At 48.0% G+C, this 144,179-nt stretch overlaps 1 protein-coding gene and 1 pseudogene across 1 annotated transcript; both read right to left on the bottom strand.

Moving 5' to 3' along the window:
- Nucleotides 1–73,962: 73,962 nt before the first annotated feature.
- Nucleotides 73,963–132,891, bottom strand: LOC144107983 (uncharacterized). The gene is made up of 8 exons (XM_077641240.1): nucleotides 132,784–132,891; nucleotides 128,945–129,232; nucleotides 128,011–128,250; nucleotides 124,300–124,506; nucleotides 87,009–87,124; nucleotides 83,525–83,594; nucleotides 79,024–79,138; nucleotides 73,963–78,953 (listed from the first exon to the last, which is right to left on the bottom strand). The coding sequence occupies exons 2-8, from the start codon at nucleotides 129,213–129,215 to the stop codon at nucleotides 77,579–77,581; spliced, it is 2,394 nt and encodes a 797-aa protein (XP_077497366.1). The 5' UTR covers nucleotides 129,216–129,232; nucleotides 132,784–132,891; the 3' UTR covers nucleotides 73,963–77,578.
- Nucleotides 119,128–120,754, bottom strand: LOC144108002 (uncharacterized; annotated as a pseudogene).
- Nucleotides 132,892–144,179: the final 11,288 nt, after the last annotated feature.

The raw sequence follows: 144,179 nt of genomic DNA, 5'->3' as shown, positions 1-144,179 counted from the left end.
GTTTAGACGACGTAGCGATATTCTCCGCATCCTGGTCTGAGCATATGGCACACTTGCGGGCAGTGCTAACCCGCCTGCGCGAAGCGGGCTTGACAGTCAAGGCTCCCAAGTGCCAATTAGCACAGGCCGAGATTGTCTACCTCGGTCACGTGATTGGACAGGGTCGTCGCCGCCCCTCTGAAATAAAGGTGGCCGCTGTGCGAGACTTCCCGCAACCGCGCACGAAGACCGATATTCGGTCGTTCTTAGGTGTCGCCGGCTACTATCAGAGGTACATCCCCAGGTACTCCGATATCGCGGCTCCCCTGACGGATGCTCTAAGAAAAACAGAGCCCCAAACAGCCGTCTGGGGCGAGGCAAAGGAAGGAGCTTTTAGCGCCCTAAAGAGCGCCCTAACAAGCCAGCCTGTGCTACGATCGCCAGACTACACAAAAGGGTTCGTTGTTCAGTGCGATGCTAGTGAGCGAGGCATGGGCGTTGTACTGTGCCAACGGGAAAATGGAGAAGTGGAACACCCCGTCCTGTATGCTAGTCGTAAGCTGACCTGTCGTGAGCAGGCGTACAGCGCCACCGAGAAAGAGTGTGCGTGTCTCGTGTGGGCCGTTCAGAAATTGTCATGCTACCTAGCCGGCTCGAGGTTTATCATTGAGACGGATCACTGCCCTCTCCAATGGCTGCAGACCATCTCTCCCAAAAATGGCCGCCTCCTGCGCTGGAGCCTCGCTTTGCAACAATATTCCTTTGAGGTGCGTTACAAAAAGGGGAGTCTCAACGGTAACGCCGATGGTTTAAGTCGAGGCCCCTAACGTGGGAATCCGCCTCAAAGTTGTTTGTTACTGATGTTTTCTTCCTGAGGCAAGATTTTTAACATATTGCTTTTGTTTAGTGTTTCAAAGTGATTATGTGCTCTCTAGTGCAATTTTCCAATTTGTGGACGCGTTCTGAGTGCTGCTTGACTACTGTAAGGAACTAGGCAGTAGTATAAAAGGGGAAAGAGCCTGGCAGAGCTTAGTGAGGGTTGTCTCGTGCTTGCTGACTGAGCAGTTGCGTTTCGGCGTAGTTCTAACGCTTGCTGGGAACGAGAACAAAAATGGCAACTCTCCCGAAGTCACTTTGCAGTGTCCTGTGTGAACCTGAACCTGAGAACGAGGCCTTCTCTGTGCGCTGCGCTCATGCAACGCCGAGGGACGACCGATTTCGATTACGAGCATCATCGAGCGACATCCCTCTGGACAGCGGATGCAGTCCCCTGACCATCGGGATCTCCTTCTCCCGGCGGGGCGGTCTGTTACGTTTCGCCTACGACGCGCGGTATAGCCGGCGCGGATGCAACGGACGCCGGGGCTTTGTTCAAAGTGGCGGTCATTTTGGGCCCGTTCATCGCTGCCGCAACGCCTCCCGCCAAGCGCGTCCAGGCAGGTTTCAATGCCACGTGTCTTCGTGTGTGCGTGTGTGTGTGTGCATGTTGGTGCCCACGCTTGTCAAAGCGCGGCAGCCGGGGAGAGGAGCTCCCCAACTGGGAGGCGAGGAGGTCTGACCGGCGCCGGCCCGGCGAACGCGTCACGTCACGTTTCAACATGTCCGTGTGTCGCCGTCTCGTGCGCCTCATCCCGAGCCGTTCCTTCTCGCCCTCGACTCCGAGGGTATAAAGGCAGCTGCCCCGGACGCCAAGAAGAGACTTCGATTTCTTCCGTCGAGTAACGTGGTCGCCCTGACCGGCTGCTCTTTTGCGATGCTAGAATAAACAAGTTGTTTTGTTGGCAGTCGACTCATCCTTTGCCAGGACCTTCGGATGTTTCCAGCTGTGCCCCAGGCCGCCAGGCCAACGCTACCCTTGGGGCTTGCAACCCATTTGCCACAACGGTCGCTCGCTGCGGTCTCCGCTTCGCATGCTTCGAGATTCGTGGGAAGGCAGGGGCGACGACCCAGTCGTGGTAGAGTACGTGCTTAGGCTCCTCGAACGCTTAAGAAGGGCACAGGAGTGGTCAGGTGAAGCAATGGAAAAGGCCCAGCAGAGGGCCAAGGTTTATTATGATCGGACAGCCAGGGCCCGTCGTTTTGAGGTGGGCGATGAGGTAATGATATTGCGCACATCGCTAAAAAACAAACTCGACGTGCAGTGGGAGGGCTCAGCACGGATTGTTCAAAAACTGTCGGACGTTAACTACGTGGTGAGTCTGCCAGGAAAACGGAAAGCACAGCAAGTTTACCACTGTAATCTGCTCAAACCCTATAGACAACGGGAAGCAGTGGTGTGTATGATGGTAAACGTTCCCGAAGAGCTTCCGGTCGAGCTTCCGGGACTAGGCTCAGTGACGAACAGGGAAGACACCGATCAGGTCATTAGTGACTTACTCAGTAAAGCACCGATGTCGCCTGAGCAGAAAACCGAACTACACCAACTCTTACAAGAGTTTCACGGTCAGTTCTCTGAGAGGCCTGGTAGGACTTCTGTCCTTACTCATGATATAGAACTTACCTCCCCAGAGCCAGTACGATCCAAGGCGTACCGGGTGTCACCCCGCCAGCGCGATATTATGGAGGCTGAGGTAAAGAAAATGCTACAGCTCGGTGTTATTGAGGCGGGTGAGAGTGATTATACCTCCCCTTTGATTTTAGTTGAGGTACCGGGCAAGGAACCTCGTCCTTGCGTCGACTACCGCAGGCTTAATTCCATCACTAAGGATCAAATTTATCCGATCCCTAACATCGAGCAGTGCCTTGAGAAAGTTAGTAGTGCTCAGTTTATTTCCACCCTAGATCTTGTCAGGGGTTATTGGCAGGTTCCACTTACAGAAGAGGCTAGTAGGTATGCGGCGTTCATTTCACCAATGGGAACATTCCGTCCTAAAGTTTTGAGTTTTGGTTTGAAGAATGCGCCATACTGCTTTTCAAGCCTCATGGACAAAGTGTTGCGGGGACAGGAAGAATTCGCTTTACCGTATTTAGACGACGTAGCGATATTCTCCGCATCCTGGTCTGAGCATATGGCACACTTGCGGGCAGTGCTAACCCGCCTGCGCGAAGCGGGCTTGACAGTCAAGGCTCCCAAGTGCCAATTAGCACAGGCCGAGGTTGTCTACCTCGGTCACGTGATTGGACAGGGTCGTCGCCGCCCCTCTGAAATAAAGGTGGCCGCTGTGCGAGACTTCCCGCAACCGCGCATGAAGACCGATATTCGGTCGTTCTTAGGTGTCGCCGGCTACTATCAGAGGTACATCCCCAGGTACTCCGATATCGCGGCTCCCCTGACGGATGCTCTAAGAAAAACAGAGCCCCAAACAGCCGTCTGGGGCGAGGCAAAGGAAGGAGCTTTTAGCGCCCTAAAGAGCGCCCTAACAAGCCAGCCTGTGCTACGATCGCCAGACTACACAAAAGGGTTCGTTGTTCATTGCGATGCTAGTGAGCGAGGCATGGGCGTTGTACTGTGCCAACGGGAAAATGGAGAAGTGGAACACCCCGTCCTGTATGCTAGTCGTAAGCTGACCTGTCGTGAGCAGGCGTACAGCGCCACCGAGAAAGAGTGTGCGTGTCTCGTGTGGGCCGTTCAGAAATTATCATGCTACCTAGCCGGCTCGAGGTTTATCATTGAGGCGGATCACTGCCCTCTCCAATGGCTGCAGAACATCTCTCCCAAAAATGGCCGCCTCCTGCGCTGGAGCCTCCCTTTGCAACAATATTCCTTTGAGGTGCGTTACAAAAAGGGGAGTCTCAACGGTAACGCCGATGGCTTAAGTCGAGGCCCCTAACGTAGGAATCCGCCTCAAAGTTGTTTGTCACTGATGTTTTCTTCCTGGGGCAGGATTTTTAACATATTGCTTTTGTTTAGTGTTTCAAAGTGATGACGTGCTTTCTAGTGCAATTTTCCCATTTGTGGACGCGTTCTGAGTGCTGCTTGACTACTGTAAGGAACTAGGCAGTAGTATAAAAGGGGAAAGAGCCTGTCAGAGCTTAGTGAGGGTTGTCTCGTGCTTGCTGACTGAGCGGTTGCGTTTCGGCGTAGTTCTAACGCTTGCTGGGAACGAGAACAAAAGTGGCAACTCTCCCGAAGTCACTTTGCAGTGTCCTGTGTGAACCTGAACCTGAGAACGAGGCCTTCTCTGTGCGCTGCGCTCAAGCAACGCCGAGGGACGACCGATTTCGATTACGAGCATCATCGAGCGACATCCCTCCGGACAGCGGATGCAGTCCCCTGACCATCGGGATCTCCTTCTCCCGGCGGGGCGGTCTGTTACGTTTCGCCTACGACGCGCGGTATAGCCGGCGCGGATGCAACGGACGCCGGGGCTTCGTTCAAAGTGGCGGTCATTTTGGGCCCGTTCAGTGCTGCCGCAACGCCTCCCGCCAAGCGCGTCCAGGCAGGTTTCAATGCCACGTGTCTTCGTGTGTGCGTGTGTGTGTGTGTGCATGTTGGTGCCCACGCTTGTCAAAGCGCGGCAGCCGGGGAGAGGAGCTCCCCAACTGGGAGGCGAGGAGGTCTGACCGGCGCCGGCCCGGCGAACGCGTCACATCACGTTTCAACATGTCCGTGTGTCGCCGTCTCGTGCGCCTCATCCCGAGCCGTTCCTTCTCGCCCTCGACTCCGAGGGTATAAAGGCAGCTGCCCCGGACGCCAAGAAGAGACGTCGATTTCTTCTGTCGAGTAACGTGGTCGCCCTGACCGGCTGCTCTTTTGCGATGCTAGAATAAACAAGTTGTTTTGTTGGCAGTCGACTCATCCTTTGCCAGGACCTTCGGATGTTTCCAGCTGTGCCCCAGGCCGCCAGGCCAACGCTACCCTTGGGGCTTGCGACCCATTTGCAACACTGGCAAAGACATGACAGACCTTGCCTCGTATCGCCCAGTGTCATTGACCTCCTGTGTAGCTATGTTGATGGAGAAGCTGGTAAATGAACGCTTATGATGGTAGCTTGAGGACAGCAAGGCACTGCCATCCTGTATGACAGGATTCCGCCGAGGTCTTAGTGCCCAAGATAGCGTCTTAGACTTGATCAGTCACATTGAACACCAGAGAGCTTTCGGCCTTTCCACCTTAGCCATTTTTCTTGATGTTGCGAAAGCTTACGACAGCGTGCTTCAGAGTTCAATTCTAAACAGTTTGCAAGGCATGGGCATACAGGGCCATATGTTAAGATTCATTTCCAAGTTTATAAGTGATCGCGCGGTTCGTGTACGGTTAGGGAGTACGTTAAGCACCGAAAGGGTTCTGTCACGAGGTGTGCCTCAAGGAAGTGTTCTTTCCCCCACGCTCTTTAACGCCGTAATGGCTGGCCTACCCGATTCGTTGAAAAATGTTGCAGGCAAGTGCGTATGTCACTTTATGATGACGACATCTGTATTTGGACTACTGGCTACCAACACAAGCGATTAGCCCTGATAGCTCGACAGGCTTATACTTTCGGCACAAGCTTACCTTCAAGGTGTGGGGTTGTCTCTGTCAGTGGACAAATCCGGCTTTATTCTGTTTCCAGGTGTAGGAAGACGTCAAGCGCGGTTGAAGATAGACCTCGGTCACTCTTGCATCCGTCAATTCAACCGGGCGCGTTTCCTGGGCGTCATTATTGACTCCCGTCTACAGTGGCGAAAAGCTGTAGACGCGATTGTTTCATCTATATCTTCTCGTCTCAATGTGATCCGTGGAATTGCACGTGAGCAATGGGGAAACCATCCTTCTACAATGGTCAAACTTCATGAAGCGCTGGTGGTCAGCCGGATAATGTATCAATTACCTTTAATTTCCCCCTCGGCAACACAACTTAAGCGTGTCGAAGTTGTCCACAGAAAGGGCCTAAGAAGAGCCATTGGCGGCTGCGAATAAGGCAGTACTTCATGAGTCCCTATCGAAACCTCTTAGCCTTATCGCTTCTCAGAGACTATTAATGCATCTTGACCGCTTAGGAGAGACGGTAGCTAGGCGATCCCTTCTCCAGCGGCTCTGCAAGAGATATGAGTCGAAGGCTTACTTGGCACTCAATACTCTTAGTTCTTTAGGCATTAATGTCCGAAGGCAAAGGAAACGGTTGAAACCCCCCTGGTATTTTCCGACCCTCGACTGTAAGGTCACAATTCCCCATGTGAGCGCTAAGCGCAGCTCTCCTTTGGCAGCAACGCGTTCGCTTGTACTGGAATACTTGGAAACAGAGTATGCCTGCCATCTTCAAATTTTCACGGATGGTTCTGTGGGCAAGGTCAAACAAGCTAGCGCAGCGGCTTTTTACATTCCTTCTTTATACTGTAAGTGGTCCGTACGCTGTACTGCTGTTGTATCCTCCACAACGGCTGAAAGTGTTGCTATTGAGGCGGCTTTACGGAAGTTAGAGTCTTGTCCGGCTCAACCTGTTGTCATCCTAACTGATTGAAAATCTGCCCTTCAGAGGTTAGAGCGCGGATTCCCTACTTACCCCTTGTCTCTAAGCTCTCTGCGCTTGGTGCAGAATCTGCACAGCAGAGGCTTTACTCTACATTTCCAGTGGGTGCCCTCTCACATAGGAGTCAACGGTAATGAGGTGGCAGACAGTCTCGCCCATAAAGCTCTCTCAAGGATTCCATCAAAAAAAGTACCTAAAGATGGGAAAAGTCTCTGCAGGAAAACGGTGCTCGATCACTTCAGTACCCTGTGGAGTGCGTCCCACAAGCCATGTGTGACCAAGGGACTGAGAAGATCTCAGGCGACCCTTCTACACCGAATTCGCACGGCCTCTGCTCGCACTCCTGCATGGATGCTTAAGACCGGCATAGCATCGTCTCCGCTCTGCTCTTTATGTGGTGTGTGCGGGGATATCGAACATTATATTATGTACTGCCCAAAGTACAACGCGGAAAGGCATGTGATGTTCGCTTCCTTGAAGAAGACAGGAAACCGTTACAGCACAGTGCAGGACATTGTCTACCCGAGTGGAAACCAGACATGCAGAAGGGAGGCTGCACGCCTTCTTTTAGCATTTCTGCACAACACGGATCTTGTTTTTAAATGGTGACAGCAGGTACGGACTATGGCCTACTGTGATTGAATGTGTGCGTAGATGGTGTCTTCCGGAGTGGACTACTTTATACTGTGAGTGAATGTGTGTATGGAGTGTGGAACTACAATGGCCTATGTTCTAGTGTGACTGAATATGTGCATAGATGGTGACTTCTGCAGTGGACTGTGATGTGAACTGTGTGGATTGATTGTGTGCATAGCTGGTGACTGCTGGAGAGAATGTGTGCTATTATAAGAGACTGTGCGCTTAGCGTTGTAGATGCAGGATTGTTAATATCGAAGGGACGCTGCGGTGGAGCAATTGCCGGCAGACAAAGCAAGGCTAACCCCACCTGTAGCATTCAACACCTTAACCTCAACAACAACCTTGGTGCTGATGCATTGAGACGGGCTAAAATTTGTGCCAAGATCAGCAACGGGATGAGCAATGAAAGACTCGCTTAGGCAGGGACGCAAAAGGAACATAGTGGACAGGTACTTATGACGGCGAATTGTTTAACCAAACGGTGGAAATACGAACAAAGACAATCAAAACTCCGGGTACTCTTGGCTGACTGGAGAGCAGCGAAGTCCTTGCTGGCTGGGATTTTTCCGGGGTCCGGTTGTAGTTCTGACGAGGCATCACAAAGGTGAGCAATGATGGTGAACGGGCTCGAGTCAAATTGTCACTTCATGATTTATCTCGGGATGTGCATGACAGAAAGCGGAAAAAATTAGAGTCGTTATAGGTGTAGAAAATGGAAACGAAGAGGCCACGGCTCGTCGATCGAAGCACCCAATTGAAGCCCCGAAGGCGAGACCCATCATCCGCTTGAAAGTGGCGAGGACATTATACAAATCCCCACAGGTACGACTCTAAAATGATAGGACAATAAGGTGTGACGAAAGAGGTTTTTTTATGGTCTATGATATCTACAGTGACCTACCAATCACAGGAACGGAGATCGGGAGTTGAAATCACACCTGTCGTCGCGAATATATTACAATGTTTCTTTTTGCATAAGATAGCAGAAACAGCGCTTGATATTTTTTTAACACTTATTAGATAAAAAAAACATGAACGCCGGTCAGCTGACGGGATTCTGTTAAACGCTCGGCTTCAAAGCAATATATATTAAAGAAATAGGTAATATGCTATGGGAAATCCCTCACGGTACTCCACCTTTGGGGATCCCCCAAAATATTTGACCACCATTGTTCCCACTTCGAGTTATTCGTCTGTTCGATCGCGCCCTACCATTGCTAGCCGTCCTGGTTAGCTAAGTTGGTACAGCGACAGCTCCGGTGAAGCGGTGGTCCCGCGTTCGAAGCCCGGGTCAGGACGAATTTTTCTTTAACTACGAAGTTTCCGTGGAAGCTCTCCTTCCAGCCTCATGGCTGCACTTGGCTGGATACCAATGAGTAATGAGGCACCGCGAATGTTTCGCGCATGGATTAATGATTGGGTTGACAAGGCGAATTGGCAAAAAATGCGAATGTTACATTAGCACATGAAGGCGTGAGCATCGGTGTTCTGCTTACAAATCGCGCAAAAATCAGACAAGTGCGCTTTTATTTCTATTTGCAACATTTTAAACACGAAGGCACGAGTGACTGGCATTGCCTCGCAACCGTGACAACCCCCATCCCTCTCTCTGCAAGTGCAGCGCCTCAGCGCTGCACTCAGTGCGGTCAGCACCCCTCTCGTGATGCCACTGCCTTCAAGAACTGCAGCTGATTTCTTGTATTGTTAACACTGAGTGCCGCTGGCGACGTACCACTCAGTCGTAGCCCGCATTTTCGGCCAATAGAAGCGTGTCTGGATATACGGTGGAGCGTGCGTGCCGACCCAATATGTCCAGATGTAGGGCCGTCATGCATGGCCTGTGAGACAGGGGTGTACAGGTTCTTCGGAACTACCAGAAGGAAGCGCTGGCCTGGAGAAGTTTTCCTTCCATAGGAGACCATCTCGCATGCAGAAGTGGTTTGCACCGGAGGGGTCTTCAGCCTCCGCAACGAGGGACCACAGGGTTGAATATTTCTGCTGTTCCGCTTTGAATGTGGTTAAATCGTGAAAGAATGGTGACTGTGACGCGAAGCAGTGGTCGAAGTTACCGATGCTGGACTCCGTCACAGGAAGGGCAACCGCGAAAGACAGTACGCGTCAGCGTGTCGGTGACCGCTCTTGTAGGTGACAGTGTAGTCAAATTTTTCTAGCCGGAGAGCCCACCGTGCAAGGCGCCCACACGGGCCCCGAAGGTTAACGAGCCAGCAGAGGGCATGATGGTCGGTGGCGATAGTGAACGGACGGCCGAATAGATATGAACGGAAACGCTGCTTGGCGAACACAACGGAGAGGCATTCCTGCTCGGTGACCATATAATTGCGCTCCGGCTTACTGAACGAGCGACTCGCATACGCAACAACGTGCTCATTAGTTGTCGCAGCGCTGTACCAGCACAGCGCCGAGGCAAACAACGCTGGCGTCGGTATGAATCTGTGGGGGCGGATAGATCGAAGCGGCGAAGTACAGGGTGGGACGTGAGAAGGAATTTGAGTAGGTGGAAGGTGGAGTCGCACTCAGGGGTCCACTCGAAAGCCACATCTTTCTTTCTGTCAGGAGGTATGCGATATCCGCAAAGTGATGAATAAAGCGGCGAAAGTACAAGCATTAGCCCAAGTAATTTAGCAGCTCTTTGACAGACTGTGATGGCTTGAAGGACTCGACAGTTGCAGTCTTGGCCGGATCAGGCCTGATCCTGTCTTTGTCAACGAGGGGTCCAAGCACTAACACTCGACGCGCACCAAAGTGGCACTTTTTAGAGTTAAGCACAAGGCCAGCTTTGCGCGTACAGTCCGGGACGAGAGCTACTCGGTCGTTGTGCTCACTGAACGTCTTCCCGGTAATGACAACATCGTCTAGGTAGTACATGCATATTTCCCATTTTAAACCACGGGGTATACTGTCCATAAATGTCTCGAAGATGGCGGGCGCATTATAAAGGCCGAATGACATTACATTAAATTCATAAATACTGTCAGGTGTGATAAACGCAGTTTTCTCTTTGTCCGCGGGAAGCATAGGGATTTACCAGTATCCCGACCGGATGTCGATAGAAGAGTAGGAGGCTGAAAAAAAGGCAGTCGATGGCATCGTCAATCCGAGGGAGGGGCTATACGTATTCTCTTGTGACAGCATGTAGACGACGGTAATCCACGCAGAAACGCTATGATTCATCCTTCTTCCGAACAAGAATTACTAGAGCAACCCAGGGACTCGACGACTCTTGTATAACACCTTTGGTTAACATCTCCTTCACTTGCTCATTGATCACCTTGCCTTCAGACCGGAAGGCGGTACGCATATAGCCGAAGGAGGCACAACAGTATCTCGGGAAACATAGAACACACTCTCTCCGCGGCACGATCGTTCCACAAGACCAGTGGTGAAACATTTGCCGACGCTGAGCTCACCGGTGTGACAGTCGACTTTAGCGCCACACATCTGCAAAAAGTCGAGCCCAAGAATGACGTTGTGCGTTGATCGGCCGAGCACCGCCAATTCCGTGCTGAACACTTGACCACTCAAGGAAACCTTAACATTACACACTTCAACTGCAGGCAACGGTTTACCACTCACACCACAAAACTGTACGTTTTTGCCCCACCGAAACAAAACTTTACGTCCGAGGAGACACTTAAGCGCAGCACTCATAACTTAAAAAGTAGTACCAGTATCCACTACAGCCATCACAGGTACACCGTCCACTAGCACATGCACTTTGTTCCGTAGCATAACTACAGGCAGGGGTATCACTTCCGGCGGCAGACTTCCAGCGACGCATTTGGCGGCATATCATGGCTATGTACTGACCGCACTCTGTCACGCAGGTATATTGCATCGTTTGCCTTAGGTGTCCCCTCAAGATCAAGATTGTCCTGATTGTGATCGCAGCGAGCATCCCTTCGCCCACCCAGGCGCACCAGGAACTGTCAGCGAAATCAAAGGGGCCATTCTCATCAACGCGGCTTGGTTGGCTTCCGCTAGGGGTGCTGCATCGTTCATCTCGGTCTTCAAAAAGGCACGGAATCCGGACAGTCATTGCAGCTTGTGGCATATCATGGCCATGTACTGACCGCACTCTGTCACGCAGGTATATTGCATCGTTTGCCTTAGGTGTCCCCTCAAGATCAAGATTGTCCGGATTGTGATCGCAGCCAGCATCCCTTCGCCCACCCAGGCGCACCAGGAACTGTCAGCGAAATCAAAGGGGCCGTTCTCATCAACTCGGCTTGGTTGGCTTCCGCTAGGGGTGCTGCATCGTTGATTTCTGTCTTCAAAAAGGCACGGAATCCGGACAGTCGTTGCAGCTGGTGGCATATCATGGCCATGTACTGACCACAATCTGTCACTAAAGTGCGCGTTGAGAGCCGTTGTGTTGATTTTTTTGTATCAGCTTTCAGCCGCCAACTGCAAATTTTGTAGTGCCTTATGTCAGAAAGAGAGTGGGCTCATTGATTAAGGCCGTTTGTTGCTGATTGTAGATGTCTGATATGTTGTAGTTCTAGTCACTATCATTTGGGTCAGGACTGTTCTAGGGTAACAGATACTACGTGATAAAAGCAAAACGTCATAAATGGCGGTGCAAGCAGTGCCGTGCTGGTACTTCTCAGGCTGATTCCGCCAGCACATCGTAGCAATTGGCTGCTATCAACGAAATGCTTGAGGTATTGCTGTAGATCGAAGAACGTGTAGACATTATTTCCACATCAGAGCTAAAATTGGATGACCTTCTTTAATTGAAACCTGAAGTCGAATATCTGAAATACGTGGTGAATGAAATTCATTGATCTATTGATAGTCTTTCTAAAAACCTTCATTCGCTTCTGGCTCGTTCTCTGGCTCGAGATGAGACCATTGGTGCGCAGACCACTGATGTGCAGTCCCTAGAAACTTGTGTCACTTCCCAGGCCTCAGCTATCCTGAAACTATAATCCGATTTAAATTAATCGGAATAATACAGCAAGTTTTCCAACCTACAGATACATCGCCTTCCCACAAACCCGGATGAGAACCTGTTGGAAGTCCTGAAGGATTTGAATGTTGAGCTTGCAATTGATTCCTTCTCAGAGAATTAGGTGGTGGCTGTGCATAGGCTCGCCTCTCGTAGGAATGGTCCTGCTCCCATTCTAGTAAGGTTTTCAGCCGTCAGCATTCGAGGTAAGTGGCTGCTTGCTCGGTCAAAACTCCGATCCTTGGATCAAAGCAATAAACACTCCAAGTTGTTCTTCGCCGAGAACATTTAAAAAAGCAACAGAGAGCTTTTTTGGGCTGCACGCACTGAAACCAAGGGAAAGGCCTACGATTTTGTGTGGGTTAAGAACGGTCACATTTATTGCGTAAGAAGAAAGGGGACCCATCCATTCGTGTTAGGCATTTGTCGGACTTATCGGAGTTGACTTAGGCTATTTTAATCGCCTCCTTTCTTCTCATGTCTTCTGTATTGCTTTCATTTCGCGATTTTTCTGCTTTTCGTGACACATTCCTTACTACTACTGAAGGTTGTTCTACTTTTCTTCATGTGGACATTAGAAGGCTTCGGAAGCACTGGGACGAATTTCGCTTTGTAGTAAGTGCACTAAGTGATTCCATTGATGCTTTCTTTTGACCGAGATTAACATTTAACATAACGATTCCCAACAATTTTCGATTTTGGGATACTCTAGCTTTTTATTCACTCGTGACTCTGGGCTGGGGGGCGGTATAGCGATTTCTGTCAAGGACAGCTGGGTTTCGACGACTACTTCTATCTCACTACTGTGGAGTCATTAGCTGTATGCACTCACAACGAACATTTTCACATAACTATGGTTGCTATTTATCGTCCGCCGAATCAAAATTGTGCCTATTTCATCGAAGAGCTGAGCAAGCCTAGCTTTCCACAACGTCGTATTTGCATGATTGGTGACACCAATATTGACCTTCTAAAAACTAAAAAAACAATTGGTGGTCAATTACTTAAGCACTCTTGCCGATGCCGGTATTAATGCCACAATCAAACTTCCTACACGCGTTGAAACGTTTGGTAGTAAATTAGTATCGTCATGCCTTGGGGACCACTTGAACGTTCACCTCTGAACACAATGAATCCAGTTTATTTATCGTCGAACAAAAAATATCGGGCCATTTATTCGTTGGCTGTCATGTTTTTCCACAAGCTGAGATTAGGGCTATGAAGCAAGATAAATTGGACACAATCGAAGTTGTTGACAGGCTTCGACTTGACTCCGCAATGGAAAAATACGACTGGGATCTGTTCCTCACACTTCTGAAAGCTCTCTTTACGATTCATTTGTTGAAACCTTCACGCAGTTGTTGGAGTCCTGTAAAAAAGTTGTAATGATAACGCAACGAAAGACTGGTTGTCCGTGGATTAACAACGACGTTTTATCGGCTATTGCAAAAAGGAAAATGGCTTGGGCCCGTTGTAGGCGTTCGCCTATGGACACTCAATTGAGGTCACTGTACAGCTCTGCCCTCAACAGGGATAATGCACTACTCCGATCAAAAAGACGTCAATATCTCCAAGCAAGGTTTGTGGCGTCGAAAGGGAAGCGAGCTAAGTCCTGGCGTGTTGTAAATCGCTTACGTGGCTGTGCACCTAGAAATAGGGCATTATCTCTGGCACTTGCTGATGAGCTCAATGCTTCTTTTTGCGGCTGCTGGTCTGGCTGCACACTCTACCGTCTCGCAGTTCGCAGTCTACCATCTCGCTGCATGCAATCTGTGCTTGAATCAGCATTTCTTACACCTTGCACCCAAGACGATATATGTTGCATTCTTTCTAGTTTTAGCTGGCGAAAGTCTCCAGGGTGGGACGGTATCTCAGTCGATACAGTTTTAAGAAATTTTTAACGAATAAAGCATGTTCTGCTCGCAATTATCAATGGTATAATTTCCACACGAACAATAACTCAGGGCATGAAGAAGGCTATGGTTATCCCTACTTATAAGAATGGAGTAAAAAATAAAGTTGAAAATTATCGTGGTATTTCGATCCTACCATGCATTGCGCTTATTTTAGAAAAACACATTTTGACGGTGACGATCAGTTTTTTTTTTTTTGAAGCTCATGACGTGTTCTCTGGTAATCAGTTCTGGTTTATTAAGGGTCGTACGCTACGCTGAACACGCTTGATGAAATATGTGCTCTTCTGGCTGACGAGTGAAGACGAAGACGTTGTTCGATCTGCTGTCACCTCAGGTAGATTTATTTACCTAATTTTGCCTAATTTACTTAATTTTATTTGAATATTCGAGGACGGCAGCATCTTCAAAGCGGTACTGTCTCTATGGGAAGAGTACGGCTGCACCGGCGCCGACAAGCCTAATTGGATTGGAAAACATTTAATTCGTCAGAAAAGGCAGAATGCAGACGATCCGTGCTAGGGGGCGATCAGTCCACGGCTGACAGCAACCTGGGTAGCCCATTCAATGACCCGGGTTTGAACTCCCAAGTCTGAGCTGACCAACACGGCCTCCCACTGCTCGAGAGTAGGAACCTGTATTAGAGATTTCGGGGGCGGCTCCTCTTTACAATTCCACAATAGGTGATCATAAGTGGCTAAATCACCACATAATGTACATGCAGAGTCGTATTCACCGGGGTAGAATTCTGACAACAGGTAAGGCGTCATGAAGGATCGCGTCTGGAGTCGCCTCCAAGTGGTCTCCTGCTCCTTATTAAAGGCTTTGTCTGCGGGAGGGAATATCCTCCTTTCAAGTTTAAAATGATTAGTAATATCGTGAAAAGATGATAGGGCGTCCTTCGAAAAACTCTCAGCAACGACAGCGTCCCCTGCTCGGCTGACGAATCCTCGAGCTGCCTGAGAATGTAGATGCCGCAGCATATCCCCAGAAACAAGCGTTCGCACTAACGGCGGTGGATACGCAACGTAGACTGATAGTCTCCGGCACTACCATAACGAAATCCTCGGAAACGGCAGAAGAGGCGACAATCTCCCTTGCTATCATTAACACAGAAGCTACTACCATACTCAGCGACTCTAAATTTGCCGGCAAGCCTAAAGGGACCACGCCAATCAAAGGAGGCTGGCACGGAAGGCGGCCATGGCTTCCCAGGCTGTGGAGCGACCAGAACATGGACACGACCACCCGTCCAGCGAGACCTCATCGGTTAGTGGGGCTGAGTCAACGATCGTAGACGGTGACGAGTCAGTGGCCGATATGGCTGACGTGGACAACGAGGGCTTCAAGTTGGTGAGTCATCGCAAGCAACGAATGGTAGGGATCCCGGTAGTGGTTGAGCCCAAAGAAAAAGGGGCTGATTTAACAGAGAAGAATCCCATCTTACTCTTCGCGGCCATTCAATCACTGCTGGGATCAGCTCCAATTCGAAGTCGTTTCACCATGCACGGGGCTCTTCAGCTGGATGTCTCGACGGAAGAGCAGGTTGACAAGCTCCTGCAGGCCACTCGGATTTTTGGCATCAAAGTTAACGTGCGGTTGCCCCATTCCTACATGAAGAACACCTGTGGCATTAAGGGTGTACCAAAGTGGTATTCAGAACGCGACCTACTTGATTATCTGAAACCACAATGTGTACTGCACGTGAAACGACTTGTGCGTCGTGTGGAGTCTCCAGGAAAGGAATGGGGTGCGAAACCTACCAACTCTATCGTGTTGACATTCGCTCCCAACTCAGAGCGCTCCGAAAAAATTGATCTGGGATTCACAAAACACGCAGTTGCAGATTTCACTGAAGCTCCTCCACGGTGTTTTAGATGCCAACAGTTCGGGCACGTGGCCAAAGTTTGAAGAAAGGATCGACGCTGTAAGCGGTGTGGAGGCGACCACGACTTTAAAACCTACAATGCCGATTTGGCTTGCACCAATTGGGGTGGTGATCATCCAGCGAGTTTCGGAGGCTGCCCCTTCCGCGTGAGCGCTCTGCACCGTCGGATATCCTTTATTGCTGGTCCCAAAACCCAACCGACTGAGACGCATGTCCCAGGATTAGACGAGTTCCTAGAGTTAGAGTGTGATGTTGTTGCGTTACCCAACAATGTCCCTATGAGACCTGAGTCCAGCAAGACGCCAAGGTCCAGTGCGCGCGAGTCGGCTGTTCGACCTCCAGCAAAAAGTGTCCATGTTCCTGAGCGGCCGGATCACAGAGAGACTGCACGGCAAGGGGACCCTCATATGCACAAGTGACAAAAAACCCAGCTACTGCGGCCAAGAGTGTGCCCCCGTGGGCATCTTTTGTCGATGTTGTGAGTGCGTTGCGCAAAATAAGGAGCTCAAAAACTAAGGTATGCCTGACCTTCATGTTTTGTTTGGGGCCCTGCGTACACATGTTCCAGCGATGGCGCCTAGTAACCTGAAGAACTTCTTACAGCTGGTGCTTTCTTTTGAGTCCCTAATTACCACATTCGCAGCGAACTTCCTTGCGATCTAATATGGATAGGGTTAAATCTCGTGGATCTCATATGCACCGAAAAGTGCTGTTTTTATTGCAGTGTAACTGCGCTGGGATTTTAAGGCGGTTAGCTGAACTAAAACTATGCATGAAAAAGACTTGTGTTCCAGTATTGGCCCTGTCAGAAGCTGGCCTGCCAAGCGGGAGATGTTTGACTGGAAATGTACCCCAAAAAACTGCAGCATAAATTCATTTCCTGCAAGTGCTGCGCTTTACATAACAAGGGAAATTCCACATGTTTCTCTAATCATTGCCGATCTTTGCACGGATGACATTGAGGTAGCGGCTGTGAGAATACAGCTCGGCTCTCGAACCATTTCTATTGCATCCGTGTACGGGTCTCCGAGGAAAAAGGTAGCATTGGATTTGTTTCTACAGCAGCTCTGCGACCGCTGCCCAGCTCCTCGAATTATCTGCGGTGATTTCAACGCCCATCATGCCGTTTGGGGTGACAGGAACGCGGATTCCCGTGGACGCAAACTCGTAGAGGTTATTGACAGTTTGGACCTGTGTGTTGCCAATGACGGAAGCCCCACTTTCTTCCGGCCTCCAGCCTCAGCGACAGCTATAGACCTGACACTGCATTAACCTGACGTCCGCGTGAGTTGGTCAACAGCGCTTGACCGCATGAGAAGTGAACACTATCCGATTTTTGTGTTTGCTGCCGACTTTCGTATGCATGGTCCTAAAATTAGCAATATGGTCAACTGGGACAAGTACAGAGAGCACCTAGAACGTGTTTCTGGTGGTGTTGTTGACAAAATGATTTCTGGTAAGCTAGCAGCAACTACGGCGGTCAAGTTGCCTGATCATTTTGCGGCCCCGGATTTAAAACTCAGGAACCTTTGCGCAGCGAGAAGAAGGCCGAGCGCCGACTCATGCGGAAGGAGGAAGACAGGCAACTGAAGACGACCTTCAATAGGCTGAATTCTGCTATTAGACGGCACACGAACAAGCTGTACAGGTCGCAATGGGCCTCATTCTGCGCTAGTTTGTCCGTGTTCTCACCGATGACGAGAATATGGCAAGTTATTGGCAGCCTTGCTGGAGGATCTCGCCCTTCGAAGTCTTTTTAAGCTCTTGCAATTTGCAAGGAAAAACGTATTGCGTGCTTGGCAGAGGAATTTGCAGACGCACTCGTACGCGCTAATTCTGGAATATATATATATATATATATATATATATATATATATATATATATATATATATATATATATATATATATATATATATATATATATATATATATATATATATATATATATATATATATATATATATATATATACACCACCAGCTGCTTCCTCCAGGTCTATCATGGACGTCCCGTTCAAGCTTCGTGAGCTTCAGACTGCGCTCAGTGGCCTGCGACGCAGGTGTGCACCAGGTCCCGACGGCATCACCAATCAAATGCTGAATAATCTGCCCTTACAACTCAGAAAGAAGCTTCTCAACTTCATCAATCGAGTTTGGGAGACTGGCGACGTTCCTCCGTCATGGAAGGTGGCACATGTAGTTCCAGTACTGAAGCCTAGCAAAGACATGGCAGACCGTGCCTCGTATCGCCCTGTGTCATTGACCCCCTGTGTAGCTAAGTTGATGGAGAAGCTGGTAAATGAACGCTTATCGTGGTAGCTTGAAGACAGCAAGGCACTGCCAACATGTATGACAGGATTCAGCCGAGGTCTTAGTGCCCAAGATAGCGTCTTAGACTTGGTGAGTCACATTGAACACCAGAGAGGTTTCGGTCTTTCCACCTTAGCCATTTTTCTTGACGTTGCGAAAGCTTACGACAACGTGCTTCAGAGCTCAATTCTAAACAGTTTCAAGGCATGGGCATACAGCGCCATATGTTAAGATTCATTTACAAGCTTATAAGTGATCGCGCGGTTCGTGTACGGTTAGGGAGCACGTTAAGCACTAAAGGGTTCTATCACGAGGTGTGCCTCAAGGAAGTGTTCTTTCCCTCACGCTCTTTAACGTCGTAATGGCTGGCCTTCTCGATTCGTTGAAAAAAAGTTTCAGGCAAGTGCGTATGCCACTTTATGCTGACAACATCTGTATTTGGACTACTGGCTACCAACACAAGCGATTAGCCCTGATAGCTCGACAGGCTTATACTTTCGGCACAAGCTTACCTTCAAGGTGTGGGGTTGTCTCTGTCAGTGGACAAATCCAGCTTTATTCTGTTTCCAGGTGTAGGAAGACGTCAAGCGCGGTTGAAGATAGACCTCGGTCACTCTTGCATCCGTCAATTCAACCACGCGCGTTTCCTGGGCGTCATTATTGCCTCCCGTCTAAAGTGGCGAAAAGCTGTAGATGCGATTGTTTCATCTATATCTTCTCGTCTCAATGTGATCCGTAGAATTGCACGTGAGCAATGGGGAAACCATCCTTCTTCAATGGTCAAACTTCATGAAGCGCAGGTGGTCAGCCGGATAATGTATCAATTACCTTTAATTTCCCCCTCGGCATCACAACTTGAGCGTCTCGAAGTTGTCCACAGAAAGGGCATAAGAAGAGCCATTGGAGTTCCCCAGGCGGCGGCGAATAAGGCGGTACTTCAACATTCCCTATTGAAACCTCTTAGCCTTATCGCTTCTCAGAGACTACTAATGCAGCTTGACCGCCTAGGAGAGACAGTAGCTCGGTGATCCCTTCTCCAGCGGCTCGGCAAGAGATGAGTGGAAGGCTTACTTGGCACTCAATACTCTTAGTTCTTTAGGCATTAATGTCCGAAGGCAAAGGAAACGGTTGAAACCCCCTGGTCTTTTCCGACCCTCGACTGTAAGGTCACAATTCCCCATGTGAGCGCAAAGCGCAGCTCTCTTTTGGCAGCCACGCGTTCGCTTGTACTTGAACACTTGGAAACAGGGTATGCCTGCCATCTTCAAATTTTCACGGATGGTTCTGTGGACAAGGTCAAACCAGCTAGCGCAACGGCTTTTTACATTCTTTCTTTGGACTGTAAGTGGTCCGTACGCTGTACTGCTGTTGTATCCTCCACAACGGCTGAAAGTGTTGCTATTGAGGCGGCTTTACGGAAGTTAGGGTCTTGTCCGGCTCAACCTGTTGTCATCCGAACTGATTGAAAATCTGCCCTTCAGAGGTTAGAGCGCGGATTCCCTACTGACCCCTTGTCTCTAAGCTCTCTGCGCTTGGTGCAGAATCTGCACAGCAGAGGCTTTACTCTACATTTCCGGTGGGTGCCCACTCACATAGGAGTCAACGGTAATGAGGTGGCAGACAGTCTCGCCCATAAAGCTCTCTCAAGGATTCCATCAAAAAAAGTACCTCAAGATGGGAAAAGTCTCTGCAGGAAAACGGTGCTCGATCACTTCAATACCCTGTGGAGTGCGTCCCACAAGCCATGTGTGACCAAGGGACTGAGAAGATCTCAGGCGACCCTTCTACACCGAATTCGCACGGCCTCTGCTCGCACTCCTGCATGGATGCATAAGACCGGCATAGCATCGTCTCCGCTCTGCTCTTTATGTGGTGTGTGCGGGGATATCGAACATTATATTATGTACTGCCCAAAGTACAACGCGGAAAGGCATGTGATGTTCGCTTCCTTGAAGAAGACAGGAACCCGTCACAGCACAGTGCAGGACTTTGTCTACCCGAGTGGAAACCAGACATGCAGAAGGGAGGCTGCACGCCTTCTTTTAGCATTTCTGCAGAACACGGATCTTGTTTTTAAATGGTGACAGCAGGAACAGACCATGGCCTACTGTGATTGAATGTGTGCGTAGATGGTGTCTTCCGGAGTGGACTACTTTATACTGTGAGTGAATGTGTGTATGGAGTGTGGAACTACAATGGCCTATGTTCTAGTGTGACTGAATATGTGCATAGATTGTGACTTCTGCAGTGGACTGTGATGTGGACTGTGTGGGTTGATTGTGTGCATAGATGGTGACTACGGGAGAGAATGTGTGCTATTATAAGAGACTGTGCGCATAGCGGGGTAGATGCGACAGGCTTTAGGATATTGTTAATATAGAAGGGACGCAATGGTGGAACAATTGCCGGCAGATAAAACAAGGCTAACCCCACCTGTAGCATTCAATACCTCAACTCAACTCAACTCCCCCCATATGTGCTCTTCTAAACAGCTGCATTGAAGAAAATGAATTTGATTGGGCTTTAATTTTGGATATGTCCAAGGCGTTAGACCCGGTTAATCATGTCGTTTTTTCAGATAAACTCCACAATTATGGGTTTAGGGGTCCTTTTCTGTCTCTTCTTGTTAACTATCTATCCAATCGTTCACAGCTCGTTCTTTCAGGTAAATGTAGTAGTGGCCTGCTGCAGATTAAATCCGGTGTCCCTCAAGGATCTATACTTGCACCTATTTTGTTAAATGTATATGTCAATGACATGAGCTCTGCCTACAATCTGTGCCATGTTTTTCAATAGCTGATGATACGTACGCTCTTAGTTGCTAGACATAAGGACTATAAGACAGCATAAGCTCTTATCCGACACGACAGCGAGTTAGTTATGGAATGGTTCAGCAATAACTTAATGTTAATTAATATTTTTTTCACAATTATTTGAAAGAAATTCCTAATGATGTGCCAGTTTGATTGCACAGACCAAATTGTGCTCTTTGCAAATGCCCATCAACCATGTCTGTGTCAACGCTCAAATGCTTAGGTGTATTCTTCGATTCCGACATGTCTTGGAATGCCCATTTGTCATTTCTTTGTTCTCACTACGGAAAGTTGCATGTTTGCTGCACTCTATTGAGACCATTTGCCCTATGTATGCAAGCAAGGAAATAGTATACGCCTTAGCCTACAGTGTGTAGCGCTATGGTATTTGCTGCTTTTATTTCTGCTCTGCCTTTTGGCGAAGGAAGGCCCACAGCATATTGAAATCTACCCTTAAATCAGTATTATATGGTAGGGCACGAAATGAAGTTAGTAGCGTTTTTGAACTTTTACATATGCCTGACTTTTCTCATCGTTTTTCTGAAACAATACATTGTTTTTCAACACATACGGACAAGAGATTTTTGTACACCATATGTTCCTGTTAAAGATCTGCGAACTCGCGATCGTTTTCTCGTGCCTAGAGTGCGAACCCGTTATGGCGAGCGTCTTCGAAAACATTATGTTCTTTCTGTTCTTTACCGATTACTCAAAGAAATATTTTCTGGTAATTCCAAAAATATAGCGAAAGCTTGTCTTGTTAAATTACGTTGTTCCAGTATTCTGTTTGATGCTATGTTCTTACATGTTTTTTGTTTCTTCTCCGTTTGTGTGCATTTTGCGTCCGCTCTTTTCGAATCCACTTTTCTTCTTTCACCCTTTCTTTGGCAACTTGTCTGCTCGGTGCATGACTTATATGCTGTCTACTACCGGACACTGCTACACAAGTCTTCTGAGGCTTTGGCAGGCCCGCATTTGTACTGGAAAGAGGAAATATAAATTTTATTATTATTATTATTATTATTATTATTATTATTATTACTACAACTACTACTAGTAGTGCTAACGACGACCTTTAATTATATTACGTATCGTGTGCAACAACCAGCGAGGCTGATGCAACGATCTTAGAGGGGGCGTGTAAGGTCGTCATGCGCTTCAGCTTGTTCGCGTCTCTTTTGCTTGTGTTTTTTTTTTTCATTTGCACCTCCCCTCCCCCCTCGAGGCCGCGTCGCCAAGACGCCAGGCGTCTTCGGGGAAAACCCTTGTTTGTCTTCGGTTTGCGGTTCGCAGTCGCGTTCTGTACAGTTGCACCCCCGAGCCGCGCGGCCTCCGCGGGGGAACTTCGGTTTGTCTTTTGTTTGTCGGTCCGAGCGGAGGCCGGGCCCCTTAGTCGACACGGTCCGCGCGTTCATCACCCGGCTTTCGATGTGTTTGTAACGCGGGTCAACTCCGACTTTGCGCAGAGAGAGCATGAGTGTGCCGGGTCTTGTTCTCGCACTGACATGGGAGGCACCATGTGTCTTCATAGAAGGCGCTTCGCGCATCATTTAGCGCACGGGTCTCCGAACGTCTTCGGCGAACCACACCCCGCGTGTTAGTTAGGTGGCTGGGTTCGCACTTTTCTTTGCTGAACCTCGGAGCCACTGGTCGTAAATTTACGCTTCTCGGCGGGAATGGGTTTCCTGACATGGCGGACCGACGCCCAGACGCGTCGGCGTCCCAGCCCCGTCTGCGATACATCCATTCTCAGGAATCTGGGGGAAAGTGACGTTGGGAATGTGGGAGTTCCGAAAGAATGATTGCTTTTGGGAAAAAACCCTGTGATGGCCGCGAGCTCTGAGCGGGACGGCAGTGGACGCCGGAGCTCGGTAGGAGACGGACATCCTCCCGCATGCTCGCTTAGGACGACGGACTGTCCTAAGTCCAAAAGCGGCCCAGCTCAGTTATTCTGCATCTATGCTGCTGTCATCATTTTAACTGCACTGTACTTTTTATTGTTGTCATCAAGTATATAATTAAACCAGATTTCTCAGTTAATCCGACCAATTCGAGAGTTTTATTTGGCGAAGCAGGAAAACGGGACCTACGAAGAAGAGAGAGAAGAAAGCGAAGGAGAGTAAGAAAGAAGAAAGAAAAATCTTTACTGCGTTCCTTCTTCATCTTCGCCCCTAGACGTGATTCACTCTCTCCTCCTCTACTCCCCCACCCGCCGGCAGCTGCTCCGCACCACGTGACCAACCACGCACCACGTGGCGGCGCCGCCACGCTGAAGGCTCGCAATGCTAGCGTAATGTAGCTATCGCTGCAAAAAAAAAAATTGCTGCGGTTCAACTACTGCTGAACCTAGTTAGAGAGCGAAAGGTGTGGTGTATCGGGTAAGTAGACGCGGCTTGGCCTCTAACGTTGAGTGCGTTCTGCACACTGGGTAGGCAACGCGCACATTCACCCAGGCGGTGGTCAAATTAATGGTTGATGGCGAGAGGTTGGTCACCTAATAAACGCTGCGGCCGATAGGTGCAGTGGAGCGTGTTTGCCTCAGCGTTGTCAGAGCTAATTCGTGCAGCCCCCATCTCTCTCTCCCCACAGCCACGTATCTCAAAGCGCGATTGAGGCGTCCACTGCCCCAGGGAGCCAGTTATGCGCCTTACTTTCTTAAAAATCATCGGATTCTAGAGCGTTGTCAACGCTAACGCCAACGAACACAAAGAACAGCGAGGGTCTATAGCTTCAGTGCCGCGGTTCTGCTAAAACGTTGTGAATGCCAACGATGAGAGCGCACATCTGTCACTACTGCCACGCGGCTTAAAGCGCGACTGAGGTGTCCACCATCCCAAGGGGCCAGTTATGCGTTTTTCCTGTGCTTTCGAAGAAAATTGAAGGCGCATTAAATCTCTCACATATATCGATGGACACACGAACCGGTTTTAAGGAAACGAAATGGCGTAGTAACTCTCTCACGTATATCGGTAGACACCCCAACAGCGCCGTAAGGGGTTTGACCTCTGACTCACTTGAAGGTCGAAACCGCAAGCACCGCAAAATCGCTTAGAAATAGCGTAGTGAAGCTTTCGCTTCAAACTTAGTCCTCCTTCTTCATGCAGGCATCTGAGCGGCCATTTGTGCCAAATTTCAGGCAAATACTTATGTTATAGGCAGTGTAATATACCTGTCCACTCGTTTGAATGCGTGTTCGTTTGGCCGTCCTGCACTTGTTAACATGAAACGTCCTAGCATTTTACACACGAAGGAAATGTGAATTCCAAGTCAGCCGATCCTGCCCATATAAGCGCTAATAGCAGCGCCGTCAGAAGTCATTTCAGTTTAGAAGATGGGCTCTTTACATTTAAATGAATACAAAACAGCCGACATATGCACCATTTAACACACAATATACGTAGCACTATGGCATCAGCATATAATGAAAGGCCCTTTATTCTCTACCTCGGAGAAATCTGAAAATAAAGCAAGAAAAAATAATGCCGTCTGAAAGTTGATTCTAAGGGCTACAAAAGCATTTATGCGGACGCAAAAGAAAACGCATGTAAAAAGAAACTAGGGTGACCGGAAGAAAAGACAAGATGGGCGTAAGCTGGAGATGCGCGGTTTCATGTCACGGATTTTTCTTCACGTTGAAACCTCCCTCTCGCTTAGAGACTCAAACGAGCCTCGGGGCAAGCTCCAGCAACAGGTTATCAAAACAGAAATCAAAATAATAATTTTAGTTCTACCAGGCGAAAAAAAATGTGCCTAAACAACGTATCTTGACGAGGTTTCCTACGGAAATCCAAGGATGAAATGAAGGCTGTAACAGCTGCAACCATGAATGCAACACAGTCTTCTGATGGCATGCGCCTTCCCACAACAGCGAACGCCCAAACATGTCCGTTACACCCTCGTAACGATCCTGTGAGTTTTAGGTTCTTGTGACCAGAGGTGGGCATTTGACATCAAAAATCTCGACCTCACCTCAGCCTAAATATATTTTACGACCTCACTCAACCTCAACGTCATCCGTTAAGGTCTCCTGAGACGCCCTCACCTCACTTATCCTGAGGCCACTGGCGACCTCACTCAGCCTAATCTCCTACTTAGATTTAGAGGTTGAGGTCGACTGCTCGATTTCAGAAAACAAAAAAAATATATCAAAAAGTCATTAAACCCGCCGCGGTGGCTCAGTGGTTAGGGCGCTCGACTACTGATCCGGAGTTCCCGGGTTCGAACCCGACCGCGGCGGCTGCGTTTTTATGGAGGAAAAACGCTAAGGCGCCCGTGTGCTGTGCGATGTCAGTGCACGTTAAAGATCCCCAGGTGGTCGAAATTATTCCGGAGCCCTCCACTACGGCACCTCTTCTTCGTTTCTTCTTTCACTCCCTCCTTTATCCCTTCCCTTACGGCGCGGTTCAGGTGTCCAACGATATATGAGACAGATACTGCGCCATTTCCTTTCCCCAAAAACCAATTATTATTATTATTATTATTAAAGTGATTAAGAAGTTTTTCACTTAAAGGCAGTTCTGAGAATCCTGTGAGACAGGAAAGCCAAAATGATGGTGGTATCGTTGTGATGACTAGTTCTAACAATAGCGGGACTAAGCGGTCTGTAATTATTTAATAAGGTGTGTACAGACACTACTGATGTACACATATTTTAATAGTAGCAGCTTTTAATCTGGGATGAACCCTCGGAGAGTTTGTCCTGTGGACAGGGGTGTCACGCGGTTACCACCAGTACGTCGGAGGGTACTTTTTTCATTAAGTTTGCTTCACTAACTATTTGTAAGCGTATCAGTGTCAATATCTGGCGACCTGCTTCAAATGTACTTGTTCGTATTGGAAGCCTCTCGCTCATTCACGCTCGAACCGGCAATTGACAAACGCAGATCTTCTACATCATCTACCAGAAATTGGGAAGGGGGTGGGGGGGGGTATTTACGATACTCTTCTTAGATTTGAGAACAGTTTGCGAATGCGAAGAAACTGGTCGGCGATCTACTTTCCAATGTGACGAATACGCAGACGGATCAGTATATTTCGATTTTCTAGCTCTATCCGGCGTAGCGAGAGGACTCAGTGTAGATGAAAATTTTGCTACCCAGGAAAACGCTCTTTTCAGTCCTCTGTAAGCTGACTTTGAAAACACTTAGCAAGCTGCGACTGTAGTGCACCAACAGTGGCGCGTTGTATTTATGTCTATGCAGAAGCGAGCGGCTTCTTTTATTAATGCGAAAGCATTAGGTGGCTCAGTTTTAAGGTCATATCCACAAAAAAGTCTCCGCAAAAAACAGCTCCACGTGAAGTCACGAGCCGCCGAGTCACGCGACGAAGATGATGACGTCAATTCATCAAATAATGCTAATTAACATACACTAATTAACATATGTGACCAATGCTTAATAATGTGATTAGGTAACGCTAAGACAAATTGGTACTAGTGATGGCATCATATGAGTGTGACGTCATACCAGGTTACGTGAGAACGATGCGAAGTGACGTCAACCCTGGTATTTCAAGGTTGACTATGGAGATCATGGCGAGAATGATGACGATGATAACAGTGCATCGTTATGAGCCCAGGAAAGTCTGATATAGCGGTGCCAAATTAAAAGTTACTAGAATATCGATTAAATATTGTACATTATCCAGCAACCGAACAAAATAATTCTGCGGGAAAACAGGATACGTGAAGCTAATAATTAAGGATGATGATGTTGATGTTCTTGGGTGGTCGAGACCCTCCCCAGTTTCTGTCACTGCCCTCCAGATGGTGATGGTAACAATGATTGGTTTTGGGGGAAAGGAAATGGCGCAGTACGTGTCGCATATATCGTTGGGCACCAGAACCGCGCCGTAAGGGAAGGGATAAAGGAGTGAGTGAAAGAAGAAAGGAAGAGAGAGGTGCCATATTGGAGGGCTCCGGAATAATTTCGACCACCTGGGGATCTTTAACATGCGCTGACATCGCACAGCACATGGGCGCCTTAGCGTTTTTCCTCCATAAAAACGCAGCCGCCGCGGTCGGGTTCAAACCCGGGGATGGTGATGGTAATGGTTTCGAAATCCTGGGAATTCTCCGATAGAATTTAAATTTAAAATTGGTTTTTGAGGAAAGGAAATGGCTCAGTAATTGTCTCACATATCTCGGTAGACACCCGAACAGCGCATTCAGGGAAGAGAGGTAGGTGGGAGCGAAAAAAGAAAGAGAGAAAGAGGTGCCGCAGTGGAGGGCTGATACAGCGCTACAAAATTCAATGTTGCCAGATTATTGAAATATTGTGAATGCTAAAAGAGGACAGGTGTCCTGATTCATACCGGTAGGTTCTACGTGGAGGCCCGGTTAGTGAGTGCGCGGGCGGCCGAGTTCCCTGCTAAGCCCTGGTTGCCTGGTGTCCCAATGAGAAATCGGATCATGAGGCCCTGATCCCGAGCTGCTCTTGAGGCAAACAACAACAACCTGGGGATCTTTAAAGTGTACTGGCATCGATCAGCACAGGCGCGCCTTTTCGTTTTGCCTCCATCAAAAGGCGGTGGTGGTGGTGAAAAGCATTTAATAGCATTTACAGAGAGGTTGACAGGGAAGCAGCCTCTAGTGGGCCGCTCCGATTACAATACTAGGTGGAGTCCTTTATTCAGAGACCCCATTGGCCTGGACCGCCACTCAAGCTCGCTGAACCAGGCAGGCACGTAGCGAAGCGGAGGCACGAAGCCCCCCCCCCCCCCCCTACCTTTGAAATTGAGGTGCGAGAGCATTCCGTCACTAGTTCTAGCTGGGTCTATAAAATATTTCATCGCCATTATTTGACCGAGTGGCAGAAGCTGCGAATTCGGGCTACTAACTTTGAAATGGCAATCGAACTCACTGGGAGCCGAATTTGGTGGACGTGTGTCTGAAGCCTCCCGGCAGGAATTGGCCGGGGCTGGAACATCGGGCTACCAACACCGAGATGGGAATCGAATCCACCAGGACCCGCGTTAGAGGCGCTAATCCTATAGGCCATGCAGGAACGTCCATGCGGCTTCGTTATAAAGCGGGAGTTGAGTTTCCCCTTCCGGTGGCGATGAGAGGAAACTACTTGATGATGAAATCGGGGTTTCTTGGTGACCCGGTGGTTCTACTCGCAAACATTCACATTACTCAAGGAAAGGAGAAGGTTAACTATTTATTTACAACATAGGTAAAAAAAACGAGAAGAAACAAAGCAAGGAGAAAACTATTTACATGACTAAATCGTGGATCAGACGAATTCAGCCCCCGCTCAACCCAGAGCGCTTGGTTTTAAACCCTCTGTCTCCGCCCTTAGCGGGGACAGCAACCAATAAGATAACCAACGACCCATCTCGCCAATCAGTGGTCAGGGAAAGGAGAATAAGGTCCGCCCACTGATCAGAGATTGGGGAAAAAGTTCCGATTAAAACATTTGGGAAGGAGGTTTCAAATAACTACACAAACAACACAAATGCGACTTCCGTTCCCCACGCCACCCACGGCACCACAGACGCTAGAAACATGTGCCGACGAGGCGATGACTCAGGTTGTTGACAGCAACAAAGAGAAGACAGTCATTAAGGGAAGTAGACAGTCGTTACAGGAATAGTGGGTTTCCGGTCACTCGGCTAATACTCAGCCGTATCTCGTGCGCCCCCGAAACCTCGTCCACCCCTTAACAACCACATGTCGTCAGCTGTACTTGGTTCGCGTTTTCCCGGCGGGTCATCCCCGTGACGGCGCGGCGTAAACGAGGACGTCCGCTGCACAAAGGGGAGGCAGGGACGGGACGGGCCCCTTTGTTGGGGACTTCCGACCCCGCTGGAGCGGCTTTCCTTGCGAACACAAGACCAACGAGTTCGCGGAAAGGTCAGCGAACTCCACACCTCCCAGCCAAGAATGTCACGCGGACACTTGCTGTCAGTGTGACATAAAAGTTCAGTGACAATTTGCCGGAACACAAAATTAAATTACACACACGCGCCCATGTATGCTCGGCTGTTCCATCAGTCCACAAACACGTACACACGTACACATGCGCGCACATTGCGGTTAATTCGCACACACAAGGTTAGGACACCAATCTGCACATTCCAGAATCCACTATGTCAGATCGGTGCGCCAAATTGGCAGAATGATTTCTAGCAACCTACATCTCGAAAAAGAAGATGTTTCCTTTTAGCTTTGTCCACAAGATTGGACCAAAATTCCAATTTATCCGGCACGGCGCCGGTTGTGAAGGCTACCGCCGCTATCGGGTATACATCGTCGTTTTCATCAAAAGCAACAAAGCTCACCAGCTCCCTGCATTCTACCAAGATTGCTGCTGCCATCGTGTCTGCGTTCTCTGCCGCTTTGAATTTCACAGTTGGGATAGGCCTGTCACTGGCTACTTCACATGCAGTTTTACATCGCTCTTCAGGTAGCGCTAGCTCCCTGTAAGGCTGGCAGTCGGCATTCTCTTCAAAGAAAACCATGCCCTTAAGCATTCTTCTCTCCCATTTACCTTGACCAGCTTGCTCCCGCTCTTCTAATAATGAGGTCTTATGCTCCATGTTTAAGCTTGCAGGGATGGGTGCAGTATCCGAATCCCCCAGTTCCCTATCTGCTGCGAAACTCGCAGCTGTTCCTGTTAACTCCCAATCTGCTGCAGGAACATTTGCAGCGTTCGGATCTGCCTGAAGCTCTACTAAAGCCCCGGCTTTGTCGCGAACCGAATCGTGGGGACTTTCAAAATGCTCTTCGAAATCTGAACTGTAATTTTCTTTTTCAAGCTGCTCCCTTTCAGAGTGCTCTGTTAGTGCGCGTGTTTCCGGTGTTACCAGCTGCCCTACACCTCTAGCTGGATCTGCTGTCACTGTGAGTGCGCACAGTGTCAGCACCGGCCGGTAAGACAACTCCTCTTTGGCAGCTAGATTTCCATCGACTGCAAAGCACGTTCTCGCACTCAGATCCGCCTTCTCGTCCTCGACCCTTACTGCTGCGTCAGAGTTAGCGCACATAGAGTGGGTCACGATGTTGAACCCTTGATCGCGAGCAACACACTCAAGTGCCTCCTGGGTCTGCTCTATATTCGGTTGCTCTGACAGCAAATGTTTCACAGGTGTGACTAACGCCCCTATGCCTGCAGTACACTCTTTTGGCTTAGCACACAACGTTATATCACCTTCCTGTTTTGTTATTTCGGCCCCTGAATCCACACAGGCTTCAGAACTCTGATCGTCGGTGTGCAAGCCGCCGCATGCCGGCGCCAGTATCTCTACCTGAGTTACTAGCTCGCACACATCTCCCCTCACCGCGGGAACATCTTGTTCTTGCTCTTTTGGACACTCAATCATCGAATGCCCAAATTTCATACAGACAAAACATTGAACTGATGCGAATAAGACCTCGCTATCGACTTTCGCCCCCTGTCTTAATTTTAACTGCATCTGTGCAAGTTTTCTCTTTTCCAGTTCAATTTGCAGTTTCAAATTTTCAATTTCACTTAGCTGTTCAGCCTCCTCCTGCTCAATGCATCGCATCCTGCCCTCCTGATCATACCGTACGGCAGCCATCTCCGTTTTCCGCGCTATCGTTTCTAGCACATAAACACAACACCGACATGGTGAATTCGGAGAAAGCAGAAAGGTCTCCTACCTTACTGGTTGCTCTCTGCCCCGGTGATCTCGTCGTCCTCCGTGATGACGACAGGCTCCTCGATGCGGACGACTTGAGCTCTGGATCTCTCAGCAGCTCGCTGACTTCTGCCTCGTTTGACTGGCTTGACTTGGTCGCCTGGTTACTTTTCAGCAGCTCGCTGACTCGAACCCGTTCGATGTGGACGCCTGGTTCTTTTCAGCAGCTCGCTGACTCGAACCCTCGATGGCTTGTTGTTGCCCGGCTCCTTCAGCTCCTAGCTGACTTGAGCCTCCGACGTCCTCTCGAACTCGACCCGTGATCCCGAAGCTTTCGACGTCAGTCTTGCGACGCAGCTTCACGTTTTCTCCTTTAGGACAAACAGCTTGTCCACCGACTTGTTCTTCTCACCTTCCGTCCAATGCCTTGAGTAGAAAGAATTTGCGATCCTGTCGACTGCGCCAGTTGAGTTTCCCCTTCCGGTGGCGATGAGAGGAAACTACTTGATGAAATCGGGGTTTCTTGGTGACCCGGTGGTTCTACTCGCAAACATTCACATTACTCAAGGAAAGGAGAAGGTTAACTATTTATTTACAACATAGGTAAAAAAAACGAGAAGAAACAAAGCAAGGAGAAAACTATTTACATGACTAAATCGTGGATCAGACGAATTCAGCCCCCGCTCAACCCAGAGCGCTTGGTTTTAAACCCTCTGTCTCCGCCCTTAGCGGGGACAGCAACCAATAAGATAACCAACGACCCATCTCGCCAATCAGTGGTCAGGGAAAGGAGAATAAGGTCCGCCCACTGATCAGAGATTGGGGAAAAAGTTCCGATTAAAACATTTGGGAAGGAGGTTTCAAATAACTACACAAACAACACAAATGCCACTTCCGTTCCCCACGCCACCCACGGCACCACAGACGCTAGAAACATGTGCCGACGAGGCGATGACTCAGGTTGTTGACAGCAACAAAGAGAAGACAGTCGTTAAGGGAAGTAGACAGTCGTTACAGGAATAGTGGGTTTCCGGTCACTCGGCTAATACTCAGCCGTATCTCGTGCGCCCCCGAAACCTCGTCCACCCCTTAACAACCACATGTCGTCAGCTGTACTTGGTTCGCGTTTTCCCGGCGGGTCATCCCCGTGACGGCGCGGCGTAAACGAGGACGTCCGCTGCACAAAGGGGAGGCAGGGACGGGACGGGCCCCTTAGTTGGGGACTTCCGATCCCTCTGGAGCGGTTTTCCTTGCGAACACAAGACCAACGAGTTCGCGGAAAGGTCAGCGAACTCCACAGCGGGGCTTGTTATCTCTGTCGCTCCTGGCAACATGGAAAGTATACGTCACGGTCCACCTCATAAGTATGCCTGTGGCAGGTGCTAGATGGCTGGTGGCATGGCCGGGCGGGCCATGGGATGAGTCAAAACCGACTTGGCCCACCCTCGAACTTTCGGTGGCCCACCCCCAAATTAAGGCCGGAAAGTCCTTAAATGTCAAGATTTCGAAGCGTTCACACAATACTGCGTTTTTGGCGGACTCAAACGTTTCTCTTTTTTTTTTCAGACCACCGTTAACCTCACACGGATTTCTAAAGCACAGCCATATAAATCCCCACACTTGGCAGCTATTCCCAGGTGTTCGCCAAGGCACGGAAGCGATCGCTAACCGATTCGCTAGCTCCCAGAAAACAGCAGTGTTAATGATAATAGTAAATTAACTCACTTCAATTTTTGGGTTTCATAACTACGGATAAATCACACGTAAACAACACTGAAGAGCGATAACAAAAACAGAGCGTATATTCAAGAGACAAGATTACACACGTCTTATTCAAACGACTTTTCGTTGCGCACTGGCCGCTCCGTCGACTATCCTTTTCACACACTCACACACACGCACAGGCCCTTTATTCCCTCGCCCATGCCTGGCACTGTCCGTGTCACGACCCCCCCATGTGCATCTTGGCCGGCGCTTCCGGGCTCGGAGAGAGGATCCACTCACTGGCTTGAACTTGCACGGTAGGCCGTAGTGTTGACCCAGTGGCTACCCTTTGTGTCGCTGCCAATTCAGAGCCCCGTCGCTTCCGTCGGCTTGTGCTTCTTTGAGTTTCCCTCGTACGCAGCTGTTTTCTCGCGAGATAGTTCTGGCTTCTGTTTTCTTATCTTCATTTGGGTTTTCCCTTTTTACCCGAAGTCAAGCCGCTGCGTTTCCTGTTGCTGCTTCTTTCTGCTGTTGATGTTTCTTCTATGTTTTTTTTTACAAGCAGTACGTGCGTACACTACAGCTATCGTGGAAGAGACCCCGCTCGCTTTCCGTCATGGCATGTTTTGCTGGGTCATCGGCACGTCTGGTGGCGATGTGAGACTCAGGTTAGAGACCGAAACGGTATTCTTAAAGGGAAATGACACAGAATTGGGGGCGTGAAAGAGAGCGATACTCCCAGTTAAAAAAAAATGGCCGCATTCGTAAACATGGCGTCCTACGAGTGAGCTGTTTATGACACTTTCTTAAGCCTAACACGTCACTTGTCCGAGCATTTGCAGAGCACACGAACGTCGCGTTAGACTACGTAGACCTCGTTTTGTGTAGGCTGGAAAAAATGGCTGCTAATTTGAGGTGGAGTTTCGCAAAATATTCTCTGTATGTCAAAAGACAGCAGTTGATTTTGGCGTAAGCTCGGAAATGCCGCGAGTGGTTGGCACTCAGAAGCACTGGGCTAATTAATCTTCGACTTAAACTGAGGAATTCTATAGGCGAGCGACGTTTATTCCTGACATGGGTGATCTCAGAGCTTCTCTAGAGCGCCGCTTTGAAAACCACAGGGCAACTTTAAGTAGTTTTTATTTTGTTCTGCCAACACAAGCCTCTAAGGGAACTTTGAGTCCGCGCCGCCGGCTTTTGAATTTTACATACTGGACTTGCAGACAACGCACATCCCTGCGCATATGAGGAGAGTGGCAGAAGTGAAAGCAAAATTGGAAGCAGAAGGAGTAGAGCAGACGCCGCGCAACGCCACTGACGCGTTAATGAACGGCGACAAGGTCCTATTTCCGGATGTTCATACACTCCTCAAGATTTTAGTAACGATGCCAGTGACTATACTGCCGCTGAAGAACGACGTTTCTCTACATTGAAGAGGGTTAAAACATACACTCGGAACAGAACAGGTGAATAGCGCCTTAAGGCATAAGCCCTGATGTCAGTTCATCGGGTCCCAGTAAGCGTTGACGATACTATGTCGGCATTTATAGCAAAACCAAGGCGCCTTTGGATTACAGTGACAAAAGTGCACGAAATTTTAATCCAAACCAAGAGCAGAATTGTCTGAAGAAAACAAAAAGAAACACCGTCACATGTAGAGGTTTTTTGTTATTTACATTATGCCACTCACATAAAGGTGTAGTAGTGCGGATGCTAATGCTTAATTGTAGCAGTGCTTACATACATCGCTAAGGTGGTGTCCCTTCTGTGTGGCGAATATATTGTCACGGACTAGAAGACGACAAAGTGGGCAGTGGCGCGGTACGGAGCGCTGGCACTAGGACCCCGCCATTAAATCATTCCATCGCCATCTGTCGAGTAGTCCGTCTTCACCTGCTTGCCGTCACGTAACATTTGGTGTGAGGTGCGGAGTTCATCCCCATCCTGTTCCTGGAGCTTCGGCGTCCTGCGTGTGCCGTGCTCGTCGGTCGTGCGTTCCTGTCCGCACCGCCCGGCAGTGCCCCAGCCCACCACCCCAGAACCGACCACGCCGTTCACCTCAGCCCCGTCCCCCGCCCCGACCACAAGACACGACATGACGACGCCGCCGCAACTCGAACTTGTGACCCCACCGACCCTAGAAGCCGCCAACGTTTTCGAACACAGCCCCTACCCATGCCGTTCGGTGTGTTTTGGAGCCTCGGCCTTCGGCGCAAGGTGACCTACCTACGGCCCGGAAGCTTCCTGGACCAGCGCCCATCTGATCATGGCCTGCTCATCTCTTTCACCGTGACGGCAAGCCCTGCAGCTTCTTCTCTTTTGTGTTCATCCCTCCTGTCACGCCCATCGCCATGTCCTACGTTTCCTCTTCACCGCCGGTCTTCTGCTCGTCCGATCGGGACTATCACTCGGCAGCCCCGGGTAGTGTCACGGACTAGAAGCCGACAAAGTGGGCAGTGGCGCGGCACGGAGCGCTCGCGCTAGGACCACCGCCATTAAATCAATCCATCGCCATCTGTCGTGTAGTCCGTCTTCACATGCTTGCCGTCACGTAACAATACTTACTGTTGTGTGTACAATGCTGTGTATTTTTTTCGTCGTTTAAATTGTAAGCTGTGTGTTCAGTTTTCACGGGGCGTATATGCTTCGCACCAGCTGCTTGTGTGTAACTAGCATTGGTAGTAAAGGAGGTGCATATAATGCCACACTGAAATGAAGCTCTGTTTCTTGTTTCTTTCCTCTACCATTATAAGTTTAATGAAGGCAGATTAAACAATTTCGTTACGTTTATGTGTGGAATAGAATAGGAAGGTCTCTGTTTTGTAGTTAACGTTTTCGTATTTACTTGACTGCTTTTTCCGTTTAACTTTATATACGACCACGTTGCATTAAACGGTTGCAGATTATGAAAATTCTTCTGTGTGAGGCATTATAGTGAGGCATTATAGTGAGGCAATATAGTGAGGGATGTATCAGACAAATTTTATTTAATTCATGCTTGCATTGGGAAAACTCCTCCTCTCCCTCAGTATCAAAAAAAGAATATTTTGGTCAGTTGCCCTCCCTACCCCCTGAAAAAAAAATCCTGGCTACGTGCCTAGCTGGAACCAGGGCTTGTTGGGCCGTTAGGTCCAGGCAGCCGAGCAGGGCCGCCTCCAGTCCTCTAGGGTAGCGGAATGGGTTAAAGGTGAAAGAGAAGGATTTTGCTGGCATGCCCAGGCCATGTGGAAGGCATCATGCATCTCCCCACAGAAAGACCAGAGGCCAGAGAAGGAAGGATCGAAATGTTTGAGTACTGCCGGGCACAGTAGAGTGTTAGTAAGGTGTCTAACAAGTATTCTTTCGCCCTCTTTCGCTAGCCCCTTGAGAGCAGCCGGGTACTGACGGTGCGTGTTCCCGTAATGAGCGGATATCTTTGAATGCGAAAAGAGGACAGATGTCCTGATCCATATTGGTAAGGTCTACTTGGCGGCCCGATTAGTGAGTGCGCGGGCGGCCAAGTTGGCGGACGAGTTCCTTGGTAAGCCCTGGTGGGCCGGAGTCCAGCTGAAAAATCGGATCGCGCGGTCCAAATCCCGAGCTGCTCTTCGATGTATTCGTTGCGCTGTAGGCGTTATCCAGCCCAGCTCATAATTCCGACAGGCTAAGAAAAGGAATCGGATAAGAAAAGGAATTAGCTACCACATCATCACACATTCATTACAGTTTTGCATTTTTTACCGCCATAACACTGCTATGCTCGGACGTTCGCCCCGTGCTGTAATGTTTCGGCATAATGCGTGAATTTCCGAGAAGGGACAAGAAACAGGAGGAAAAATAGAGGTTATTCTGAAGGATATAAAAGTGAAATCATATTTGGATCTGCTTGCATTACCGAGCGGCAATAAACAGAAGTAGTGTGAGATTCGAAAGGGGAAGACATCGATCAAAAGCTTCGAAGGTGTTGTACAGGTTTTTCCGGCTTCGTGCTTTTTTCATCGAATCAGCAGGTGTCCTTGTTAGGAACCATCTGAATCACATTCTCTCGCCTGTGCCAACTACTCCAGTTTGTTAAGTCAGCGTGTAATGTACAGCAGGATCCCCTTAACTCGACTGCAAGGCAAGAGCCGTGACGTCAGAGCCGACAAGGAGCATGAACACCAAGTAGTCTTGGTTTGGGCCATCCGCGCTGCGACTAATTTATTGTGTGCTTGTTGGGCTGGACTTATTTGTCTGCGGCATCAGACAAAGCTACCGCGGGTCACCGTGAGCATAAACTTACTAAGTTAGCGCCTAGATCGCGGCAGGGATTCGAACCGGCGACTATGAATTGGGGCGGCGTAAAAAAATCGTATCATGGCAATATTGATTCTACTGATTGATGATTGGTTTCTGAGTGATAGACGATGACGAGAGAATGAAATAATAGTAAACAATTGAATAATTAAATAAATGAAAACTGGGAACAGGTGGTTTAAAGGTGTCTAAATGCTCAGAATGAAAATCGGATGCTAGATGATGATAATTAAGAAATAGTGTGTGTAATTAACCAATTAAAATAGAAACAATTGAAGAAAAAATGAAAAATACGTTTAATGGTGTTCATTTGCTCAGAATGGAAAGCCTAACCCAGTACGCTATCCCGTCATACCTTTATGGCAAAGCTTAAGTGTTCTCTACAATTTTTATTTATCCCGCACGCCGAGTTTTCTAAATTTACACTTGCGAAAACAGGGAGGCCACAGTAGCACGTATGTTGAAATGCGCGTCTTTTACATCGACTCGCCCATCAAAGTCCACCTGAGCGAAACATCTCGCTCCTCTTTAAAACATCTGAAGCCCCTGAAAAACACCTGGAGAAAAGTGTATGGTGCTGCAGATCCCCTGCAGAGCAGCTCGCCGACCTGACTCATGCCATACGAGAGAAGGACAGAAAAAGAAGAGAATGATCACGAACCCATGTTAACAAAAATCGCAGACTAAAAACCAGACAACTGCCGGACAGAAAAAGACAACTGCATGCATATATATGAACTGCACTCCACATCGGCACTATGCAGTTGGTTTGGTTACATGGGCTAATTTTGAGTGAACAAAGAAAATTATTGAACATATTTTGGCGACACAGACCACGAATTTTTCGCCCACGATCAGCTCATCTACATACAAAATGCGCCGACAAAAAATATGCGCCGTAGCTAAATTTGAAAGCATGTGTGATATAGCAATTCGAATATAGTTTTCGGCATCTAGATAAAAGTTTCGAACGCAGATGATCCTGGAAAACGTGATGCTGTACACGAAGCCATTAAATCAGTAAACGCGTGTGCACTAGCCGCGTATGCCAGTCGCATGGTATTAGCCAGACCATCCCATCATACGTTTTTTATACATTTGCGTTGCTTTCCCACTGGCCTAGCTATGCACAACGCTTATATATTCATCCCATATAGCACGGTGTTTCGCCGTTACCATAGTTCAGAAGCATATGCAGTCGTGACTTCGTTATGAATACGTTAGATTAAGGACGATTTGCGCGAGGACCCACCTTTTAAAGCGAAAGCTTTACTGGCCACGAACTTTAGATTTCGCTGTGGCGGTGCTCCGAGGAAACACCGAGACAGACCTTGAGCCGTTGCCTAGCAAACGCCGCGCGCTCACCGCGCCATCTGGCATGACATCACACCGCGCGCCTCGCCGCAGAGCCGCCCTTGCCTTCTCACGCGCTTAACCACTAACTAACGTATTCGGTGGCGGCATCTAAGGGAGCCACTGAAACCCTCGCACAGTCACTGAATGAAAAAAAAAACCTTTGCCGAGGTTGGAATCGAAACAGGGCTTTTGGTGCTTGAGGCGGAGACGCTACCACTCCGCTACGACGGCTTTTTTTTTGTGTTTCATTATTGCCTCTTTTGACAGTTTACGACAGATCACAAACATGCTCTGTGCTGCGCTCTCAAACATCAAGAGCGGACATGTGTTTCACTCATGTAAGAAAATCAAAACTCTTCCGAGGAGCACAACTCTCCCATGAACTCGATAACCTCAAGGCTTACTCATGAATAAAGGCGCATCTATTTAATGCACTCTTCCGATCCAGAAGTCTCCGCACTTTCGCTACGTATATCCTGTCCCAACAGAGCTAGGCCATCAGCATTTTTCTCAATGTACCTCTCGTCTACATGAAACTTGCCCTTTGGTGAATGGAGAGTGCATTAAAGGGGTCATGACACCATTTTAAGACTCAAGCTGTTTATTGCTTGTTCGCTACCCATTTCGGAACAACTGGACAAAATATGAGCTCATTTGATGCAGCGAGTAATTTGTAATTGAATTTTTAAAACTTGTCCTGAACATGTGGAAGTGAAGCAACACTGGCGCGCTCGTGGTTCGTGACGACACAGACTGACAGTCACGAGCTTGCTCGCGACTGAACAACTGAGCTGCGGGTAATGAGCGCAGAGGAGTGAGTTGTTCTTTGTTGAGGCTTGGGGTGCAGTGGGGTGAAGGGGGAAGTTGGAAGGGGACAAAGGCAACAATGGCCTGTGTCCTTCCCTTTTCTGCGCAGCTTCTGCCCGTTTTCGGCGACTTCACTACAATGTGCCCCGGCCGGACTCGAGTAGGCGCGCGCATTCAGTTTTGTAGCAGACGACGCTGGCAGTCTATGACGTCACTCAGGCTGCTTCAAAATGTCGGTCACTGCCACGGGGAGCGGCTTGGAGCCGATAACTTCAGATTACAATTTCTAGCATTAATGCGCGCGTAGAGCCCTACTTGTTTTCTAAATACGCATAATAACGTCGTGCCTAGTTGCTTCAACGCAAAAGCATGATTTGTTGGTGGTCCATGTCGTGACCCCTTTAAGCTAACAAAACTAAGAGCACCACAGTGGCGTCCATAAGGCTTTCCCGCGTTTGAGCTAGCTTTCCGACCAATGCAAAGCAGTAACCTCGTCTTCGTGGCAGCACACGAGTAACAGTTTTAAGAGCGTTAGCTCTTGCTCGTCACGTTTCGGGATTTCGTGGGGTCTGCTACCACCCTGAGATCAGAGCGCCGTCTGTGGCCGCAACTAGCAAACAGCACTTTTCGCATTGAGACTTGCAGCGCCATCTACAATAACATTGTAGAAACAACCACCTGCCGCGTGCCAATGATGACGTCATGGTCCAGTATGGTGGGTAGAGGTGAACTATGTGTGTATGACGTTAGGGGACGAAATGGCGGCATAGTTTCCGTTTCTCGAATCTAAGTTGGCGGCTATTAAAAAATTGACTTGCCATCCCAGCCTTCCCTCACAAACAAATTTTCTATAACGGGTAGGAAAACTGCCCCGTTAGGGGACCGCTACATCTGAATCTGAACCTGGCAACGTTTAATGCTAGAACTTAAGCTAGTGAGGCTAGCCTAGCAGGGCTGTTTGAGGAACTAGCGGGAATTAAATGGGATGTGATAGGGTTTAGCGAAGTTAGGGTAGCAGCTATAGTAATTAGGCTGAATAGGAGGTACAAGCTGAAAGTGGTGCAGGTCTACGCACCCACATCCAACCACGATGACCAGACCGTTGAAAGTTTCTATGAGGACGTAGAATCGGCAATGAATAAAGTAAAATCGCAGTACACTGTACTGATGGGCGACTTCAATGCGAAGGTGGGCAAGAACCAGGCTGACGACCACGCGGTAGGTGACTATGGGATAGACTCTAGAAATAGCAGGGGAGAGTTATTAGTCGAATTCGCGGATAGAAATAATTTACGGATCATGAATACCTTCTTCCGCAAACGAGAAAACAGGAAGTGGACCTGGAAGAGCCCCAATGGTGAGATTAAAAATGAAATCGACTTCATACTATGCGCTAAACCTGGCATCATTCAGGATGTGGCCGTCCTCGGAAAGGTGCGTTGTAGCGACCACAAAATGGTAAGGTCTAGAATTAGCTTAGACTTGAAGAGGGAACGGAAGAAGCTTGTGAAGAAGAAGACCATTAACGAGTTAGCCGTAAGAGGGAAAGCACAGGAGTTAAGGATAGCGCTGCAAAACAGATATTCGGCCTTAACTGAGGAAGATGATCTTGATGTTCATTCAATGCACGATAATCTGGCATCAATAATTACGGAGTGCGCAGTAGAAGTATGCGGTAGGACAGTTCGGAAAGATACTGGGAAGCTATCTCAGGTGACGAAAGATCTGATTAAGAAGCGCCAAAACATGAGGGCATCTAACCCTACCAATAGAATAGACCCAACGGAGCTATCAAAGTTAATAAATAATCGCAAGGTAGCCGACATAAGGACGTTTAATATGGAGAGAATCGAGCATGCTATAAAGAATGGAGGTAGCCCAAAAACAGTGAAGAGGAAACTAGGCATAGGTAAAAACCAGATGTATGCATTAAGAGACAAGCAGGGCAATGTCATTAGCAATATGGATAAGATAGTTAACGTAGCCGAAGAGTTCTACACAGACCTGTACAGTAGCCAATGTAATCAGAGCGTTAACGAGAAAGACAGCAGTGCACAGCAATGCGCCATCCCGCCAGTAACGAAACATGAACTAAAGAAAGCCTTAGAAGCAATGAAAAGGGGAAAAGCAGCTGGGGAGGATCAGGTAACAGCAGATCTGTTGAAGGATGGAGGGGACATCGTGCTAGAAAAACTAGCCACCCTGTATACGCAATGCCTTATGACCTCGACTGTACCAGAAGCTTCGAAGAATGCAAACATTATCTTAATTCATAAGAAGAGAGACGCCAAGGACTTTAAAAATTACAGGCCGATCAGCTTACTATCCGTTGCCTACAAAGCATTTACTAAGGTAATCGCTAATAGAGTCAGGGCAACGTTAGACTTTAATCAACCAAATGATCAGGCAGGCTTTCGTAAAGGATATTCCACAATAGATCATATTCACACTATCAATCAGGTGATAGAGAAATGCGCAGAATATAACCAACCTCTATATATAGCTTTCATTGATTACGAGAAAGCATTCGACTCAGTGGAAATCTCAGCAGTCATACAGGCATTGCGTAATCAGGGCGTAGAAGAGCCTTATGTTAAAATACTGGAAGATATATATAGCAACTGCACAGCTACTATAGTCCTCCATAAAGCCAGCAATAAAATTCCTATAAGGAAAGGCGTCAGGCAAGGAGACACGATCTCGCCAATGCTGTTCACCTCATGTTTGCAGGAGGTATTTCGAGGCCTGAATTGGGAACAGTTGGGAATAAGAATAAATGGAGAATACCTAAATAATCTGCGATTTGCTGATGACATTGCCTTACTGAGTCACTCAGGAGGTGAACTGCAAATCATGATCAATGAGTTAGACAGGCAGAGCAGATGGATGGGTCTAAAAATTAACATGCAGAAAACCAAGGTAATGTTCAACAGCCTAGCAAGGGAACAACCGTTCACAATTGGCAGCGAGAGCCTAGAAATTGTGACGGAATACGTCTACTTAAGGCAGGTAGTGACAGCTGATCCGGATCATGAGAGGGAGATAACTAGAAGGATAAGAATGGGGTGGAGCGCATATGGCAAATTCTCGCAGATCATGAGTGGAACTTTACCAATTTCCCTCAAGAGGAAAGTGTACAACAGCTTAATCTTACCGGTACTCACCTACGGGGCAGAAACGTGGAGGCTAACGAAAAGAGTACAGCTTAGGTTAAGGACAACGCAGCGAGCCATGGAAAGAAAAATGATAGGTGTAACGTTAAGAGATCGGAAGCGGGCAGAGTGGGTGAGGGAACAAACACGGGTTAATGACATCCTAGTCGAAATCAAGAGAAAGAAATGGGCTTATGGAAGGGCATGTAATGCGAAGGCAAGATAACCGCTGGTCCTTAAGGGTAACGGAGTGGATTCCAAGAGAACGTAAGCGTAGCAGGGGGCGGCAGAAGGTTAGGTGGGCGGATGAGATTAAGAAGTTTGCAGGCAAAGGGTGGATGCAGCTGGCAAAGGATAGGGTTAATTGGAGAGACATGGGAGAGGCCTTTGCCCTGCAGTGGGTGTAGTAAGGCTGATGATGACATCTCTATACATTCTTTCCGTTATATATACACAATTTTACGAAGAGCAGGCAGGAGAGAGAGAAATACTCAAACACGTGCGCTGCGCGACACCCCCCTGTTGCCTTCCTCCCCTGGGCTGATAATCCGGCGCGCGGAGCAATGTCCGGCTGGTCAGCCACCGGTAAAGCGCGTTTTTGCGTCTGTACAACAAAAGCTGCACTGTTGTACGAACGCCAACGTCCTCCAGCCATCAATGTTTTATTGCCGGTTGCGGCAAGTCGGCAGAAGTAAAAAAAAAAACCGCAAGTATGCACGCGCACCCTGTTATGCGAAGGTCTCAGCGTGTCTGCGATGTCTGTTTCTTCACCGCTTTCTCGCCGGCCCCGAGTTGCATTGGTAGTGGACGTAGTTGGTGAACAGAAAATACTTGCGCCAACAACAAGCTTACACATCAGCGCATATTGTGAATTAAATGCAGATAGAAAAAACACATTGCCCGTGCTTAATATCGGGCGCGGAACGAAGCACAGCGACTGGTTTACTAAACTCTACCCTGTACATAATTTTAAGAGATCAATCTTTTGGATGGTCTTGGAAAAGTTGTTTTAATTCAGCAGTACACGATGTAAGGACTTCGCGAATGTGGCCACAACTTCGTTTCGCCACCCACATGTTCACGAATATCGGGAGCGTGTGGGCATCGCCACCTGAAAAAAAAAATGTGCTGTTAGTACAAAAATACTAATTTCAGTTGCACAACGGCATCAATTAAAGTGGCGAACGAGCTTTTACCCAACTGCAAAGTGAGCATTCAAAAATTCAGACGCGGCCACGTAAGAAGAAATAACATACGGCATGCACGGGGGCGGTAAACTCTGCCATGCATTGTAATGAATAATTCGACTGAAATCAGATCGAATGTGCTGTAAGAAAATCCTCTATTCATGACCGTGCCAGAGATATGACTAACGCAACGACTTGAACAGTGCCCCTACCCGACTGTGATTGGAATTATCAACACAGGTGCGGCTATTCGGCCTGTCACTAAGCGTAATAGCATTCTATTAGCGTACCAACCTTTCAGCTAGTGTAAATAACACATTTTATGGTATTTGTGAGCTTGTGAGTACTGGCGGGAGCAGAGTAGGCAAGAATGCGTGTTGCTTCCAGTGAACCGGCTTGTAACGCGCGTAGCATGAACAGCCCTACGCCAGTGGCAGGAGGGAGCGAATTTCAATTTTATCGCGCGTGTCGCCCCAAACAATGCAATGATCAGACGTGTATTCGCTTCGGTCAGAGAGCTCGCTATTATCTCCCGAATGTTCAGTTTGTGAACGGAGCGCTGTGTTGTAAGCTCTGCATCTAAATTGTGACACTCGCCATCTCCAAGCAGGCAGCGAAAGCGTTAATTAGAAACCGTGCTCCGCGAAAAACGAGATATTCGATCTATATATGCGATCATGAGTTTCAGCTCATTTCGCTTTCGCTTTTCCAACGTGCAACACTGTGCCATGTTAGTCCTACAGGCAACCGGCGACAAAAGTTATACGCGCGAAGTGCGAGCGTGGTACTCACCGAAGCTGATCGTTCGCTCAGTCGAAGCATGGTCGCCTGCTCCCGGATGGCATAGCACGCATGAGGATGAACACGAGGTGAACCCCCAGGCGCCATTTATAGGCTTGGCAGGAATAAAACGGGCGGACGTCACGGGTAGAAATCACACGCTGCTTCGTCTGGAGCCCACGGGCTGCAGATTATCAGCTCATGATGGCGTCGGCGGTAGGCGGCGAGCGGGTAAAACAAACATGGCGGCGCCCAGGTATCGAAGCTAAAACCACATAAAACCTTATGGGTTATAGTATAGAAATAAGACCACAATTAAATAATAGGTAGATATTACATACATGCAATTACTAATTGAAGCATTAAAATATCGCACTGCAAGCCGGGTTCTAGGCCCACCTTGACCCCACAAACGAAGCAAATTCCTTTTGGGACGTATCTAGGGGGGGGGGGGGGGGTGTAACGTGACAACGGGGGTAGACGTGCATCGTAATTTCTCTGATAGATGGCGCTAGGCGTCGATAGCTCTATCAGCTAGACGGCATGCGTCCGCGCATAGCGGAGCATGGTGGCAATCCGCCCCGTTTCAAAAGGTAGTACATTTAGTTTCTCGAGACGAGCGCCGCATTCTTCTTCGCTTTCTTCGCCTAGTAAACCAAACAGCAAACGCTCGTTACTTCAACGTCTTCCAGATGGCGGCGGCCTTTTTTTCTCGACAGGCAAAAAACGGATACCATAGGGTGTTATGTCAAGTCCTTCCTAAATGATCGTTTTAATATTTCCCAGAACACAGCATCAGTGTACAGAATAAAACAACAGTCAAGTGTCTGGTGTACTGCACAGGCGACAGACAGTTCACCGTCCGTGGCGCAAGAAACTCCTTAGCATGAAGCCATGCCTTCACAGGCAGCGTAGTTCTGTGCAGTTTAAAGAAGAAGGTGTTTGCAGCAGAGGAAATGCACATTTTCCTACACGTTTTAAAACACTGGCGTCAAGGGCCCCAACAAAGGATTGGTGATACAACGGTACAGGCAACAAATACTCTCTGAGTACCCGAGCCAGCTGCCTTCTGTGGGGGCTATACAGATAGTCTGAGAAAAGCGCACAGTGAGGAAATTGAAGGTGTCAGCAACTTGCTTAAGAAATCCCCATAAAGGCCCCTGATGAGTGTGTCCAGTCGATGCGAATAGGAAAGGCGAATGAGCACTGAGGCGCCTAATAAGCACAGCTGCAAAAAAGGGTGGTTTGACGATTTGAAAAAGTAAAAACGCGAAAAACGTTTATGCACGAATAAGTGAACAAGGCAGATTCCACCAGACTCTAGAGAAAGAAATACGTAATCACGACGAAAATTCCCATCGGCAACGACATACGAATGTAGAAAATATTCTGTGCATAACCTGCACTTTCTTCCTTGCGCAGTGGAGAACCTGCAGCACATAGGGAAGTTTTGCAAATCAAAAAAAATGTGGCAGACTTGAGCCCGAGCAAACACTGATCAGATCCCTAACCATCCAAGCCTGGGTTTGTCGCCTCATGGAGACAATCTATGAATCCCAGTACGGTCCACTGTTGCGAATTTGGTGAAGAGGAACCCCTAGGTAGTGAATTGTCCCGCAGTCACAGCTTACGCCATCATAATGACTTGGCGTAGTACCCCAATGACCCAACCAACACCCCTTGGATTTATCTAGATTAGGAGCTGCACCTGATATCTCACAAAAGTGTTCAATCAAATGTAATGCCCCAAGCACACTCTTTTTGTCAGAACAAAAGATGGCGATTACATCTGCATAGGATAAAGTCTTAAATTCACATTGCGCCAGGGAGAAACCACGGATAGTTGCGCAGTTAATAATATACTGAGGCAAAGGGGTTCAAGATATAGGGCAAACAATAAAGGCGATAATGGAGAGCCTTGGCGAACAGTTAATTTCAATGGTATAGGTTTGGTTAGCTCTTGGTTAACAATTAGCACCGCGGCAGCTCGATGGTATGGAATCAAAAAAGACGCGCCTAATGAATATGGTGTTGTTTGCGACGAGTGCTTTAGAGACACGTACTGTGGAGTATAATAGTAATTATGAGCATGCAAATTACAGAAGTCGTAGTTAAGCGAGTAGCGAAGTACGTTTCCGCTACTTTCCCTCTTCGCTCGGCGCGCACGTAGCGTCATCAGGCGGCGCCCACTATAACCACTCTCACCTCCTCCTCCTCGCAATGTACGCCTCTGCCTGCACAGATAGCGTTAGGGTGCCTCGATGTGTAAAACCCCTTGATATTGAAAGTAGCATTGAACTTTGCACACCGCACCGCGAACTCTCGCACATCCTCCTCTCCCGACTCTCTGCTCGGAGCTTTTCTGAACGATGATTGGCCCGCCCGGCCGTCGCCCAAGCAACGCGCAGGAAAGGATCGTTTTCTTGTGTTTTCTTCTCTCGTCGGCGCAATGCGCAGGCCGTCTGCCTCTGCTGCGGGTCTAGCTCCGTTGACTTACGCGCTGATAATTCGAACTCGACTTCTAGTTCCGCGTGATGTCCGGTTGCGGTTCATTTCAGTTGAAACTCCTCCCCGGTGCTTCAGGTGCCAACGCTTTGGACATGTAGCGAGAGTTTGCAACAAAGATCAACGTTGCAAGCGGTGTGGTGGTGGCCATGATTACAAAGAGTGCAAGGCAGATTTTGCTTGCGCTAATTGTGGAGGTGACCATCCAGGGAGTTTCAGTGGCTGCACATTCCGTGTAAGCGCCTTACACCGTCGCAAGTCCTTCATTAGTAACCCCAAACCACAACCTACTGAGAAGCCGATACATGGAAGTGAGGAGTTCCCTGCGCTCGAGTCGGAAGCTCGGGACGTGGTAGCAAGCGACGTCGCTGCACGACCTGATCCGAGCAAGTCGGCAACGGCCTCCGAGGGTGAGCTGGCTGTTCGGTCTGCTTCTGCAAAAAGTGTCCATGTTCCTCAGCGACCAGTTCACAGCAAGACTCGACAACATGGAGGACATCCGCTTGCCTTAAAAGAGATGCAGACACCAGCTACCGTGGCCAAGAGTGGGTCTCAGTCCCCGTCTTTTTTCGAAGTGGTGCGCCAGTGCGTGCAGCAAAATGATGCGCTCGAAAGCCGGAATCTATCCGACCTTCTAGGCGTTTTGTTTGATGTCCTGCGTTCATATAGCCAAGCGATGCAGCCAGGCACTTTGAAGAACTTTATACAGCTGGTGCTTTCCATTGAGACCTTGATCACCGCCTTCGCAGAGAACTTCAACTCCTAGATGACTAGTTTTCTTCAACCTGTTGCAAATAAAAACCCTAGAAAAGTGCCGTTTATCATGCAATGGAACTGAGCTGGAATTATAAGTCGATTAGCAAAACTAAAATTGTTCTTGAAAGAGACCTGTCTTCCAGTACTGGCCCTCTCGGAGGCTGGCTTGCCAAGCTGGAGGTCTTTGCCGGGATACGTCGCCCACAATAATTGCAGCATGAAGTATTTTCCCGCAGGAAGTGCCGCCCTTTACATACGAAGGGAGATTTCTCATGTGGCTTTGAACGTCACCGATCTTTGCACCGGCAGTATTGAGGTAGTGGCTGTGAGGATTCGGCTCGCCTTCCGAACTCTGTCCATTGCATCAGTATACGTGTCCCCGCGGAAGAAGGTCGATATGGCTTTGTTCCTCCAGCAACTATGTGACCGCTGCCCAGCACCCAGAATCATCTGCGGTGACTTCAACGCCCACCACCCTGCCTGGGGTGACAGGAACACAGATCCTCGCGGACGCCAACTTGTAGAAGCCATCGACAGTTTGGACCTGTGCGTGGCCAATGACGGAAGTCCCACTTTCTTTCGGCCTCCAACCTCACCCACATCTATAGACCTAACCTTACATTCACCTGACGTCCGTGTGCAGTGGTCAACTAGAGCTGACCGAATGGGAAGTGATCACTACCCGATATTTGTGTTTACTGCCGACTTCCATCTGCGTGGTCCTAAAATTTGCCATGTTGTTAATTGGGACAAATACAGGGAGCACTTAGCCTGTGTTTCTGGTGATGTGACAGACAAAATGATTTATGCAAAGATGGCTGCTACCACGGCGCTCAAGCTACCTGATCATTTTCCGACTCCGGATTTAAAACTCAGGAACCTCTGCGCAGCGCGCAGAAGGGCGGAGCGACAACTGTTGCGGAAGAAGGACGACAGAGCCTTGAAGACAACTTTCAACAGGCTCAACTCTGCCATTAGACGTCATGCGAACAAGCTCTGTAGGTCCCAGTGGGCATCCTTTTGCGCTAGTTTGACTGTTTTCTCCCCGATAACGAGAATTTGGCGTGTCGTTGGCAGTCTTGCTGGTGGCTCTCGTCCGATTAAACCTTTCGAGGCGCTTGCATTGCGCACGCAGAAACATCTCGTGTGCTTGGCAGAGGAATTTGCGGATGCATTTGTAAATTCCAGACCAGGCATTCATCCCTGCGCTCTGCCTGCTACGTCTCCGTCTGTTACGGACGCCCCGTTCACACTTCGAGAACTACAGACAGCGCTCCGCAGCCTGCGGCGTCGCTGTGCATCAGGTCCTGACGGCATTACCAATCAAATGTTACAGAACCTGCCTCTGGAACACCGGAAGATGCTCCTAACCTATCTCAATAGAGTGTGGGAGTGTGGTGACGTTCCCCCTTCATGGAAGGAGGCTTGTGTAGTCCCACTGCTGAAGGCCAGCAAAGAGATGACAGACGCGGCCTCGTATCGTCCTGTATCGCTGACGTCGTGTGTGGCTAAGCTCATGGAGAAGATGGCAAGTAAGCGTTTGTCTTGGTGGCTTGAGGATAGAAGGGCACTACCAACATGCATGACTGGATTCCGCACAGGTCTAAGCGCGCAAGATAGCGTCCTGGACTTGATAACCCACATTGAACATCAGAGTGCTTTGACTTTCAACACTAGCTATTTTCCTAGACGTATCAAAGGCTTATGATAGCGTCCTCCAGAGCTCAATACTGAATAGTCTGCAGGTCATAAGCGTACAGGGCTATCTTCTGCGATTCATTCACTCATTTCTCAGTGATCGTAAATATCGAGTGCGGTTAGGCAGTACAATGAGCTCCGAAAGGGCGCTATCGCGAGGGGTACCCCAGGGCAGTGTCCTGTCCCCAACGCTCTTTAATGTTGTCATGGCTGGTCTTCCCGCAAAAGTGCAAAAACATTGTATTCATGTCCATATGTCGATATATGCAGACGACATTTGTCTTTGGTTAACCGGATATCAACACAAACGCTTAGCTCTATTAGCGCGACAGGCCGTGCTTTCAGTTAAAAGTTACCTTCAAGGTGTTGGGTTGACTCTCTCGGTGGAAAAATCTGGCTTCGTCCTGTTTCCAGGTAGGGGACGACGGTATGCGCGGCTGAGCATAGACCTTGATCAGTCTTGCCTTCGTCAGGTTAACCACATACGTTTTTTGGGCGTCACTATTGACTCACGTCTACAGTGGTGACGAGCTGTCGACTCGATTGTGGCTTCACTATCTTCGCGTCTCAATGTGCTTCATAGAGTTGCTAGTGAGCAATGGGGAAACCATCCTGCTTCAATGATCAGGCTTCACGATGCCATGGTGACAAGTCGCATAATGTACCAGCTCCCTTTAATTTCCCCCTCGGTATCGCAGCTGGAACGCCTTGAGGTTTTGTACAGAATGGGAGTAAGGAGGGCTCTCGGCGTTCCGCAGGCTGCTCCAAACAATGCAGTACTGTATGAGTCTCAACCGAAACCTCTTCGGCTAGCCGCTTCACAAAGACTTTTTCTGCAAATTGGCCGCCTCAGAGAGACTGTTGCCGGGAGAGCGCTTCTACAGCGCCTTCGAAAGAGATCTGAGTCCCGGGCGTACTTGGCTTTGATGTAACAGTAGCTTGGTTTGGGCTAGTTGGTAACAGTTCTTAGAAAACATAGCGCAAAAAGGACACGGACGACACAGAAGTTCTCTGGGTCTCGACCTTCGAGATCGACCTAAGATGTTGAAGCCACCTTGGTACCAACCTTTCCGAGCCTCGATTGTTCCTTGACAATTCCCCACGTTCGCGCTAAGCGGAATTTATTTATTTATTTCCTCAAGGGTCCAAAAAGGACATTACATGAGGGGTGGGCAAACAAAAGGGTTTTAAATGGATGAATACAGATGGTCTTCGATGGCGGATTTGAAGCGAACGGGATTGATGATGGTTGCCACTTCGGACGAAAGGTCATTCCAGTCTTTGGCTGTTCTAAGGAAAAAAGATTGATGATATGTTTCGGTGCGGGCTTGTTCAGGGTAGACGGCATTAGGATGACTGTGACGAGAAATCCGATGGGCGCGTGCGACAGGGGGAGGTTCGTGGTGGAAAGTGTGATAAAATTTATGATATAAAGAAAGACGGGCGATTTTACGGCGACAGGCCAGAGTAGGAAGATGGAGCTGTGATTTTAGTGCTGATGTGCTAGTGTGATAAGAGTAGTCCGAGCAAATGAATCTGACAGCGCGGTTCTGGACCGCTTCGAGCGTGGTGATAAGGTTAGCATAGTGGGGATCATACGCGGCAGATGCGAACTCTAGTTTAGAACGTACAAATGTTAAGTAAGAAAGTTTTATGGAACAGGGGGCTAAGGAAACGTTACGACGTAAATACCCTAGAATTTGATTAGCTGAATTAGTGACGTTGTGAATGTGTAGAGACCAGGTTAAGTCTTTACTTAAATGGATACCAAGGTACTTGTACGAGTCAACTGACGCAACAGGAATATTGTTAATAGTATAAGTGGTACCTTGGTGGTTTCGCCGGCGATGAAAAGAAAGAAGGGACGTTTTAGTACTATTAAGCGACATCAGCCATGTACTGCACCATTCTTCGACGCGTACAAGATCTTCTTGAAGGGTGGTGATGTCAGATGGATTATTTATTGGGCGGTAGATAACAATCATCTGCAAATAGGCGGACGTTAGACATTATGTTAAGGGGTAAATCATTTATGTAAATAAGAAATAGAAGAGGGCCTAAAACAGTACCCTGGGGAACGCCAGACAAGACAGGGGAGAGAGATGTTGAGTGAGAGTTAGCATGAACGAATTGATAGCCATCAGTTAGGAAAGCCCGAATCCAGCCCAGAACTAAGGAATGCAGGTTTAGTCGTGATAGCTTAAGAATTAGGCGCGCGTGAGGGACTTTGTCAAATGCTCTTTCAAAATCTAGGAATATAGCATCAGTAAGAATGTTACGATCGAGGCATACATGTATATCATGAAGAAAGAGAGTAAGTTGCGTTTCGCAGGAACGACCTTTACGGAAACCATGCTGATTAGGATGAAAAAAGTTGTGCGATGACAAAAACTGGGCAGTGTGTGAATATATTATATGTTCCATAATTTTACAACACACACTGGTTAATGAGATTGGCCTATATTTACGTGGTGAAGATCGGTTACCTTTCTTGAAGACTGGAATGACCTTCCCAATCCGCCAGTCACGAGGTAATGAGCACGAAGAAAATTACTGCTGAAAGAGGAGAGATAACATGACACTACAATGTTCCTTTGTGTTTTTTAAAATTTTTAGCGTTGATGCCGTCAACACCGGCAGATGAAGAATTTTTTAAAGCGTCAATGATCTTGGCAATGCCGCGCGGCTCAAAGATAATGGAATCCATTGGTGCATGGAGAAAACAGGGGGCTTCAGGGAGGTTATTAAGCGTTCGTGAGTAAATACAGAGCAAAATGTCTCATTTAAGATATTGGGAGCATCTGATTCGGAAACGGGAACTCCAGAATGATCTGCCAGGTGAATTATGCTAGAAGTAGAGGGGCTAATAGTTTTCCAGAAGCGCTTTGGATTATCATGCAGCATGCTAGGTAATGTGCTAGAGAAGAAGTTAATTTTAGTTTTGGCTACCTGAGTGTCATAGTTAGCAGCGGTAGTGTAATATTTATTCCAGGCGAGATCCGTGTCTGTCACTTTAGCTGCACGAAATAGTCGCTTCTTTTTGTTGTTTAGTCTTTTAAGTGTTTTATTATACCATGGGGAACCAGGTCGTTCTTTAATGGTGATAGTCGGAACATGTATGCTTATTAGGCGTAGCATTTCAGACTTAAAAAGTAATCAGTTAGATTAGATGGAGCGAAGCGAAAAACCAGATGTAAAGGTGTTAAGTAGCGAGGTCGCGGTAAAGACTGATGTAGTCACCTTTATCATAAAGGGTAAGCGTTTTCTTTATCCTTTTGCTGTTTTGAAAATGACAAGAGAATGTGGCATGAATGGCCAAGTGATCGCTAAGTCCTTCAAGATAAGTTATCGGAGAGAAGCTATCAGGTTGTGACGTCAGTATAAGATCGAGAATATTAGCGGAATGGTGTGTTATTCTGGTTGGACGGTCAATTATTTGATCTAAGCCGAAGGTAAGGCAAGTGTGGACGAACTCACTTGGAGGGTTAGTATTTGAAAGCGTAGAAGCAAGATCGGACCAAGTGATTGATGGGAAGTTGAAATCGCCGAACCATAATATAGGTGTATTGGAATAGAGGGTTGTTAGTCTGTTCAGGGCGTCATGCAGCAAAAAATTAAAAGAGGAATCATGGTTCGGAGGGCGATAGCAGATTCCAATCAAAACACGTGGGTAACATGTATCACAGCAGAGCCAGATTATTTCTAATGGGCTTGAAATGTTTAGACGTAAACAACGTAAGTTGCGATCAGTGGCAATGAGGACCCCCCCCCCCCCACCCCTCCGGTCGTTACGATCGGTTCGGAATATATCAAAATTGGGAAGAGAGGGTAATATCTCAGTGTCGTTAATAGCAGAGGTAAGCCAAGTTTCGGTTAATAAAACTACATTAGCAGAACATGATTCGATCAGGTTACACAAGGCATCGCGTTTTGGGATCACACTGCAGATATTAGTAAATAAAAAAGATAATTGGGAACGGCGAGATTGTTTTACTGCGTGCTTCTTTTGAGGTAGTTGCTAGGGTTTGAGTTCAATTACGTTATTAGTGGCGTGGTCAAAGACATATGACATATTTCTGGATACAAATCTGTCATAGCGCAATTTGAAAGTTTGTCCTTGGCTTTTTCCATAATCATAAAGGCGTTTACGTGCAAAACGGGTGTTTGGGGAATAATCCTCAGAGACGCTGTAGCCAGTATCCTTAAATTTACTGCATGACGATAGGACTCGTTGTTTGTCTTTAAAGTGGGCCAATTTGACAATAACGGGTCGGGGTTTTTTTTGGTGAAAAAGCGCCAAGACGATAGGCGCGTTTTATGTCCCGAGGCTCGATCGATACGTCCAAATGCTGGCTGCAGTGCTCGATGATTATTTTTTCAGAATCTTGCCATGATTCATCCTTAGAATCTTTAATTCCATAGAACACTAGATTATTTCTCCGTGCTCGGTTCTCGGCGTCGTGCAGCCGGGCAGTCAGCTTTGCGATCTCAGCCTTGCATTCGGCTTTTGTAGACTTTATACTCTCTACTTCAGATTTAATTGAAGAAAATGAGGCGACATCTGATTCAATTTTAGAAAGACGGCTGTTCACCTCAGTGAAGGCTTTTTCGTGCTCCGAGAGAGATGTTTTTATGGTTTTTAGCTCTACAAGCATGCTTAACTGCCCAGTCTGGACTTCTTTGATGGCATTGAGCAGGTGCAGAATAGAAAACACGTTGATTTTCGTAGCGCGTACCGCAGTCTCTCTCCCGTGTGCCCCAAAGATCTAGCGCGGTCGCTTTAACGGTGTTATCTGTCTGTCTGAGGGATTATAGGGGGCGTGAATCTTTAGACAGATTAAGGCGCTCGATCCACTGTCGCGACTGCGCGCAACTCTACCGCTATTCCGAGATCCGATGCCACCTGAGGAGCGAGTCACAGAAAAGGTGCTTATTAGAGCGAGCTTTGAATTATCGCAGGCGAAGTTGTTATGATAACTGCATTGAATGCTGCTTTCAAAATAACATCAGATTATTTAACTCCGTAGTTTATAAGAGTACAAATCATTTCCGTGAGACTCACTTAGTCACAGCATGAATACATCATTTCTTATCGCGCTTTACAGTGCTGAATATTGATTCAGCACAGGCATCTGAAGAATTCCTTGAACATATTCGAGGGATTAGCGTAGATGAGTCATAAAGAGAATATCGTGTCTTTCCGCCACTTAATAAACTCTTCTGTTGGCGCCAGCAATCACCCCAATATTTAAAGCAAAACCCTTGGCCAGGCTCGCTTCTGCAGTTGTTAATAAAGTTAACGAAAAAAACTAGAAAATAAAATTCTTCTCTTTCAAGCAGACGTGAAATTTGTAATGACAGCAAGAAAGCCGCGGCGTGTGCATCACTCCGACGAGCCAAGCTCAAAATTTTCCGTCTGAAACCTGCTAAAAAATACATAACGCGCCTTAAGGAAAATTTTCCTGCATTTTCGCAGCCACTCAATCACTCGTGAAGCGACTTCGTTAACTAAATTACCGCAATCTTTACCTCGCTCGATTGCCGAACAACAGCGTCATGAACAGTATTTCCGCGAGAGCGCCGTGCTAGGTCAAATCTACATTTAGCGGAGCGTCAGCGAGCTGGAAAATATTGAATAAAAAACGTAACGCAAACCACAGCCTAATAAAAACTGCCGTATTGAGGAGCACGGAGTACTGTTTGATTGTTCATGCCGAAAGCGCTCACGTTTAGTGCTTTCATTACTCGAACGAGAAAGTGATAAATTTGGTTCGTGGCAGAGTCACGCATGTCGCATCACTTTCTTGTGGTTGTGTTTAATAATAGAGCGTGAAAAAAAAAAGCGCGAACTTCGGCGCGCTCACGTGTGCCTGCGAACACATCGGGCCGGCGAGCGCGCGATGGCCTGCGAAGCGTGCCGTGCCATTACCCCCCTGTTCAGGGAGTAATGGCTGGTCGCTAGGCGCGCGTTTGCTGCGTGACGCGCATAGATAGAGGTGGCCCCGCTTGCAGTGCATGGGAGCTTGGACTTCACCTTTCATAATCATTACTTTTCTAGTTTAGATGAAAAGTAAGAGTAAATATTCGGTGATAATAATAATATTATCGTTATTTCGAGACGATTGGCGAAGTATAGCGGATATCTATGTTTTGCGATAGGTGATCACGGCGGGCAACTGCTCACTGTTGTCATACCGGCGCCGTTAACTTGCTATCGTTGCGCTTATGTGTGATATAGTGGAAAGAAAGTGGTGTACGCCAAATGAACAGCTGTATATTCAAGTACGAACGCATGGCATGGTTACTATTACGCACTTGTGGCACACTGTGTCATGCATGCACTTTGCAATCAAAACATAGAATTAGGCGCACGCAAGAGCGTTTGATTTAATACCTTGATGCACAAATACAATATCTACAAAATGACTACGAACGACGATTCGAAGCAAGTATAATGCAGCTTATGATTCTTGAGCTTAAAAGGACAGTGAGAAGAACTCTATCAATATTTTTTTGTTAGCAAAATCTGATAGTTCGGCATTTCATGGCTTTGTTGCCGCTTGCCCAGGAGCGAAAGATGCATTTATTTCAAGGAAATTGGGATTCGAAGTTGAAAATGTTTTTACCGCCCTCCGATTCAAACTCGGCGCACTCTTATGACGTCATGGAGTCCTCTTATGACGTCAGAGGACGGAATGACGTGAAACGTGACGTAAACGTAGACTCCGTGATTTCTGGCGGGTAGCGGTGCGGTCTACCAGCAGCCGAAATGAAAGCCACCACCGCCGCACGTTGAAGGCATCAATCGGGGGTCGCTACCGTCGCATCGTTTACGTTTGCACCGGCGTCTTGCCAGCGTTACGATGGATCCCGTTCCCGAAACCGCCAACGAAGTTCTGTCGTAAACTCCGGCCTGCATTCCAGCGACCTCAGCCCCACAGAGCGTGCGATGCTTTTGAGGAAGCACGGTTAGGTTAGGCGCCGGCGGGTAGTTTCCCCCTTCCTCAGTGAGCAGCTTTTGCTAATTAAATATCTTAACTCCAGTGCGGGGAGTCGCGAGGGGCCAGGACAAGGTCGGCACGTCGCGCCCATCGGAGGCTGGGTGAGGGTTTGTGGTGGTGGTGGTGGTGGTTGTTGCTAAGAAGGGAGGGGGATACTGGTCTCGACGAATGTTGGCGCTTTGGGCAATACTCTTGGGGACCAGGGGGGGATGTAGGGGGGAGAGGGGAGGGCCGCCGCAGTTTCCGTGGATGTCCATAGCCGTTCTGGAGTCGCACCGCCGCAGCAACGTCAGCGTCCAACAGGGAGGGGAGCCACGGTGCACTGGGAGCGTGTGCAAGCACCGGCCAGGGGAAAGGGAGCCTCGGTGCACTGGGAGTGTGTGCAAGCACCGGGCGGGAGGGAGGGGAGCCTCGGTGCACTGGGAAAGTGTGCAAGCACCTGGCGGGGGGGGGGGGGGGGGGGGGAGGAGCCTCGGTGCACTCAGATCCATCGCCTCGTGCTGGACGGGGCGAAGGTCTAGAGGAGGATGCTCAGGCCAGTCTCATCGAGGAAGGAGAGGAAAACCCGATGCGCCAGGAGCTGGCTGCGAGCCTGGAAGAGGAGTTCGTGCTCCGTGGTAGACGGGAGACCGAGTGCCCAGTATCCCGACTCGAGTCGTCGCCTGGGGGGATCATGGGTCGGGCACGCCAGCAGGAGGTGGCCGAGCGTCCCCGTGTCCCCGCAGGAGGGGCAGGCAGGAGAGTGGGCCCTGTCACACGCGTACAACCTAGAGGGCGTCCACGTGCAACCGATGAGGAGGCTCAGAAGGAGGGCTCGGTCCCGCCTGGGTAGCTGGTCTGAGAGCCGGCGGAATGGCTTGTAGGCCGCAATCCTCCGGTCGGGGTGAAGGGCCCGTACCATCTGCATTATGAGGGGGCAGGCAAAGTCATGTTGAGTCACTGCAAAGGATACCGGGGACCCACCGGTGTGGGCAGACTTGCCCAGAGCGTCGGCCAGGTCGTTGCCTTCAATACCGGAGTGGCCCGGCACCCAATGCAAGTAGATCTGGTGGCCAGCATCCTCCAGTGTCTGCAGGCGGGCCCTTAGCAGTGAGGTAGTGGCCACATTGTGAAGAGGCCTGGACAGCAGCTGGAGGGCTGGCCGGGAGTCACAGAGGACCACGACTGGACCAGGTGGGATGGTCGCAATAAGGTCCGCTGCCAGGTGGAGTCTGGCCAGCTCAGCCGCAGTGGAACTGCCTGGGAATGGTAGCATGCACGTACTTGTCGCGTTCAGCTGCGGAGCCACGAGTGCCGCTGCCCCCTGTCCTGTGGCTGGTAGCACCGAGCCATCGGTGAAGAGAAGGGTGGACCCCTTCTCATCTCGTCCAGGAAGGCAGCAGCGGTCTGATTGAGGGCCGCAGCTGGTGTGTGGCGCTTCGACGTGCCTCTGAAGTCAAGGGAGACCTGCAGGGGAGGACGCGTAGGTGGTGGGCGGAGGGCAGGATGGCTGGCGGGAGGGCCCAGGGACTCCATATAGGCGGCGGAGAGCATGCCCATTATGGAGTGGGGGCGTCCCGAGAGGCGTGCACGGAGGGCTCTGCCGTCAGGAACACGGTGGAGCCGGTCCGTGTGTGCGAGGCCTCTCTGTAAGAGTAGAATTAATGGGAGCACCCCCGCCTCGGCTAGGGTGGCTACGATCTGGGAGCTCTGTGGGATTCCCAGGAGACGGCGGATTCTTTTCCGCCGAAGGGTCTCGATGCGGCGGAGCCGGGTGGTCCTTAGAGTCACCAGAGGAAGGGCATAGAGCACCGCTGACGTCCCAGCTGCCTCAAACAGCCAGATGACCGAGGTAGAAGAACAGCCGTTCCCGCGTGCCAGGAGGCGTTCGGCTGCTCGGCCGACGCGGTCCAGGTGGAGCAGGAGGGGCTTGTCCGCTGGGATCCAAGTGAGCGATGGTCGATGGTGAGATCAAGGTACCTCACTTGCTGCCTCCAGGGGAGGTCGGTGCCGTCAATCCGCAAGGTACGGATTCGCGACGTGGCCCGTGCACCCCGCGGATGGACAAAGAGTGCCTCTGAAGGCGCGCTCACACTAGCGGGAAGCTTCCCGCGCCGGCACAGCGTCAACGTCGACGCTGCCTCGCAGCTCCTCGGAATGACGCTCACACTACGCGCGTTTTCTCGCTGCGGTTGTCTTGGAATGTGGAGAGAGGAGGCGCTGAGGGAGTACCCGAACGAGCAGAAAGAGAAGGGGATAGTCACGTGACACTAGAGAAGACTGGAAAGCGCACCCTGCTAGCTCCCCTCCCGTCGCCCTGGCAAAGCAGCCGCCGAGTGCCCCGGCCGGCCGGGGCCGGCCGGCCGGACGCGCGCAGCCTCCGCCGATGGGGTCACTGAGCTGGGACCGACGTCACGGTTCACGGTCGGCGCCCATTGGCTGTCCTTAATCACCGGCACGGGAAAAATAGGTACCGAACCCATCGCTCCGCGGGACGGGAGAGCAGGCTGTCCGCGGGAGAAAAACCGGCTTGGGCGGGAAGCGGCACGCGGGAAACGCCCGGCGTTGCGCGTTATCCCGCTAATGTGAGCGCCCCTTGACTTGGTGGCAGAGAGCACCAGGCCCCTGGACGCCAGAAAGCACTGCACCTCGTCGAGGGCTCGCTGGAGGGCCTGCCTGGCAGAGGCGATGTGCCTCCGAGAGGCCCGGACACAGAGGGCGACGTCGTCCGCATACACGGAGCAGAGGACCCTGTGGCAAAGACCCTGCTGGATGGCGGACGGGAGGCCGGCCATGACCAGGTTGAAGAGCAAGGGGCTGAGAACTGAGCCCTGAGGGACCCCGGTGGTGATGGGCCGCGGAGAGCTCATGTTGCCCCCAATCCGAACCTGCATGGAGCGGTTGGAAAGAAATGCGGTTACGAATTGACGCAGCCGCCCGGTCACTCCGAGTTCGTCCAGCGCCTGCTCGATGGAGGAGTGGGGCAGGCTGTCGAAGGCTGCCTGGACGTCGAGGAGGACCAAGAGGGCGACGTCCCCTTGCTGCTTGACCTCCTCCCGGCAGGAGGCCACGTTGGCGATGGAATCTGCCGTGCAGCGGTGCCTGCGGAAGCCCGTCTGGCACTCAGAGAGGAAGCCACAGGCGCTGGCCATCCAGGAGAGGCGTTGAAGGGCCACGAATTCCATGGATTTGCAGGCCGCCGAGGTCAGCGAGACAGGCCGGTAGGAAGAAAGAGCCCTGGAGGTTTTCTCGCATTCCGGATCGAAACAACGATGGCCGTGGACCAGCTCTCAGGCAAGATCCCGCTGTCCTAGATGCTGTTGAAGCCGTCCAGGAGGCGGGCCTGCTCAGGGGCATCCAGGTTTCGCAGCATCTGCGAAGTGAGCCCATCTGCGCCAGGAGCGCTCTTCCGCTTAGAGCGGTGGAGGGCTCGGTGGAGCTCGTAGGGGGTGATGGTGCATCACACAAAGCTGCGAAAGAACTGGATAGGCCTGCCGGAAGAGGGGGTCGTCCGGGAGAGGGCTGGGCAGGGGGACCCAGTGCAAGGATGGGACCTGCGAGGCTCGCCACAGAGAAGTGGTCAGCCAGCTGCTCGGCCAGGGCCTGCTAGGACACGCCCCGGGCGATGGCTGCCCCCAGAACAGAGTGACGGCTGGTGACCACCTGCAAGAGGGAGCGGAAGAGGCGCCAGGCCCTGGATGACTGACGAGCGGTCTGGAGAGAGCGGCAGATGCCTGCCGAGCTCTCTCTTGTCCGTCGGTTGGCCTGTCGGCGGCTAGCTGCATCAATCCTGCGGTAGGCCTTCCAATCCGCAGGCGACGACGTTCTCTCTGCCTTGCGTTCTGCTCGACGCCTGGCAGCGCGGAGGCCCAGGAGGCGAAGGTCGGGGACAGGGGCCTGTGCTGTGGAGTCACCGTGGCCACCTGGGCGCAGGACTTCAGGCAATCCAGAAAGTCCCCTGCAAAAGGGATGTCTTTAGTGAGTTCCCTGAATTGGGACCACTTGATGACGATACTTCCTGTCCTTTGGACGTTTGTCGGAGGAAGGGCTCAGGAAGATGGGGAAGTGGTCCGAGCCAAGAGAGTCTGCAGCCCGCATCCAGTAGTAGCGGCAGGCTTCCGAGAGAAGGGCGAGGTCGATGACCGTGGAGTGGCCTGGGCGGATGAATGTAGCCGCCCTGGGCCGAAGCACGTGGAGACCGGCAGCCGACACCGCGTCCAGGAGCTTCCTGCCGCGGGTAGAGGTCGTCTGGCTGCCCCAATCCCTGTGGTGGGAATTAAAATCACCACAGATCGAAGCATCCTTGCCCAGACAGGAGTGGAGAGCCGTCAGGCAGGAAGGGTCCCAGGGGACACCGGGGAGAACATAGACGGAGGCCACAGATGTGTCCGTGCGGCCGAGGCGGACGTGGATAGCACAGACTTCCATGGGGCCCATGTCTTGGGAGGCCACATCCAGGACGGTGTGTGGGGCAGGTTGCTCCGCACATAGACGGCAGCGCGGGGCCTCTCCTGCAGGTGGGAGGTGTCCAGGCAGGGGGCTGCACTGCAGGTCTGAAGTGTGCAGCTGGAGCAACCTGCACAGCCCGTGTAACCAGGGAGGCGGGCAGCATCCACTGGGACACGGGTCTCCTGTAATGCAAGGACATCAAAATTGAAAGTGCCCTGCTACAGGAGATCATTAAGGTCGGCATACCGCGCCCGCAGGGAATTCACATTCCACTGCAGGACGTGCGGCCTTGCCCTAGGACCTTTACGGCTGGCCATGATTGCCGCTGGAGGGGCTCTTTCCAGCGAGAGCTGCCTCACACAGCCCTCGAGCCCCTGAGGTAGGGGGGAGATGTGGCAGGAGGGTCTGGACGGCCAGCCGCAAAGCCGTCGTCACCGACTGCTGGGCGTCCGGGGTAACGGTCCGGGTAGGGGCTGGGATCCGGACTGCAGGGCGGGGGACCCTGGAGCTCCGCGACTGCAGGACTTGGGCGTAGCTGAGGTCCCTGGCTGTCGCGGGCCCCGGTTCCCTGTTGGGTTGGTGCTGTTGGCGGAGCTCGGCCATGAAGGCGCGGCGGGCACCAGGGTTGGCAGTCCCGCGAAGGGCAGTGGTCACCTAGCTGGCTCTGCTCCTTCCAGCGGAGACGGGCATGGTCCACTGCTCGGTGGCGCCCTCTGCAGTGGAGGCACCTGGGGACCTCGGCAGTGCAGTCCCTGTGGTGGTGGGGGCCGCTGCAGAAGGTGCAGCGCTGAGACCTTGTGCAGGAAGCGGCCACGTGGTTGTACCCGCCGCACTGGGAGCACTGCAGGGGCCTGGCCTTGAAGGGACGAACACGGAACTGCAGTCCGGCAATCTGGATCCAGTCCAGGGGGGCTGCGCCGAAACGGATGGTAACAGCGCCATCGCGGCGCCGGATACTCAGGACGGAGGCCTCTATGGTGTCCGCGATGCCCTTGTCCGGAACCACCGGGTCCACGCTGAAGATCGTCCCGATGTGGCCATCAAAGCGGGAAGCCTCGAAAGCCCTGACCGGGGTGGAGAGGAGTAATCTCAGCCCCATGAGACCGGCCAGAGACTCCTCGCTGGAGACGTCAACAGCGATGATGTTGCGCTGCCGATTGATCCGGACCTCCAGGACTCCGGGAAGGGAGTACAGAAAGGAGCTATAATCTTCCTTCACCACGTCTCGAAGAGAAAGTAACCTCTGGAGAGGCTGGAAGAGCACCGTGGAATACCGGGAGCCTCACTGGGCCGCTGGGCTCCTGGCCTTGCGTTGAACCAGGATCCAACCCCCTCCGCCACGATGGTTCTGGCTACCTGCTTCAGGAGAGTAGAGGTGAGGGGGGGGCAGGCTCCTTACCTCCCCAACATCTTGGCTGGAGGCAGTAAGGAGAGAGTCCGCAGGGGGGCCTCGGACTGGGGTGCAGCACTGCAGGTCTCAGCCAACACCACCTAGACTTTTTAAGGCCTCTCCACGTTTGCGTGACGTCACCGCACTGCGACGGCCCAGTAGATTCGGCTTCCGCGCTCGCACGCATTTCGCGCATTTCAAAGTACTGATTATGTCTCTCGAAAAGAAAATTACTTTTTTTTTAAATCGTGTTTTGCTTGCCCACACCCTAACCGAATGTTTTTTTGTTCTTGTTTCTTTGAAAGTATAAGCAGTTACATTTTAACAGACTTTTACTGACTTTATATCAAAGCGCGCATGTGTGAAGATACGTTCGTAATATTTTTTTATTGAAAATGAACAACGCGGAGGACTTTCACAAGTCGTTTTTTATTTTCAGATGAGAAACACGATCAGTAGGAGTAGGAGGTAAGGAAACTGTTACAGCACTGAATCATAAAATGCAGTAAGTGAGCTTAGTGAAGCCAACAACAGAATAGCTGTAAACAGAAAGCCAAGAAAAGAAAATATGCAGAATATATAATAATACAACGCAAAAACTGGTTTCGAAACTAAAAAAAACTAACAAAAATAGTCACAAGCACACAGAGTAGTCAATTCTTCAATGTCTTCAATTTTCTCTGTTTTTCTTTTGCAGCCTTTTCAACTATAAGTTGATCATTTTTCTTTTACAAAGGTTATTTAGAAGCGTGTTTGCTGCTGCACTTAGGACATAGTGCATTACCAACTGTGGAGTGTGCCCATTCTCACACACATCAAAGTCAATGCCGTCATTTAACACATCATGTGTGAGTGCCAAGAGAGCCTCCTTTTGGTTTGGTAGTGCATGAAACTGTGTCGCATGCTGTTCGCTTCTCAGTTTGTCAAGAACTATCTCAGCAGTAAGAACAGCATTTACTATGGCAGGCTGTGGAAACTTGAGACTACCACGAGTCATGGCCTTGACTAACTCCCCACCTTCTACTTCAATGTCATCTTTTAGCATTCAATTTTCTTTGCAAGTCAAGCTGGGAGATTTGGCGCCTTCGCATAATCGTCGTCCGTTACCTCAATGTCAAACACTTCAAGTACTGCATCGTTTACTGCCACCGCATCTGTTGCAGCCTCAAACTCTGGGAGCTCCAGAATGTTCTGCAGACGAAGCTTTCGCTCCGACTCATAGACTTGTCTTATGGAAATGTGGTATTGCGCACCGGAGAGTTGGGCGGTATTTGCCAAACCTCTCTTCTAAGCAATCAGTCTGAAACTTTCCTAGAAGTACATACTCGAAGTTCATTTCATCTAGGCAATACCTAGTCACCTTTACCAAGGTGTCTGTCGTGAGTCGGAGCGCACTGTGAGTCTCTCTTGTAAGCATGCCTGTGTCAAATTTGAGACTGCCACAGATCTAGCCACTCCACTATACTTAACAGAAACTGGATCTGTGGACTTGACGCTGATGTAATCGGTGACTGCAGCTCATCACGAAGTCGAGTACCCTTGTTGCATGTCTTTACATTTACAATGTTCCACCACTTTGTTATTGTTTCAAGGAACTGTGCAGTACCAGACACATGATCTAGCTCAAGTCTGGGCCCACATGCTCGCAGAGCTGCTGCCGTAGACGGGCTGAAAATCCTTAGCGCAAGCTTGACATTCTATCGCTCAATAATCGATGGGTTCAGAGATTTAGACGAAAGTGTTGGTGCTGATTTAATCAGCTGACCCTGTTCTTTCGAGTAAAGTTCTCGAAGTGTTTTAAATGAAGCTGTAAGTATAGGTGGCTTTATATTAGGTCCTGTGGGGCTAGGAAAGAAAATGCATGTTCCAGCATTTCGCTGATTGATCCAGTTATTCCTGACGCATTTTATTAAGTGTACAGGATCAATCAGAAAAAAAGAGAGGACGTTTAGTGTCTGCAGGGTGTGGATACACACTCTGAAGTTTGCAGGGGGCCCCAAAAAGTGACATTGTTTTCCGGTTGATTCAGTTATTGTCAGCTTTGACTGCGATTATACGCAACCCAACATGCTCTAGCTGAGTAATGATGCTATGCAGAATAGTGTGAAGCTGCTGTGCGTTGATGCCCTCTACTGGCATTATGTGCACAACATTCTTCTGACGCGAAAGCAAGCTTTGCATCATAAAAACATGGGCTGTTTTTGCTGCATTAGGGATATTTGTAGCCGCACCAACAATTACTCCTCCCTTATAATCAAAATACGGCTGCAGGTGAATTTCGTCCATCATGAGTAAAACAATTTTTTCATGCTCCGTCATTGCTGCGACAAGTTTCATTGCATACGATAGGAAAGAAGTGCCTTGCTGTTCAGCTGCCGGGCTTACGCTGTATGAGTTACATATACGACGTATTGTAGATTGATGGGGTAATATAAGGTTTCCGGAACTGTGAAGGAACCTATAAGCATGCGGAGAAACTGTAAATAAAATGCTTGAGAATACCAGCAACTCTGCAGAATACCGGGATGACCTGCTATGCTTGACAAGAAGAGAAACTTGCTCTTTCAAAAAACTAACCGCATTGGGTTGTTCAACATCTGCCAGTTCGCAATTTAAGGCAGCTTCAAGCAGAGAAAGTGCCAACTTAAGCAAACCATCATTTTTTTCTTCATGCTTAGACAATTTTCCGTGAAACGACTCTACAACATCCAGCAGACCTATCAAGCAACGGATATCATGTACTGTGTGAGGGATGGTATCTATGCCATCAATTGTAGTCAGCTGCACATTTCGGTAATGAACTTTCACCGTGAGGTTCTCTAAGACCATGACTGACGACAAAACACGAGGGACGTCATCAACAGCAAGATTGAGAAAAAGAACGCAGGCAGGTCGAGAAATAACATTTCAAAAATCAGAAAGCTTGATTTGAGGAAGGCACTCCAGTAGAACTTGGAAAGTGTCAATCTTGTTCTTTGCTTCTTGCTCCTCGTGTGTCTGGAGTGACATGGCGATGGCATCTCGTAAAGAAGCTGCTTCAAGACGCATTCTCTTTTCAGTCGGTGCTTCTCGGGACGTAGTCGCGGGCGCAGAAAGGTACGCGGGACTGTTCGGGAATACACTGGGAATGGCGTCGGAGCTGAGACGAGCGATCTTCAATTTTGCCTCGACGACTTTGCCCGTTTTTGAGTCCACATACTTATAAGTCCGAATGTCTGATTCTTTAAAGTGCCGCTCGCAGACCTGCAAAGCCCAGCGCAGATAAGGTTAAGATGATTAATTCCATGGGTGCAATAGCAATTAGCGCAGTGAAATATTTCAAATTTAGAATATTTCCAGCTCGCCCACTAGGCCATGTTGTAGCGCATTATGTACACGCAGCTACGTCGCGGAATAAATATCACGCTTTTTCGACTTACCACTGAGCGCTTTCCGGGTTCGAAATAAGCACGTGGAATGGCTTTCAACCATTGCCTCCTTCTGTCAGCATGAGCTGGGAAAGTGAAGACGCGCACAGTCTTTTCTCCATCGTAATTCCCACGGCAGCCGGGAACACAACAGTGTCCTGGCATTTTAACAAATGGCTCAGGAATTGTCACACGCGCACAGCACTTTCACATACGTTTCCCAGTATTGCACTTCGAGTATTCACAGCCCGCAAGGAAGCTTCAGCAAATGACTCAGAAAGAAAGAACGGCGGAGGTACAGCATGCAACACACGACACGTGCAGCACATGTTCAAACACGACGGTAGTGATGTTTACAGCAATCGCGATGTCTCCTTTCAAATGATTGCTTTCAACAATTTACTAGAAAAACTGCACAAAGGAAGCTTTTAAAAGATTGAACAGTTTCCAGAAATGCGAACGAAGATTGTTACATTGAACCAGATATCTTTCATGTCTTTTAAAACGGTGAAATTCATTATCTTCAATTTGCTATACGCAAATACGCCTCGGAGTACTCCGCACTTCAACAATTTGAAACAGCGCGGGAGGAGAACGGCGGCAGCGGCCGCCAGGAGGTGCTGCCGCAGCGGTCGGCGGTGGCTGCTCCCGCGTCGTAGTGCGGTGACGTCACGCGTCGGAGGAGAAATCGTGGAGAGGCCTTAATAGTCTAGGTGGTGTTGTCTCAGCACGGGGCTGCTGGTTGGCAGCCACGAGCAGCGACTCCAGGGCCTGGGAGCGTTCTCCGCAGGAATCAGGAGGTGGGCCCACCGAGGCAGTAGCGACCGCATCCTGCTCCGCGTGGGCGGGGAAGTCGCCTGCAAGAGAACTGGTGTGCTGAGCGTCTACGTTTGTAGGGCTAACCAGGTACTCGGGGCTCCCTGCAGAGGCGGCAGCCGCCTCCTTGGCCTGAAGCTTGGGACGGCAGGGTCTCCTCGGCTGGCGCCTGGGACCCGGGAGTTGGTCGGTGCGTGCCTTCAGCTATTGAGCCCATTGGCGCGTGACGACCGGCGAGGGGGAGCGCTCGGGCGATGAGCGCCTGGAGCCAGCGGGGCCATCCAGGATAGTGTCAGCCTGATTGCCGGTTGGTGGATGAGGGGTCTTGGGCGGGCCCAGGAAGAGTGGCGGTGCCATAGCACGCTGGCTCTTGTTGTACTCCTCCTGGAGGGGTCCCACCCACAGGCGGAGGTGGCGGAGGTAGAATTCTGGCTCACATGCCAGACTGGCGGACCGCTGGTGGCAGGACGGGCGCCTCCGGCTGCGGGAGGAGTGCCTGGTGTCCGGGTGATGGCTCGCAGAGTCGTCCGCCATGGTGGGATGGGACTCCCCTGCGATTTCGAAAACAAGAGGCACGGGGAACAAAAAAGGGGGAGAGAAGTGCGCTAGAAAAACGAGAAAAGGAATAAACACAATCACAAAAGAAAGGAGGAATAAGCCGGGCGGTTAAGAAATGTGCAAAAAAGGGACGCGGGAAAACAAGAGACTGCAATGAGAGAAAAACCGGTCAACAAATGCGGACGAAAAAAAACGCGGGAAAGCAAGACACGACCATGAGAAACAGGAGGAAGAAAGGGTTAACTATGTGGGGACCTGCCCTGCAGCCCCCTGAGTTTGCTTTTCCGCGAGGCACCGTGCAGCGGCGGTCTCACCTCGAGGCTGAGCGCATTCCCTGTGAGTTACATTAAATGGCAAGAGAGGGCGCCAGCATCGCTGCGCGCAGACTGCCAAAGCCCGCGCGCGGGACCCTGAGGGGGCAGGGGGGCTTCGGCTGGGATCATCGGCCTGAGCGGACGCGTCGCTCGGGGCTCCGCTCTTCGCCGGCGGGGCGAGGAAGGGACGGGAGACAGGCTCCCGTACTCGTCCCGTCCGGCCTTCGGAGTTGATATCCCTTGCCCTAGCGCGGGCGAACATTCGCTCGGAACCTTGCTGGTGAGTCGGACGACCTTGATTCATTGCGTACCTTGTTGCTAGCTGGCGTTATTGTTGCTGTAGCAATAAATGCCTGTTTGTGTCAGTTAATGTGTCGTTCCTTTGTTCCCCCAGAGCAAGGCCCGCCGTGGTCGGCGAGCGCTCGGTAGCGTACGCGATCACGGGGTGGGGTCCGGGCGGCTTTGAACCGTGTCAGCAGCGTTTGGGTGGGGAGAACGTACTTATCTCCCCCATCCACCCCACAACTAATGGACACAAAAATCGCGGGAAATTAACAGAATGAGAACAGGACAAGGAAAAAACTCTTGACAAATGCACACGGGTAAAAATCACGAGGGAAACAAAACACAATAATGAGAGAAGGAAGAGGGAAGAAAAACGGTTAAGAAATGCGAAAAAAAAACACAAAAAACGCGGGAAAATAATACACAAAAGAACAGAGAAGGGGAATCAAAAGGTGAACGAATGCACACGATAAAAAAATCTCAGCAATGGGAAACAGGGAGAGAAAAAGGTCAACAAATGCGCACGAGAGCACGAAGGAATAAAACACGAGGATGAGAAGCAGGGAGAGAAAAGGTTACAAATGCCACGGAAAACACGAAGAAACAAAACGCGACAATAAAAGGAAGAGGGAAGAAAACGGTTAACCAATGCGAAAGAAAAAACGCGGGAAAACCAGACACGACGATAGGCAGGGAGGGAAGGGGGGAATTAAAAGGTGAACGAATGCACACGACTAAACGCGGGAAAACAAAACACGGCAATGAGGAACGGAGAGAAGGTTAACAAATGCGCACGAAAAACACAAAGAAACAAAACGCGACAATGAGAGAGGGAAGAAAAACGGTTAACAAATGCAAACGAGAAAAAAAAGCAAAAAAACGCGGGGAAAATAAAACGGGACAATGAGAGCGAGGAAGAAAATGAGAACGAGGAAAAAAAGAAACGGTTAACAAATGCACAAAAAAACAGCAGACGACAAACAATGAAACGGTAGAGAAAAAAGGTTAAGAAACGTGCAAGAAACAACAGGGGAAAATACCAAATTGCCCGAACAGCAAGCAAAAATAAACAAAGAAGAGGGGGTAAGGAATGCGCTCGAAGGAATGTGGAAAGACAAGTATGAGGGGAGCAAAGAAATAAGAAAACACGTGGGAGGAAAATGAGGGCTAAGGAGTAGGTGAACTTAACCAGAAGAGCTAGACACAAAGAACAGCAGATAAGCAAGGGGAGGGTGTGGAGATGTTAATATTAGAGGGGAGAGAGGGGAAAAAATTTAGAGGAAAAAACGTGAGGATTACGTGCTAAGAGAACAAAGAAAAAACCCAACGAGAACGCAGGGGAATGATTAGAACGAGGAAAAGAGAAACAGGTCTTGCTAGCGAGGGGCAGTAACCTCTCGAGGAAGCCGCGTTAGTAAAACGAGAACGAAAAACTTGCTACAGCGGCGCGCTGGCAAGGCTTCAGTAGATCGAGGCTCCTGGTTGGCACCACACCGGGCGGCTGGGGCGGAGAAAGGGCCTTGGATCTGCTGAACTGAACGCGAAATCCAAAATCAGGGCACCAAGGCACAGGGCACACACACAATCACTGGGCACACAGGATGGCAGAAGGCCGCAGGCGCCGACAGAGCACGTCGCGGCTGCGGAGGGCGCACGTGCTCGACTGGGCGAGCGCCGCGCGCAACCTGCCGCGCCGGCGGCTAAGTCGACACTAGCGCGAGGCGCCGGGTACGGGCGGCGAAAAGCCGAGGAAGCGAGCGACCGACGTCTGCTCCCTTCGGTTGCTCCGAAGAGACTGCAATGGAGACTGCAAGGCGCTGTTGCACGGTGCAGCAGGCGTCGTCGGGGAGGTTTCTCACGGTTGCAAGGGCAAAGTTATTATTATTTTTTTTTTTTGCCGCAAAACACGAGTGGGTGCACAAGGGTGCTCGCGTTTAAAGTTGGCGGCTTGAAAGTAAAACCGATGCACGGCGCTTCAACGGGTTCCGCACGTTTCCGGAGGTACGGGGTCCACTGGATCGGGATCACTCGCGCACTTGCATGTACCTTCAGATGTGTGCACTGTGAATGGATTAAATTAGCCGAGTGCTCGAAGACAACAGCTCCGCCCAACTGCCGAAGGTATTGAAATGGAGCCGCAAACAAACGAGTTGGAGGAGAGCGGAGTCACGGCCCTTCCAAATCTCTTTCAAAGCGAAAGCTTTACTGGCCGCGAACTTCCGATTTCGCAGTGGCGGTGCTCCGAGGAGACACATGAGGTCACAATGCGCGCCTCGCCACGGAGCCGGACCGGTCATGCCGGGCCGGCGACGACTAGCGCACTCGGCGCGAAATAGAGACATGCTCCAATTAAGTCTCCGCCAGTGTGGTCAGAGTGCGCCGAAGCCGCTGAACGCGTCAGCGGTCAAGCGCAGTTGGAGTATAGAGCGTCTCGCTTTGGCCGACGTGATGTCGCCGTGCAGCGCGCACGCCGGCGTTACGCCGGACTATAAACGCGCCTTAGCAGGCTGCGAGGTCGTTCGAAACGAGCCTGGCCCTCGAGGGGCGCAGCGGGGTTTACGGAGCTTCTCCCAAGCGAACAACCCTAAATAAAGTCGGGCGCCAGGTCGGGGGGCCGCTTGTACCTATTTTTACCGGTGGGTGTCCGGCGGTGGGTTTCGAACCAGCCACCTCCCGCAGCCGAGGCGGGCGCCCAACCTACTGCACCACGCCTGTAGAAGGTTCCAGACGTTTCCACCGCACTTGACCAATGACGACGCGTGCCTCGGCGGGAGGGAGAGAGGACACTTGTGCTGTAAAAGCCGTGTATGTGCGCACCTGCTTTGGCGCTTTGTAACAGACAGACGCGTCGCGCCCTATAAATTGAGGTCACGTGCCGACGTCGCTTCTGGAAGCTAGCTAATGTTGCATGCAGCGAGTCATCAAGTGCTACTGATCGGCTCCCGGGGTCAGCCCACTGTTCGGCAAGCCCGCAGAGCTGCGAGAGAGCGGCGCACGTCTACGGGACGACTCTCCAGATGTCGGTCTGTGACAGTACCCGGAGAATAATTTCGTGTTTAGTTGTTCTGAATCACTCGTCCATTGTTAAAATGTTGTTAAACCTGTTTGTAGTTGCCTCTTTAGTTGAATGCTTTGTATTGCTTTTGAGAATCTTGTGTATTAGTGTGAATTCATTTGTATCGTCTCTTGCTGTATAAAGTTTGTTAGCTCTGACTCTGAACCTTTCTCTGGCTTGAACCGGCGAAAGCAAGGCACCAAACGGCCGCCCCCTTCTGTCATTACAGGTAGCTGGATTCCGGCTGAGCTTGTCACGTAAGTCGAGGGCATCATCCTTTGAGACCTAAATAGCCGTGCTCACTGTAAGGGTATGCAGGAGTGTTCACACAAACGAGTGGCGCATTGTTAATAAATATAAACTGATGACATCCTGTAATAATAACCGAACTGAAACTTAGGCTCATTCTTTGACTATAACTGTATAATGAAGCGAAAGCTTCACTAATGCCATGCATCAGCCATGGTCTATCTGTCCGGCCACCTGTCCTTCAAAAAGGAGGTGGGACATTGACCTAAATAACTGTAGGTCTCCACCATTCCATGGTGTTCACTCAAAAGTATTCTGCACCTTCTTTTCCCCAGAACCTAACTTAAAGAAAAAATATGAAAAAGTGACCTTGGCCTGATTAAGTGTAGGTGTCCACAATTGTATGGTGTGCACACAAAGTCTACTATGCCTTCATTTCCCTGAAACTTAAGGAAAAATATAAAAAATGGCAATTGAAAAGGTGGTGTTACAGGGGCTATCACGGCTACTCTAAAGGCTAAGCTTGAACGTTCCCCCAATTCAAACCATGCATAACCATGCAGTTAATCTTTCCTGCCCTCCTACTGATGGGAACGGCGGTTAGCGGTACGAAGAGCACTCCGGGTCTTCGCCCGCTCGTCTGGCGACACGTTGCCGGTTGGGGCAGCAATCCCAACTTCTCAAAACAAAACTTATTTATTAGAGATGGGACCGAAATACAAGGCAGTGATGACAAGGCAGTTTAAAGAAAAGGCAGTTTAAAAAAATGCTGTTAAAAACGGCCGAGCTTGAGACTGGGCGCGCTCGTGCCAAGACGTTGTTTCCCACGGGTTTTAACCCCTTCGATAATTGGGTGGAGCTTGAGTAATCTAGCTCTCGCCCAATTTTAACCAACCGCAGTGCAGTGGCACCGTATGTGCAAGTGGGCGGAGCCCAGGGCTCGCCGGTCCGAGCCCACTGGAATGCGCATTCGATCCACCAATTCCCACGCGTCGGGACAGAAAGGATTAGTGCCGCAGCTCACCCTAAGCGCGGGCGTCACGCCTCGACGTACATTCCTCGATTCCCCCCCCCCTCCGGGCATGACCGCTCCTGGTAACAGGTGCAGGAGGGGGGGGGGGGTCCCATCGGCCCTGTGGGCTTCCACTTAACACAGGATTCTCTCGTCACTAGGCTCAGGCCATGTTTAAGTAGCACAATTTTTATACATATCCCCAAACATTTTCACTGTGTGCTTTTCTTCATGTTTTGTTTGTTTTGCACCCCTTCCCATTCAGTTATGCAACCTGTCGCCGCCACTAGACGGTAGGTGGTGCAAGTAGCACATGTCCTGTAATACTCGATTGGTACATGGCGCACCTATATTGCGTAAAAGTAGTCAGGTATGAAAATTTTTTCATGATGCACGTTATATATCCTCCAGTGATGCCCAAATGGAAACTCCCTGAAAAGTTTACAAGGAAGTAAGTTTTGCTCACGTTTTTCATGTGTTAATTATACGATCCCAACATATATCAGTATTCTATAACCGTTAGCAGGAAATTGACCATATTATACCAGCAGAAAATGCCAACAAAATGCTTATGTTATTGTTTCAATGAAACTGATATTTCTGCAGGAATCAGCCGCCTCTCCATTCAGCGAGAGCAATGGCTCCTCCTCCTTGTTTTATTATCATTATTTTATCAGAGTGGGAATAGACCAACCCGAAATTCACACGGTGGTGGCTCTTCTTGAATGTTTCAAAACATGTTTTGATTACCGAAGGCTTGCGGCCAATCCATTGGCAGCAAAGCTGTTCTCGCTTGGAAGGTGCACAGGATACAGCTGCTTTTGCATCTGATTGAGGGAAAAGGTGCCTACTGCAATGTTCCTTGTCTACGGTAGAGTGGTTCCCTATTATATTATCAAGGCCGTAGGCTTTGTGTGTGGTTGACGAGGAGGATGAAGTGTATTCGGGCTCTTGTTTAATCCATTCGTCTTGCTTAAAAAAACGAAAGATTGAAGCCCAGACCGCTCATCTCCATTCACCGCCTGGTTATGGCCAAGCACCTTGTGAGTATATACCATTTTGTGAGGCAAACAACAGCAACAACCTTGTTATATTGGCTCCTTGGCTGTCTCTATCTGTAATCCCCTTTTGTAAATATATTTCTACCCGTTACATTGTATATACATCTTTCATATGCAACTGGCACTAGCACAAATCGATCCGCAAAGTTTGTCCGAAGTCGCTGCGGTGTTCGGTGTCTCTTCATCACCTTGTACCTATTGTAATTCTACACTGCCATTTTTCATGACAGCTGCATTCCTACTAGCTTTATTTATTACATATTGCTCATGCTGTGTCAAATACTCTACACTTATCTATCCACACCACAAAGTACTTGTACTTGTCCATTACTTCTAGTGTAAATTCCTGTATTCTATGCTCGCCACCATAATCATTAAACATCATGACTGGAGATTTTTGCTTACTAAACTTGAAATCTAATCTATCTCCCTCTGTACTGCAGATGTCTATCAACTTCTGCTAATGTTCCTTATTGTCAGCCATTAGCACCATATCATTTGTGTACATTAGTCCCGGTAACGACTGTTTAATTCATTCGTCTTGATTAAAAAAAATCAAAGGTTAAAGCCCAGTCCATTCCTCTCTAGATTGGTCTCAAGCCCTTGCAGGTACAACATGAACAACAAAGGAGACAACGGACATCCTTGCCTAGGCCCCCGCTGTGTTTCTATAGGCCCCGATACATTTTTCCCCATTTTACAAGCACTCTGTTACCTTTATATATATCTTTTAAAAATTAATTACTCCATCTTCCACTTCCAATGTGTGCCCAGTATGTCCCACAAATCATCTTGAATAACATTGTTGTAGGCTGTCCTAACCATAAATGCTAGCCATAGGGGTCTGTTTTTTTTCACAAACCTCTCGGCAGACAAGTGGTGCTATCTGGCACCACCACTGTGATTATTGTTCGAACGGCTGTGTACCGCGTGGCGGAGGCAATTGTTGGTGCCGGGGCGCATGTGCTAGAAAAACTCGCAGCCTAACAACCTTGTGCCTTTGCAATGCCGTTATTGTAATAAGTAAGTAAAAAAGTAAACGTTAGCAGTTAGTGCTGCTTCACTTGATGATATTTGAGACAATACAGCAACACACGAGAATTTTTGAAAATCCTCTGAGCCTCCTATGGATGTTCTGTACCCTTGGTGGACGGAACCGTGACAGACATTTGGAGTTGAAAATGTAGCCGTTAAATGCATTCCTGCATTAAAATGTGTCAATGCACTTCACACACCAGGGAACAAGCAGGAAACACAGTAAAGGCACTCCAACATTTATGAGTCGCTGACATCAAGCGAATAGTTTTCACTGACTCAGTATGCTGCCTCCACGCTTTCCTATAGTGCTCCAATACTGCAACAAATCGACCAAGATTGGTCATGCTCTATCCAGAACTTGCAAGCGTGAATTTGCTTTAACAACCAGTGATGTACACTTCTATATGTGGTGGAAAGCGTGAGACAGACAACTAAAAATATTTGCCCAAAGCTTTGCATGGCACTTCTTTCACGATGCCAAAAATTAAAAAAAATGCACCATTCCAGGTCAAAGACTACATTTCTCATTTGCACCAAACCAACACAGAAAAAAAATGTGAAAGAAGTCAGATTTCCAAGACTAACTGTTCAAATGAATTTCAGTAAGAGAAGGATGCTGCTGATGCCACATTAAAAAGAGGTTTATTGAACCAAAATTGAATGTGCCATAGACACAAACAAAAACAACATGAAAAACCAACACTGGTTGCCTGCCTTGTTTTCTGAGGCAGGTTCCATGGTCTTCTTTCCAACTTAAAAAAACAAGCATTGGATACGACATAATAATAACATTCTAAACCAACACAAAACAAATGCACAGAAAGCATGTTTGTTCACGGGCAGTGCAATTCCTTCGTGCCAGTGTTCACATGTAAAAAACAATGGTAATTTCCAATTATTTACCCTGAGAACTTATCAGTTATCACACATCATCTTTGGTGATTAGGCACAATATAGCAAATTACACTCCTTTATTTTCAACATATGCACCTGGGTGCCAATCAAGACGCTTGCTTGAAAATATCCTCTTGGATCACACCAGGCATACGACCATAAAAAGAAAAACCAAATTTACAGCCTCATATCGTTCACAATAGCTGCCCATGGTTGAGAAGAAAATTGATAAGGTGCCCTGCAAAGGATTCCTAGAAAAGCAGCGACCCTTAAAGAACACATTCCTTGTGAAAAAAGCAGCGTTTTTTAAAAGACAATGTACGCAATTCAGGTACTTGAGTAATGTGCTCATCTTTGAATTAGAGTCAATACAAAGAGTGGACGTCGACTTTGCAGCAACTGCTGGTAAAGAGTTCTTGAATCCAGACATGGCAAAGTGCTAATAGAAGGTCCCCATGCAAAAGTTAGCTGAAGAATAAACAGCACTTTACAGTTGAAGCTCACTTTGCTTCAAAAACACTTGACCAGTACACTAGTAACATTCTGGAGACAACAGGTACGTAGAAAGAGGATGTAAAGTTGCTAAAAAAGTTAAAACAAATGTTACAATATGTAATTGTAACCATCACAGATTATAAAATATGAATAAGGGTTTGAAGCAGTCTTATGCTCCACCACAAGGTTCGTATGGATAATACAGCTGCGAATGTGTCCTGCCACAGCTGAATGGTGGGAGAAAACACCACAGCTTCATGGAACAAAGGATCTCGTCAGGTGAGTTTTTTTCATGATGTACCCAACGCGTCCTATACATGAAAGCCTTCTGGCAAAAGCAAAACTTGAATTGTTTATCATTCTTGTCATGCCGCACATGGACACACAGTAATTATTATGTTCGCATTTCTTACTGTGTTGTGATGAGAATGTCCTTGCGAGTCGAGTCGATGGTACTACCACCGGGGAAGTGCATGAGGTGCTCACACTAGCTTTGACCAAACCATCGGCTACCAATGTCTGTGTAATACTGAGCTGGCTTCTTTAGCACTGCGTAGTTCTTTGTTCTTCCACATCATGTGCAAACATGCCCTGCAACCTAGGCATCCATGCACAAAGTGTACACTCTGAATGACATGGGTGGTCTTCGCTGTTACGCAAGGGAGCTCTGCCCCAAAGAAGGCGCAGGAGCACTGCCGTGAGGTGTAGACATCATAGCACTGTTGCCACAAAAGTACAGATGCAAAAGTAGCTGAGAATATGGCCAAATTTTAATGCAACAGCGTTAAAGAGCTCCTGCCGCAGAACATCTGGCGTCATTGTCGTTGATAGTGACCAAAAGAAATAAGTTTAATGATAGGAATAGCAAAGAGGTCAGCCGGAAAAATGCATATCTGGCCTGCTGTTCTGCACTGGGGAAGGGGAAAAGGAGGGTCATGATGGGTGGCGACGTGGTGAGAAGAGCGATGAGAATATGTTCACACACATTTGATGGCATCGAAACCACGACTCGAGGCCCATGTCACTCAAAAAACATGAAAACACCCGCATTGCATGGACTGCTTTGCAACACTGTGGCCAAGCGCCTATAGCAGTAAATCTTCGGAGAGTGGCCTGCTGTCTAAATGCTTCAAGGAAGCGGCCAGCTTTAGTCTTGCATGCACATATACTGGGCACACCAGCTTCACAGTCTCGGTTATGCCACAAGTGGAACAGTTCGGGGTGCCTGCCAGCCGAATTAAATGTAAGCACTTCCGTGTGAAAGTGACATCTAAATGTAGTCTAAGCATCCAGCATGCATGATGCCGCGGAATTTCACGCGGAACCAAGAATTGTATTGCCAGATCTACTCTTTTAAAGCTGGTGTGCTGAGAGTCTGTGTAAGCCGAGTATCTCTCCGTCGCACTCTTCATAAAGTCCAAACGAAGAGAAGTGGTGTCCAATCTTGAGAAAGGCAGAACTGAACGGACACCATTGTTGAGAGGGCTCTTTCCTTCAGCATCGGCCCTCTAATTTCCATCGAGCCGGCAGTGTCCAGGACCCATTCAAATGCTAGTCGGTGACCTTTTTCTTGGGCAGATGAAAGTAGCTCAGTGATCTCTAGTGCGAGTGAATGGTAGGCAGTGTGGCGTAGAAAACGTCCCAAAATTTGAAGCGCAGGTTTTCAGTCCGTGAATGTACAGCTTCCTTGAGGTGGTACCTCACAGATAACCGAATCCCTTCCCGAAGAGACACAAGCTCAGCAGCAATTGATGTTGAAATATGCCCTACAACAAAACTGAGTCATCTGCCGAGCAGGTATCAACACAGCTGCTGTCGATGCCATTGGTGACATAGTATCATTACTGCAAACGTGAATGTAGTTCTGATATTCTGACCAGGTGTACGCCAGAGCAAGTTGCTTCAGTTCGCTAACTGGTAGCATGGATTCCTTCAGTATTCTGGAAATATGCAGGCATACTGAAATTTGAGCCAACATCTATGGTGGCTTGACGGGATCATCGGAAGGGCATACATAGCCTGATGGTAATTGACACTGATGGCAGCAGAGTGCACTTGAAAAACTGCCATCCGGCCGCTTATTCAGAATCATTGTCAGTGGGTGACAGCGGTGTCGGGTAAGTACCCAGTGTGAGAGCCTGCAATGCCAGCAGCCCAGTTTTTTGTTACCGCTGAGCTTAGAGTATCGTTGCACAGTTTGTTGGAGTTGATAACATCTTGTTCTTTTATCTCTGCATGCTAAAATTGTGTTCTTTTCTTGGCAGAGTTGCCAAGTAGTCTCTGATCGCTGTAGCACATGTGTGGATGCAGCTTCATTGTCAGCAGTGTTTCGTCTACCGCAGATATCCGACCATTGTTGTTTTGAAGAATTACCTAGGATGCTACTGTGCTGTATCTTGCTTAGATGATGGTGCAAGTGCATCTCTTGTATACTTGAGAGCTGCTCTGTTAGCCCATAATAAAAAGTATGCCTGGTGCTGTGGTGGGTTATCTGTCCAGTGATACTATGGCTTGCAAAACCTCCTAAGAGGGAGGTTTTCTCAGCTAGTAAAAAAAATGAATACGAACAAAACAAAAATCAGCAGCTGCACAAAGCCAGAACTTGATCAGAGAAAAACTTAAATATACAAACTAGTGCACACGTTCACAGCAATGAATACAAAAATCAGTGCAGTTTCCATGGCTGCTGAAGTCAGGGGTTGTGACTGCTATGCCACTGTGAAAAGCAGTCACGTGAGGATGTGAAGCAGAGGTACACTTGACATGTGCTGCACATAACATTCGTTCTGGTTTCCGCTTTTGTACTCTAGTAACAGAGTTTACAATTTCTTCTTTTTTCCATTTTTTTTTGGCTAGTGGCGAACTGGCTGCATGGGAGGACAGGCGACGTGTAATTCGTTTACTTCAGCATATTCGAAAATCTGCTCAATAAGCTGTTCCCTGAAACCAAGCTGGTCAAACTTGGCATTTTGATCAAGCTTTTGGGCTTTGGGGAGCTCACTTCGATGAGCTTGGTAGAGAATAAAACTGTTCGTGCATGCAATGTCCACACAATGAAAAAAGAGTGTCTTCCACCGACGGACGCATTTTGTCAGAACGTTGTATGCACCAATTTGACTGGATGTATTCACGCCCAACATGCCAGCATCATATTCGTGCACAAGGAGCGGCTTTTTGATTGTAGTCACAGTCCATGTGCCTCCTGTTTTCTGCCTTCGTTTGGCTGGAACGTGTTGGTTGGCTGTGTGAATTGTGCTCATTAGGTTCACAGCACGCTGGTCTTTCCACTGCATATACAAGACGTTGCCATCCCGAAGCCACCGGATGTCTCCACGCTCTGCTCGTCTCTCCCATGCGACATCCTTCAACTCTGACGGAAAGCAGTGGCGATCTTTGCGAGTGGTCCCACAGGCAAGAGTTTTCCGCTCGAGGAGGTGCTCAAAAAGATTTGTGCACGTATAGAAACTGTCCGTGTAAATTCTGTACCCCTGGTCAAGGTACTCCGAGCATAGCTTACTCACTACATCAAAAGCTAGACCATGTGGTCCCGGCAGCTCACATCTGCCAGTGTACACAGAAAACTGAAGGGTGTACCCTGTTTCTGAGTCAGCTAATACCCAGAGTTTGTACTGCCGAATTCCTGACCTCCCTTTACATCTGACCATTCGCTCATCGATGGAAAGCTTGCACTTTGGTTGGAAAAAATTTACTGATGTTTGGTTGACGTGCTTCAAAAGCCAGGACACCTTCCAGGTCTTGCCCATGGATGCTGTGGCTGTTGAATCGTCGGGGTCTGCTATGTGCAAGAAGGTGAGCAAAGCGAAAAACCGGTTTTGAGACATGGCACTTCGTGGGAGAAGGCCAGAGTAGATGCTTCCTGTATCCCAATAAAGATGTAGTTGTGGCACTTCAACAATACCCATGTAAATAATGATTGCAATAAACTTCAGCATCTCTAACGGAGTGACTTCTTCCCATGAGCCGTCACATCGAGCGTACATCTGTCTGTCCCAAATCTTCATCTGTGCGTACTTGTTAGTGTTCTCACACAGGGTCTTGATCATTTCCATCGTCAAAAACATTAAAAAGTAGTCCAGAGGTCTAGCGGACCCCTGAGAGCTGCTCTGATGCGGTGCATCGATATGGGCACCTGGGTTTCGTCTAGGCCGGAATGTGATGTGATTTGCAGACATTGGCAAACTGTCTTGGCCGTACGTTGTGCAGACCCTGAAGCACACAAAAATAAACTAGCGTCATCAATTAAAACCTCACAGCATGAACAGAAAACAAAACTTACGTGCGAGTATGGGCTGACTTCCCAGGCCTTTGAGACGAAGCATTGCTGCCTGAACTGACATCCGATGTTTGCATATCGTTGTCCGACTCATCACTGCTGCTTTCATCGTAAAAACCTGCACGAGAACCAGCCGAAGTGCTTGGTGTGAGCTTTCGCTTTTGAGGAGCGTGGACTGAAGCGGTTGCCATGATCACCGACCAACACTGCTGCACGTGGTCAAAGGTTTATTTTTCACAGTGCTCCCTCAAGTTGAAAAATAAAGAACCAAGAGACTAGTTCTATAAAGACAAACTAGACAGTGCAGCTTGTCTGCAAGTGCCGAACAGAATTTTTGGCGGCTTGTTCAAAACAACAGTCATATATGACCGATTGTCTACGGCACTGTAGCAAAAGTGCTAATGTCCCAAAGTTGCCCCGACACTATAGACACATTGCAGTGAAGGGCGCAGGATTATTCTCGACAATCAGGGGTTCGTTCACCTCGCTAAATTAGGACAGCACATAGTGTTCCTGCAAAAAATTTTAGATTCTGAGGCTTCTTTTATTCATTTTAAGCACAGTAGGGTACACAGACCTCAAAACAAGCTCCATAAAGTAACCTGAAACTGCGGCTAAAAGAAGGTAACTTGCTGAGACCAGCAACCATGTGCTCTCTCACAGTGATGGGGTTCAGCAACCTATCATGTGAGATTTGTAGCAAGAAAAGTGTAGGGGTTAACAGCTGCATTCAGTACGAATATAACACCGCAGTATGACGGCTGCCCATGGTTCAGTTTTGCGAAGTCCATTCATAAGAGAATATCTATGCAGTAGAAGCAAGGACCGTAGAATGTCACTGTGATATACAGTAGAATCTCATTGATATGAATTTCGCGATGATACGAATTCGCGAAATTCCCCGGCCAAAGTGCATTGTGTACGATGTGCAGAATTTCGAACCTTCCGAACTCTCTCCCTTGCCTCTATGGATGAAACAAATGCACGAGCTGCGACTGCACCCTCGAGCATTAAGCGCTGCCCACACATCGCCAAAGTCGGGATTGCTAATCACGTGGTACGCACTGCGATTAGTGATCTATGGCTGCAGAGCAGTGAATAAATCCTTTCAGCCGTAAACAGACCTGCTTGAATGCAATTTTCATGCTTGTGCATATGAATTTTGTTCCTTTCGATAATACAAAATTTCAGATGAGATGAATTTTTTCACGACCCTGTGAGATTCGTATCACTGAGATTCTACTGTACTACTGGCTGGTGAATATTAGCCTCAACCATGGCTAAACAGCTTGGGCATGGCACGCAATCCGAAGGCAAGGCTAACAAAGCTGGATTCCGAGAGAAGGCAAGCATAGCAGGGGTAGCAGAGAGTTAGCTGGGTGGATGAAATTGAGAAGTATGTAGGGATAAGGTGGCCGCAGCTGGCACAGGACAGGGTTAATTGGTGAGATAAGGGAGAGACCTCTGTTCTGCAGAGGGTGCAATCAGACTGCTGATGACTAAAGAAAACAATGAAGGAATCCTTCCCAGGTTGTTTTTAACAATGTAAACCAGAGTAATGAAAAGGAAAACTTTTTAAAAATCTCATGGTCAAGATTTATCTCGGCCTTCTGCATGGCTGCCGGATATGATGTGACAACACTAACAACCGGTGCGAAAAAATTTAGGCAAATTACATGTCATAGACAAGCTTGCTATTGCAAAAAGCTTTATTTCAACTTTCTAGTGTGGCATATGGAGCATGTATGATTTTCTATCTACCTGCTTGTTGTACATCTTGCAACAATGTTGCTTTAGGTTGAGGTTGAAACAGACTTTCACTCAAGACAAGTAGAGCAGTGCTTTGTTTTTGACAAATGTGGAAAGTCATCGGAGATGCGGCATGACGCAAGGTGATGTAAACTAATGCATGCACACGACAACGACCTTCTATGCACTGCATTGCAAGTGATTTTCCTTCAATTTTGTTTGCTCACTTCGGAAAATGCATATAAAACATAGGTGAAAAATTCATCTGGGCATGTAGCAATCTGCTAGTACGAGCCGATGCAATGAGTGCACAAATTAACGAACTCAGGTGCCAGTAATAAGCAATTTTAGATTTATTCTTAGACACACACAAAGCAAGTTAATAAGACCGCAATACAATGGAATCACTATTGCATGATATGTAACAAACAAGAAAACAGCAGGACATGTTCTTTACATAGTTTAAATGTTTGAGAAGTAGAGAAATCTAGTGATGGGGATAATAAAACATTTTGCTATATTCAAGCATGCCAAACCAAATATAGTATAGCTTTTCACATAGAGTACAGTTTAATAATAAAAATTGCTTCTGTAACATCCTTTACTGAGCGAGAAAAGTTTCAGCTTCTTTTTACCGCTCTTGGAAGAGTATTACAGAATTTTTGTGGCAAAATATGCTAACGACTGCCTACTGTATAAACTGTGAATGACTTGAATGCTAAAGTTAGTTGAATTAAAAATTAATTAAAATTAAATTAATCATCAGTGACTGCAAACGGAATAATCTGATGTTCGCTATAGGGTGCCATGATTTGTTCTGCACAGTACAAAAATTTTATTAAACCTGCATCCCAGAAAGCATGTATGCCAGGTTCTCTCTATTCACAGGTTGGTGTCACCACTTTTCCCACTATCCCTGGATATGAATCATAGTTTCAACATTTGCTACTTCTGAGATGGCTGAAAAATGGAAGTGCTCAAAGGCAGAATACCGGGTGTGGGAGTATTTGAGAACACTATTCCCTATTGCCGTAGACACCAGTAGTCATGAAGATTCTTGTCTATTGATAATGCGCAGTTTGTTTCAAGATGGAAGCGTACAGGTTGACACAGGAAATGAGGCTCCAAGCAGTCCTCGTTGTCCTGGCTGCGCTCCATGGCGACTTGGAAATTGCCATTTTCCAAACGTGCGCAACCTTTCTTTTACAAGGTGCGGACAGGACTGATGTGCTCTGATGGCGACGTGTAGTCACCTAATCGGCGCTTGTGCAGAGCTACCTGGCGTAATGGCAGTTAGCTTGTCAGGCCATGCTCCTCATGCTTCTTCAGTTTGCTTAAATCACTTGGACCGGAGCCGACGATTCTCCCTAGTTCTATAGGACATTAAATGCCCTCTCCTCATGACGAAGAAATGGTACCTCAAGTCCTCGAGCATAGCGAGCCTGACGGTTGACTCTGCGATTTGGAGATCCTTTGCAATGAACCTCATCGACTTTCGTGCATCACCGCTTACAATGACACGATGACTGAAGAAAATCATGCGCTCTGGCGGCATCTGACCGATGCGTGTGCTTCTTTCTTTCCGCGACAGATGCCATGTCACTGTTACAGCATATCAGTTTTTCCCATGCCTTGTAACCACAAGACTGCGCTACGTTCAGAAAGGGCGGCCATTTCCAAGTCTCTGTGAGTGCAGCCAGGGCGACGAGCACTGCATGGCATTTCATATCCTGCGTCAACCGGTACGCTTTCATCTTGGAACACACTGTGCACTAAGAATGATAATTTGTCAACATACAAGAAGCTACACACCTAAAAAGATGTGGGGAGACTGCTGGTGTCTATGGCAATAATGATAGTATTCTCAAATACCACGTGCACCCAGTACAGCGTCTATTGCCCTCCTCTTCTCTTTCACCTTTCCGACCGATAAAACAGAAGTTTACCAATGCGACCCACCCATATGCCCCAGCATAAGGAGACTGCAATAGTAGTCAAGGCATCTGTCAAGACTACAGCCACACTGTTCAAAGCAAGGCGACAATCTCCTAGCTGACAGCACATTTCAGTTTCTCAACTTCTGCATAGCATAGTGACTGCCAGGCTCAGCGATCGCAGTTTCTTATTCAGAATACAGACACAGAACTGCTTTTTTAGGAAACAATTATTGTTACAACTGCTTCACACCACTCTTAATCCAGCCAGAGCAGGATCAGACACCAATTTTTGCAGTGCATGAAAAGAATTAGGGTCCTTTAAAATTAGTCAGAAAAAGAATTAGTCACCTAAAAGAGGCACAAAAAGAAGCCTCAATGAAAAATGTTAAGCTAATAAAAAAGGAAATAGCACTGTGTGGCCATGGCCAGTAACAATAAAACACACATCAGTATAAACACACATCATACTGATGTGTCTCTTCTCTGTTAAAGTCGTGCTGTGCAACTAGTAGAAATGAACACCTTTATGCACATGACTAAGCACTCTGTTGGATGACATATCTGCTACCCTATGTTACTTGGACCTGCGTTTGATAACTTCAAAATCGAGGGATGATTTCTCTGTAGAGGAAACCGTTTTTGCCTTTTACGATCAAGCTGATTTCAGGAGTTGCATTAACTTGTTTCTTTTGCTTGTACGGGATTTTACCCTAATTAAAGTTAATTTGAGTGCCAACCTCATTACACTTAAAAGGGCAGTTGAAGACATTTGTACAAATGCAGAAACTAACCTATACTATCAGTGACAGCGCACTGACCTGATATCCGAGAGAGGCTTGCAGTTGAATCACTGGCAGCTGCAGATGCTTCACTGGACTCGTCACAAGCCTGCAAAAACGAAGAAATATTATAAAAGCGCAACACCGAGAAACTGACGAAACACACAGTGTTGTTGCAGTGGTGTCAAGTCGCAGCCCACAACAGACGGTAAATGTGACAGCAATTTTAAAAATAGGCTTTTCGAGTTTGAAGACTTTTTCGGGACAGCATTGACAGCTGTGTAGTGCGACAGGATACAGCTAAGACATGCAACTAGTAGGCAGCTTAATTGGTATTAAATAGTCAACTCTATAACTATTACTGCTAATCTCCTTATTCATTCAGAGGTGGGAAGCCCACTGTAACACTCTTATCAGTTTTTAGGATTTCAAAAACACACTTGCAGTCAGCGCTCTGGAAGAACAAATTTTGCCTACATCACGCCAAAATAAATGTGCTTTTGAGAATCTTGAGAATCCCTTCCAAAGCTTCTAATTCATCGAAATAGGCAAAATCTGTTGGGTCACATTACAAAGAGTAACTGCATTTTCAAAATTCTAAGAGTTGATATGAATATTGCTTGCTGTGGGCTGCACCCCTCAATAAGTAAGGATACTAACAAAAGTATTTGGAAAGTTAATTACAGAAGCGGACCAATTTTTCAGACTCTAATAATTCAGAATTCCCTGAGGAACAGTCAGGCAGCTCATAGGAATGCGTGAATTTTCATGAGCGATATTTTCGGATCCTGTGGAGTTAAAAGTTCGATTTGTTAGACTAAAACAGATGCTAGCAATGCTGTGGGGACAGTTTTTCAAGAGAAAGTTTGTTTGTTCAGCGTAACATAAATGTGAGCGTGCATTGCTGTCCCAACTAACCGATTCTCTGCCGCCACGAAAGGCGGCATGTTGGATTTAAACTGAGTCAAATGGACGGCTGGCTTGGATAGGCTTGGCTTTTTGTACTTTGTTCTTGCCACTTGAAATAACTGCACACTCTTTGCTGCCATAGAGCACAACTAGAAAGAGCGCGCGAAAGCACTGAACCAGACAGTTGCAGAGTTCGCAGTTTGGACAATGCCACATGACAATGGGGCAGATGGTGGCGAGAGGGTGCTTTCGAATGTGCTTGCTTCTGCTCGTGCCATTTCACGGGTTACTTCTCTCGGTGTTTGTGAGTGTCGTTGCCACGTAAACTGAGTAATTGCATGACCTGCGGCCGTGTCGCACTGCCTGGTATCGTAGCCCGTTGTGCTCCATGCGATGTGGACTCGGCATTACTATTTTTATTTCTTTTTTCTGCCCACACTAATTCCTGTGTGGTATCGTGATGTGAGGTGGTGTGGGCATGACGAAAGCATGACTGTGGTTAAGATACTGTCCAATATTATCGCTTGCAAGCGGAATGCGGAGTGCTGCAAAGTTCACTATTCATTAAAGCCAGTTTTTTGCAGAAAGAATATTTTTTGAAGCTGACAGATTTTTCGGACTGTTCGCTTATACGAACAATTTTCCGGGTGCCGCAAAGTCTGAAATATCGGTCATCGGCTGTATAAATATTAGTCCGCGAGCCTACTAGCTAGCAAGTCATAGCTGTTAGCTGATGTGCTGCACCGCTGACAATGATTTATCGAAAAACGCACTCTTTAACTCAAAAAGCATATTTTTAAAAATTGCCTAACATATTATGTCAAACGTCCGGTATGGACTACTTCAGTAGCACTAAATTTCAAGCTACGCAATGGGTGACCACGGCGAGCACCAGACAGTGGTACACTAACTGGATGTCACTGGAAGAGGCTTTTCTGGTGTTGTGGTCAAGACCTGGTTTTAGATGCCTGGTCTAATGCGTTAACTTGCAGCCCTGGTGCTGGCCTTCTGCAAGCAGTACAGGCTTCCACCAATTAGCAAAAGACTGCCTCAGAAGAATAAATGCTGCATCAACTGCAACATAAAAGCCTACAAGTTTGATATAACATATAATTCGATATAAAAGTTGCAGTAAGTTCAACAATGTACAAACATATTGAGATGGAGAAAAATGAATTTCTATGATAGCCACTCACTGCGTGCAGATTACCAAGCGAAATATTCGTGCATTTTTTGTTTACTCACTGCCTCAGAGAGAACACATTTTTCAAAGTTATCGATGGACTCCGAACACCTGAGACCACAGCCTTCTATTGACGAGCTATAATGATGAACCATGCCAAGTGCACGGAGCACGTCGAAGCATGTGGCCACCCGTCCTTTCAAGCCTTCGTCAAAATTCACATCAGTGGTGTCTTCGTTATCCACATCAGCAATCATGTCTTCGTCCGCAGAGACAAAGTTGCCTACGTCTGCCCCATCACAAATAGCACCAACAAATATGGACACCTGGCTTCACAAATCATCAAGACTTGCAATGGCTTCATGGACCTCATGAGACAAAAAATTTGCTCAGCAGGTCTGTAGTTTCGTTTTTGACATCATTCCACAAACCACTTAGCATAGACAGGGCACCTAAGAGGTCAATATTTGGCTCTCTTCCAGTTCTCGGGTTCTGCAGGAGCCGTTCAATCAGACGTTTCCTCAAACTGGCCTTCACCGCATGGATTATCCCCCGGTCCAATGGTTGAAGCACCAAAGTTACATTCGGTGGTGAGAAGCGAAACACAATGTTGCAGAACTAGCAGTGGACACAGAATAGCGGTGGCCACAGACATGGCAATCTTGGCCTACCGGGTCGTCATTCCAAGCCTGCGGCCACTTGGGAAAAAAGTCCACAGGTTATCCATGCTCTTAATTGGACCTGTCGGTCAACAGAACCGAAAGCGAATTCTGCAAGCATCGCAGAGACTTGCTTTTTCTGATCACGAGTGGTCGAAGCTTCGTTGGTCCATCGATGCTAGTGGCAAGCAACCAAAGATTTTTTCTCACTTCATTCAACTCTCTTGATAATTTCCAGTTACATGGCAAAAGGAAGATTCTGCCATTTCATGGCTGCGATCGTGCGCAGACACAGACAAGAAAACTATGCAAAAATGCCGATGGCAGCACGAGTCAGTAAAAGTGCGAACTGCATTACAACGCTAGCTAGCCAAACTGATGCAACACGTTAAAAATGCATATTCTGGTTGGCTGGATACGCGTCTGCTGCCTACACGGTGGAAAATCCGTGTTATTACTGGTCTACGTGTGCTACATAGCAATAAGAGTACCCGCAGATCCATGCAGGGAAGCTAATCTTTGGAGATATGATGACGGAAGTCATCTTTTTGAGTAGACCAGTGTTGCCAGAAGTTCGAACTATCGGATGTGATGGGTAATTTTGTACACTATAGCCGTACATTTTCCTATACATTCAAGTTGTAGCTTTACGGTGCTTAAAACTAATTCGATATAAAAGATAATTAGATTTATCCGAGTTTGATACAATCGGGTTAAACCGTACACAAGCTAACCAGCAGCAAATTACATGAATAAGTAAGTCAGCACTCACCTCCGGCCGGGTGCCACAAGATGAGGCCATGGCAATAAGTCTACGCTTGCTACAGCTGGCGTCCGGCAAACCTTCTGCATCAACCTGAAGATCATCCCGGTTGGTCAGGTCATTTTCTGCATTAATGGAGGAGTAACGGTGAGACACAAAGTGTGTGCAGTTCGCAGTTTTCTAGAAACGACCAGTAGCAAAAAGTATACCGTAGCTTGCCCATTTACCCTTGCATGTGCTGTTTGCTCACAAGACCCTCTCTGCACAAAGAAAGGAACAGCAGGTGCACTGAACTGCTGTTCAACACGTGATACAGAGCCACAATGCAGATACAGTGCTGGCAAGCCTGCTGGCCCAGCTTAAGAGCACATAGCGAGATGTGCCAGCGCAAGCAATATCTCAGAGGAGGGGAGGTCCCCACTGGTTTCTTAGAGCAGCCCCTCACAGCTTTGTACAAGCACGAATGAGAATATTAGATTTCCACTGATTGCAAGAGGCTTTCAACAAGGAAACTCGAGTTGAAAGTCTGTGCTTCTTTTCTCTACTTACTCTCTGTGTGTTATCTCCGGATGCCAGCATTTGTTTTTGATTCTTTAATGCCACTCTACAAAGTGCCAGACATCCGCGCAGCACAAAACAGAGGTGCTTATACATTGTGCTGCGACTCGCACTAAAAAATAGGTAGCATATCAAGAAATAATAAAGTGCTCCATTGGGTCACCCTGAGTAATCAGTGATGATTACAAAACAGCATTGTTGCTGATGAAGTTGTATGTTGCGGATAAATGGTACCCAGTAGCGATGCCTGTGTGAGAAATGAGTTTAGTACTGACTGTGTTAACCAGGTGTTGAGTCCAGTATCACTACTACTTCAATTTAGAGATGTCATCACTGCTATCAGTACACGCTGAGCTCTGTTCACACAAATTTTACCCATTCATCAATTTTTATTTCAGATGCCAACCACTCGAAAAGTGGTTAGAGGTGGCTGCAGGGTTCCGCCACAGGCGAAATTTCCCGCACTGTGTGGGTGCAGTTGACTGGAAACATGTGCAGATACAGGCCCCATCAAATTCTGGCAGCCTGCCCTTCTCCAAAGTACTAATTGTGCTTTGTCATGCTTTAGAAGCAATGCTCATGGTTGCAGTCACTTGTAGGGCACGTACTCCATTGTACTGATGGCAGTAGCAGACAGCAACCTGAAGTTTGTGGCAGTTGATGTTGACAGCTACGGTCGTCAGTGATGAGGGAACCCTGAGTGCCTCCAGGTATGGAAAGTACCTGGAAGGAGGCCGTCTTGGGCTGCCAGCCCCCACACAGCTGCCTGGATTAACAGCAATGGCACCACATGTTGTCATCTGTGACGAGATCTTCGAGCACCATCCCGATTTCCTGCTGTCATATTCAAGAAGGTGCCAGGAAGACCACAAGCGGATCTTTAACTATCACCTAAGCCGGGCCAGGTAATCGAAGCTCCCTTCGCAACATGTATTACACAATGCTATTTATTTGCTGGAGGTGCGTGGAAAGCGCCTTTGGCGTTATGGCCTTGAGGTTTCAGATTTTCAGGCAAGTAATTAATATGACGCCCGAAAATGTCGACTTTGTTGTATGGCTGCCTGTGTTTTGCATAACTCCGTGATGGATGATGTCTTCCACATGGATGCCACATATGCCGATCAAGAGGACAGCTTTTGGAATGTTGCACTGGGTCAGTGGCGTGCCACCAGGCTGATGGGGGCTCAGCCATGCTCGACCTGCAGCCTCTTGCTGGCCACAATTTCTCTAGGGAAGCTGCTGAAGCCAGGGATATTTTTTCGTCTTATTTCGTAAGCTCTCAGGATGCTGTACCATGGCAACGTGCACCCGCTGGACTGCGACCATAGGTCATGATTCATAACAGGGCCCCTGTTAAGAGCATGTGCAGTTCAGCATCTGGGCTTAACCTAGTTGGTTACTGCTTCTTACGTGCTGTATGCTTAATGGTGCGCGTGCATGCACATACACACATACTGATATCGAACAAGCATACAGACACTTCCCGTGATGTATACTTATTCCATGTCAGTGTGTGTGCCTATTGTAAACTTTGGTTTTGTTTATGCGGCTTAACGTTTTAAAGCGACTCAGGCTATGAGGGACGCTGTAGTGAAGGGCTCCAGATAATTTCAACCACCTGGGCTTTTTTAACGTAAACTGGCATCGTACAGTACACGGGCCTCTAGAATTTCGCTTCCATCAAAATTCGACCACCATGGCAGGATTCGAACCAGCGCCCATCTTTCGGGTCAGTGTGCTACGTGTGGTCAACAGGTCTCACTCATTTGTCTTTTGTACCAAAAAGAGCAAGCGTTACTGTCTGTTTTTATTTCTTTTCCAGTGCAGATGACATTGTCTTGAAATAGATGGCAACACAGGCACAGTATTAAGAAAAAAATAGTCTGTTTCAGCTGTTCCCCTGAACACAGGGCATTGAGTACCATTGTTTTACGAGCCCTACAAGGTTATAATTTGTCATAGCTTCTTTGCTCAGTCTTTTCTTTTCACAACTGCAGCAGAGTGAAATAAATGTGGTGTCAGACATACTGAATCTGCTTTCACTTCTGTTTATTTTGACGACGATATCACCAGGTGTGCAGGATACGCTCCCTGGCTGTATTTGCCTATAATATTCAGAATTTCCATCTGCAGGTGATGGTGCATAGTACTTGGCACATTTGCCAGGTATGGTTTCAGGGACAGCAAAAATGCTTGTTGGCATCTGCTGGCTGATGCCCCAGTAGCGCACTTGGCACAGATACAAGCTGTGCAGTTAAAGCATTAAGCTCCTCCTGAGTTTTCCTTCACTTTTTGGGCTGCGGTGGGGCATTCACTGCACTAAGACAAGCAGACTGGCTCGTCGTGCCTTGCTCTTCATTAAAAGGCACAGCCTGAGAGATGCTGGACTGCGGCAAATCAGGGCACACAAAAATATCCACAAAAGAGTCTGCTGGTATCAAGCCATCGGTCGCAGCTGGAGGTCCTCGCCGTGGGTGGGCGTCAAGGTCTTCGTGCACAGGCACCACCTCTATGCTGCTGTGTCCTCTGCAGTATGGTCACATTACGTAAAAATTGATCACTAAAAGAATGTAGTGATAGGCTTTGACAGCAACACTGCCAATACAACTGCGGCTCTATTTATAACAATGTCGCAAACCTGGCATTCACGAAATCACAGCTGCATTGAAACTGTACAAACCAAATTAAGGCATTACAATGAACAGTTATTGCGGTGGATGAAGAATATACCCTGAGAAGCAGTACATGCAACATCCATTTTTACTGTGAAAATGGTACCCAAATGTTTCTTCTTAAAACTCTCGCAAACAAGTAAAATGGAATGCAGGTGGGAAAGTTGCACTGGAGTAATACTGGCGTACTTCCATTTGGTCCTTTAAGAACCTCATTCTTTCCAAGTGCACCCAGCACCTACTAGTCTTCAGTAGGGCTCTAGCTCCACTCCGTGTGTCCGTTTTCGGCAGTATCTTTTAGGTTCCGCCATCTGCACTGTACGCATTTAACAGTAACTGAAAGTATATGAAAATTAGTTACAAATGAAATGAATTATTTGAAATGTACTATAAACGCTTTTCAACACATGCCAGAAATTGTTTAGTGTGTTCCCGAGTTGGTTGTGTGGCCGCCTCACCACTTCATCAATCAGTAACTCATTGAGACACGCGCACGTGCCTACAAGAGCGCGAGGAGTGGACATTTGCAATGTGCGCCCACGTGCCCGCACAGCAACCCAAACACACTTTGTGCTTGCCGCTCCCTCCACTTCTGCCAACACACGACCGCACGTGACATGACGTCACAATGCTTCTCATTGGTTAGTCGCAGCCGATCACACAGACGCTGCGAACGAAATACAACCGGACGGAACTCGATCGCAAGCAGTCTGTGACTAAACCGACGGCCCTCCCCCGTTGCAGGCAGACAGAATTTGCAGTGTTGCAGGCAAAAACGCATGCATGTGAAATTGCCCTCAGGCTTGCCTCCTGTGTTGGCTGCCAGAAAAGAAAGCGCTGCCTTTTGAGCAGCTGCCACCATAGCCATGCTTCAACATCTGTATTTGCTGAATCACACAAACACAGATGCAGACAGCCCTACCTGCCTCAATACAATAGCAGAAGGAACTTCTTGGTAGCGCCAGTGTGCAATTCATAAACATGACTGAGGTACAATAAAAAAAATTTAGATGTACAAGCAACAAGAAAATACTGAAGAAATTTAGGTATTTTCCATACACAAAGGAATTCTAATCCAAAACGGTGCACTTCAGGATGGCACCACTTGGTGTTATATAAAACCTTATTAAAACGTGCCCGCTTAAACATTAGTTTTGTTTTAAAAGTAGTAAAGTCAAGTCCCCCACTCAGCGCCCATTGAACATAATGCGTACTGGATCTGCATAAACCGTACCAGCATGTCGCAGATGCATCGGTTAGCACATTTTCACTTTTCGTCGCACTCGTGCGCGACGAATTCACGACAGTTGCACCAACTCATAGGACGATTCGGCTAGCGATGCAACCGATGCAATGGCAAGCCACGTGGCCAATGACAAATCAGAGCCAAAGTTAACCAAATGCAGCCACAATAATCGATGATGTGATGATAATAGAACTAGCACTATCTCTGGGAATTTTTCCGCAGCACCAATAACTACCGGTGGCTTCCGCGATCAGCTCCGGCAACTGCGCTCTTGATCGCGGAGGCCACGACCTACCGCTGTGGCACATCCACCTACCTTCCCTAGCGGGCCCGGTTATGGGTCAGTCCACGCAAACACCCCTTTCACCTCAATGGTTCAGAGGTTATTTCGTCTCCGCCCACTATGAATGTAACTGGAGGGGGATTTGGCGCTGCTGTCTGTAAAGCGTGACCCGAATAGAGTGTTTTTGCCCACGAAATCGCGTTGCACGCCCGACAACCACGCCGGCGAATTCACTCCCGCACGGTCAGCAGCTGAGCAGCTGAGCCGCCTAGTTGTGCGATGCGCACGCCCCCATTCGGGCATGTGCGTCAAGGCCACACACACCTAGTTCTCCTTGTCGCCTGTGGGTCAAGCTACAGTGCCCTCTCAAGTTCAAGCCCCCTCTGTCCCTGCAGCGCCTTTTCGTGGGACCAGCCCGCTCTGCTTTTCCGTCCTCATTTGGCCGGCGTGCACTAGTACTTTCGTGCAATAGAGCGTAGACGACGGCTACATTTACTCAGAGGCATGCTTGTATTAAAGCAAGCCCAGCATCAAAATAGAAAAACATGGGTTCGCCCTTTGTGGCACCGCAGGAAGGCTGAGCAAATACTACACAGGGGTCAGTTCCTTTTCATTACCGCTGAAATATTGGTAGAATTGCAAAGTAGATGCCCTTTTTTCCCTGTAGATGCAGGTCATGTGAGAAGAGGACCCAGAATATTTCTTCAGGTACACCGCATGACGCCTGACTTGTTTGAAAAGCTTCACAGCCTTGTCAAAGAAGGAACTACAAAGCAACATTTCGTACGGGAGCCGATCACCTCGGAGAGCGCCTGGCAATGACTCTGCGGTGAGGGGCCTGCCAAGTTAAACCTAATATTCTACAAGCCATACGGCGCCCATCTGTTAGCTCATTTAGTTTTGCACAGAGCCTGTGATAGATACAACTTGCTTTTCGCCTCAATTACGTAAGAAAAATTAGCGATTTCCAGAAAATATTTGGAAGTAACTCGCAACATAAAAGAGCGTGCCAACCTTCAAACCCCTTTTATTAATTTCGTTTAAATTTTGCAATGAGATATTGCGTCGAATACGTTGCAGTGCCCGTTGCTCACCTAAACAAGGCTTATCTGCATGCTTATGTCATTTGATCTGGTTTTAAGAGCGTTAGCTCTGACTCATCACGTTTAGACATTTCGTGGGGTCTGCTATCACCCTGAGACCGCAGTGCAATCTGTGGCAGCAACTGCTATCACGTTCCGAGATTTCATGGGGTATGCTACTACCCTGAGATCACAGCGCCATCTGTGGCAGCAGCTATAGCACGTCTCACATTGAGACTTGTAGCGCCATCTACAATGCATACATTCGTTCCGCTATATTTAGTCCGACAACAACGGGCACCCATACGGGGACAATTGTGTACCGAATTTGGTAGGCAAATAAAACCCTACGGATTGTAGTATAGAAATAAAACCACAATTAAATAATAGGCAAACATTGTATTACATATTAAAGCATTCCATATCGCACTGCAAGCCGAATTCTAGGTCCATCTTGACCCCTCAAACGAAGCAAATTTCGTTTAGGACGTATCCTGAGGGGATGTAACTCGACAACGGGTAGACGTGCATCTCTCTGACAGATGGTGCTGGGCATTGATCGCTCCATCAGCTGGAAAAGTTGGTTTACTTTTCCAAACCACTCATGGTTTTCTTCACTGGACCCGCTGGATGCGGAAAGACTTGTTTTACGCATGGTCAATAAAGCTAACGCTCGTTACTTCGTCTACCAGACAGTGGCGGCCTTTTTTTTGTATTGACCACATTTTGTAGAACACAGAGAAATGCAATGCTGCTTCATTGAAACTTCTCACATTTGTCTTCAGATACTTTTGCTTTGGAAAATGCAACAATTGAAATTGCCAGAGTTTTGAGTGGGACTAGAAACAGCCCGAGAGGCTATTCATCTTACCTGTCAAGTGTGGCAGGAGCTGGAGCCACGTTACACAAAGGTATGTGTAACTGCAAATCAAAGTAAGTAGGAAAGCTATATACTTTAATGCCGAGCTCACATTAAGTTTAAGAATGTTATATAGAATTAGCAGGTACAAAAGGCCAGCGTGGCTGGAAATCGCAGCCACCTTTTGACAGTTTCCGAACTGCCTCGTTGCTATCGATGGCAAGCCCGTGCAAATTGAAAAGCCTCCCAGTACAGGCAGCCTGTATTAAAACTATAAGGTATGTATTCAAACGTCGGACATTCTGTGTCCGCGGATTCATGGCACAAAAATAATTCAGCTGTATATGCTGCTCCATGGTTCTGCCTGAAGTAAAACTATGCCTGCCTTCTTGCAGGGCACATTTTCCATCGTTTTCATGGCGGTAGCCAACAGCAGATACTTGCTTCGACTGATCGATGTCGGTACCCCGGAATGCATCAGTCATGGCGGGGTGTTCAAGCGATCGACAATGGGCAAGCAGCTAAATGGAGGATTGCTGGATATGCCACCATCAAACCAGCTGCCAGGCTCCCAGACAACTCTGTCATATGTCTTCGTCGGCGACAAAGCCTTCAAACAGCTCCTGAGCAGGTGTTCAACTATCGGCTCAGTCGTGCACAGTAGGTCTACGCAGCACTGTTCGTCTGGTATATCTTTATTTATGTTGTGTACGATAGCATGCCATCTCAATTTACTTCCGCACGACGCAAATGCGGCTCGAACATTTCAGGAATAAAATGAAATTATTATCCGGGTCCGTGTATTCTTTTTCTGGTCCTTCGTGTTAGTTGTGCTGTTTCGTACCTTAACATTTATTTCCTAAGAGAATGAGCTGCCACATAAAAAAGAAAAACCCTATGCATGATATACTTTTCAGTCTTGACTTAATTACCTGGCTTGAAATGATTTAAAGCCCGAAAATAATTTTTCGTACTATATATAACCACTTAAATGAAATTACTTTATAGGAAACTCGTGGAGAACGCCTTCCGGATTACGAGGGCGCGATTTCGGATCTTCCGAGGGTGGATGAAGCTGAAGAATGCCGCAGTAGTCAAGGCTGCATGTGCCCTGCAGAATTTTCTATGCATTGAAGGCCGCGGGCGCGCCCTTTACTGCCCTACCAGATATGGGGACCACGAAGACATCTTTGGAAATACCATCGATGGCGCGTGGAGATCCGACATTGAAGCGAACACAGCCATGTCTGCCCAGAAGCCTACGTGCGCCAAGAACAACCCGAGATCGGCCCAGGAGCTACGCGCCTCATATGCTGGTTTTTTTGCAAGAGAAAGACAAGTCCCCTGGCAGTCGCCAGCCGAACAGCTAGGCATCCATGCACTCTAGACAAAAGAAGAGAATTCTGTGTAAAACAGATGAACTCCTTTATTTACTCAGTACATTCATACTTCAACAAGGTTGAGGACTGGGCGAGTTGGTAAGTATTCATTTTAAACCAGCCAGAAGACGCGACACAAAGGAAGAAGCAAACAAGACGAGGCTGGACTAACAACTGAAGTTTTATTGAAAGGAAGAAAACAACGAAGACTCGCACTGAGATGCGCGCGCACATAAGCCGTATCAGTGAAAGGGCACACAAAAAATTTTTCAATGTCAGGGTCTTACTAACAAGTTATCTAAAAAGGCAAATTCCTTAGCGTGAAGGTTTACCGACGGCTTAGCCACACACGTGTCCTTAGCCTTAGCAATGTAGAAGGCTTCAACTATCTCGCGACAGATTTGTTTTTCATTTCTATAAACTACAGTAGTGTCGCTGAAGTCAGGCGTGCAAAGAGACAGATCATCGTCCGATTTGCATTCTCGAGATTGCACGTGCAACGCCAGATTAGAGTTCGCCTTCCCACCCAGAGAGTTAGAATGCTCCGTGAGGCGCACATTTAGACATCTGCCCGTCTGCCCGTAGTAGCATCGACCACAAGGCAGCGGAACGCGATACACCACATTCTTTCTGCAAGGGGTGAGCCGTGTCTTATGTGACACTGTGCATCGGGAACGATCACTTGATGTTTTATCAAGCCTCCTTTTTACGCTGGCGCACAAGCCTCCTATTTTGTTTTTAGCTCTGAAGACAACGCCAACGTCATACTTCGCCGCAAGTTTCTTGAGTCGGTGTGAAATACCATGGAGGTAGGGAAAGGCGGCCACCTTTTTTCGCCGCACCTCCACGTCAGCATCTTCCGGCCCCGTGTTGCTCTTTCTCAAGCGAGTCAAAACACGTTCAGACAAGCGGGCAAGGTGGGCAGTTGGAAACCCAGCTGCCATTAACTTTGAAACCTGCTGCGAGAATGAGTCCTCAACGCGGTGATGGCAAGACTTACGTAAAGCGGACTTGATGCATGCGACTGCCAAGCCATCCTTTACCAACCTCGAGTGGTCAGACTGATAGCTAAGCAGAGGCTTCCCTGACCTGGGGCTGTAGCCCCAACATACGTGATCGTCCCCAAAGCACAGGTCTAAATCAAGAAACTGCAAATGGTTATCTTTAGGAAATTCAGACGTAAAAGACAGGCCCTGACCGCCCTCCTTGAACATTCCTAGAACATCTTGTGCCAACCTATCAGAGTCATCCTTGCCTAAGAAAATCAAGTAGTCATCAACGTAGCGAAACGCTACTACGCCGATGGCTTCCAAACCAGGCTGTAAAGCAGTGTCAACTTTGGAAAGAAAAATGTCGCTGAGCAAAGGTGCGACCTGTGACCCTATGCAAACGCCTGACCTCTGGACGTACATGCTGTCTTGCCACTGATACGGCTTATGTGCGCGCGCATCTCAGTGCGAGTCTTCGTTGTTTTCTTCCTTTCAATAAAACTTCAGTTGTTAGTCCAGCCTCGTCTTGTTTGCTCCTTCCTTTGTGTCGCGTCTTCTGGCTGGTTTAAAATGAATTCATACTTCGTTGCCACCTACAGCAACTCAATTTCCATTTGCATACAACAGTGTTTTCGGCACTGCCGTAGTTTTTCGGCTATGACAAAACCAAAGTGTTCTGCGGAATCGGATTCCTTTAAGGCTATTTGACCTAGTAGATTAATTTCTTTCTGAAACGCCTTTTCAGTTCGTTTCTTTTTGCGCAGTACATTGGGAACCACCCCACCTGTGCTGCTCTGTGCTGATGTGGCTACACAGTTCGATCGTGCTTCCGCATGTCTCGGAGTGCCCTGTAAAATGTCTGCCTGTTCTTCTTCAACTACTGCGCATCCTTCTGTCACTGTGTCATCGTATATGCCTTCAAGTAGAGTTTCTGCTGGAGAACAGTCCGCTGTCATTTCGACGACCGATTCTAATGGTGAAACGTTTCCACTTGTCCTGCATAAAATACAATATCGAGGGCATGACGACTGCAGCATTAAGTTCCGCAGAGTAACGCCAAATCTGTCTTGCCTTAATCCAACCGCTTTTAAAATGCAATGTGCTCGTGCGGCAGTCCAGAATACACCATGCTTTACTGCGCGGATTTGCAATGTAACTGATGTGTGTTTCTTGCTTGTGTTACTTATTTGTACCTTTGTGCTGCATTAAAATTTTCAATATCTGTGCTGCTACTTATCTCTTATGTCCAAGAAACATGTACTTTTTCGAAGGTGATGTGTAAGCACTATACAGTTCTATATTGCTAAATAAAACATAATTGTATTGTGTCATCCTGCAATGATGCATAGTGATCAATGTGTGTGAATAAACATAATATTTTTGTGCATATTTTTTGCTACTCCTTCGTTTGTGCAAAGCCTGTTCATTCACTAGCACATTAACTTAATTTGACACCTGCCGACATTTCATACGACGCAAAAAAAAAAATCGCTGACCGAAAATGTCTCCCGTCCCCAGCACACTAATAAAATGACAACACAAACAAGTTTACAGAATTGCTTGGAGCCGGTTTTGTAGCTTCACTCTAGTGTGCGAACACTCCTTGTACTGAATTATTGAACAACACTCAATGGATGGGCTACAGAAAAATAAGCAATTTCAGAGCTGCATAAATAGTGCAAAGGTAACCAAAATAACCATTCTACGTACTCTGGGTATACGAGACTGCCCTGTAGGAAAGACATCTGTTTATAAAAAGGCCATCTTATGGTGACAACTGCATCAGCACCAGCACCGCTACATGGGGTGGCTGCGTCTTTCTTTTTTTTGACAAAAGTGTCCCGGAGGAACGTCCATCTCTTCATGATTACCTGCACTATAAGAGAAAGAAATATTTATTTATACATAGCAGAGTCAACGGAGGCATCAATAAACAGGAGCAGGAAAAGTGCGCAATGCACTACAGTATTTTCCACTGCCGGTATAAAAGCGGCGACAAGCTAATTTTTTCACGAACGGCCATCTTGTCACACTGAGAGCAAAGTGAGAATATTGTCTTATATTGGACCTTACTACGGTTGCTGCCTGGCGCTCGAGCATGCTATGCCCGGTAATTGCATAATTCATGCCTTGAACCACACTGGCCAGTGCACTATTGTGCGTACGAACGCTGCCGCTACCAGCCAGGATAAGCTAATCACAAGGTGCATCACAAATGAAAGAATCGTTGTGGTCATAGAAAAAGAATGCTGCACACATACCCGCAAGAATGCGACATAGCTATGGCGAAGTCGATAAATGCACATTCTTTAATGCCGCATGCCCAGAAATATACGAGGTGCACAAGAGCAAATAATATCCGCAGGAGAATACATACCACTTTCTCCGAGGGCAGCGGCTACAGCCTTCCATGCTTGTTCCTTCTTTCGGGTGTTTTTATAATCATTGCTGCGGATGTCCCAGAGGATGTGTCGCCTTTCCACTTCGGCTATCAACCTTTCATTAAGCGTCCACCTGTCTATACAGAGATCAGACGGATGCACAGACAACGAAGTGAGGCCGCTGGCTCTCGCGCGTAAAATGTTCGCGAGCGGGTCTCTCTCGACCGGAGTGGCTCCATCCTGAATCACCTGACGCCCGCTCGGGCTCTCATTGGCCTTCTGTCATTGCCCTCTCTCGGGGTCAGCGCGGTGTCGGTGTTTTTTTCTGTTCCGCCAGAACCCGACGATTTGCAAAACCGTCCTTCCAGCGGCAAAAAAATGCTCCACTGCCATCAATGCCAACGAATCACCCGGAAAAACGTTTTATACAGGGCATAATTTCTGAACAACGGCCGCTGCAGCCTTCACATGTGGCCTTGAGCTGCTTGATCTGAGTGTGTAACGCATTCTCGGTCCGCATCATGCCGAAGCTTGGACAGAAGCACCGGGTGCTCAGTATAAAAGACAAGTTAGAGATAGTCCATGCTATCAAGAGAGGAGCAAAGAAATCTGTGCTGGCTTGCGAGAGACTTGCCACTGACAACTGTGTGTGGCATGTGGACCACCAGGGAAAAGCTGCACGGCAATGCTGCTGCGACTGTGAAAAGATGTCGGGTGAAGGCTCAACATTTCTGGATGTGGAGGAGGTGCTGAAGCATTGGCTGAAAGCAGCTCATTCAAAAAACCTGCCTGTTAGCAGACCTCTCCTTGAGAAAGCCCTGGTTTTTGCCTGCAGCTAAACCATGACGACTTTGTGCAGCAATGAATGGCTGGCGAGGTTTAAAGCGAGGCATGGCATCAGCACAAAGACCATAGCTGGGGAAGGTGCCGCAGCCAACGTGGATGGCGCAGAAGATTGGAGGACGGGGCAGCTGAGACGTACCATGAAAGACTAAGCACCCGATGACATTTTCAACATGCACGAGTCTGCGCTGTTTTTCAAGCTGCTGCCAAATAGAACCCTTGTGTTCAAGGGAGAGTTGTGTACCAGCAGCAGGCATGCAAAGGATCGGATTTCGGTTGCGTTCGCAATTAATATGTTAGGAAGTGAGAGACTGCCGCTTCTTGTCATTGCCAAGTCAGCCAAGTCAAGGTGTTTCAAAAGCACCCCACTGCCATCGGGAATCTTCTATAGGAACAACACCAAAGCTTGGGTGACCGGGAAGGTGTTAGAGGAATATATGCACCTCACTGACTACCGTTTTGAGGCCAAAGGGAGAAGTGTTGTCCTCATCCATGACAACACATCAGCGCCTGTCGCGTTGAATGATCTCAAGGCTGTAAAGCTGGTCAGAAGTACTTGTATTTGGGCGTGTTGGTTCATATCTTTTCAGGAGGACACAGGGGCGCAACAAAAACACACGGACATAGAAGTAGACAGGGACGAGCGCTCGTCCCTGTCTACTTCTATGTCCGTGTGTTTTTGTTGCGCCCCTGTGTCCTCCTGAAATGTAAAGCTGGTGTTTTTGCCGCCGAATACCACAGCGATCGCCTAGCCCTTGGACCAAGGCATCATTCGAGCCGTTGAACAGCTGTGCCGAAAAAATCTGCTGCGCAGGATGCTGCTTGCACTCGAGTGCGGCAAGGTGTATGCCATTGACCTGCTGGGTGCAATTCACCTTTTGGAGCACGCGTGGCGACAAGTCAAGTTGACGTGGACAATGCAAACGACATCGCGGACGAAGCTTGTGACAGTCTTCTCGCTGAAGTCCTTAAGAGGGAAGGTGCTTCCGAAGGCATTACTTTCACTGATTTCAGGGACATCGACAGCGAAGTGGAAACTTCGCCAGACATGTCCAATGAAGCCATCACTACTTCAGTTGTGGATGAGGTGTTGCCAACTGACAGCGACAAGGACGGCACAGAAAGTAACGGTGATTCCGGCTCAACAGTGGGAGAAGCTGCGCACACTGCAAATGTCATGTGGCTGTTTGCCAAGAAAAGGGGACTGGCTGGGAAGCTGGCTCGCGGCCTAAATGAGTTTGAGGCTGCTGTTGTCGCTGCTAGGGAAACGTGGCGTCAAACCAAAATTACTGACGTTTGCAGTGCAGAATAAAGGCTGAACGTTTTTTTTCCTTCTTTGAACCTGCTACTGATCTCCGGTTTTCTTTTCAGCCGGGTAAGTGGGCGATGTTATGCTACTCCTGTTAAGCCGTACTAATCTTTAGTACTTACTTTTTCCGAGTTCTGGCCAAATACGGTTTAACAAGGTTTTACTGTAGTCATGCTCAAGATGATTTACCTGGGCACTCCCTTCAAGTCTACCATTTCCTGGATTGTCCGCATATATATATTCGTAATTCTTTAAGTGCTGTTAACTGAGCAAGTAGGTAGGTTAATCAGTTCATTGTTGGCAGACACCCATCTTTACTTTCTCAGCTTTAAATTAGAGACCTGACTGCGCCATTTCAGACTTTATAGATGCCACTAAGACCTCAAGACAATATTTACTGGCACTGGGAATGTGCTCGCAAAATAAGTGCATCCCCACTCTACATTGCACATGTCATTAGCCATTATCATTGCCTTGCACAAGTTATTCAAATCTGCAAGAACTTTAATTGGTTTGGTTTGGCTTATGGGGGTTTAACGTCCCAAAGCGACTCAGGCTATGAGAGACGCCGTAGTGAAGGGCTCCGGGAATTTCGACCACCTGGGGTACTTTAACGTGCACTGACATCGCATAGTACACGGGCCCCTAGAATTTCGCCTCCATTGAAATTCGACCGGCGCGGCTGTGATCGAACCCGCGTCTTTCGGGCCAGCAGCAGAGCGCCATAACCACTCAGCCACCGCGGCGGCTAAGAACTTTAATTGATGGTATGGTACAATACGTGATGTTCTGACATCCCAAAGCTGCCATAGGCTATGAGAGACACCGTAGTGGAAGGCTCTAGATGAATTCAATTTTAACTGCCTGCAGTGTGCAAATTTTGTCCCATGTAATAAATGCACCTCATAAAGTGAACTCAGTTTTCTGACAAAAAGGTGTGTTCATTACGCAAGTGAATGCAATGTTGTCAAGTAACCATCAAACTAAGCCACCTCAACACTGCAGCGAAGGTCTGCATTAAAAGTTCTAGCCAGCATGATGCTAGTAGTCCTGCCGATCTGACTTCAAAGCAACTGTGAGCCACCCAGCATGACATGTGACCAAGGAGACGGGACACACAAGCTGACGACAAACTATAAAACCTCACAAGAACATTTCTGCAGGCTAGTTGGTGCATACTGACCGGGGTTTACAGCACAGACAGACAAACACAGGAAGAAACGAAGTGACAGAACAGAGCACTGACTAACAACTCAGGCATTTTATTGGCCGATCAGTCGATTATATACACCAGCTGCTCATATCAACAATGCAGAATGACAGGATAACGTAGGAAGAAATCGATACAACTAATATCCCGTCATCGCACAAAGTGAAGGCATGCAACTACAGTCGAACACGGATATATCGAACCCACATATATCGAATTATTGTCTGTATCGAACTCGTCAATTATCCCCTTGAAAATTCTGTGTAAAAGTATAGAAATTCGTACGTTTATATCGAACGATATTTTTATCCGCCATTGGATATATAGAACGCCGCGCGATCTCGGCACTCGCTGCACCCGCGAGCTCCGCGCCTCCCTTGAAAGGCTCGGAAAATGTGAGAGCGAGGGGGAGGGAGGCTCGGACTGTACTCCCGCTGTGCACGCTCTCCGACTTGCGGAACAGCTTTTTTTTTTTCTCTCTCTCTCTCCCAATGTCTCTCATCCTTCCCCCGCGTAACCATAGTGATCGGCTCGGAAAAGGTAGCCAGGAACGAAGGCGCCGGCGGCCTCCTCCTTTTCCCTTTTTTTTTCTTGTTGCTTTTTCACGAGTTTTGCTCAGCCAACCACAGCTCGTGCCTTTCGTACGTCGCTGTCGCCCTCGGAGGTCGCTGTCGCCTTCGCTGTCGCCATCGCGAGCGCTTTGTTGGCGGAAGCTGCGCACGTGAATTCTTGTGTTTTGTGCGCGTTCTTGTGTTTCGTGTTCAATATTGTTTTGCGTGCGTCTCACGACACGTGTGACTGGATCGTGGTGAGCTGACGCGGAAGCAATGGCCACAGCAAGCACAAGCAGCGTCAAGAAGCGCAAGAACCTGGACTTTGCGACAAAGCTGAAAGCCATTCAGCGTGTTGAGGCGGGCGAGAAAAGTGCGACGGTGGCAGACGACTTCGGGATTCCTCGGAGCACTCTAAGCACCTTGTTAAAAAACAAGGCGGACATAAAGTCGAAAGCGGCGGAGCAACGAACGTCGGGAGCTTGTCGTGTGCGCGCTCCTGCCCACGAGAAAGTTGAAAAGGCTCTCTATGCGTGGTTTTTAGAGGTGCGGGCTAAGAACATTCCGGTGGATGGCCCAATGCTAATGGCTAAAGCCAAATGGTTTGCCGCTGCACTCGGTGATGACAACTTCGCCGACAACACAGGGTGGCTGCAGAGGTTTAAGAACCGCCATAAGATAGTTGGCAAAACCATTTCTGGGGAAAGCGGAGCCGTCATCAGCCAGGATATCCAGCAGTGGATTTCGAAGGAATGGCCGGAAATTTGCGCGAAGTTTTCACCCGCGCAAATCTTCAACGCCGACGAGACCGGGTTGTTTTGGCAGATGCTGCCCAGCAAGACGCTCGACGTCCGGGGCAGCACGTGTCACGGGGGCAAGATGAGCAAAGTCCGCGTGAGCGTTCTGCTCGCTGCCAACATGGATGGCTCTCAAAAGCTCCAGCCCTTTGTGATCGGCAAAGCAAGGGCACCGCGCTGCTTCAAAAACTGTAAGCAGCTCCCCGTTCGCTACGCCTTCAATAAGAAGGCGTGGATGACGCGTCAGCTGTTTACAGAATGGCTGCAAGCGTGGGACGCTGAACTGGGCAAGTCGGGGCGTCACGCTTGCCTTCTCGTCGATAATTGCTCGGCCCATCACACCACCTGCGAGCTCGAAAACATCGCGCTCAAGTTTCTGCCGGCGAACACGACAGCGAAGTTGCAGCCGCTCGACCAGGGCATCATTAAGTCGTTCAAAGTCGGCTACAGGAGGCGACTCATTGATAGGCTTTTGGTGAACCTCCGCATGGGCACCGAGCTTAAGGTTGACCTGCTGGGGGCCATTCAAATGATGACGGGCGCCTGGAGAGACGTGAAGCAGGATACCGTGGCCAACTGCTTCCGGAAGGCAGGCCTCGTGACGGCCAAACTTCCCGAAACCTGCGAAGACGGCGACGGCGACAACGAGCGCATGGACGACGCGTTTCGCGAGTTGTCGTCCCCTTTCCCGGCTGCCGTTCCAGCCGAAGTGTCTGCTGACGATTTTGTGAACGTTGACAGCAATGTTCAGGCTGTTGCGAGCCTCGCCGACGAGGACATTGTAGCTGCAGTCGCAGAGACCCAGGCCGACAGCTCGAGTGGTGACGAAGATCGTCCGGACGAGGGGGCGGCTACACGCTCGTACTCCACCGCTGAAGTGGCGGCCGCGTTCAACTTGATTCGCCGTTGTTGCGGCGACATGGAAGGAACCGGGCTTTCGCACCTGAACAGCCTCGATAAGATCGAGGTTGGAGTCTTTAATTTCATTTGCAAGGAGAAGAAGCAGACGAACATAAGTGATTTTTTTTCCCGCAAATAAAGCATTACGTTGCGTCGTGTGTACGGAAATAGTTGTCATTCTTGAATGCTCCGATCGGTAGGTCATCGTCCGCCACAGGTAAAGTCTCTGGGCCTGTATTTTTTTATATCGAATTTTTAATATATCGAATTAATTCGCGATCCCCTTCGAGATCGATATATCCGTGTTCGACTGTAGTTCTCTTACAGCGTCAGATGTTTCAGCTCTTTTTTAATAACAAAATTGAGGGGTTGCTGACACACGAGCTACCGGACTTGGCAATCTCATCAGCTTCGATGATCGCTCTTCCTAGCTGCGTCGCACATCTGCGTAGAACCACTGCATTATCTAGCCTAGGAGCACAACTACTGCATTTATTAATGTATTCGATCATTTTACTGCTTCAACAATTTCTAACATCATTTGCGTGCTCCCTTAACCTCTCGTTTAGGCACTGCCCAGTTTGACCAATATATCGCTCACTAAAGGTCAGCGGTATGGAGTATACGACATTCTTCGAACATCCTACGAAGTGCTTTTGGTGGCGTTTTGAACAGGGTACGTGCAAGGCTTCTGCATTCACTATCCTGCAAATCCTGGAGTTTTTTAGGTACGGAAAAGACCACCTTGACACTGGCCCTGGCCCAGATCTTCTTAAAGTTGTGCGAAATACTGTGAAGGTACGGGACAACTGCCACCTTCTTTTGATCCGTTTGATCAGGCCGCCTGCTTGCTGGTTTGTTCAGCAGGTCTTCGGAAAACTGACGTCAACAAGGATGGCTTGTAGCCTGCGCTTGAGAGGCACTGCACCTGACCCTTGAAGCTGCGTACTACTAAATGGCGCAGGACTTGTTCAGTGCGCTCGATAGGCACAATTTTACGATGCCTCTTTTAACCAACTTGGAGTGTGCTGAGTTGTAAGGAAGCAAAGGTTTGTTGCCTATGCATTCAAAGGCCCAACAAGCATGTCTACTTGAAAAATGAAGTCCTAGATCTAAAAACCTGATGAAATCTTCCAGAAATTTGTGCGTCAGCTGTAATGGTGGTAGGCACTCTGAAAACGTGTTTAAATGCTTGTTTACACATGCAGAAAACAATTCCTTGTCACACCCCACAAAAACAAGAATCAACGAATCTGAAAACTTGTAAAACGGTGGTGTCACGAAAGCGGGTATACAGCAACCAGTCACATGTTGACAAAAATATGTCCCTAAGGCATCTATAACTTGTGAGAACGCAGGCGAGTTCTGCGTGCGTTCCTTTGCTCTATTCTTTAAAACCATAGCAACTTGTTCTCGTTATTGCCCATGTGGCCTGCAAGTTTCTGTATCCGCTAGAAGGTGTTTCCTGCTGAGGTGATAGCACTGTTTGGTGGCTGCAGACCGTCTCCAGGACAGCGGCGCAGAGTTTGCAAAATACTGTGCTTTGAACACCAAAGACAGTGCCAGCTGTACAAGGAGTTTCTGTGGCTACGAGTGCAGGAGTCCTCGCATCCATCCAGTGCATCGATGCAGTGGTGCCAGTATTTCGTGATCATCGACAGGACTACAAAATTGCTATGGCAGAGAGTTTTTCCTTTTCTTCGGCGTTGTGTCCCAAAAGCGACCACCACGACTCGTAATAGCGTACACACATTGGGAGACGTGTTTCTTCCAAATGATGTCCAGCAGGTCCTTAGCTTCGGCCCAAAGTTCGCCACCGAACCACGTAGACCTCCGGCTGAGTTGGTAGAGATAGTAAGACAAGTTTCACGACATTCCGGAGATGAAGCTGACAGGTGTGTCGCTGAAGGCGTGGGCCTACTCCTACGACATAAGTCATCCACAAGAGCCTTCCCTGTTGAAAAGATCATTCGCCATATGAAGGATAACACCCCGAACATTATACCGGCAGACAAGGAAGGGGGCTTCTGCGCCACAGAAAGAACGATCTATCTTCACAAGGCCTCAGAAGCTATTTCACCCAATTTCCAAAAATGCAAGAAAGTTTTGTTGCAGAAAGTTGAGACTAAAGCTAAGGTGCTTTCTGAAGACTTAAAATTGAACAAGCTATGAAGCCTTGTTCACAACGCAGAAAAACTGGCCCTGGAAATGTTTTTCAGCGCGAAGACTCACAAGGATGCATGCCCATTTAGAGTCACTGTTTCGAAACGGGGCACCTGGCAACAATCAGTAGCTAGGTTTCTACAAGAAAAATTGAGGGCTTTGAATACAGTGGACTCTCATTAAACGGAACATCAAGGGACCAGGAAAATATGGTCCGTTTATCAGGAGTTTCGTTTAGAGAAAGAAGGTTCAGGATTTTGCAATCCGTTCCGCGCTGCTTGGTCCCGACGAGGCAGGTGTGCACGCAGTTGGCAGTCTCCGCGGAAGCGGACCTCAAATGCAAAATCTAGATAATAAAGAGAACGGTACACTATGGGCACAAACTTTATTGCACAAAAGCAGTAAGCAGTAAGCTTCTTTTTTTTCAAAGCACTACTGAAATTTTAAAAAAAATGTCAATAGTCCACTTATTCTGTGGAAATCAGTGGGAACTGCAATTTATTAGCTTGTGAAAAAGGACTTTATGTTTGCTTGTTTTAGCTCTTGCAACCGTTTTCTTTGGATGGCGCCACCCATACTAGGCAGGCTGCTCACTTCTGCAGAATTTTGGGGAGCCGCCTTGCTCGCCAGTCCCCGCACGCTGTCGTGTCTGCAGCGGCAGCCTTTCCTGAAATGGCACGGCACACTATGCCATTCCGATCTTTAAGTCTCGTCAGCCACCCTTCGCCGCACGAGAAACCTTCGATGCCGAGCTGCAGAAAATTCTTCTGCTTGCGCGTAAATGAGTGGCCCGCTGATCGGAATGCTTTCATTGTGGGCTCTCCGCAGCCAAACCACCAGGCTCTTCTCCAGATTTTTGTGGTTGGCCACCCGGAGTCGTTTTCTTTGAGGGCCAAAGCGTGACGTCCTGAAAGCGTGCCGCAGCTTATCCTTGTCCTGAAGTATCTTCATGAGGCTCCCCTTGGGGACAGCGCAATTCGTCGCAAGCGCTGTTTTTGTGAAGCGACCACTCTCGAAGTGATTGATTATCTCCACCTTCCTTTCTAACGCAAGGGCATTGTGAGGTTGTTTCCGCGCTGCCATCGGATGCTGACTTCGCGACGAAATGTCACAGGTGACGTTCAACAGCGGATGTAAGGCTTAAGCCTAGCTGAACACAACTACAAGCACACTGTGACAGAAAGCAAGCGATGCAGTTGCAGTGTGCGAGAAAACCGGAAACGTGCAAAGACAGAAATCAGAAAGGGGGGGTGGAGTCTTGCCCCCATTTAGTAGGACGCAGCTCTTCAATGGTCAGGTGCAGTGCCTGTCAAGCGCAGGCTACAAGCCATCCTTGTTGACATCAGGTGCCTAAGACCTGCTGAACAAACCAGTAAACAGGCGGCCTGATCAAACGGATCAAAAAGAAGGTGGCAGCTATCCCGTACCTTCACGGGATTTCGCACAACCTTAAGAAGATTGGGGCCAGGGCCGGCGTCGAGGTGGTCTTTTCCACACCTGAAAAACTCTGCAGGTTTTGCAGGGCGTGAATGCGGAAGACTTGCACGTACCCTGTTCAAAACGCCACCAAAAGCGCTTCGTAGGATGCTCAAAGAACATCGTAAAGTAAAACCTCGTTACTACGAACATCAGATTAACGAAATTTTCAGATTTACGAGTTTTTTTAAAATCCCCGCCAGAATGCCTATGTTTTAAATGTAAAAAACTTTCACTACTACGAATTTCAAATTACCGAATATTTCAGAATAACGTATGTAATTTAATCTTGCAATCATCGCAAGACGGTTTGTTATTGCGAAGTTCCGTCAAAGCTTCGTACCAAATCCCTGAAGCTGACGCCTATCATCATCATCCGAAGCAGCAGCTATGCGCTGGGGAACCCGTTGCAACGGATACAGCCCCAGCGGCATCGGCATCAACGCTAGTGTCGCGTTGAATGAATATGGACCTCCTGCATGTTTGTAAACAAACGAGGTGGCGCTGCAGTCGCTAGCGAGCTCGTGGTAGGCAAAAGGTCGGGGAGTGGCGTCGCAGATAGGTGTTGAGCGCGGGTTTTCAAGGCTTGTAGGCGCGTTTCCAGTTTCTGCGAATCATAGCTATGGTCGATGCTTCCAACTTAGTAATTTGTCGAAGTACATGAGCTCGCGTTCCACGTGCGGCCTATAAAGAGAAATAGTTTGCCACTGTATATTGTATATATGGTTAGCAGTAAACATGTAGAAAGCGTTCCTGCCGTTTATTTATGCGCTAGGCATTGAATAAAACAAGTTCTGACACTCCGCACTAGCCGGAATGATTTTACTTCGGGACAGTAGCGAGGGGAAGTGCTGGCGTTGTTTCGTCGGAGCAGACATGCGCTCATCGTCTGCTGACATACGTATGTGTCGCGCTGCGCAAAAAGTGGGGACAGCGTCGTGTCCCCGATCTCCTGTCTCGCTTAGCGCTGTTTTTAGCCGCATGACCACGCACCAGCCAGGCCGACTTGTCCTCTTGTTAAGCTGGTTGATTTGGTGAAAATTTTTGATTTTTAGAATTATTTTTTTTCCTAGCCCTGAAGTCTAGTTTCGTGACGAAAAATTATAGCAAAATATTGAGTACAAATTTATAAATTACGCTTTTTAGAAGTGTGGTCGTCAAAAATTGTGAGGTAATTTCTTTGATTTCAGTGCCGCATTTCTTTGACCAAAGCGAAAGCGAAGATGCCATAAACGAGGGAATAAACTTTAAGGTTCGTTTTCTGACCTCTCACATTTTCTGCGACTGGATCACTCACCTTCGTAATTCGCATGAAAATCAAATGATTCCATTTGTCGCAAACTATTCCTGAGACGTTGAGGAGCGTAATAAATCTCTCGATTTTTTTCCCTACACGTGCAGTATTGTGTTAGTTATTTTTTGTAAGAAACGTTTTCATGTAACTATGCATGCATAAGTACTGATCATATAGAAAAAGAACTAATCGCGTCATCATACAGAACAGGGCTTTATGTACATGCTGGCATAAAAAAACTGCGCACTATCTACTCAATTATTTGAGACCTTGGGGGGACTTGACGACGGTGTTAATTATAATTGCCCAGAACTGCACCAGGTATAGCTATAAATAAAAGGAATGACTGAAACTAGCGTAGGAATTTCATATTTGCACCAAGTTAAGTTACATATCGCATGCATGAATAACGAAAACACTTTTCATGCCGCGTCCCCTCTCAATCTCGCCACGTGTCTGTTAGTAGCACGCCTGCGGCTGCTTCTTTCCAAACAAGCTTCGCGATCATGTATTACCTCATGAAACATGACACATGCATGATACAATGAAAGAGCATATGGCGTTTAGCATACGTAAGGTACGCTATTCTAAGCACACCAACGCGACCGCGCAAGATTGACACAACTTACCAGACTTCTTTCTACTCGAATGAAATAATTACGTCGTCATATCAAGAAACAGTTTCAAGTAAATATTAAATGTCACAAAACGCGCCATTAAAACATGGTGTGCTATTAACAAAAAAAAAACGCATTCCTTGGGGGCGGGTGAACCTGTCGGCGCCCCGTGCACCCCGGCTCAAGGTGATAAGTATGTGTGCAGTTACATATGTCCTTTTTTCCTTGAGCAATTATCAGCCTACTATCCTGAAGTTCAGGTGAATGAACGCAGTAACTTGCATGCTATTAAGTGCATTGAGTGGCAGTGCCTATTGACTCCCAGACTTCGCGCTTTACTACCGTGGCCCAATGCCTGTTAGCCAGTTTCCGAATGCGGCATTTATGCGCGAGAAACCTATCGAGGCTAATTTAATATTTTTTATGCTACTACGCGGATCCAGCAGTGACGCAGCTGGTCAATATATGCTGCTTCTGCACTGCACAGGCTTGAAGCAGCCGCCGCTAACTGTGGCAGCTGCGGTAGGCACGGGCAAGCGGAACCTGTTTTGCCTACCATGCGAAAGTCGCTGCTAACATCAGCGCCACCGCACCTTCGTGACGTCGCGGGGTGAAGGAGGTCCCTAGGCTAGGCGGCACAAGCTGCCGCCCGATACAAAGGGTAACGCCATTATCATCCATCCAGCGTGTGGTCGCATACTGCGCCGTAGCCTTAAGCCTATTCAGTGCAGTGTCACCATGTCGACAGCGAACGGTAGGATCTGCAAAGTTATCGGCGCTGTGATTGTGTTGTGCATTAGCTTTGCTGACAATGAGTTCTCCTCGGCCCCCGCGTTAAAAAGAAGCGACGCCAGTTTTTGCTTAAAGAAAAAGCGGACATTCTGTTGCAGCTGAATGCTGGAAAAAAGCAAGTGGACTTGTGCAGGGAGCTTGACATCACACAGTCAACAAATACAACGATGCTCAAAGATCGGGACAAGATCATAAAACTACATCGAGAGTCGCTCCCTCAAGAAAACGTCTGCGGCTGGGCAACTACCGTGGACAGCGACTTTCGAATTATGTGGACAGCGACAGCGTGGCGGCTACATCCGCGGAGCTCACCACCGAAGACATCGTGAATCAAGTGCATGAGCAAGAAGAATGTAGACGATGCCGACACTGGATCGGCGCACGAAGAGGAAGAGATTGTTTCCGGCTCGGATGTCCTAATCTTTCTAGAAAAAACCCGATCATTCCTCGGGCGCTGAAAAGATGTCCCAGATGACGTGCACAGGAAGGTCGAGGATGTGGAGGCGTTCGCCCTGCAGCGCTTGTCGTCTACTCGCCAGAAGAAGATACAGCATAGACCGCTTATAACGTAGGCCGCAGGAGTCTGGAAAATCCGCATTATAAGCGGTACTGCACTATATCAAATACACCATTTTTAGACTCTTATTTACATGCAAATATGGTCAACCCACCTTTTATTATGTATTTTACAACTTAACGCGAAATAAAGCACCAGAATTGGACACTAAACAAGACTTTTTTTTTCTTCATCAATGAAAAAATGCCGTTATCTTCGTCTGGCGCTGAGCCTTCACTGCATTATGCACCATCTCATCTTCAACAGCGAACAGATGCTGGGAAGCTTTCTCGCTCAAGCCCTTCTGCGCGCAGTACATCCTGAGCTTGCTTATGTAATCCAGTGCATCTCTGTGCGAAAGTTCCGGTGTGCTGTCTCCTTCGTCGTCGTCATCTTCCGATACACTCTCATCGCGGTCACGCACTGCTGCTACAATTGCTTCGTCTGTGTCTGCTTCTTCGCAGACAAAGTCATCGCAATCCTCGTTCACGAAGCCTTCGAACGTGTCATTTCATTTCATTTTCATTTATTGAAACCTTAAGGGCCCGTGGGCATCACATAAGGCGGGGGCAAGAACAGTGTGTACAACATATGGTACCAGCTCAACAAAAACAAAAACAAAAAGCAATGAAACGAAACAAAGCAAAACATTAAAATTAAAACATTAAAATTAAAAACATTAAAGGAGATAGTAACACAGGATCAGATTATTTGATGAAGCCGAATACATCACGTAAGACACAGGTGATTCGCTAATTCAGTGCGGAAAATTGCTCGATCTGTGCAAGAAGCAATATTATCAGGCAGGGCATTCCATCGGGCTATTGCATCTGGGAAGAATGAAACATTCATAGCTGATGTGCGGCCTTTAATGGGAGCTATGGGATGAGTGTGGTTTAGGCGAGGGGATATTCTTGATGGCGGCTGCAGCAAAGGATGCCTGTTAATAGGGCGGTAGAAAAAGGAATGAAGGAGGCATAGGCGTGATACGATGCGACGTGATTGGAGACTTGGGAGGGAAAGGGCTCGTTTTAGTGCAGTGACACTACTATCACGCGAGTACTGTGACATGATGAACCGTGCAGCTCGATTTTGAACGGCTTCTAATTCATTTGTAAGGTATGCTTGTGAAGGGTTCCAGATGGATGAGGCGTATTCAAGCTTTGGGCGTACGTATTTCTGATAAGCTAGTTGTCTGATTTCAGGTGGTGCTGATGTTAGGTTCCGTCGCAGATAACCAAGAGTGCGTGAGGCCTGGGAGCATATTGAATTAATATGAGTGACCCATGATAAGGATGATGTCAGGTGAACGCCAAGGTATTTGTAAGAGGAAGTTCGGGCAATGGGAGTTGAATTAATATGGTATGTGCAGTTAATAGAGGTTTGTTTACGAGAAAAGGACATGAGTTGGCATTTGTCTAGGTTAAGTGGCATGTGCCATTTTTCACACCATGATGCAATTGTGTCTATATCATTTTGTAGCTTAATGGTGTCTTCAGGGGCGTGGATGATGTTATAAACGACGCAGTCATCCGCAAAAAGTCGAAGTTTGGTTATTGTGTTAGATGGGAGATCATTTATGTAGATTAAGAATAACAACGGTGATAACCCTGCGCCCTGAGGGACACCTGATGTGACGTCAGTATGCGATGAGCTACAACAGTTGGCGAATTTAAATTTCACGCGCCCTTTAAGAAAGTTCTCGAGCCAGATAAGTAATGTTTGCGGGATTCCAAGTAAAGCAAGTTTAGCTAGCAGATGATTATGCGGAACACGGTCGAATGCCTTGGAAAAGTCGAGAAAGATGGCATCAATTTGTAGGCGATTGTCCATGTACTGAAGGATGTCGTGAGTGAATTCGGCGAGCTGTGTTTCGCATGATAGTAGTTTTCGAAAGCCATGTTGGTGCGGGTAAAAGTAATTTAGTGATTCAAGATGAGCGATTAAATTTGATGCTATTACGTGCTCAAGGAGTTTGGACGGGATGCTGGTGAGCGAAATTGGTCGATAGTTGTTTGGTTTTGACCGATCTCCTGATTTGTAAATAGGATATATTTTTGCTTTTTTCCAATCGTGAGGAACTTTGCCGGTACTTAGGGACTGTGAGAACAACAGGTATAGTATTTTACTTGATATTGCGGTAGTATTCTTTAACATTTTGGTGCTAATTTGGTCACATCCAGCTGACGACAATAGTTTGAGGGAGTTAATTAAGTTGGCTATTCCATCGGCATTAATTTCTATTTCTGGCATTGAAGTCATTGGAAAGTCATGCATGGAAGGAACAATAGCGTTAGTGGAAGAAAACACTGATGAAAAATACTTGTTAAGAGCCGTCGCGCATTGATCTAACTCGACCGGTTGGTCATCATCTCCTGAGAGTTCGAACTGCTTAGTATGGCTTTTGGGGGAGAGAATTCGCCAGAATTTACTTGGGTTTGACTGTAATATTGATAGCAGATCAGAAGAAACAAAATTTCTTTTTAGACGCCTTCAATTCTTTAACATAATTATTTGCACTAAGACGGTATCGCTCCCATGCCGTGCAGCTATTAACTAGTTTCGCGTGCCTGTAGTGCCGTTTTTTCTTGTTAAGGAGGCTTTTAAGACGGTTGTTGAACCATTGGTTGTTTAAATCAGTCTTTATAAGGACGGTGGGAATGTAAGAAGCTTGTAAATTAAGTATCATGTTTTTATATAATTCCCAATTCGTGTTGACAGAGCGAGATGAGTATATAGTACTAAAGTGTTCATAAAACTGTTCAAGTTCCCGGTTAATTGCTTCAAAGTCCGCTCTCTTATAATCAGTGATAAGCTTTTGGGTAGGGGATCTCTTTTCGATAGGTAATGAGATGCATATATGAAGGAGGCTATGATCGCTGAAGCCCGGTAATATGTTTATGCTTTTAATGTCGTCTGGATTAGATGTCAGTAAAAGATCCAGTGTATTGTCGCCTCTTGTTGGGCATGTTATTACTTGATGTAAGTTGAAATCTAGAACTAAATCAAGGAACTGTTTTGCTTCGTTTGATTGTGATTTGTGAGGTTCTGATAGCAGAGGCCAGTTGATAGTCGGGTAGTTGAAGTCACCAAATAGAAAGATAGGCGCGTTGGGTAGATTGCTCCGAATTGATGTCAGTGAAAGGCGAAGGGAATTGCAGAATGATGGGCTATTTCCAGGAGGACGGTAGCAGATACCGAAAACTGTTTTGATACCTGTACATTGTACGCAGACCCACGTCAGTTCTATGATATCGTCGTGGCTACTGAGCAATGATGATACGGTGCTTTTCACGGCTAGAAGTACTCCTCCTCCTCTTTTGCCCAGTCTGTCGCGACGATATAGTGTTAAGTTAGCGTTGGAGGGAAAAATTTCGTGGTCGTATATGTCCTGGTGTAGCCACGTTTCAGTGAGTAGAATGATGTCTGTATTGCTGTCCTCGATAAAGCAGAGAAGTCCTTCACGTTTTGGCATTACACTTCGTATGTTAGCAAATGTGATGTTTAAATCCAGAAAAGAGCGTGGCCGAGTGCTGAAGGGAGCCCGGGTGGGTTGTGTGGCAGTGCGTCAATTACCATTGTCATGGATGCTATCAGGTGGTGCGGCGTTGTGACGTGTGGGGCGAGGCATGGTGTGTTCTTTGACACTATCAGATGCGGGGTCATAAAAGTAGCACTTGCTTCCCACGTACAGTTTGTCAAAGCTGAGCTTAAATGCACATTTCAGCGGCCGGATGAAAGCCAACAGTTTTGAGCGTGCAAACCGCGTGGGAGCAGCGAAGTCCTCTCTAATTGCAAAATCTGTGTCTTTGAGCTTACGTCCGCAACTCAGTATGGTTTCTTTCGTCTTGAAATGAGCGAATTTTACGATTATAGGGCGCTTTTTTGATGATGAAAAGTTACCAAGACGGTGTGCACGCTCTATGCATGAATGATCAAGTTTTAGGTCTAGATTGTTTTCGCAGAGCGACAGAACTTTTTCCTCGGAATCTTTCCATTGCTCATTGAAGGAATCGTTGATCCCAAAGAACAAAAGATTTGCCCGGCGCATTCGATTGCTGGTATCAACGCTTGCTGCTTTCAAGGCGGCTATTTCACGTTCCAGGTTATGTGACACTCCTGCGTTGAATACATTGCCCGAGACACTTTGTTTATCTGCATCAAAATTATTTGTGCTATTTAAAAAGTCAGATATCCGCTTCTCTTGTGCATTTTGAATCGATTTAATTTGCTCAAGCTCAGCGTGTATCGCTGTTAGGCTGATTTCAAAGCGCTTGATGGCTTCCTGGATTTCAATGTCGTCGCTATTAGAGGGAGGTCCAGGGTTCTCTTCGACATCGCCGGACAGCAATAACATAAGCTGGCATAGCAAATCAAAGGCAAACGTGGTACAGCAAATATGGAGAAGACTGACAAAAAAGCGCTTCAAGTCGTAGGGGCACGACACCGCAACAAGGAATCTATCATCACTCCTTAATTCTTTGCAAAATGTGAGGTAACGAACCTGGAAAGTTAGCAGGTTGGTGAGCATCTTGTGACTGGCGGTGTCATGCCCCAAGCAGCTGGCAGGTTGCTGACGGTTAAGTAGCCAGCGATCAGATCCCGTGATTGATGACGTCGGTGAATGCCATGGTTGCCGGGCAGAGAGCCGGAAATGCACTGTGGGTGGCGGATCACTGGTGGTGTTCACTTGAGGCGGGAAATATCTGGTTGAAGGGGCGTTCGCTTCTTGTGAGCGGAAGAATCCGGTAGGTGGTTTGTAGAAGGCCGAAGGGAGGGCACTTTCCGGGATCCAGAACGTCAGGACCTGGAAAGTTAGCAGGTTGGTGAGCATCCTGTGACTGGCGGTGTCATGCCCCAAGCAGCTGGCAGGTTGCTGACGGTTAAGTAGCCAGCGATCAGGTCCCGTGATTGATGACGTCGGTGAATGCCATGGTTGCCGGGCAGAGAGCCGGAAATGCACTGTGGGTGGCGGATCACTGGTGGTGTTCACTTGAGGCGGGAAATATCTGGTTGAAGGGGCGTTCGCTTCTTGTGAGCGGAAGAATCCGGTAGGTGGTTTGTAGAAGGCCGAAGGAAGGGCACTTTCCGGGATCCAGAACGTCAGGACCTGGAAAGTTAGCAGGTTGGTGAGCATCCTGTGACTGGCGGTGTCATGCATCCTGTCCAACAATGTTCTTTTTCCAGATCCGACCACACATCACCCGCGTTGAGGCCTTCGTCGACATCGTCGACGCAGTGGCTATCGTCGCTCCTCACATCAGGATCGCTGACCACGGCGTTGTGCACAAACCCCGCCTTTGCAAAACACTTGGCGATGGTTGATGCTTTTATCTGCCACCAAGATGCCGTGATCATGTCGATAGCACTCCGCAGGTTTACCTTCATTGCTTCGTTTCGCTGAAGGTTAATTAGCACTCTTTCGCATATGCGCCTTTTATAATGCGCTTTCACTGCAGCGATTACGCCTTGGTCCATCAGCTGGCTCTTGGCTGTTGTATTTGCGGGCAAGAACTTGAGGCTCACTGCACTGAGCTTTAAACTTACATGATGGGCACTGCAGTTGTCAAGAACTAGGACAACTTGTCGCTTTTCTGACACCATGTCCTCGTCAAATTTTTGAAGCCAAGTTGCAAATAGCTCCCGAGTCATCCATGACCTCCTGTTAGCCTTATAGGTAATCGGCAGGCACTCTCTTTTTTTGAAACAGCGTGGCCGCGCCGACCTTCCGATTACAAATAAGCGCCTCTTGTCGCTACCATCCATATTGGCGCAGAAGAGAACGGTAAACCGCTCCTTCAAAGCCTTTCTACCGGAGCAGCGTTCGTGGGACAGTGCGAGTGTGCGGTTTGGGAGCAAATTGTAAAACACGCCAGCCTCATCCGCATTGTAAATGTCCCGCTCCGCGTACTTCGCCAGCATGGTCTCCATGTTTATACTGAGCCAGGCCTGAACAGTAGAATCATCAACTTGTGCGCTCTCCCCGGAGATAACACGGCAGCTTATTCCGTGCCGGTCCTTAAACCGCTGAATCCACCCATTTAATGGGTTGAAACTATCGTGGCCCAACAAGTTTGCAAATGACCTGGCCTTTGCTTGCAGAATCGGACCACTCACGGGCACATTCTGGGCTCGCACCTCACAGAACCACTTGAATAAAGCGGCGTCGACATATTCATACATTGACGAACGTATCCGCTTCCTTGTTAGTGATCCACAATTTTCTTGCAGTTGCTGTTTCACCTTGTCCCTGTTTTTCCAAATCGCCGACACTGTTGTGTCGGCAATGCCGTACTTCTGCACGACGGAAACTTTCTTTAGGCCACTTTCCACGTCTTTAATAATGCTTTGCTTCGTCTCCAGGGATAAAGCTTGCCGTTTTCTTGAGTTGGAAGGATCAGGCGGCATGGCAACTTAGCCCAGCGCGACAAAAGTAGCGCGACACAAACATAAGACAAGGAAACACGTTTTCCGGTAGCTAGGCCTACGACGCTGACAGCGCACTTCGGTATCACAAGACGACGATGACTCGTGCGCACCCACACAGGAAAAAAGGCAGAAGAGTGTCGCATGTGCAAAGCCAGCCTGTCAAACGGCCACCCCCAGCAAACGGGCCTCCCCAACGTTTCCCCTTCTCGCCCTCTGAATGAGACCCACCCCGTTAAGACGGCGGCGCGGGTGCTCGGTCTGGCTCGGCCCCGCCATGGCCCTGCCCTCGCGGCGCTGCACAAAGAAAAGCAAAAGATAAGGCCGGTAGCTGCACTTCTTTCTTCGCACGCTGTACAGTCTCTCTCTCCTCTATTTTTCTCCCCTCTTGCGATGGGTTTCGTGGCTTTCTTCTCCCTTTTTGTAGAGGGTGCCGGCATCGCGGTGCCGGGGGGTGCGCTCCCTTCTCTTTGGGGAAACCGCACTATACCCGGTCTTCCGTCGTGCGCGACCGCGCACTAAGCGGTACGCTGACACATTAAACTCTATGGGAACCATACTGGTGGTCACATAAAGCCGCATTATATGTGGTCCCGCACTATAGGCGGTTACGTTATAAATGGTCTATGCTGTAACAGACTTCTTCAAGCAATAAATTGTAGTTAAACTGTGCCCAGCGTTATCGTTTATTATTTACTTACCAATACATAAATCTGCTGCAAAGGTACGTAATTTTAGTTCTTGTGATGCATTACTGACATGAAAATAAAGGTTATTCAGTACTACGATATTTCAAAATAACGAATTAAATTCGGCGGTCCCGTGAAGTCCGTTGTAACGAGATTCTACTGTATACGCCATACCGCTGAACTTTGGCAAGCAGTATATTGGTCAAACTAGGCAGTGCCTAAACGAGAGGTTAAGGGGAGATGCTCCTCGAAAACATTTTTTTTAAATAATGAACCCAAGGCCACTGATAGAGTTTTTAATGCTGATTCCAAATATGTATTTAGTTTCAGCATACATTTTTTAGTTTTTATGTAAATGGGTTCACACAAGCATAATATAGGGTCTTTTGTGCACACTTTTTTGATAATTAAATTTATGTTCTGAGCAGCTTGCAATAGCTCATTGTGTTGCTTTAGTAATGTAGTATGTTCAAATCTACTTCAAATTTATTCATTTTAGCCCATAATTGTAAAAAAAATTCAGAAACACCAAAGTGTATATTTTGGGCACCATGAGTCAACATTCTGATTTTTTTAAAAAAAAATGTTGAACAGATATTTTATAACCAGATAGATAATAACATTCTATACACTTTGAAGAGGCTGTGTGCAAAATTTCATCCAAATCTGACTATTGGAAGTACTTGAAATTTGTTGCACGAAACGTAGAAAATGCTGAAAACTGCAAATGGAGAAAACTGCATTTGAAAGTTTCAAACATCTGTATTTTTCATAAACTTCACAAAAGCACATGAAACTTCATCAGAAAATAGAGAAATATGCAGAGAACACTGCAATGTTCATCAGAACTCCCCTGGCCCATAAGTTGACCCCTCAAAATTTTCTCTAACAGAGTCTGTGAGGCGTGCTCTCTTCACCATATTACGGCGATGCGCTCGAGCTTCTGCAGTTTGGCGGAGTGACATTTTTTTTACTCTTCTCTGGTCCCGGGAATTACCTAAGACAACAAGCTCTTCTGGTGGCAGCACACCAAGCTCCTGAAGCACTTTCTCAAAGCTTGTATGTCCGCTGTTATACCACAGAACAGCAATGGCAGTTGCTGTTTCCACAGCAGTCCTGGAAGCGAACCTGGTTTTTGGGCAGAGCAGCCAGATTTTACTATTCAGGGACTCTGCTGCATTTTGGGTCTTCCCCTGTAAGCAGCGGGTGAGCAGCTTTTCCTCAGTGAGGCGCTTATATATGGGCAGCAGAGCTAGCCCCTGTGCCTTTGTCAGAAGCGGGGTGTGGTCCGGTGCAGGCTGTTCCAGCGCTTCGGCCCGTCGGTGCTTGCACCATGATTCCACTCCTTCCGGGCAGAACTTGTGGCTACCAGCGTTATTAGTCGAACATGAGTGAAAATATGATGCCCAAATGGCACGATACATTTTTTGTACATTACCCCGGTTGCTTGTGATTGCTATCCTGTAGTAGTTCTGCAACTTTTGTATCTGTGTATCTTTCAACTTCTCACCGTGTGGAAGAGGTGTCGCCAACTTCCTAAGAGCAGTGCCTAGGCGCTTGGCCACATGGTTTGTGCAATCCTCCTTCACGATGGAGGTTTCGCCATACACTTTAGCCTGACACACAGCACTAAAAGCTTTACTGTCCCCATCACTAAGAAATTTGGTAAAGTGCAGTGGGGTTTTCTGCGAGGAGGTCCGCTGCCATATATGCACTGCTGCCTCTGTTTCCATGGCGTGGGAGGAGCATTCAGTGTTCTTCTCACAAACAGGGCCATGGAACGCCTTCCAGATTTCCTCCTCCTCACTTCCAAGGTCTTGGTGCCGACTGCAAGCAAGGCAGAAGTTCGACAGGACCTCAAAATCGAGGCACAAACCACTGTCGACTGACACAGCGGTGCCAACTCCATTATGGCTCTTGTGACCCCGTTTTTGCCATGTGCCATCAAACATGACGGCAATATCTGAGTCATCCACCATCTCTCTCGTGAAAGCCCTCGCCTTCTCCATGTTTTCTGCCACGGCTTTCATGGCCGCAAGATGAACTTTCTTGCCGATCGCAGTAAAGTTCTTGTGGTGCAATGGGTTTGGCAGGCCAAGAATAGCACAAAATCGCGATAACTGTTCATGCCCGATGCCAATCGCGCGCGCAGTTTCACATTCACGGCGAAGCTGTCACGAGAGCTCCCATTCACATAGTCCCGATTTCCGCTGGCACCATCCGCAGATTCACTGGGCACAACGCGGCTCGAGGTGTGCGCAGCAGAAAGAACCGATGCTGGGCACTCACTATTTTCACAGTGCAGCTCAAGAAACGCTGAAAGCCCCTTTCGCTTTTCCGCCGGTTCGCGTACCGCAAGGGTACAGGCACGGCACGTAGGGCAAGCAGCGCCGCTTACCAGCGCCGTAAGCGCGCCTATTTCGCATATCGCAGCACTCGCAGAATGTCGACCGCACGCTGCTTTATCTTCTTTGAAGAGTCCAATCTTCACCTCCGAGGCGCTCACAAATTCCACCGCGGCGTCGATCTCGTCCGAGTGCCCGTTCGCCTGGCGAGGGCTAGCTGGCGTCGGGTGACTTGTTTTCGTTGCCGTTTTCCGGTGAAGTTTGCGACGGCGTCCTCGGTACGGTTTGTTCGTACGAGCCTTTCGAACTCGGAAATCGCGCTTTTGCGAGTCGTTCATCGCGAATGAACAAATGCTAAAAGGCCACAGAGATCGATTGAAACGCCGGACTAGCCGTGTACAAAGCAAGAGCAGGAAAGGCCAGGAGGTAGGCTTCGCCACAGCATCGCATCAGTCTGGGCCAATGGCGGCTTCGCTAGAGCCCCACGTGACCAGTAGCGACGCTTGAAGCATGCGCGAAAAACGTGTTTTTCTTATTATTTTCAGCCAGATACGAAACTGCAGGAGGCGCTGTCTACGAGAAAAAGGCTTACTCAACCTCTCCCAGCAAACGGCAATGGCGGGCAACGCGCCGTTTTCGAGATGCAGGCGTTCGAAAGTAGACGATTTGCGCGAAAAGCAGCACTTTCTCGAGCCACCGTGGTTGAATAAAATAGACTTTTTACTAATTTCGCGATCGAATTTTGCCTTGATCTTTTCGGGAGTTGTAGCTGAATGCCCAAAGATAATTTTACAGGCAAAAACTCAAAACTGAAAAATTACTCGGAAAACTCGCGTTTTCGACGCGCATCTCCCCAAAGCACACAAATGATGTTAGAAATAATCGAAGCAGGAAAAATGATCGAACACATTAAGAAATGCAGTAGTTGTGATCCTAGGCTAGATAAAAATTCAGGGGGGCACTTTGTTGACCTAAAGTGCGGTGAGGCGAAAGCCTTTAGCGCGGTGTTGCTGCTTGTGTCACTGATGTGTGGTTACGATGTTAAGTACACAATTGTTTGCGAATCTTAAATGGTCCAGACACTGGAGGGCACTTGAAAAGCATCCGCTTGATTCAACGCCTTCCTGTAAGCACTCTCCAGCATCCTAGACAAGGAGAACTACATATGTGTTGGCAGGAAGTAGCGTAGTTGTTAGCACACTCGGCTACAGAACGGAAGGATGGTGGTTCGAATCTCATCGAGCAGAGATTTTTTTTCTTACCGAGTTGATAAGCGTAATGGACAGACGGATGGACAGACACGAGCATGAGCCATTAAAGGCTTTCTCCTTAATACAGTGGTGCTGCGCAGATTTACGACGCAGCTAGGAAGAGAGATCATCGAAGCTGATGAGATTTCCAAGTCCGGTCGCTCGTGTGTCAGCAACCCCTCACTTTTGCTATCAAAAAAAGAAATGAAATACCTCACGCTGTAAGAGAACTACAATATTTACATGATTGTAAGTCGACCAATTTTTCAAAATTTGAAAATCCGAAGTTGAGGGGTCGGCTTATAATCGAAACGAAAACATGGCACTATATGTAAAGGCGAGACAAACGAGATATCGGGCGTGCTACAGCGTGGTTGCATTTTTGCTGCGCGGCTCAGTCACATTGCTCTTGGTCCTGGCCTTGAGCAGCTGCTATGTCAACGCACAGAACTGGCATCCCCACCCCGCACAAGCAGCGGCCGATGGCAGCTATCGATAAGCAGCAAACTGGTACCCCACACTTCCCACACGTGGCTGCAGGCTCGGTTGCTGATATGCGGCGGCGGCCCGATAATGCAAATTCGTTCTACGGGAAGCTCAAGCGTCCAACAAGTTTTCTTTTTACTTCCAAATGCATGCTCAGTGCTCAAGGGAGCCTTGATAGTTGATGGAAGGGCCGCTGTTCCAATTGAGGCGGCAACCCCACTCGGAATAGCTGCGGTGCCGGGGAGTGTCGAAGGTTGATGGAAAGGCCGCTGTTCCAATCAGGGCGGCAACCCCACTCTGAACGGCAGCGGTGCCGGGAGTGTCTGTAGCCGACGGAAGAGCCAACGCCATTCACGCGTAGTTTCTCTTTGGCTCTGACGCATTTTACTACTGCTGGCCGCGTTTCACAAGCTTTTAATGCAGTGCTTCATCAGTCGTCATTTGTGATCCAGGTCCGGCAAGCAACCGGTGCTCGTTCACGGCTACTTTTAAGATGGCTGCCATTCTTTACGCCACAGAAACGAACAGCTGCGTGCCGGGCCGTAAGTTCGACGTTTGCAACGGGTGATACAGGTGTTACAGCTGCAGCGAGGAGAATTTTCAGCTGTTCCACGCGATGCCGAGATGCGGCTGTTTGCAAAGTGCGCGATTTCGCTGGACGACGACGTTAGAATGACGTGCTGCGGGACCGCAGCAGTGATCATGACGGCAGCGCTAGTGAGGACGATGTCACAAGTGTGGACAAGTAGTCGAGTGACTAATACATTTTTGTTTTGGAATGTGGCCACAGGCACGCCCACGCGCGGCAGCCGATGACGGCTGGTGATAAAGGGCGGCCGCTGGATAATGCTACCGCGTTCAACATTTCAACGGCAAGCTTAAACAACCTCGAATTTTTTGTTTTAAATGTGATTTGGGGGGGGGGGGGGGTCTTACATTCGTGTCTACTTAAAATCGTGTAAATACGGTAGTTGCATGCCTTCACTTTGTGCGATGACCGGATATTTATTAGTTGTGTTGATTTCTTTCTACATTTTCCTGCCATTATGTTTTGTTTATATGAGCAGCTGCTGTATATAAGCGACTGATTGGTCAATAAAATGCAGCGCTATGCTCTGTCACTTCGCTTCTTACAGTGTTTGTCTGTTTGCAATGTAAACCACTGTCAGTATAAAACCTCATCGCTTGTCTCAAAGGAGCATTTATAAAAAAAAAAGTGGTACGGTTTTAACGTAGTTAAACTCGGTAGACGTGCGAAAGCATATGTGTAGCCTGGTTGGCTCATGGTTTTGCTTTGCTGGGTTGTCAGCACGGCTGGTGATAATATTAGTTCGATAGTAGTGTTAGCTAAAAAGCATAGCTTCCTATACGTTCCATGCCTGAGCATTGGCTCAAAAGCGGCCGTTCAAGCAAAATCAAAGCTGGGCAAAGTGCGAGATCAGGACAGGGTTTCACTACGTGCCAATGGGAATGTGCTGATGATTTGCACACACTTCAATCTCTCTGCCGCGAATGGGTTGTCTCCGATGTGAGCACTGCATCACAGCCAGCGGCAAAACTAGGTGCGCCGAGATGAATTAAGTGATGAACGAGGTTTTAGGTATTCTCCGATGCGAGCACCTCATTGATCGCCGCACGCCTACATTTGCTGATCGCCGAGAACTGGTGCTCGCAGCCTTGGTGAAAATTGCGACGGTCGGCGTCCATTGACCTTGGCACCAATGAACAGGCATGAAAAATATAGGAGGCTATAGTTGAAGACGACAATGCGCAATGCACAACATGCGAGTGTTGCAGTCTAAAACGAGGCTTGATCGCCTGCGTCAATAGCATGGTGCTCTCGTGCAGGGGCCAGCAAAGCTGATCTGTTCACATCACCGCGGCTTCAAAACCCAGTCATGGAAAGTGAGAACGATAAGAATACTGTGTCACTTGAAAGAGTGCCTGCTCTCAAGCCCATCTGAACTGTGTCACAACAAGAGCCCATTTTTAGCTGCACCCCATCTCAACACCATGGTCCTCTTGGTGCACACCCACAATAAAGTGACAACATTATCAGCGTTTTCAGTAACAATACGCAACTGTGATGCCAGTGTGACAAAGGAAGGTCCCAAGAATTCCAATGGTAAACGGGAGGACCAAAGTACCTCTCTCTGCACCTGCTCCCTCTTGCATAGGCAAAGCTTCCTCCTCGTTGGAATCCGTTGAAGTCTGCACACTGCTCGATAGTTTTGGCTGCGCCCACTGGGTGGACCGAGACCAGGAGAAGTACTGCTCGGTATGGCATGCCTGAGACCTGGTTGGCACATCCGGGCAGACCTGTGTTGATGCCTCCAACTGCTTTGCCGTGGAACCTGCACGCATAGCGCACCACCAATCGTCACAACCGTGCCCACTCCTCATTGCTGCCGCTTTTGCCAAGAGGCAACCGTCTAAGCAGCACAGAAACAGTGGGTTAGACTGCCCCAACAAAAGAATGTCTCCTGCATTCTGCAAACACACTGTGCAAATCAAATGTATCCATGCCCACATGCCGTAGAGTGGCACTTCACACCAAGCTGTAGACTGTTTCAAGCTCCTTCTGAGCTCGGCATCACTATAAAAAAATGTCGCTAGGGTTGAAGGTGACAACTATACCATAAATGCTTGCATCTTAAAGGTAGGGGTTCACACAAAGTGATGTTATCCTAAGTACCAGCAATTCAGTACACTGCTCAGAATGTTGACACCCCATTGAACCATTAAGTGCAACAAAATCAGGCTGAAAGCTTTCAACGACTTTTGCCACATGGTATTTTCCCAACTGAGCTGTAATGGACACATTTCTGAAAACTTCTTTCATTCATTCCATGATAAGAGCGCTCATGTACTCCACACTTTTCTTGGTATAAATCCAGAAGCAATTTGTTACCCAAAATTTCTGTGGAACTTATGGAAACATCTTGAACAAACAGCGCGAACAAAGACGAGCACAAAAGACAAGAAAGCGAACGACACGGCGCACGACACAATCTCGGCATTCATTGCCGGGATTGTGAATGGGCAAAGAAAGAGAAAAAACAGTGCGTACCGCTATATCATGAAACCAAGGTCATTGCCAAAAATCGGGAAAAAACTGCGAGGGAAATTATCGAGGCATACAACATATTCAAGCAGGGAAATGCATGTATAAGTACCCCTTCGCTAACACTTCTGCAAAAAGAGCTGTCACTCCTGGGGGTTGATAATCTCTGCTGATTTCTAGCGTGCTTATGTTGCTGTTGTCACATTTACGTTTTGTTTTTGGTTTTTTGCACTTTGTAAACCTTTCCCTCATTGCCGACATTCATGTATTTATACTTGTGTGATCAGCAATAAACCCTCAGTTGTTAGTCAGCGCCGTGTCGTTCGCTTTCTTGTCTTTTGTGCTCGTCTTTGTTCGCGCTGTTTGTTCAAGATGCTTAACCAACTAGCCCGCCAAAACGTGTTATGGAAACAAACGTCGTGAATACAAACGAGTAAAGCACTTTTACAGGCGCTCTGAAAGGCCCTCTCAATAATGGTGTGGTACTTCTGGGATGTTAACTTAAAGAATGCCGCTTTACAAATATCATCCAGCAAGAATTTTCTAATGAGTTTTGTGGAAACAAGTTTAGCTAAGTTAAGCATTGTTTCTTTAGTCGCCGATATCTCCTTCTGTTACCACTCTAGACAGGCACCCTGATTAAATTCACAGTGCAGAGGTAAGACCACATGATGAATAGTTGCCAAATGTTCAAAGCATGGAGCGTTTACATCCCCCCTGTAGGTACTGCTAGCACTCTGAAGATGGCGTAACCACAAACAGCGTGTGACTGTGAGTGTTCCTACAGTAAATAGCAGCACGTTGGGTTCTAGCAAGGCTAAAATCAGCAGACAAATCAAACACCACTTCTCCACTAAGTCTACATAAACATGTGAAATTCCATTGCATTAGACACCACGTAAGAACATTAAGAGGCAATTAAAGAATTTTCACTGTAACAGCATTCTTTTTTCCACAGAAGCACAGCACAATAATTGCACCTATGGAAAGTTCCAGTAATATTAGCACCATTTTTATCTAATGCCATTCAAAGAAAATGAAATTCAGAACATGTATGAGTATCGTTCTATTAAATATTCGCCAGCACAACTGGATAAACAGTAGCTATGCGCACACAAGTGTAGAAGGTGGCAGAAAAAGTCAGAACAAACTGGGTTGCTGGTCTCGGCTTTCCTTTCTTCTTGCTCTAGGCACTATGCAATCAGCACAGAAAGCCAAACCCAAAAAATTCCTTGCCCTCTGGTCAGAAGGATGACAGCTGTGCAGTTTTGGACAAGTGCATGTATATAAACTCTTCCTCAAAAAACTTCAGTAAACACATAACCCACATATTAATGAATACTTCCCCCTCAATTGGTACCTGACCCCACAGGATAGGATACCAAAGCCAACATGTGTACAAGCCAATGTAAAGCTCCAATCCTCAATTGGAACTTGAAGTGGTCAAGCCACTTCCCATGAGTTTCAATTATGTGGTATGCTATTCCAAGCACACAGCCTTAATTTTGTTTGTCACTGTGCGGTGCAGTAGAACCTAGCTACAGTAAACTCGGATATCGTAAACTGAAATTGCGGTACCGTTCCGCCTTCCATAGACGACAGTAGATTTTTTTTTCGGCTATAGTAAATATATTTTTCGATGAAACGGATATAGTAAAGAGTGTCTAGCCGTGGCGATGTACTTCCCGCAGAATTATGACATCGCGGCACCCGCGAAGTAGGATTGCGAGGCAAATAGGTACCAAATGCTCCCTTTGAAGTGGCTTCATTAACAAGCTCGATGGGTGCGAGGAGAAGCAGACTTATCAAAGATCTTGAGGCCATGAGGCAAAGGACCACACGGAGAGGACCCAGGTGTCAGCTGGTTCCAACTACTGAGCTTTGCCCGATCAGAGTGTTGAACCCGAGAGAGCGGAGGCCTGAAGTCTGAGCACAACCGGACCCCTTTCCAAAGCCCCGACGCAGCTGCGGGGAGGAAGCGGACGTTATCTTCCCCAATCACCATGACTATGCCGGAGGACAAAAGGGCCTCGTTTCCGGTGGCTCTTCAGCAGGCTGAGCACCACGGCAGGCTGGCGGGCATCGCCCCCAACTATCGCAAGGATCTCTAAAGACAAACGACCACTTTCGGCCTCTCTTCCCGACCATGCGTGTTGGCTGTCATCTGATGAAGAACAGGTGTCGGCAGCACGTGAGAACCTTCGGCTGGCCAGATGACATCACCTACCATAGTCAACGTGACCCCGACGGCATCCTCCTCTCTCTCGATCTCAACATGAGACGGGGGCGTGTCCATGTGTGCAGTGGTGTAAGTTTGCGCACCCAAGTGAAAGTTTTAGGTCACTCCCACCCTGGCGAGGGCGTCCTCAACCTCGGGAATTTAGGGACGAAGAACGATATAAAACTCGGCAACGAGTGCAGTTGCGAATCCCACTTTTGATCTTTACGCTTGTAAAAATGTAAATAAATCCACTCGTAATCTTTCCCTCATCACCAAACTCCTTTAACTTGTCGACAGTCCTGTCCTGGCGGTGAGAGCGGTCGTCATCGTGACCGTGGTTTCGCTGAGACGCGACCCATAACCCCCCCTCCAACAGCTGCTTCCACCGAGAGGCCTTAAAGGTCCAAACGCTCGGCGTTGGCTCAACCACCAGGATCCCCCACTCCCCGGACACGGCTGAGCCACGTGCAGCTAAGCGTGGGTGCTCGGGTCCATTGTGATGCACTGTTCACCATCATCCTTTTGCGGGGATGTCCCTGCAGATGCTCAGGAGCCCATGGTGTCACAACTCACCAACATCTGCATATAGCAGACGCCCTTGCGGGGCCCGACTCGGCTCATCTTCGATACCCGAAGCAGTCTCCAAATGCAGCGGCAACGACGACTGAGCCCCAGCTGCCCTGGCTTCTGTGCTGAATGATGCAGCGCGCACAGCGGGTCGCACAAGTTTGCTGCATGCTGCCAGGAAAGCGGGCACCCCATCAACCCTCTGGAGCTCCTCTGTGAGTGATGTCGGTGCAGCTGCAGCAGCGCCTGAAAAAGAGTGAGAGAACAAAGCTTCAAGAATACTAATTAGCTTAATTAACCATTAACATCATAGCAAAACTAAGGTCCAAAGAATGCACAGTGATGAATTTTACATTTCATTTCATTCATTCTTAGTTCTATGAATGGTCAGCAACAAAAGGTACCAAGTACCTGAATATGTCTTTAAATCTCCAACAAATATCAGAAGCAGTGCAATCTTTGCGCAAAAAAAAGCACATACAACCAGTGAGTTACTATGCATAATTAAAAGGGAGCACTAATCATAGCAAAACTAACAAAGGGTAGACAATGCTGTTTTTTTTTTCAAAAATGAATTAACAACTAGCCCTTTCAACCACCGTTGCATAGAGAATGCATCAGACCTGACATTAAAGCACTAAACGCAGTCATTTTGAACACTAAATTTGCAAGCCACTGTCAGGAAGACATCTAGATTGACAAAATTCGGATAGTATCACTCAATCTGTCCTGGCTTAAAAGGCTAGCTAGCAAGAGTTTAAAACCTTGCTGCCCATAAGTGGTCTAATGGCATGGCTGTCTATTATCTGAGTACTCCGTATGTAAGGTAATACAAAGGTACACAAAGATGAGTAAGGTAAGATAAAATGACTTAATACAAAAGCTCCAAGCTACTCCTGAACGAAGCACATCAAATGCATGTGGCATGGGAGCATCTCACCTGTCTGGCAGTTCCTTGTGTGGGGTCCTTTTGTCTTATTCCATTGCCGTTTCATGTAGTGCCAGCAGTTCCACAAATGCAGGACACTTCGTGGCCGCACACCATCATGGCTGTTGAACTCATGTTTGATTTCGATCCACACTTCGTTCTTTTCATTCAGAGCCGCCATGTCTGTCCCCTCATATTCGATGATTTCGATATGCTTTCTGATTAGGCCCAACAGCACTGTTTTCTCTTTTTTACTTAGTCTTCCCTTGACTGTCTCCTCCATGGCAACAGAGACGTGCACTGCAAGTTAATAACACACAAGCAGAGCTATAAATCACCTATTTATTAAACAAGCAAAAGAACAAAACACATACCACCGCCAAACACCATGACCACAGAACTCAAAACACACAGTGCTGGTGGGAACAGTGCCATGTTAAATCTTTCATTTTCAGTTGCTGCCAAGACCTACTGAACTCCACAGCTGCCAAGAATTTAATGTCCTTGATGACCACACGTTCCAACCTTCGTCCACCACACAACCATTGAGAAAACTTAATACACCGTTTCATATCCTACTTGTAGAGATGTAAGGCAGATCTGCTGTTGTCTACACACAGTGTGCTAACGGCATTGAAGTGGTTTGCATATGTTTATGAGCGCTGTTGAGAAAGTAATGTCCAGAGCTCTACTATGATTTCATGTTATGGAGGACAGGTACCTTCATCACTCAACTTGTAGATTAACTGCAGTGATGCCAATGCTCTTTCCTGTTTGCAGATCTCTGAATCTGGAGCACACAATTATCCACTTTCAGTCCTTTTCATCACTGACATCATAAGATAGAATCTAGTGGCGAGAAATTTTTTTTCATATCTAATTACTATTTTCTCAGAAAAACTGTGCCTACTGCTGTTGAAAAAGTGTCAGTTACAAAAAAGGCACACAACTGATTTTTTTTACTAAGAATAAAAACTGAATGAAGTTATCCTCGATGTTCCTTTTAAGAATGCATCATACTGTGTTCATTTTTTCTGTTGGAATGCACAACAGTGTTACATGCAAATGGTGTCTATGTCAGCAAAAATGAAAGCAAGGTTGCAAGTACAATGCATTTTGTTTCACAATGCGACATTCTGTGCGTTTAGCTAAGCACTGCAGTTTCGGTTAATTACGGCAGTGACATTACTCGCAAATCCACTCTGGATTGTTCAGCACATTACAAGGAAGGTGACCCAACAGCTAAGTGCCGTTGCTTGTCGAGCATAGCCAGCCCACGAGGCTACAGCAATGCCTTCCCAATCAGAGCCTGCAATCTTCACAATAACCCTAAAACCTGGTTCATGCCCAGGTTCAAACCTGACCGCGGCAGCAGCGTTCTGACGGAGCCGAAACGCAAAGACGCCCGTGTGCTGCGAGATGTAGGTGCATGTTATAGATCCCCAGGTGGCCGAAATTAATTCCAGAGCCCTCCACTACGGCACCTCTTTCTTCCTTTCTTCTTTCACTCTCTCCTTTACCCTTCCATTATGGCATGGTTCAGGTGTCATTTATTTCCCCAAAAACCAATTTTCAATTTTTTTTTGGTTAACTGTAATAACAATGAGCAGTGGTTACTACCACTTTAGCGATAGCTTCCAGACGTAGGTGCGGTCTCAGCGATATCTCTGTGCTTCACAATCATCATCAGACTAACTATAACCCCAACAGACAAAAGCCTTTTCAATTAACCTAGCCCTGTCCCAATTGTTGCCACTACCCAGATGCATGGAAAGTTTGCTCAGCATTTCAGGCAGATAATGAATGCAGAAAAAACAGAGGCTTCAAACACCGTAAACGTCTGCACTGGAACAATTTTCAATGAAATGCCAACAGTACTGTAAGGCCATCAGCCTGAAAGCTTCCGAGGCACAACTATCATCATCATCAGTTGGATTTGTTTTTACAGTTCTCAAGGTTGTCCTTGCCAGCTGCATAATTTTTTTCACTCACTCGTAAAACAACGAGCTTCCTGTTATGGAAAAAACCGCAGTGTAAGCTAGCTCTTGAGCAGACACAACTGCAATGGATGAACACCAACACAATGCTCCTCTCTTCAACAGACTTGTAGGAGATGGTGAATTTCTATGTGCAGTGCCTTCCTTTCCATGGAAATGCAACTTGCTTTTCTTGGCCTTGGATAAAGATAGCCTGATGATGATCAATTCCTATTTTTGTAGAAAAGGAAGTGACAGGTGATGATAAAATAATCTGATGCAGTTTTTACTTCTGGAACGGCAAGCTATGCCACGGAGCAACCCCAGGAGCAGAAAAAACTGCATTTTAAGAAGTGCTTGGAGAAAGAAAAACAAAGTTTTGGAGCACCGTAGCAGTAGTTAAAAAGTTTTTTTTTTAAGTAACTTGAACTGCATTTCGGAGCTGCATAGCTAACTTTCTTCATATATATGTTTATTGCATTACGTCCGTAAATAAGGGAGTCATCGCCCATTAGCATCCACCAGAGTGCCACCATATGGATATAAATTCCATAAACGCATTGGCCTAAGTGAATGTCTTTTCTACCACCTTTCATCACATTTTAACATGCACCATGAAAAGGGATAATGTGGAACCACTATTCCGCAGTCTTGGACCATTAAATGGTCGCAATGGCAGAGAGACGTCATTGTGAACAAACTCTGCAAGACAATAAATGGAATGTTAATGCCATAAGTGACAATGACAAAGGCTGGTGGTGATGATGAGATATTCATGAATGCAAGCAATCACTGAGCGCGAGCTTACATGAAACTGCGTGTTAGCAGAGTCACACACTACCAGGGAGTCAGATGAAAGAGCAACCCGTGCAAAGCGTTGCTGTCTTCTCCCATAGTTAGCTCACAAGGGGCTCTGAACTAAACGTAAACACAAAGAGGAGCTTTGTAACATACTCCTAAGCAAGCTTGAGCAAGCATAGCCAAAAAACAGGGTGGCAATGTAATTTCACAGTGCAGCGAAGCTGAAACGGCCACATAGACATATTTCAACACAAGTTATCCGCCTGTAAATGCGGCAATGATTATTCTCGTGCTTCACGCGACCCCAAATTTGAAAAAAAAAAAATCAACCTAATGAACGAAATAGTTCGCTTGCACTATTTTCCACCCACAGTTGGCCAGTTGCTACATGTACAGAAGAACGAATTACTGGACTGGTTTCGAACAACCGTTCCCTTCGCTGCGTCGAGTATCTAATCAGCAGGCTCAAATATAATGCTGGGCTATGCCATCTACTTCTGAAGACGTCGGTGAAACGTTACGGTAACTGTATAATGATGCCACAAACTGTGTTAAGTGATGTTAAGTGCATGACTGATGACAATGTTTATACGCGTTCTGACGATTTCAGCCAGCAAACAAACGCTGGAACTGCGTACAGAATATTGTTTCTGCAGTAAACTAGCGTAGCTAGCAAGTAATGTGATGCAAGTACGGCCGCTAGAAATGGCGAGGACATGTCTGGCTGCTCTGACAAATATACCACGTGTTTATGTACAGCTAAAGAACAGCAATGACAAATGTGCGTGCATGGACGCGGTTTTATCAGTTTAGTTCGTGCTCTGGAATTAGCGACCGGTATGAACTTGTGCACACCATGCTTTACACCTGCTGCCCATCCTCTTATGGTCCCTTGAACCGAACAAACGGTTCTGCGCCGATGAACTGACAGTAGCGAGCGTCTCCCGCGTGCCAAAAAAAACAAACGCGCAGAATAAAAAGTACCGTCAACACGACTTCCTAAACATATGCACTGCATGAAGTTTTAGGGGTGTAGAAACTCTGTCTCGCAGAAATTAATAAAACAGCGCTTACCGAAAAACTTCGCGCGCGATTGTGCAGAGAGATGATGCGAACCGAGCCAATCCGCCTTGACCGAGCTACAGATAGCCGAGCGGAGATCAGCTGTCCACTCACTGGATGGATGAGCGAATGGATCGCTAAACCCTTTTTATCGGGAGACAGCTTGCGCTACTTAGCCTATAATTTCTCCCTTGTTAAAATTTTATTCAGTGATGCTTACATCAACGTTTTCAAATAAGGACAGTTGAAAAATTGTGCCAGAGTGCCAGGGAGCAGAACAGACCCAAACCGGTTGCCGCTAAGGCGGCAGCGCTGCGGTCACTTTGAGATGGGCGCGTCGTCTGGATAGATGGATGGAAGGTAGGTGCGTCCCCTTTGAAACGGGCAGTTGTTGTTGCCACTATGATCAGTTTTTTTTCCTTTATTTTTGTTTACTCTGCTGTAAGTTGTTAATACAATTCGCCATTTCCTTTTAAAAAAAACGTCTTCCTACACTTTAAAACTTATGTCACACCTCTGCTTTTGTGCCACCAATCCCCAATCGCTTTTTGCTAATTTCCACCGCAGATTTATTCGCATGACTATTGTAATCTCTAAACCCTAAGGCCTCAGGAAGAGTGACTGTGCCTGCATCGACATCGGGATGGATACCTTCGCATTTTAGGATGAGGTGTTCTATCGTTTCTTCAGATTTACCACACACAGCACATGTGTCATCTTCTTCGTTAACTTTTTTTCTGTAGCTAAGCGTTCTAGGACACCCTGACCTAGCTTCAAAGAGGAGGGCACTGCCTCTTGAGTTATCATAAAACGTTTCCTTCCAGATCTGCCTTTTCCGGCATCGATATAGTTCTACACTATGCTTCTTTTCCATTGAATCTATCCAATTTTTACCTTCGACGTTTTTAACCTGTCGTTTAATGCTCATTTTCTCCTTCCTCGTCTTTGGCATACTTACTGGCCAGCTTTCTTGTTCGTTTCCGCCACTGTGTGTCAACGCTCTTTCTGTACAGGTATTTAAATACCTTAGCTGCCCACCTGTTATCATCCAATTTCCTCAGGCGTTCTTTGTATAGTACTTTACATGAAGTTCCCGTGCTTCGAACGTTGCCCAGCCATATCCCCCTGTACTGCCTCATTTGTGGGTTTCCCGTGGGCACCTAGTGCTAATCTTCCGACAGTTCTCTGATTTACTTCTAATCGCGACTGAACTGCAGCCCTTAAGGGCACAGGGTAAGCCCTATACTTCCCATGCATTTTAGGCCATGTTGAGGTACGTTTCTCACTAACTAATAACAGTAGCCTAATAATACATATATCATTGTTTGCCAAATTTTGTGCTCTTTTTACTGAACTAGAATATTTGAAATGTGTTGAAAATTCGATTTTTAATAAAATTTTTTCCGGTAGTACACAAATCTGGCCTTTCTTTGCGCATTTCAAAATTCATAACAGAATAACTGCTCAGTGAAATTGCTTAATTCTAGTTCAGTAGTTGGCAACACTTATGTAGATGATTGCAAAAAAAAAAATTAGCCGTCTGTCTTGAAAGGCATTGGAAATAATGGTACCTTTGTAAGAAAAAACACTGTTTTGAGATAATAGAGCGTAAAGAGAAAAAAGATGTGAAAACCATTTTTTTATTCGCGGAAACGCCTCCATAGTAATTGGTTTAATAGCCCCCTGCTTCGTAGTCACTGTCGCCGTCATTTTTTCGCTTTTCGGCTTGTCGTTTTGACTGTCGGGCCTCTTTTGTAAGCTGTCGTGTTGCTCGGTCCGCAAAGTACATGCGCTTATGGTCAGCTTCCCTCAGCCACTTGATGGTGTTGCGCCCTGGGTTCAATCCACACGCCTTCAAAACGTTGGCCCGTGCGATGCTACCATCATTAAATGAAAGAACAGCATCCAGTGTTGCCATCCGTAGGGTCCGAAGCCTAACAAACACATTCTTTGGCGCGCGTTCCCAAACAACATGGTTGAACGACTCATTTGCATTTTGAGTTCGCCCATGCAGGCACTTCTCTAGGAGCTCAGCCTTCGATAGCTCCCTATAAATGGGTTTGATAGCCTCCAAGACAGATGCAGGCAAACTCTCCTTGTGGAAAAATGGCTTGCCCTCTGACTGACTTCTGTTGAAGGCACACCACGTATCAGGTCCCTTTGGGCAAAGTCCATGGCATGGGTCATCATCTGTGGCCGATAAGTGGAAGAAGGTTGCCCAAACGGCCTTTCGCATTTCATCCAGGTTTCCTACATTTCTTCTGATGGCCAAACCATAGTACGTCTGGAGCTTGTCTATTACTGCATCAGTCAGTCGGCCTCGGCCCGAGAGGCTCTTTCCATCAGAGAGTTTTCCTGCTTTGTTTCCTTTTTTTAGCCTTCGTAACCTTGTGCCCATCCTTTTTTGCACGTGCCCTATGCACTCAACCTTGGATATTTCAACGGAATCACCATATGGCATTTGTGCCTTCACAGCCATAAAAGCCTTGCTGTCACCATCCCCAAGGTATTTGACGTATCGAACGCCGTGAAGCTCCTCACTCCTGCCGAAAATTTTCAGTGCTCCTGCGACTTCCATTCCACCGCTGGTGCCTTGGTAGTTGCTTTGGCACACCTCTCTATGAAGGGGGTCACTGTTTGTACCCTTGATGCTGCACTTTGGACAACGTTTAGACAAAACCTCCACATCCAGCACTTTCCCAGAGTCTACACTGGTCGCAGAGACTATGCCGTTATTGGAAGTATGGCCTCGCTTCTGCCAGCTTCCATCAAGAGCAACTGCGATGTCTTTATCCCCCTCATTCAGCTGCACAGCTTCGTCAGCTGCCCTTTTCATCGACTCCTGAGCAGCAGCTTCGATGTGACCTAGAAGCTCTTGATTGTATTTCGCAAACTTTGTCGGCGGCTTAGGAAGGTTTAGCATGCCACAGAGGGCATTTTCCTCGTTGGCGTTGCATAACCCCTCTCGCAACGGCGCCTCTCCTCCTCCTGTACCCTCCTCGCCCTCTTTTTTCCGCTTTCCTTCTAATTTCTCTTTTCCTCCGCCTCCTCGCCTAGTTGTTCTCTTTCACAGCCGTTCCGCTCCTTTCTTTTCTATAACCTCAGCGGCTAGGGCATATTTCTGAAGCCGCTGCAGAGAAAGCGATTCGGGGACGTATTTTCGCCTTCGGAACGCGTTCGAATCGTGGTCCAACGCGCAATAACGCGAGACAAACTACCCGTAGTCAAGTATTAAGGCCAAGCATACACCACGCGACAGAAAAAAACATAGGTCGCGTAGAGAAAGCTATTGCGGACGTACTTACGCCCGCGAAATCTCGCCGTGAACACTTACGCTCACCGACTGCAGTCAAACAGCGAGGCAAATCCACTCTGTGCGCAAATGTGGGCGTAAACCAACAAACGCTAAAACATAGGGCACGTAATTCAGTTGACATTCCGACTGCGTTTCACTCATGCATATACATATGTCTTTTTTCAGAAGGCCAATTAAGCGTTCCTTCACTGCAAAGTCATAAGAGTTGGCTCCTCCTAGAAGCCGCTTGGCGTGAAGGGTAGCTTCCAGGGTTTGCGTCGCCAAGCTGTTTCTAGTCTTTGTTTTCATCAGGTTGATCAGAGAGAAAACTCTGTTGCACTGCAGTGCGGCCAACAGGGAAGCTTGTAGAGGCAAAGCCTTATTTCAGGGCGCCCGTCTGCCTCATTGAGTCTTTAGAGCTCTTCTCTGCAGCGCTTCCCTCATCATCCCTGTACAGTCCGTGCATTTGACTCACCATGTAAATAGAATAAATATATTGTTGTCCCCCAATGTCTTCGTGAGTCCCGTCATCCTCGTACCTCCACCCTGCCCGACCCCGCTACCTCGATCCCATCAATGCTTTCCGCACGTGCAGATGGCGCATTGGTAGACTCTCAAAATCAAGGTGGTCAAGAAAGGGTGAATAAGGAGCCTATTCACACGGAAAAATAAAAATGACCCATACAGAAAGTAAAATTTCCCTACATTACAACAATAATATATTAATCTATTTTTCCCCTAAACGTTTAAATTCTCTAGATATAGGAGAAAATCCCTAGGGTTGGCAGGCCTGCGCCGAAGGCTCGGAAGAGCTGGCGCAGTGTAAACGGAAAGAGGAGTGGGTGAGGGGAGAGGAGGAGGGGCCGGAGCAGCGAGGAGGGTTATGGAACGCCAACGAGGACTCGCGTGCCGTCGGCTCGCGCGCGTCTCGGTACTGCAGTAAACAAGGCAGCTGAGGCGTGCTTTTTGAGAGCTGTAGAGAAGTTGGCGTTACGACCACTGAGGGTGAACAAAATTGAAAATTAACTTTGAGAGGTTTTTTACGGCACCACGGGTGTTCTTACCCAACAAAAATCCGTCCGTCGCCGTCCTGTTTTAAGCGATGCAAAATCTTAAATGGGAGCACAGTTGCACGACTGTGTTCGAAAAGTGTGGAAATGACGGGGCGCTTACATCGCACCTCAGTGCAAGTTTATCGCCAAACAGAACGGCTGCCAGTGATTAGTTGACCACAACAGCGCGTTTTCCGGAAAGGCGATGCTGCTGTGATCACCCTTGAGATTACTCAGACACGAACGTCACATGATTCATTTCACTTATTTTTTTTATCGAAAAACATCATTATGCTAAGTAAAGCAGTTTTCGGATAGGCAGCACAACGACCTTCACCTCAACCAACGACAGCAGTGGGTCACGTATGTGGCACAGTTATGGCGTCGAACCTTTACCCACGACCTTCAGTTGACCTTTGACATTGGGGTGCCCTTTGGGTTGACCTTAAGAGCACCCGATGGGGTGATGTGAAGCCACGTGATGGGTAACCATGCGCGCAGAAGCTTCCCGCTGAATTCCAGGGTTATTCAAGTTAAGGCACTGCCAACTTTCCCCCTGAAAATTGCTGCTTGTGGTTTGGTTATTGGTGCTGAGGGGGAAAAAAGCGCGGGAAAGACCTTCCGCGCGACCGGCCGCCTCGCCATTAGGTGTCAGTCGAGTTCGTTCGCGTGCGCGGGGCCGCCATATTGCTGACCTCGCCCGAGAAAGCGGCGCCGCTGCACAGACAGCGACTGGGGACGTATCTGCGCGCGGCCAACAAGGTCGAATCGTAGTCTATGCGGTTATTTCGAGCAAAAAAGCGATTCTGCCCGCCATAACGCAAGAAGCTGCAAACTATTCGTGCTCCCTCGTGTGCAGCGCTGTATGAAACTCGCGTATTACGCGCAATTCGAGCAAAAACGCGATTCTGCGCGCCATAATGCGAGACACTGCCAACTACCAGTGCTCCCTCGCGTCCATCTCTGTATCAAATTGCGCCCGAGCTCGGAAACTCGAAATTGCGCTCGGAAACTCGGACTGCTCCATACCCCATACTACAACATGCCCGATACCAGTGTTGCTGCATTGGCCAGTTGGTTTTTCCCAGTTGTCGGCTAAAAATTTCCCATTTTTCTCCACAAATATATTTTTCTAATATATAGTAATTTTAGAGGAAAAAATACAGCGCGAACATAGCAGCAAATTTCTAGTACATCGGGCTCTTTCGCACAATTGTGTCCGAGCGCCACACTTGGCAACACGCAGTATCCGGCTATCTACAAAAGAACCTCAACGCCTTAGAAGTAGTCGACCCCTATGCTGTTCCTGACTCACAGGCGATCGTCCGGTACCTCCAAGATAGCAACCCAGGAACCTGTTTCGGATTTAGCATTGATGAAGATTTGTATTATTCCCTACCTCATGGCAAGCTCTTCTCCACCGTGAAGGAATGCATCACACTCAAGAACGATGAAGTAGCATTTACTGGTCGCAGCGGTATCACAGTAGAAGCCTTTTTAGAACTGCTTTCTTTTTACCTGTGTTCAACTTTTGTGGAATGGCACGGGACAATTTTCTTGCAAAAACAGGATGTGTGTATGGGTTCTCGTGTAGCCCCGATACTCAGTAGCATTTTTCTTGCAAAAGTAGACGTAGCGATCAAGGAAAATCTTGACGGTCTTGCTTTTAAGATCTCGAGATATGTAGATGACTTTCTAATACTAATGAAAAAGGGAGGGCACGCTAGGCGCGCGGTTGATGTGTTGAAAGTGTTTAAAGAGAACGCAATGGGTCTAAATTTCACGTTCGAAATGCCGGAAAAAGATGAACTTCAGTTCCTAGATCTAAGACTGATGTTCAAGGAGGGCCACACTTGTTGGGTTAATAAACCGCGCTCCAAAAACCCGATACTGAACCTTTGCTGAGCACACAAAACTGGTAAAAAACGGCATAGCATAGTTGAGAGGAAAATCTCCAAAACGTTTTATTGAACTTAATAATACATCACGGCCCAATATTATTACCCATGAATACGAAATCAACGCCTGCCATGATGTTTGACATTTATTGCAGCCGAAGAATTTTCGTGCACTGAAAGGCCGCACCGACGCTAGGGTGCCGATGGCACCGACAGAAATCGTTGGCATGTGAAACGGCGGCTGCGATTATCGTCGCAACGACAGTGCGACCGGGCCGTAATTTTTCGTTCCCGGCGCGCCATGTGAAACAGGCTTAATGGCGAGGCGGCCGGTCGCGCGGAAGGTCTTTCCCGCGCTTTTTTCCCCCTCAGCACCCCCGCGCACCAGAGTCCCGCCTGTTTGGCGCCGCTGCTCGGACGAATGGAGAGGGGGAGCGGCCGGTGGGGCGAGGAGGGTTATGCAACGCCTACTAGGCTGCGTGCGGCTCACCACCGCTGCTGTAGACGCGTGCGGACGATATCGGGACGGAATGAAACGGGGGCGCGTGGCGTGCGGTTAATTTTGGTAAAGCGCACGCCGTCTAGAAGTGTCCGCGATGAGGTGCTGTACTTGTGGATACGATGATAAAGCTTACACTGGCTAATGAGCTCGGTTATGTATGCGCCAAACGATGTCTGCTTCGGCGGTATGCCGAAAACTGAGGTCGACTGTACTTCTGTACATGCGTGAATAAAAAAACAGAAAGGTAAACGTTGAGTTACACGTTCCGGAGTGATGCAGAGATTATGATGAATACTATAGCGGACGGCTCATTTCAGTTTAGTCCACTTGCCGTTGTTTAACGCCGCACAGCACAGGGGCATTTTTATTTGGAAAATTGCTTTTCGAGGAGAGGAAATGGTGCAGTAATTGTAATAATTGTAATTTTCTCTCACAGCTGTTCCGCTGTTCGCTCCATTTTTTTTATCCACTTTTTTATCCTTCCGAATAGCCCCCTTTTGGTCTCCGGTTCCTTGTTCCTTCTCAGAAATTCGCTTATTATGCCGAAACACCGCAACACGATGCGAACGCGCCAGCATAGCGGTGTTTTAGCGGCGAAAAAATGCAAGACTATAATGAACGTATAAAGATGGGGTAGCCGATTCGTTTTCCTTTTTTTTAATGAAGATGTATAATAGAACTGATTATATGCTCGCGCCGTGCTGCTGAGTCGCTGTTTCAAACCTTCTAATATGACGTTTAATGGGGCACACTGTTGTTCGCTTCTGTTTTTAGTGTGCGATTTTTGCTTGCATGTTTCTAATCATCGTCTTTTTTTTTTCTTTTCTCGTATGGGATCGGTTAAGTTGGCAGCCTGCCTCGCAGATGACCAGGCACTACGCGTTATCTTTCGTGCAACTATTTTGCAGAGACCCATCGTTGAATATAAACGGCTTAGCAGAATGCACGGGCGGTGCTCGCAGGTAAAAAAACGTCGAGGATGCTGGCGTACCATTGATTAGTTCAGTCTTGAAGGAAGACAAGTGATTGACTTAAAGCAATTTTCTCAGACTGGTTGACGAAATGGTACACAACATTCTGTTCAGGCGTATGGGGTGGGGGGGGGGGGGGGGGGGAAGTGGGGGGGGGGGGGTGCTCGGGAAAATATATTTTGCTGCGGGGAAATTTGAGCCATGGTGCTCTTGACAGAGAGAGCGGTTCACGCTGTCCCCTCTAGGCCAGTTGTTTTGACCAATAGTTGACACAGTGTTCGAAGACGTGATCTAGCCCTTTCTTTCAAAATGGCGCGGGATCACCGAGTAATCGGAGAATTCCTAGGATTTCCAAACCTGGAGGGAAGTAGCTGAAACGAGGGAGGGTCTTGACCTCCCAGGAACATCAACATCATCATCCCTAACTATTAGCTGCAGGTATTCCTATTTTCCCGCACAATAATTGTCTTCGGTTGCTGGGTAATGTACAATATTTAATCAATTATCTGGCAACTTTTAATTTGGTAGCGGTATATCACACTTCCCCGCGCTCATAAGGATACACTGTTAGCATCATCATCATCATCGCCATCATCTCGAGAGTCAAAGGCGTGTGTCGTTGCATGATCTTTGCAGTATGTCGTGCATGAGAAGTGGCTCGTTTACCTGCTGGACAATCCTAATGTCATTAATGCGGACCGGGTTGTGGGCACTCTTTGCAATGCGTCATGCGCGCATGTGTAGTAATGTGGGATCCATATGGATCTTGAAATGGGGGTGGAACGGTGTAGATGGGGGCCTGGTACGACGAGAAATTGCATCGTTGTCACGTGAGTATATAGGTGTGATGTCATATTACAGCGTCGTCACGTGACTAGGTCTGATGGCACATTATATCGCTGTCACTTGACCTGGTATGACGTCACACTCATATGATGTCATCACTAATTATAGTAATTAATCTTAGTTTGGCCTAATTATATTCATTACCATTAATTATGCGACGTCATGATCTATCTTTGTCGCTTGACTCGTCGGTTCGTGACGTCACATGGTGCCGTTTTTTGCGTGCCTGTGTTCGTGTACTGCAGTCGCAGCTTGTTAAGTGTTTTCGAAGGCAACATACAGAGGATTGAAAAAAGCATTCTCGCTATGCCGGAGAGAGCTAGAAAATCGAAATATACTGATATGCGTCTGCATAACCGTCGCATTGGAAAGTACATCGGCGACCAGTTTCTTTACATTCGGTAACTATTCTCAAGCCTAAAAAGAGCATAGTGAATACATCCCCCCTCCTCTCAATTTCTGGTAGATGTGTAGAAGGGCTGTGTTCGTCAATTGCCGGTTCGTGGGTGAATGAGTGAGAAGCTTCCAATACGAACAAGTATACACGAAGCAAGTTGCCAAATACTGACACATATATAGTACTCACCGACGTACTGGTGGTAAGTAAGCCTTCCCACGCATTTACATCGTTTTTGGCTACTACTAGTCGGCCCTGCTATTCACTTGAGGTCTTTGCTCTCCGTCCCTTTGATCGTGGACACAAGGCGGCTTCTTCGCAAGTTCTCTTTATGGCGTGCATTTATTGGAAAGTGTGATTTTTTTTCAGTGCTGCGTCCACTTAAAGACGGAATTGCGCCCTCCACACGAAAATAACCAAACCACAAGCAGCAATTTTCAGGGGGGGATACCCGCCACGGTGGCTCAGTGGTTAGGGCGCTCGACTACTGATACGGAGTTCCCGGGTTCGAACCCGACCCGCGGCGGCTGCGTTTTTATGGAGGCAAAACGCTAAGGCGCCCGTGTGCTGTGCGATGTCAGTGCACGTTAAAGATCCCCATGTGGTCGAAATTATGCCGGAGCCCTCCACTACGGCACCTATTTCTCTTTCTTCTTTCACTCCCTCCTTCATCCCTTCCCTTACGGCGCGGTTCAGGTGTCCAACGATATATGAGACAGATACTGCGCCATTTCCCTTTCCCCCAAAACCAATTATTATTATTTTTATTATTATTTTCAGGGGGAAAGTTGGCAGTGCCTTAACTTGAATAACCCTGGAATGCAGCGGGAAGCCTTCTGCGCGCATGGTTACCCATCACGTGGCTTCACATCACCCCATCGGGTGCTCTTAAGGGCAACCCAAAGGGCACCCCAATGTCAAAGGTCAACTGAAGGTCGTGGGTAAAGGTTCGACGCCATAACTGTGCCACATACGTGACCCACTGCTGTCGTTGGTTGAGGTGAAGGTCGTTGTGCTGCCTATCCGAAAACTGCTTTACTTAGTATAATAAGGTTTTCGATAAAAAAAATAAGTGAAATGAATCATGTGACGTTCGTGTCTGAGTAATCTCAAGGGTGATCACAGCAGCATCGCCTTTCCGGAAAAACGCGCTGTTGTGGTCAACTAATCACTGGCAGCCGTTCTGTTGGCGATAAACTTGCACTGAGGTGCGATATAAGCGCCCCGTCATTTCCAGACTTTTCGAACACAGTCATGCAACTGTGCTCCCATTTAAGATTTTGCATCGCTTAAAACAGGACGGCGACGGACGGATTTTTGTTGGGTAAGAACACCCGTGGTGCCGTAAAAAACCTCTCAAAGTTAATTTTCAATTTTGTTCACCCTCAGTGGTCGTAACGCCAACTTCTCTACAGCTCTCAAAAAGCACGCCTCAGCTGCCTTGTTTACTGTAGTACCGAGACGCGCGCGAGCCGACGGCACGCGAGTCCTCGTTGGCGTTCCATAACCCTCCTCGCTGCTTCGGCTCCTCCTCCTCTCCCCTCACCCACTCCTCTTTCCGTTTACACTGCGCCAGCTCTTCCGAGCCTTCGGCGCAGGCCTGCCAACCCTAGGGATTTTCTCCTATATCTAGAGAATTTAAACGTTTAGGGGAAAAATAGATTAATATATTATTGTTGTAATGTAGGGAAATTTTACTTTCTGTATGGGTCATTTTTATTTTTCCGTGTGAATAGGCTCCTTATTCACCCTTTCTTGACCACCTTGATTTTGAGAGTACCAATGCGCCATCTGCACGTGCGGAAAGCATTGATGGGATCGAGGTAGCGGGGTCGGGCAGGGTGGAGGTACGAGGATGACGGGACTCACGAAGACATTGGGGGACAACAATATATTTATTCTATTTACATGGTGAATCAAATGCACGGACTGTACAGGGATGATGAGGGAAGCGCTGCAGAGAAGAGCTCTAAAGACTCAATGAGGCAGACGGGCGCCCTGAAATAAGGCTTTGCCTCTACAAGCTTCCCTGTTGGCCGCACTGCAGTGCAACAGAGTTTTCTCTCTGATCAACCTGATGAAAACAAAGACTAGAAACAGCTTGGCGACGCAAACCCTGGAAGCTACCCTTCACGCCAAGCGGCTTCTAGGAGGAGCCAACTCTTATGACTTTGCAGTGAAGGAACGCTTAATTGGCCTTCTGAAAAAAGACATATGTATATGCATGAGTGAAACGCAGTCGGAATGTCAACTGAATTACGTGCCCTATGTTTTAGCGTTTGTTGGTTTACGCCCACATTTGCGCACAAAGTGGATTTGCCTCGCTGTTTGACTGCAGTCGGTGAGCGTAAGTGTTCACGGCGAGATTTCGCGGGCGTAAGTACGTCCGCAATAGCTTTCTCTACGCGACCTATGTTTTTTTCTGTCGCGTGGTGTATTCTTGGCCC

The sequence above is a fragment of the Amblyomma americanum genome, chromosome 10 (genome assembly GCF_052857255.1).
Source record: "Amblyomma americanum isolate KBUSLIRL-KWMA chromosome 10, ASM5285725v1, whole genome shotgun sequence".
NCBI classification, from domain to species: Eukaryota; Metazoa; Arthropoda; class Arachnida; order Ixodida; family Ixodidae; genus Amblyomma; species Amblyomma americanum.
The sequence above is the reverse complement of the archived record's forward strand: the minus strand, read 5'-3'. Positions and strand labels throughout refer to the sequence as shown.

Bases quoted from the DNA above. Each gene is read 5' to 3' on its own strand.
- LOC144107983 (XM_077641240.1), bottom strand. From the start codon at position 129,215: ATGGAGGAGACAGTCAAGGGAAGACTAAGTAAAAAAGAGAAAACAGTG. The intron at 124,507-128,010 runs GTGAGTTGTGAC...CTATGCGTGCAG, and splicing joins TCTGCTATATGCAGATGTTG to GTTCCACGGCAAAGCAGTTG. The intron at 83,595-87,008 runs GTGAGTGCTGAC...TCGTTTTTGCAG, and splicing joins CTTGTGGCACCCGGCCGGAG to GCTTGTGACGAGTCCAGTGA.